This window comes from Cervus elaphus, chromosome 30 (assembly GCF_910594005.1).
Source record: "Cervus elaphus chromosome 30, mCerEla1.1, whole genome shotgun sequence".
NCBI classification, from domain to species: domain Eukaryota; kingdom Metazoa; phylum Chordata; class Mammalia; order Artiodactyla; family Cervidae; genus Cervus; species Cervus elaphus.
The window spans coordinates 34416716-34526468 of record NC_057844.1 but is presented as its reverse complement, the minus strand read 5'-3'; the positions used below and the strand labels follow the sequence as shown (position 1 = coordinate 34526468).

The 109753-nt window shown below is 48.9% G+C and overlaps 2 protein-coding genes across 4 annotated transcripts; both read right to left on the bottom strand.

The window, feature by feature from the left end:
* Window positions 1-18056: 18056 nt before the first annotated feature.
* Window positions 18057-97981, bottom strand: LOC122686845 (mitochondrial intermediate peptidase). Its single transcript, XM_043892177.1, has 19 exons — window positions 97796-97981; window positions 94774-94947; window positions 91420-91508; window positions 90137-90223; window positions 85853-85916; window positions 83697-83879; window positions 82806-82962; window positions 75819-75867; window positions 74314-74374; window positions 72197-72249; window positions 71627-71780; window positions 70367-70444; window positions 68724-68928; window positions 67474-67583; window positions 55212-55286; window positions 52029-52148; window positions 33969-34090; window positions 31929-32002; window positions 18057-18317 (listed from the first exon to the last, which is right to left on the bottom strand). The coding sequence occupies exons 1-19, from the start codon at window positions 97931-97933 to the stop codon at window positions 18220-18222; spliced, it is 2091 nt and encodes a 696-aa protein (XP_043748112.1). The 5' UTR covers window positions 97934-97981; the 3' UTR covers window positions 18057-18219.
* A 3386-nt stretch (window positions 97982-101367) lies between these two features.
* On the bottom strand, window positions 101368-109304 carry C1QTNF9 (C1q and TNF related 9). Of its 3 annotated transcripts, XM_043892430.1 has the most exons (6): window positions 109225-109304; window positions 109009-109115; window positions 105000-105149; window positions 104636-104817; window positions 103691-103753; window positions 101368-102327 (listed from the first exon to the last, which is right to left on the bottom strand). In XM_043892430.1, the coding sequence occupies exons 4-6, from the start codon at window positions 104799-104801 to the stop codon at window positions 101555-101557; spliced, it is 1002 nt and encodes a 333-aa protein (XP_043748365.1). In that variant the 5' UTR covers window positions 104802-104817; window positions 105000-105149; window positions 109009-109115; window positions 109225-109304; the 3' UTR covers window positions 101368-101554. The 3 variants fall into 3 exon arrangements, with proteins under 3 accessions (XP_043748365.1, XP_043748367.1, XP_043748366.1); XM_043892432.1 differs by lacking the exon at window positions 103691-103753; XM_043892431.1 differs by lacking the exon at window positions 105000-105149.
* Window positions 109305-109753: the final 449 nt, after the last annotated feature.

Here is a 109753-nt window from a genome sequence, read left to right as displayed (position 1 = left end):
AAAGGCGTCCAGGATGGAAATAATTTAGGGATTGCCCTGAGGGCAAAAATCCCAAACCAAGTTTCTAATGGCAGGGAGATAGAGTGTCTGGAAAAGACAGACACTGAGTGAGACCTCAGGGGAATTAGAAAAGGCCAGCAAATTATATGTGAGCTTGGAACGGGATCGGGGGAGCAACCACACGGAGCACTCAGTTGTGAATCACATAGTTGAGGGATGGAGTCAGGGACTAGGAACGAGGGCCGTCGCCCCAGACCCCTGGAGCCAACAGGCTGGCCTGCAGACGGCAGAGACTCAGCCGAGGTGGAGGGGATGGACAGAGGGCCCGCAGAGGGGAGGCAGCGGGGGCTGGATGGAGAGAATTCCCCATAGAGCTGGTGCCTGTGGACACGGGCCGGCCAGGCCCAGCCCCGAGGGTGGGGGGCCCGGGAGGGCAGACCAGCCATCACCAGTGTGTGCAGAGCCTGGAGGCCGCGGGACCACTGGCAGTGCTGCTCTGCGAAACGTGTCAGGGGCCTGGCAGTGTCAGAGTTGTGGGCCCATGGGGGGTCTGCACAGCGGCCATGGCTATGGCCCCTTGGAGCCCGGCTGAGCTCTGCGGGAAAGCATGAGCATTTCCTCAGCCTCTCAGGCCGCCTGCAGGATGCTATCACAGGCTGACTCTGGCAGGGACTGGGCAGCTTGTTCCCCCCTCCACTCACAACACCCAGGTCTCTGCAGAGGCCCCCTTCCCCAGGCCTGGCCTTTCTGTCCCTTCCTGGGGTCTGTTATCTGCCCTTGTCTTAGGCTGAGAGACGGAGGAAGGCAGGATAGACAGAGATAGGCAGAAGGCAAAAAGCCCCCAGACAGGGTGGGCATGGGGACTCCCCAGGAAGCCGAGGAGAGGAGGCACGGGGCAGCGGGGGAGCCTGCAGGCTCCAAGGGCATCAGACAGCGGGCTGAGGGCAGGGAACCACCCAGGGGCCTGGATCCCGTTTCAGCTACAAGCCTCGTGGGCTCTGTGATGCATGCCCATCTCCCATGCTTTGTGCAAATGTGTACTGACCCCATGTACCAGACTCAAAATGCAAAAATGACCCACATGGACCCTGGTCACACTTGGGGGAGGGGCGGTGGCTGAGGTGTGAGATGAGACCCAGGAGCGGGCTGGCCGTTCAGCCGGTGGTGATGGCATTGTGAGGGGTGATGCATGGGCCCCTGCAGATGGAGCGGGGTCTGGCGGGCAGGGCAGGGCTGAGGGCAGCTCTGCACAGGAGCATAAGGTGGAGGCTGGGCTCCCTCTGCCTGGCTTCATAGCTGTGCGACCTCAGGCAAGTGACAACATCTTCGTGCCTCGGTTTCCCCATCCATAAACAAGGATGGAGAATGGTACCCACCTCCCAGGGTCGTTCTTAGGATTCCACATGTTAATATACACAAAGGTCTTAGGAGCATGTCTAGCACAAAGAAAGTGTCCATTCTGTAAGAGTCGCCATCTTTTTTGTCATGTGTTAGGAGAACCTGGGGGAATTCAGTGTGACCAGATGGGAGACACCAAGTCCAGGGCTGGAAGAGGGGTGGGCGTGGAGGGTGAGGCCCGAGAAGGTACCATGGACAGGTGCAGGCCCTGGGTCTTTTGGAGACTGAGATGAGAAATAGCTCCCAACACTTCATGCTATAGATTTCAAAGGATATTACTTTTTTTCATTATATTTAAAATTATTTTCCAATTCCATGACTTACAAAACCAAAAACACGCTGCTACTTTTATATTACCTCATTCAGCAGCTGTACAAAGCTATTGTTCAAACATGTATTTGTGTGTGTGCATGCTTAGTCACTCAGTCACGTCTAACTCTGTGACCCTTTGGGCTGTCCCCGCCCCCCGCCAGTCTCCTCCGTCCATGGGATTCTCCAGGCAAGAATACTGGGGTGGGTTGCTATGCCCTCCTCCAGGAGATCTTCCCGACTCAGAGATCAAACCCACATCTCCTGCTTGGCAGGTGGATTCTTTACCACTGAGCCACCAGGGAAGCCCTCTACAGGCGACCCCAACAGGTGAGATTAGCGCGTGTGTGTTAGTCGCTCAGTTGTGTCTGACTCTTTGTGACCCCACAGACTGTAGCCCGCCAGGCTCCTCTGTCCATGGGATTCTCCAGGCAAGAATACTGGAGTGGGTTGCCATTCCCTTCTCCAGGGGATCTTCCCGACCCAGGGATAGAACCCTGGTCTCCTGCACTGCAGGCAGATTCTTTACCGTTTGAGCTACAGGGAAGATTAGTAATCAAAGCAAAAACCATTGACATCTCAGTGCTCTGAAAGCCTTCATGTGAAGGCAGTGCTCTGGGGCTCTGCTGTCCTTTCCGGCTCTTGACCTGGGAGGTGCCCAGCAGAGGTGCTGAAGGCCCGGGAGAGGACTTGGGGTTAGAAGGACCTGGGGAGAAACTGCAGTAAACCTCTGAGATATGGAAGAAGACACTGATTTTTAAATTAAGTTATAAGCATTCACCTATGCTTCTTAAAAATACGTACATCCCTTCCCCCCAAACTACATTCTTCCGGGTGAGGGGTGGAAGGATGGCACTCCCAGGCAGAACGCTGGGTGTCCTGACGCCTTCAAGGTGGGGTGACAGCTGAGAAAGATCCTTCTCCTCGAATGGCAGCCCCGAAATGTGAAGAGTTAAAAAGACTCTGAAGTCAGGAAATTCTATCCTGGTTTCGACAGCGTCTCCCTGGCCCCCGCTTTCCCACAACCATCCGATGGCGGCCAGGAGGTCCTGCCAGAGGCCACTTGAAAGAGAGGGGTTGGTCCACGCTCCTGGAACTGCGAGTCTGCACGTCCACAGCCCTTGATAAACATCCGTGGACAGGCTGGGGCTCAGCTCTCCCCACCCTCAGCCGGGGGAGAGCAGGGGTGTCCCGGGACGGATGGGGCCTCTCGTTTCCACACTGGCCTCAGCGTGGGCTGGTGGCGAGCCTGGCCAGACCCTGGATGTGGCCAGACCCCTGGAGGCCCGTCTCTGCACGCACGTCCCGCAGGCCCTGGGTGCCCGGTGCTGGGCCGGCAACGTGATGCAACGGGCCGCCGGTCACCCTGGCGCTGCTCGCTGTGCTGGGGACACAGACAAAAGCAGCGCTGGGCCGCCAAGGGGCTTCGTGGAAAGTGAGGGGGTGTGGTCAGGTCACAGGGTAGACTCGCCAAGTAGGGCATGCTTGTCCTGAGTGGGGAGACAGGGGTGGAGCACGAGGTGGAGGGGAGGGCAGGGGCGCTGTGTGGGCAGCAGCCTCAGGCGCGCTGGGCCTCCGGCTGGCAGGAAGCGGTCAGCTGGCACCCGTGGGCAGAAGGCAGGCGAGCACGGTCCCAAGACATGGTGTGGTGGGAGCCCAGGAGCCAAGCTGAGATGCTGAGCGCAGCATCTGGGAGGAGGGTTCTCAGGGCTGCGGGGGCGGGGTCCCCGGTTCCGACCTGACTCTCCCCTGGCTTCGGAGCCCCACATCAGGCTGTCCAGTGGACGTGCATATGGATGGAGGAGACTTGTGGGCACCGGGGAGGTGTCTGGGAGGGGCAGCCTGTCCCCTTAGCAGGGCTGGAGCCCACACCCAGTGACACAGGCACCCGCCAGGTGCACGCCGACACCCAACGTGACACTGACTTCTGCTCCCAGGGACCCAGGGGATGTTAGCCCCGTTGTGACAACGGCTCGCAGGGGCCTCGATGGACCTGGAGTGATCAACGGCAGGGGTGTAACTCGGGAACTGTGGAGAAGGGTGGAAGCCCGTTGTGAAAGGCAAGGATGGGTGGCGTCAGTCGTGGGCTGGTGGACATGCTGGGCAGACAGGACAAACCCCAGTTTGCAGGGCTTCCTGACCCCCACTGCTGTCAAAGCTTTCGCTTGGCCAGTTTCTAGCTACCCAGGGGAAGCCAGGAACTTGGACCTGGGAAGGGATGCGCACAACGGGCTCTTTGGAGCTGTTCCCATCGATGCCAGCTCTCCTTTCAGAGGGAGGTGGTCCCACCAGGGACCCAAGATTATAGAGGTAAAGGGTGTGGACTCTAAACCCAGGCAGACTGGGTTCAAATCACAGCTCTGATGTATATTAGCTGTGGAATCTTAGACAAGTAACCTAACCTCTCTGTGTTCAACCGATCCCCTTGTAAAGTGGGGATAATAATTGTAGCTACCTGAGGAGCGTTATAAGGAGTCAGTGAATTTATAAAACACCTAGCATGTAGTAAATATTTCAGTGTTTTCCAAATAAAATATAGAAGAAAGAGGGTGTAGTTCATGTTTTGAATGTTTCTACGTTCAAGGACCAGTTCACAAACAAGCACTTAGGTGCCTGCAAAGAATGTTAGACAACAGGTAAGTGTGGAAGGAGACCATTTGTTGGTTGCTTTTAAAAATGTATCATTAGTATTCCACAGAATTTAGTGCCTTAATGTAGACCTCTTGCAGCCTTCAAAGAGTCAGGCTCATCTCCACCCCAGGGCCTTCCCATGTGCTATTCCCTGGCTCCTCCCCCAGATACCTGTGGCTCCTCCCCCAGACACCCCATGGCTCCTCCCCCAGACACCCCAGAGTTCTTTCACTGTCTTTTGTCACTTTCCCAGGGAGGCTGCCTCTGATCTGCAATTTTCCATTGCCTGGCTCCCCAGATTCCACATTCCCTCTCCTTTTCCCCCATGGATGTTGTTACCTTTTAAACTACTACGTGTTCGTTTTATTTTCCCTGATTCTCTGCTAGAGTCAAAGTGCCGCGACAGCAGATGTGTTCACTGTTCATTCACTGATGGAACCCTAGTGCCCAGAAAGTACCAGATGCACAGCAGGTGCTTAGGAAGTATTTGTGAAGTGAATAGAGGAACACATGTGTCTCTTTGGACTCAGCTAAATTCTCAGAGTTATTAACTTCATAATAATCATGCCAAATTGCTCTGAAGCTTCAGCTGTAAGTTCAGTAGTCTGGATGGTTTTTTAAAAATTTTTATTTATGTCTGGTTTCACTGGGTCTTTGTAGCTGCACTTGGACTTTTTCCATTTGCAGCAAGCGGGGGCTACTCTCTAGTTACTGTGTGTAGGTGTCTCATGGTGGTGGCTTCTCTTGTGGAGAACAGGTTTTAGGTCCTTGGGCTTCAGTAGTTCCGGCTCTAGGGTTTGGGCTCAGTAGTTGTGGTGCATGGGCTACCAGGGTTGAACTTGTGTCCCCTGCATTGGCAGGCGATTCCCATCCACTGTACCACCAGGGAAGTCCAGTAGTCTGTAACTCAAATATCAAGGTGGTTCAATCAGTTCAATTCATTTCAGTCGCTCAGTCATGTCCAACTCTTTGGACCCCATGGACTGAAGCACACCAGGCTTCCCTGTCCATCACCAACTTCTGGAACTTGCTCAAACTCACATCCATTGAGTTGATGATGCCATCCAATCATCTCATCCTCTGTCGTCCCCTTCTCCTCCCGCCTTCAATCTTTCTCATTTGAAAAGCATCAGGGTCTTTTCAAATGAGTCAGTTCTTTGCATCAGGTGGCCAAAGTATTGGAGTTTCAGCTTCAGTATCAGTCCTTTCAATGAATATTCAGGACTGATCTCCTTTAGGATGGACTGGTTGGATCTTGTTGCAGCCCAAGGGACTCTCAAGAGTCTTCTCCAAAACCACAGTTCAAAAGCATCAATTCTTTGGCACTCAGCTTTCTTTATGGTCCAACTTTCACATCTGTACATGACTACTGGAGAAACTATAGCCTTGACTAGATGGACCTTTGTTGGCAAAGTAATGTCTCTGCTTTTTAATATGCTGTCTAGGTTGGTCATAACTTTTCTTCCAAGGAGTAAGCATCTTTTAATTTCATGGCTGCAATCACCATCTGCAGTGATTTTGGAGCCCAAAAAAATAAAGTCTGTCACTGTTTCCACTGTTTCCCCATCTATTTGCCATGAAATGATGGAGCCAGATGTCATGATCTTAGTTTTTTGAATGTTCAATTTTAAGCCAACTTTTTCACTTTCTTCCTTCACTTTTTTCAAGAGGCTCTTTAGTTCTTCTTCACTTTCTGCCATAAGAGTGGTCTCATCTGCATATCTGAAGTTATTGATATTTCTCCTGGCAATCTTGATTCCAACTTGTGCTTCATCCAGCCCCACATTTCTCATGATGTACTCTACATGTAAGTTAAATAAGCAGGGTGACAGTATACAGCCTTGACTTAATCCTTTCCTGATTTGGAACCAGCCTGTTTTCCATGTCCAGTTCTAATTGTTGCTTCTTGACCTGCATACAGACTTCTCAGGAGGCAGGTCAGGTGGTCTGGTATTCCCATCTCTTTAAGAATTTTCCAGTTTTTTGTGATCCACACAGTCAAAGGCTTTGGCATAGTTATTAAATCCTTTGTTAGTGACAGTAGTTATCAAGTGCTGTGTGAGGATGGGATAAACCAGTGTGTATGTGTGAAAAGCCACTTTCACTTACAGCTAGCAGTGATTGTAATGTTGGGAGAAGGAAAACCTGAAAGGGGGAAGGAAAGGCTTAGAAGGAGGGGAGTCCAGCAGGTGGGCTTTTCCCCCAGCCCCGCTCATCCCAGGGCCTTACTCATCCCAGGGCACTGGGTGGATCTGTACCAAATGAGTTTTGTGAAATTGCAGGGGAACAGCTCTTTCTGTGAGCATCAGTTTGTGCTGATCCCAGGTGATGGTTCTTGGTTTCGGGGCTTGGGGTGATGGTGGTGGGGAATGCTGTGGAAATGTGCAGTTGTTGTCCTTGAGGGAATCTGCAGTGGGGTTTCAGTTGGCTGGTAGCCCCTGATGCTGTTACTGAACCTCACATGGGTCCCCTCCTCTGGTCCCAGTAAAGCCTACCTGTGACTCCTGGTTGTGGTGAAGGACAGGGCAGCCTTTACTGCAAGGCCAAGCAAGGGAAGGCTTTTGAAGACAGGGTTGGGGTGTGAGGGAGAGGGTTGGGGCATGAGGAACCAGTAGTAAAGCTCCTGCACATTCTTCTGATTGGTTGGTGATGAGATAATGAGGAGTTAACATCATCAACCTGGTTCCAACGTGTTTGGGGTCAACTTGCTTGTGGTCAGTCAGCAGTTAACTTCTTACACTTGATGGGGTTTTCAGTATCTGCAAAACGGCTCAAGGATGGCTCAGACTGTTATCTACAGCCCTTAAGGAGGAACTAAAGGTCTGACTTTGTTTAACGGCTTAACAGTTACTGTTTTGAATTGCTTGACTATTTGCCTTTGTTTCTGCATTTTCTTACTTCTCTGGTTAGATTTGCTCTTTGGAACTCGGTGAGGACCTATGAGGCTAAAGTTTTTCTACAAACGAGAGGCAGTTGGAGGACATGGGGGAGAGGGGTCTGACAAAGGAAGGACCATAGTGTCCTCCTCCATTACAGTCCCCCCACTTCTTTGATACTCCTCATTCTTGAAGGGGAACAGGTGCAGAACAAGACAGGGAATAAAGTTGAGGATACAGAGGTTAAGCATAAACTTGGCAAAGGACTTGGTTCCAACTAAGCCTGGAGGCCCACTGCTATGCAATGGGACTATGCTTCCCCTGGGTTCGTTCAATCCATGACTGAGCATGGACCATTTCTTCTTCTTTTTCACTTTTCTTTTTTCATTTTGAACACTTTGAGGTAAAATTCACATATACACACTCATTTTGTGTGTATAATTCAATGCTTTTTAGGGTTTTCACAGATTCATGCAAACATCACCACTAATTCTAGAACATTCTCATCTTCCCCAAAAGAAACCCCATACCTTCCAGCACTCACTCCCCATTTCCTCCACACCCAGCCATTTTGCTGCTGCTGCTAAGTCGCTTCGGTTGTGTTCGACTCTGAACGACCCCATAGACAGCCCACCAGTCTCCCCCATCCCTGGGATTCTCCAGGCAAGAACACTGGAGTGGGTTGCCATTTCCTTCTCCAATGCAGGAAAGTAAAAAGTGAAAGTGAAGTCACTCAGTTGTGCCCGACTCATAGTGGCCCCATGGACTGCAGCCCACCAGGCTCCTCCGTCCATGGGATTTTCCAGGCAAGAGTACTGGAGTGGTTTGCCATTGCCTTCTCCAACACCCAGCCCTAGGCAGGCACTAAACTAGTCTCTGTGTCTATAGAATTGACTATTCTGGACATTTAACAGGATTGGAATCACAATTTTTGGCCTTTCACTTAGTATTATGTTTTTGAGGCTCAACTATGTTGCAGTATTTTGTTTTTACTGCTGAATAATATTCCTCTGTATTGATATACTGCTTATCAGTTGATGAACTGTGGGTTGATTATACTTTTGGCTGTTATGAATACATTTTCTATGAACATTCATGTGAAAATTTTGGGGTGGACATATTTCACATATGTATATGTAAATGGGTTATATTCATATAAGTGTCAAATATATTTGATATGCTCAATATATTCATATTTCATTTTCTTGGGTATATACCTAGGGAGGAATTTCTGAGTCATATAATAACTCCATGATTAACTTTTTGAGTAACTACCAAACTGTTTTCCAAAGCAGCTTTACTATTTTCTGTTTGTGATATAGGTTTCCAGTTTCTCACGAACACTTGTTACCGCCTGTCTGTTTTATTCTAGCCATCCTGGTGGATGTGAAAGTGTCATGTTATTTTAGTTTTGATTTGCATTTCCCTGGTGGTTAATGATTTTGAGCATTTTTCAGTGCTTATTTGTATACCTGTTTGTATGGCTATTTGTATATATTCTTTGGGGAGATGTCTATTCAGATCCTTTGCCATTTTTAATTGGGTTGTCTTTTTATTACTGATTCACAAGAGTTCTTCCTATATCTGCCTATAAGTCCTTTATCAAAAATAGGATTTGCAATGATTTTCTCCCATTCTGTGGATCATCTTTTCATTTTCTTGTTGGTTTAATCTACAGCAAAATTGAAAAGTAAAATTCTGATGCAGTCTAATTTATCTATTTTTTATTTTGTCTCTTGTGCTTTTGGTATCATATCTAAGAAACCACTGTCTAACCCAAAGTCATAAAAATTTATAGCTGTTTATAGTTTTAATTCTTACATTTAGGACCATCTTACATTTTGAGTACATTTTTGTATATGATGTGAAGTAGAGGTACAATTTCATTCTTTTGTGTGTGGATTTCCAGCTGTTCTGATTTTTTTGAAGAGTATTCTTTTCTCTGTTGAATTGTTTTAGTACCCTGTCAAAAGTCAGTTGGCCATAAATGCAAAGCATTATTTCTGGACTCTCTATTTGTTCTGTCAGTCTGTGTGTCTGTCCTATTGGCTCAATGGTAAAAAACCTGCCTCTCTATGCAGGAGACATAGGTTCAATCCCTGAGTTGGGAAGATCTCCTGGAGAAGGAAATAGCAACCCACTCCAGTATTCTTGTCTGGAGAATCCCATGGACAGAGGAGCCTGGTGGGCTACAGCCCATGGGGTCGCAAAGAGTCAGGCACGACCACTACACAGCAACAAATGCCAAAACTGTACTGTCTTGATTACTGTAACTTTGTGGTAAGTTTTGACACTGGGAAGTGTGAGTTCTCCACCTTGGTCTTTCTCAAGCTGGTTTTGGTTGGTTGGAGTCCATTTCCCCATGGATGCTGGGTAATTTCTGAGGGATGCAGACCCCTCTGCTGGGAGATCTGACCTGGGGACTCCACACTGGCCTGGGCTGAGTCGAGACTCCTCCTGCCTGAGATTCCTCCTCCATGCCCTCCTTTCACAGGTGTCAGACCCACATCGGTGTCTACCTGCCGCCTCTGCTCCCTCCCGTGTCTGCTTCAGGCATTTCCCCCAGTGATCTCCTCATCTCAGCATCTTCTTAGAGAGGCTGAACTGACTCGGTTTCCTAACTTGGAGTTTCTGACTCTCTTTCCAGGCCCTTTTGATATATGATACTTGGGAATGTATCAGTCAACTAGGAAAGAGAAATGCCGACTTCTAGAAACAGCCCTTCTTTTAAGAGCTGGGGCCCAGGACCCTTCCATAAGGAGAGCGAGCAGGTGCGGCTCTGGATGTCCCGCCAGCAGCCCTTCCACGGCGAGTGCTGCAGTGGCCAATTGCTCAGCACACGAAGCTTTTTAGGGTTCTCTTCCCTGGGTCACCCACAACCATGCGGCATGACAGCGCTTTCCCTTGCGGCTGATTGTAGAACTACCTTACTTGCAGCCAAAGCATCCTAACTCCTGCTGACTGTCCTTGGGTGGCTGTGAGACATTCTAACAGTATTTTTGTAAGAAATCGTCCACTTTACTCAGGCTACTCTGCATCCTGTCATTTGCAATCAAGAGAGTCAACAAAGTGTTCATGTTTCTAAAAATCTTGTAGGAAGAAGATAAATTGACAGTTTGCATAGCAAGAGAAAACCCATCTTCATTCTAACTTTATGTTACATTTCATCTATTTCCGAAGGTGTTAAAACTAAATAAAAAGTTCTTATGTGCCTTGAAAGGGGGAGAGAAATAAGAATTATGAGCATTAGTGTGTACTAGGTACTTTCAGGAAGTTATAATTTCATAACAAAATGGAACTGTTTCATCATATGCAGAAATAGTCACACTTCCAATCAAACACTATGTTTTGGAGCTTGTCACCCACAGAGTAAGGAAAGGAAGTAAAAATATCTACCAGTTTCAGGAAGAAAACTGTTCTGTCAGGAAGAATCTGTTAAGGCAGAAGACCATTTAGCAAGAATCCGCTAATCGTCATTGGAGCCTTGGTGACGATGCAGCCAGATGGGCTGCCGTACCAGACACTGTTATTCCCTGAATGAACATGAAAGGGTATGGATCTGGCCTCAGTCCATTCACAGTGTAGTGAGGAGATAAATACTGATAAAGTATAATTATGGATTCTCTTCTAAACATTTTTATATATTATTTTTGGCGGTGCTGGGTCTTCATCACTGCACAGGCTTTTCTCTAATTGTGGTGCGTGGGCTTCTCATTGCAGTGGCTTCTCTTGTTGTGGAGCACAGGCTTAGTTGCTCCATGGCACGTGAGATCTCCTGAGACCAGGGATCAAACCCCTGTCCCCTGCGTTGGCAAGTGGACTCTTTACCAGAGTCACCAGGGGAGTCCTAGAGGTTTCTTTCTTTTTTTTTTTTTTTTTTAGAGGTTTATTTCTTAAAAGATATAATTCATATACCATAACATTTACTCATTTAAAGTATATACTTCAGGAGTTTTTGGTATATTGCATAACTATTTAACATTGTGATTAAGTGTCCACAACACAACATTTTCCATCTTAGGCACTATTACGTGTACATTCATTACATTTATATTGTTGGGCAGCTATCATCACTCTCTATGTGACTCTAAGGATAATTCCCCCACTACCCCACCCCAGCCCATGGAAACCTCTGTTTTAATTTTTGTCTCTGTGAATTTGACTATTTTAAGTAAAATCATCCAGTATTTGTCCTCTTGTGTCCGGCTTCTTTTACTGAGCATGACTTTTTGAGTTTCATCCAGGTTGTAGCAGGGATCAGCACTTCATTCCTTCTTACAGTGAAATGATGTTCCATGACACGGATATATCATGTATTGTGAACCCGTTCACCTGCTGGTGGGCAGTCAGGTCATTCCCCGCTTCCGGCTGTTGTGAGAAATGCTGCTGTGAGCCTTGGTGCTTTCAGTAACTTCGGGTATGAAATTAGGAGTGGAGTGGCTGGGTTGTGTGGTGATTGTGTGTTTAGGTCTCTGAGGGGCAGGATTCCAGGTTGCTGTCATGGTGGACCAGGCACATGGGCTAACCGTGTAACATGAACCTGGTTGAGACCAGGGGGAGAGTAGGAGTGCTTGGGCACTCAGGGTGTTTTTGCTCTGGAAATGTTTGTGTGGAAAAGGCAGTGTTGAGACCACATCGCACTTCTGACAGCCCCGCAGGGCCATTCCAGGGAGTGAGGGTCAGCCAGACACACGGATATCTCCCCTGCTTTAGGACCAGGTGCTGATAGGAGTAAGGAGAACTAGAAAAGTAGTTCTTGTAGGATTTCAGCCCACTTTTTGAGTGTTCTGAGTTGCCCAGAAAATCACTAGTGCTTTACATGAAACATAAATGAACTAAGTGATCCAGTTAGAAGACACAGAATATCAGAATGGGAAGCAATATAGGAGCATGCATAGACATGCTCTACAATTGTAAAGACATGCTCTAAATTGTAAATGCTCTATAGCATGTAAAGACACACCACACCAAACACATAATGACATAGTGAAGAAACAGAAAATACAAAAGAAAATACATGTAGTTATAATAAATTAGGCAAAATAGGTTTTCAGCTAAAAAGTATAACTAGAGATAAAGAGAATCATATCATAATGATTAAAAAATTAACCAGGAAGATAAAATATTCTTAAATTTGTTTGTAATTAGCAGTGAGGCCTCAAATCTAAAAGCAAAAATTGACCAAATTATGGTGATAGATAGGTAAATCCACAGTTATGGCAAGAGGGTTTTAGTACATCTTTCAGATGTATTACAGCAGCTTAAGCAGATAATAGATAAAGAAAATGCATCTTGCTTCTAACAACTATAAAACACACAGCAGTGACCATACATAGGGCTATAAAGTGGGTGTCAGTAAACTGCAGAAGACAAAGAGTACGGAATACAGACTCTGACCACAGTGCAATGAAAATGAGAGAGTCAGTTCCTAGGTAGGTTGATAAGAAGTCCAGGGTCCCTGAGGAGGAGAAAGTTGATAGACTTCAATGCATATCTTAGAAAAGAAGATAGGCTAAAAATTAATAGGCTAAGCGTTCACCCAAGGCATCATGAAAGTTGGAGGAAATAATGAACAGTAAGCTGCCTGTGGAGGGCAGTCACCCTGGCCGCAGGGTGTCTGGAGGGCAGAAGGGCACCCAGCACCTGCTGGTCTGTGCAGGTGCGATGCAGTGACAGGCCTGGAGGGCAGCTCATCGCTGCTGACGGTCTTATTCAAAAGGTGTGGGTTAAGCTGTTTATGAACCCAAAGAACCGTCCCAATGGCCCCCATAGGCTTGTTTAGGCACTGCTTCCCACACGGTTTTCTAAAGTCGAGTCACAGTTGAGATGAGCTCGTAGGTGCCACCCACCCCCACTCGTGGACAGCAAGTTCTGTGGGTGAATTTTCCAGGTGGCCTCCTCTCTCCATCCCCCCACCTCGTCCCTCCTGGTCTGATGCTATGATGTGTCACATCTGTGGTCCCTCCACGGGCATGGGCTTCTTCAGGCAGGAAGACCACAAGCGCCCTCAGGTCGTGTGACCCGGTGGGTCGTGTGAGCACCCAGCACTCTGTCCGAACGTGCACCTGGGTGCCTGCAGGAGACTGCATCCTCTCTGAAGACCTGGGTGCAGCGGACGGGCACAGGCCAGGAGTCCCATATCAGCGTGACCAGCCCAGCTGCCAACACGTGGCCGGCCTGCCTGCCTCACAGTCACAACAGTGTCCCAACACCACCTGCCCTGTGACCTCCTGGGCAGCGGGCCACAGGCAGGATGACCATGTGATAAAGTTCTTCATGAACTGAAAACGAAAGTCAGGCACTGCTGTTCATGCTTATCTCAACCGCTGCGAGGAAATCAGCCTGAAGCCTGGGTATCTGTGCAATTTCTGCCCATACAGATTGTACCTGAATGTCTCAGAGACATTTTCTGAACTTGCTTACATCACCCAGGTATTAATATTTCTTCAGAACTGGAAACATGCATTTATGTTTGGCTATGTCATGATTAAACTTTTTGTAAATTTTAAATTACTTTTAAATTAGCACATTGCCTATTTTTTTTTTAATTTGGAAATAGAAGGAAAATAAAAGGCCAAAATCTCAATATTAAAGACAACTACAGTATTATTATTATTATTATTATTATTATCCTTCAGTTCTTTCTCTGGATTATTTTTTTTTTCCAGTTTACATTTTCATAAGTAGTTTAAATTGGATTTTTGGAAGCTGGTGGTAAGCCCTAAGTACAGGAGAGAATTTTTCCCAGAGAAACTGCTGTGTTATGGGTTTATTCCCATCACAAGGAAAAGCATTCATAATAAAATAATTTTCTATTATGCTCTATGCAGCTGTTGTAGAGAAGAGAGGCAGTGACCCCTAGCATTCTCAGGAGCTCCTTGGGGTTTCCTCTGCTTTGACTCTTGATCTAAATTACTTATTCTTCCAGTGATTTTTAAAGAAAAAGTACAAAGCTGGAAAGTTTCCAGAGCCTGTGTGTATCTGAGAATGCCATTCCGCATCTTAGCCTTTGCCTCTCAAAACTTTTCACTGTCCTTCAGCTTTTCACAGTGATGAACCATTGACTTCTAGGAACACGGTGAGTTTTATTCCTTTATGTGTAAGCCCATTGTTTCTCGATGGATACTTTTTAGCACCTAGTCCCTAGTGTTCTGAAGAATATCACTGGTAGGTCCTCCAACAAAGGTGGGTGCTGTCATCATACACATTCAGGAAACGTGTTGTGGGTGCAGGCCTGCCGCTGAGACGGTGAAACTCACAGCTCACTTGTATTTCCCAAATGTATAGAACAGAGGACCCTTCCAAGTTTGTGGAACACTAATAACTCCTGGGAAATGTCCCACTGGAGGTCAGTTGGCTTATAATCTCAATTATATTTAAGTTCTCAAAAGAAAAGGCAGATTTTGTCTTGTTGGGGCCTCTCTCCACTGTTTTGCTTTGATCTGGAATGCAGGATTCGCTTCTCTCTCTGTTTGCATTTATTTAGCTTTAAAAAATTGTGACACAACATACGCAACAAAAATTTTACTGTTTAAGCCATTTCTGATTGCATAGTTCAGTGGCATTTAGCACATTACATTGTTGGGTGGCCAGAAAGGATTCCCTCCTAAATTACACATTCTTTTTTTTTTTTTTTAATCTTAGAAGAGTTTCCTTAAATTCACTGAAGGGCATGTCTTCAGCAGAGCTCCCGCGATGTGCTGGTCACTGTCCTGAGCTCTGGGAACACAGGAGGACATGAGAACTGGGGCTCGGTGATTGCTTCTGTCCCAGCCGTCCTGGCTCCACCCGGAACCCTGGCTGCTCCCTGGCTCCCGGCTCTCACAGCGTGTCTGCACTTAGCCCACACTCAGAGCGCTCTTCATCTCTCCTTGGCAGTTCTGCTCCTGTCTGCTCTGATAATGTTTGAAATCACTGCACCATAATCTGTTTCTCTGCTTTTCTTTTTTCTTCCTTTTTTAGCTTCTCTTTTTAAATTTCTGCTTGTTCTTTCTTGATGGCTTTCAGCTTCCTAAATACCGTGTTTTCTCAAGTCTAAGAGTAGCTGAGATGTTTTCTGCAGTGTGCCTTAGTTCCTTTAAAAACAATGTCCAGCACTGCTATATTTAAAATGAGTAACCAACAAGGACCTACTCTAGAGCAACAGGGACCTCTGCTCAATGTCACACGGCAGCCTGGACGGCAGGGGAGGCTGGGGGAGAACAGATACATGTGTAAGTGTGGCTGGGTCCCTTCGCTGATCACCTGAAACTACCACAACATTGTTGGTTGGCTAGACCTCAACACAAAAAGTTTTAAAAACAGAACAACGTTCCAAGTTGGGCTCTTTCGGCATCTTTCAGGTGACCTTCCCTTCCTTTCTCCGAGGCTCCCTGCGATTTCCTGTGCCGCTCGCTCACCCTCCACTGAAAAGAGAGGAGAAAGGCCCAGGGCCTCGGTGCCGGGAACACCTGGGGCTGCCGAAGCTCCTCTTCAAACTTACCTGTAACTGAGAGCAGGTTGGCGTCAGCATCTCCAGGTCCGTTTCCCAGACGAGAGCCAGAGTTTGTGTCAGGCAAGTATGTCCCTTCCCCAGCTCAGAGACCATGGGCAGGGAGGGGGGTACCCAGCTCTGCCCATGGCCTGCATCACCCCTCAGCTCCCACGGGAGTGGGGGCAGGGGCACGGCTGCAGGGCTGCCCTCCTTCCTGCCCAAGGATCCTCTGGGCATTGGGGTTTCTGCGTGTTCACAGACTGAGAAATTCAACAGGGGAGAAGCCGGGAGAGGATGAAGGCAGAAGGGCCACAGGTGGTTTGCGGGGTGCTGCTCCTGGGCTGGGGCGCAGTGTGAGCCGTGTGACACCTCAGGTGTGTTAGCAGTGTGAAAGCTCAGGTGTGTAGCCGTGAGACCTCAGGTGTGTTAGCCGTGTGAGACCTCAGGTGTGTATCCGTGTGAGACCTCAGGTGTGCTAGCCGTGTGAGGCCTCAGGTGTGTAGCCGTGTGAGACCTCAGGTGTGTAGCCGTGTGAGACCTCAGGTGTGTTAGCCGTGTGAGACCTCAGGTGTGTAGCCGTGTGAGACCTCAGGTGTGTATCCGTGTGAGACCTCAGGTGTGCTAGCCGTGTGAGGCCTCAGGTGTGTTAGCCGTGTGAGACCTCAGGTGTGTAGCCGTGTGAGACCTCAGGTTTGTTAGCCGTGTGAGACCTCAGGTGTGTAGCCGTGTGAGACCTCAGGTGTGTAGCCGTGTGAGACCTCAGGTGTGCTAGCCGTGTGAGGCCTCAGGTGTGTTAGCCGTGTGAGACCTCAGGTGTGTATCCGTGTGAGACCTCAGGTGTGCTAGCCGTGTGAGGCCTCAGGTGTGTTAGCCGTGTGAGACCTCAGGTGTGTAGCCGTGTGAGACCTCAGGTTTGTTAGCCGTGTGAGACCTCAGGTGTGTTAGCCGTGTGAGACCTCAGGTTTGTTAGCCGTGTGAGACATCAGGTGTGTAGCCGTGTGACACCTCAGGAGCCCCCACCCCAGCATCCAGGTGGACCTGCATGGTTGGGGGGGGATCACTGACATTTCTCCATGCGGCTCATCTGTTTCTAGCCTGGAGAAGGTTGGACATGTGTCCTAGTTTTGGGGATTTTTAACCTTGCCTTTTTGCTTCATCAATGGTCTTTCAGTGAGAAGCTGGAAGAGGCCACTAGCAGGTGTCATTTTAAACTAAAGCCTGTAATTAAATCCTTGACTTAGAAGGTGGGAACAACTTATTCAATACGTCCTACAGTCCCTTCAGCCGGAACCCCAGCTCCACATCCCCGGGTCTCTGCTTTTAGACTTGGCTGGGCTGTCAGACCTGTTCCTTGGCTTAGGTCTCCAGAAGCCCTCAGCAAACATACCCCCATGTGCTGCAGCTGCCGCATTCCTCCCTTTGCTTGCGACTTTGCAGAACGTGCCTCACTGACTGTAACTGTTACCACAGCCAGTGTATTCTGACAGATGCCTAGCCTTTAAAAAAACCTCGTGGTTTTCTTAAATCGGTTCAGTTTCTTACTGTTGGCCGACTCTGAAACCCCCAGCATCCACCGGGCAGTTGGATTTCTTCCATTATGTTCATTACCCTTGTAGCATGTAATTCCGCTCACGTGCTCTCTTAGCTTCTCGTCTTGGACTTTCTTTTATTATAATTTCTTTGCTTTAAAACGAGTGTGATGCCACAGCGAGTCAACATTTCTCTCACCATGTGCTCTGTAAGAGGTGTGGGTGGGTGTGTGGTGGGCGTGCAAGCCAGTGCTGAAGTTGGCACGGTCAGCACACACAGAAGGTTAGTAGGAAGCTCAAGAGACAGTGCCGTCCTGCCTACGATGGTGATGTGGTACGGCCAAGCTGCCTTTTCAGAGGGCCTATCTTTTCAGTGTGAAGTCATTTTTAAAAATAATAACCTGTTTTTTTCTGACTAGCTTAAATTAGGTGGACTTGAAAATGGTTCTGGATGCAATTAGATTATGCTGTTTGGACAATAAACTCACCTTGACCTAAAAAAAATCCTTCCTGTAATTAACACATGGTGATATGGTATGCAGTGATGGTTAGGGCAGAGGCAGCGTCTGCATCTCGGTTCCAGATTCATCGGAGGCTGAACTTGACACACGACTCCCTTGTTATGCTGAAGTTCCGTGTATTCGTCGTCAGGTCAGAGGTGCGCCTGTGCGGTCCATCCCTGACCTCGCGGGAGGAGCCAGGGCAGCCCTCACACGCACTGTGGAGACCACACGTGGTTTCTCTGCCGCCGTAATTGACCGCTCCCCTCTCAGCCACCTGTACAGTCGTCTTAAGAAATCACGCAGAATCTGCCAAACAGGCTAAAAGCCAGCATAATTAAAAAAAAAAACAAACCATTTATTCCAAGATCCATGGGTTTGAGGCTTTTCACAAGTTATCACAGAAGTGAAGACGGAACTCAGAAACAAGTGTTCGTAGCTGCAACACTTACAACAGAATCAGCGTCACCATGACCCTGATCTAAAGGACTCAGGTGTCTCCCTCACGTAGAATCCATGAGGAAGGTCTCGAAGTCTAGGTCCAGGTCGGAAACGAGGGTGTTTACAAAGTCGTCAATAGAAGGACACTTCTGAAGCATACCTGCCAACAGAGACAGATAGTCAGCCAGCTCGCTTGGGGACAGCACAGAGTGACAGACAGACAGCACGTCCACATGGTCGGGGATGCTCGGCTTCGTGAGCCGCGAGCTGGGAACCAAGGACGTTTCAGAGTGTCCAGGCAGTGCCTGGGCTCTGAGCTGTTTCTTGTTTTATTGCCTTTTTTATACTATCTCACCAACACTTAGCTTAGAGATTTAGACCCAAATATGTTTTGGAGATATTACTGTACCCTTGGAGCCCACTTGACCAGGAGTGCAAGGAACCACGCGTCAGGTTTGGGGGCCGGGGGTGCTCCCACCAGGCCACCATCTGCAGTGGAACGTAGAGAGCTTCGGGCAGGCCTAGGGCTGGACCCACTGACACGGTGGTCCCCACTGGGGAACATGGCCACAGGGACTGGCCAGGGCCTGGCTTGTACGGTGGTCATAAAGCAGCAGAGCCCACACGTCCCTGCCAGCTCCTCACTAGACCCCATGTGCTTAGGAACAATACAGATGCCATCATAGTCTCGCCACAGCCCAAAATATTTTCATCCTCGTTCAAATCCAGGTCCTCACATCTCCATCACAGGGACCATCTGAGGAGTAAAGACTGGCTATTGGAGGAGAATTTCATTGCTGTGTCTTTAATTGCAAAACTAAAGTTCAAAGCAATTTTCCTTTTACAGTAAAATAGTTCCTAGGGACGAGAAAGGCCCCCCAGTCCTCCCGTGTCTCTAGTGATGGGATGTGATGACTCAGACGATGGCCAGGCAGTGCCTTCCACTCCGTCTTGGAGACGCAGGCTCTCACGTAAGCAGAGCAGTAAACCCCATTTGTGCATTTCCTATGGGCCAGGGTTCTTAATGCAGAGAAGAGTTGTGGGGCAAACACTGAAATATGACTTTTGGTCAGACTGTTATCCTGTCTCACCATTCCCTTCCTTGTAACATGTGAAACATCCTGTAATTACAAACTGCAAATGACCTCTCGCTTGTAATTAAATGGTTAGAACTGTCAGAAGGTGGGGCCGACCTGTGCAGTGAAGTGTGGCCGCCGGTCCCTTGAAGTGTTCCCGTCACCTCCACCAGTTGTCCACGAACACAGAACCCACCACCTCGGGGCCACACCCTCTCCAGGGTCACCTGCAGCCACTTCTGCGTCTCAGAGGACGGCCGCCTTGGGGCAAGTGGAGAAACGCACACATGCTCAGGGGAGTTTTAAATAAAACCTGGCCTGAGAGGAGAGGTTGGACTGTCGTGTGTGTGCTGCGACGGGTGAAGACAAAGGTTCAGAGAGGATGAACTAGTTAACAGGGCGGGAATTCTCCTGCCACACGGCTGCAGTGTCCTCGCTTTAATAGGATCTAAGTGTTTGCAACTGTCAACATGAACTAACGACTTCTACACAGGGAATCAAAAATAAAATGTTTTCAGGCAGTTCCACAAATAAGAAAAACTGAATTTAGCATTCACATATGTAGATGGTAAAGATTCCAGCAACACGTGGATTTTTTTTTAATAAAGCTGGTGAAGATGTTCTCTGTGTCAAGTCTTAGTCTTAAAAGGCTGGTGATGGGATGAGCAGTTTCATAGGCGCCCCCAGAATCCGCTGAGGGCCAAGTCCAGAGCGGGTGGAGCTGACACATTCTCTGGAGGGCAGGGGCGGGGGGTTGCAAGGGGCTGAGACTGTAAAACAAAACCAAGGGTAACTTCCCCCTCAGAGGGACACGTGGGTGGTGGTGTAAGACAGACCGGCTGCAGGGAACCCTCAGGGAAGCAGAGTGCCACCTGCCCGTCCTCCGCGGGCCCGCAGGGAACAGCCCGTAAAGCAGTTACGATGATGAGTTAATTTATTTTCCTCCTTTTCCCCGAGAGGCGAATGGGCTGATAAAACCTAGGGCAAGCCCGAACGTTTCTGTCTCGACTGCTCTGCTAAACCAGTGTGTTCATGACCTTGGAGGACCGGGTGGCTGTTCCAGGCCTGATGGCAGTGAACTAGGGTCTCCAGGGGTTCCGGGGCAGGCTCCGGGGACCCCACCTGAGCTGGGAGCTGGGCTGTGTGCAGTGCCGTAGCCTGCCGCTTGGGGGCTGCCAGTGTGGGTTATGTGTGCGCCCGCAGGGGACGCCATCCTGGCTGCCACACTGGGGCGTCTGGGTGGCAGCGGGGCCCCTCAGGTACAGGGCTTCCTGCCTTCCCACACCCAGCTTGGTGCCAGCCCTGTGCCCCCCGGGGACCCACTCCCGGTCACGATGACGGGAGGCCTGGGACACCAGGGCAGTGAGCCTGGTACAGGCGTCCGAGCAGCTCGTCTGCCCCGACACGGAGCCTGGAAGCTGCCTCCTCCGCTGGCTTTTGCTTCTCCCCTTGACTCTGCGGCCGCCTCTGTACTGTTCCCCCAAATTCCTTTCTGCTTGGTCAGCCTGAGTTGGTGGTTTCTTTCAAGAAGATTCCCACCTGATAAAGAGACTAGTTCACAAGTTATTAAAGAGAATTTAATGATACCCGGGGGACACTGATATTTTTGTTTGAGGACCAACTTTCTAGACCCAGGGTTTGGAGTAAAACTAAGTGCTTTCTGCTCTCTTTTCTCATTTAAATGACCACATCTTCCCACGGATATCGGAAACAGGTGACATACAGTCAAGCTTTACTATCAGATCTCCTCTAATGTCACTGGCGGGCAGTGAGAGCTGTCTTGGCCTGAGACAGGGGAGAGTCCGTCTCTGCCCCCAGCCCCACCTGCTGTGGTGGGGGGTGTGCTGGGGGCAGGGCGAGAAGCGGGGGATGCTCTCTCCAGAGAGCGTGGTTCCTCCTGAAACTGCTTCTTTCCTGGTGGAACTGGAAGGACCTGCCCTTCTGTCTATGGGCCTCGCAGTGTGACGGGCGCTCATGGGCTGCACGTGCGCCCAGGAGCCCAGGAGGGGGGTGGATGTGGCCCCCACACCTGCGAGGCCAGACCTTCAACACCTGAGGCGGCTGGGGTGGGTCACCCCTCAGTTCTTTCTAAATCAGAGGCAGAAGCCAAGCACGCTCCTACATTTCAGGCACAGTGCCGGTACTTGGTTCAAATGAAGGTATGTCAGCCAGGGTTCTATGACATGAGTTAAGGCCCACAGGCATCATCTGTTTAGGGACCACAGCCCAGCTCTGAACACCCCAGGGGAGCTGCCGTGGGGGCCGGTGCCGGGCACGCTGGGCTTTCAGGCCAAAGGGAACATTCCCTGGCTCAGCCCAGCATCTTACAATCTCAAATTTCCAGCTGTTCTCTTTGCTGACTGTCCCAAAGTCCCCCTCGGAAGGGTTAGCGAGGAGGGATACAGCAGAAAGATAAATTCCTCCTTTCCTGAACAAGACTGCATCCTGAAGGTGCCCCTAGAGAGGGCACTGGCGGGTAGAGCCAGGGCTGGTGAGTAACCCTCGTCAACCGCCCAGTTCAGGGCCTTCAGCCCAGACTGGACTTCCGAGACTCGCTCCTGCTGGAAGCAGCCTGAGCAGAGGCCGACTGGTGAGCGAGGTGTGTGTCTCAGGACCAGGACACCAGCAGGGTGTCGTCTACACAGCTTGACTGCTGTAAGCATTGAATAAGGTGCACTGAACACGTGGGAAAGGCCCTGTATCTGGTAACAAGAACCATCAGAGTGAAAGTTCAAGGGCTGAAGGACGAGGTTGCTTATTTTCTGCACAAGTTGAATTTCAAAATGCTATCTGTGATTAAGTATTTAGGGTTTTATCATCAGATACAATCCTGAGCTGATTATCCAGCTAATGAATCACAGCTTGCTTTGTATTCTCTGGCTTTTCCATCTGCTTTTGATGAGATAACTTTATCTACGGAAAGAAGGAAACAGAAGTGGTAACTAAAATCAACCCATTTTCTACCTGTTAGCAGCTGTGATACAAGGTTTACCAAAGAGACCATGGGGATGGTGGAGGAGTCCTGGAGATGAACAGGGGCGATGGTCACACGGGGCTGAGGGCACTGCACTGCACATTCACAGTGGTTAAAATGGGACATTTTGTGTCATACACACTTTACCACAACTTAAACAAGAAGGGACCAGAAGCACCAACACAGCCTGTGACTGGCCCACACACTCAGCGGCCGTGGCTCCGGCAACACGGGATGCCCCAGACTGCGGGTCATCCATGCGAACCACCCTTGGGCCTGAACACCCATCCCAACAGTTCACGGGATGCGCCAGACCATGGGTCATCCACGCAGACCGTGGACCGCCCTCAGGTCTGAACACCCATCCCAACAGTTCACGGGATGTGCTGGACCACGGGTCATTCACATAGACTGTGGACCACCCTCGGGTCTAAATATCCATCCCAATAGTTCATGGCATGTGCCAAACTGCAGGTCATCCATGCAGACTGCAAACTGCCCTCAGGTCTGAACACCCATCCCAACAGTTCACAGCCACTTTTCATGCTGAGATAACGTTAAGTGCCAAACTTGACCAGATCGATGGGAACTGTAGCCCAAGCTGGCCTGGCCGAGTGAAGTGAGCTTTCTGAAGTCGGAGCTCACCCGAGGGCCAGCTCTCCTGGGCCTCAGGGCTCCTCTGTCTTGTTCTGAAGTTTCCTGGGTTCCATGCGGGGCTGCCCATGCTGTCCTCTAAAGGTGGTTCCACTACCTACTGTCGGTCCTGGAAAATGAGGACATTAGCCGCAAGGGAAACTGCGTTCCTCCTTTGAACTGAAAACCTCCCCAGCCCCTCAGCTGGGCAGCACCTGTGCTATTCGGAGCTGGGCTCTGCCCCGAGCCTGCCTGTGGGCGGCCGGGCCCGGCATGTCCAGCCAGGTGGGAGCGGATGTGGGAAGTGGAGCTGCGGACGTGCCCTGTTCCTCATTAGTTTATCCCAATTTCATCGTCGGATTTAAGAATTCCGTTTACTGAGTACCATTCTGGGTTACAAAACATTTTGCCTTTTGAAGCTCCACGTCTTCCTCAAACAAACACACCCACACATCAAACACGTCCACGCCCTCTGAAAAACCAGTGCTTTTACGAAAGGGAGGCTGCAGCCTGGAGCACCCAGGTGCTCCTTCCGGGGAACTGGGGTTCTGCTCACACGGCTGTGACTCTGGTTGCCGTTCACCCGTTACTGATGCCGTGCTTGCCCCGAGCCGCTGCATCCTACGTCCGCTTCCCCGACACGCTCCCCTCCCTCATTCCTGCTCTCTGCACGAGAAGAGGAGGTTCTGCCAGCCAGTGTGTGGTCAGGACCACCGCCTGCCTGTGAGCGGACACGTGTCCTCACTGAGTGAGGCCTCACTCTGCCGTGAAACCACTGCCGTGCGGAAGGCAAAGGTACCATCATCTCCATCCCTGGGACGTCCTGCCCGGGGCATCGAGAGCATCGTCTGAGCATCTGGGGACGAGGCGACTCAACTGCCGACCGTGGTGACACAGCGGCCGGCAGGTGCGGCGCCGACACACACACAGCTGTGCCCAATGCGAGTGCGCCCTGGTCCTCCGGAGAAGTCAGAGACACCAGCAGTCCACACAGCACAGGGGGTGGGGAGCGCCTGGGCCTGAACTCTTCTAGCCCTGTCTCCACGGGGCGACCTTGGGCAGGAGGCCACCCGAGCACCCTGGGACTGCAGACACGAGGGGACACCTGCAGCGCGCTCAGCACGGGCGGCCCCCGGCCCCCGGGTCAGCGTGGCTCTCACTGTGCCTCTCTTGCCGGTACCTTTCCCCTCCTGTCTGTTCAACTCCAGATTCAAAAGCGGCAGAAGTCAGTCTTAACGGCTAATATCCAATGTAAAGTACCTTAGGAAAGTCGGGGCATAAGGCTACTGCAACATTTTATGAAAATGCTCATCCTGAAGGGAAAAGAAAGTGCAGGAAGAAGACAAAAATGTAGGGCTGAAATTATACAGTTATTTTGAGGGTGTGATTTAAGATTTCAAGAATTTTTAAAGTGAAAGCTCCGTTTTGTTTAAACTGGTTGAAGGGAGGATGTGAGTGGAGTTCAGCTGTTGTCCCGACCCTGCCGCTAAACTCAGTACCCCAAGGAGAGGGGCTTACTTAACGTACCCCAACTTGTGTGATGGGGTCGAGTATCTAAGACATGCAGGCTCAGAGATTAAGGAGGGGTTGTCCTGTCTTTCAGACTTTAATGTAAAGATGAACTATTAAATAAGAAAATCAGGTTTAGGTACAGTCATCCTTAATCTAGTTTCATTATTAGTGACGTTAAGAGTCTCAAGGGGAGGGTTTCTGTAGAGACAGCTGGAAACAGTCACTAGGAGACACCTTGCAAATGACCTTTCAGGAGCTAACCTGGTTAAACCCAGAGAAATGTCCCTTCTCTGAGCTCTATGGACGTCTCAAGAGCTGGTTAGCAAACGTGTTTCCATCCGTCCCGTGGAACCCGCCCGCGGGCTCTGCGGTGAGCAGAGCAGGGCTCCGCCCTGGGGTGCCTGAGGCTCGCGGCCCTGGCCCTGCAGGTCGCTAAGGGCTCTGCGTCACGGGGGGCGAGGGGAAGGGCCTCGGCCTTACCTCTGTGGAGGGGGTCACACCTCCCAGAGCAAACGCGGGCGTGTTAAGGGGCCACCGTCCCCAGACCTGTCCTGAGAGCGACTCCTTGTGCTGAGCTGTCATGCTGTGACTGTGACCAGGCAGGTCACCTGGGGCCGCGGGGGCAGGAGCCTGGCTGCCCGGGGGAGGGCAGGGGCTGGACCCGTGACTGCAGGGAGCGTGCGGACGACACGTCCACTCGCTGGGGCCTGAACACATGTGGCGTGTGATGCAAAGTGCAGTCAGCACAGTACAGGTCAAACTCTGCTTAGAAGTTACCTCCCCCAGAGGCTTTTCTTCGTTGCTAGCAAAACATATGTTGGTTGAATTTATTCACTGGAACACCGACACCGTGGATAGCAGGAAAACGCAAGGACCATGAAGGCTCCAGGGCCACATTTACAGACGGAAAGACCTGTCCCTTCCTGGGAAAGTGACTCCTCCTACCTGGGTGAAGCTGTCACCCACACCCCAGGTCTAGGAAACACCCATCCGTTTCTGGCCTGTGTCTGCGGTTATCTGACTGCTCTGTCAACAAGTCCTGGGATCCCACAATCCATTTGTTTAGAAGAATGAAAAGCTGCCCTCTTTCCGGGAGGGCATCTTCTCTTCTTGGTTTATCCTGTGTTGGAAACACTGACCTTGTCTTCACTTTTAGCTCTTTGCATCTCTATTCACTGAAGGTTTGATCCGTGCTGTTTATAAGCAGAGGATGTGATGAGCTCTTGCAAGGGGGTGCTGTACAGAATGCTGCCTGCCTCCAGGACAGCTGAGGGACTGGACACCCCCGGGGACGGCAGGGTGGGGGACGCTGCTGCAGACTCGGGTCTGATGCCCGCTAACGGGAGGGGCGTGTCCCGAGCCTCCTTACCCCTTGGCAGGCGGCCTGCCCTGCAGGCTCAGGTCTAACTCTTCCGTTACCTGTGTCTGTTGTGCTGACCGTGTGATGTCTGTCATCTCCTCTCCCAGATCCTTCTGTGCTCCTCTGTATCACTCCGTCTGCTACTCATTCCTTCCAGCGTTTTTTAATTCCAGTTACTCAATTTCTTCATTTCTGATTGGGTCTTTTTCACATTTTCTAGTTCCTTATTAAAATTCTCACTGTGCTCGTGTATTCTTTTCTCTATTTCAGTTAACATTTTTATTACCAACGCTTTCAATTCTTTATCTGATACATTTTTAATTTGTTGCTTATTTTTCAGGGTTTTTCCTTGCTTTTTAACTGAGAGCACGTCCTCTGCCTCTGTGAATTCAGGTGAAACAGGACCTGGGGTGGAGGGCTATTGTCACGAGGGTGCATTCCTGTACAGACCGTGCGAGTCTGACACCTTTGTGGGGAGAGCTGGCTCTGGCCTGGACACGCATTGTACATTTGCTCAGGGTGAGCTGGAAGCTGTTGCTGTGGTGGGGTCTGACCCCCAGGATGCTGGCAGAGGAGCCCCGAGATCAGGCCTGGGCCCTCTCTGCTCCGGGGTGCTTCCGCTTCTCCCTGCCCGGGACCCGCCGCGGAGGCCGGGGCTGGAGCTGACGTGCCCACAGGCGCTGCCCCGGCTGACACGACCGCGGGTGCAGGCCCCTCTGTCCCTCACAGCCTGTCCTGCCCTGTCGTGGGGCTGAGCCGTGTGGCCTCCCTGTGCGCTGGGTGGCGGGGCCTGCTCCCCAAGGCGTGGTGCTCTCTGTCTCCCCGAGTCCCCTCCCAGGGTGCAGACCTGAGCTCTGTGCTCACTTCCTCAGCTGTGCCTGTACACGAGTCCTGCTGCCAGTTTCTGGTTAGTTTCCAGTGACAATCGCTGCACGTGTGCATGGATTTTTGATGCGTTCTTGGGGAAGGTGAGTCCCATGCCCTCCTCTACTTCACCATCTTGTTGGACCCCCCATAATCACGTTTTTAACAGCCTGAGAAACATCTGACCTTCTAGGTAAACACATAAAGTGCGTTCACGTAACAGAGCCTGTGGGCGGACCCTCTGTGGGGCTGGCACGGTGGGGCCCAACCACCACCTCCTCTGAGAGTCGAGACTCTGTCTGAGCCCTGACTGACCACCTGGGAACAAGAACCCAGGAGGGATGTCCGTCACCTCATGTCGCCCCAGGGGTCGGGATCAACACAACTCGCTGGTGCTGACCATGAACACCAGGCAGGCAGTGCTTCCCCCTTCCTTCCAGAGCACAGGGCAGAAAGGGGGGTCACCGTGTGGCCCACACTCGGGGCACACAGCACCCAGTGCCTCGAGGGGGGCACAGCTGCAGCACGCACCTGAGTTCTCCCGCACGAGAGGTCCGTCCCGTTTGTTTATTCAGTCACTCCTGTTGGGGCGCACTCAGGCTGTATACTTTGCATGTGTTATGTCCCAATGCTGCCTTATTTACTTTTTTGCTCAAATTGTTGACATTTTGGCCACTGTGCATTGTTAGGAGCCGGGCACCCCTGACACACACACACATACCAGGCCATGTGTGTTCCTGAGCACATGGTCCTCTCCCGGGCGGGCGCCCCCAGCCAGCCCTGCCCCGGGCCCTCCAGCAGGGAAGGCGTCAGATCTTCTCCCCAGAGGAAGGTGTCGGACCAAGCTTGAGTGCTCCCGGACCAAGGAGGCTTCTATGGGAAAGCGAAATTCTCTTTACACACAGGAACAAGGGTAGCCCTCTGGAATATACAAACCACAAATTCTGACTTGTTTCTTGAATAAAAGTAATAAGCAACAAGTTAGAAGAGATGATATAGGATAATTAGGGCAAAAATGAATGTGTTTTGAAAACCACAGAGCTCGGCAGAAATGTAAGGTATTATGATTTTAATCAGCTTATGGAGAGGCCCTGTGGGCTTCTAGACTTGGGTTCCGTGAGTCAGTCTGGCAAGACAGAAAAATTGAAGGGAGTTTCACTGAGAACTGACTCATTTATCTACATTTCTTTTCATCTTATCTGATGTTTGGTGCTTTTTAAAACTCTGTCAAGTTAGAACATTCTCTGTCTATGGGCACACTGCTTTTGGCCAGAAGTCATAAAGCTAAGAGTTTCTTTTCTGGAAAGGGGAACAGGAATAAAGCTGTTTAACTTTTAAAAATAACCACTTGAAAGACTAAAACTCTTGGGCTTTGCCCTTTCCTTTCCGCACAGAACTCTCTGTGCAGAGGCTGCATGGGCACCGGGACCCACAACCAGCGGTGGAAACGTGAGACCCAGCGGGCGGGGCGCATACGTGGCTGAGGTCAGCCTCGTCCGGGGGCCAGCAGGCCAGAGCGTGCCCGCACTCGAGGGGGACGGCTCTGCCACGGAGTCAAGGAGCTCACGGGGACACACGGGACAGAGAAGCTCACTGCTGGTTGGGGGCGTCAGGCAGGCCTCGCCAATGGGAATAGTTAGGATGTGGCATCAAACACACAGACTCTGGGGAATCACTGAGGCCTCCAGGCTCAGGCCACTGACATCCTCACAAGTCTAAGACCCACCCAGACTCAAGTCAGACGTTACAGACGAGCTGAGAAAGATGTGTGAGGGGCGTGAGCCTCAGGGTCCATGGGGACGGGGTGGGGGCAAGACCAAGGTCACAGGGTTCAGCGAGCAGCAGGGCAGGAGGTACGGGAAGGGGAGGTGTCTCAATGTTTTGGGTTTTTCTGGTCATTTAAAGATAAAATCTGAACCTAGGAACAAAACAAGGGCCACGTACTCAAGACCTTTGGGTAACATGGAAGAAAGATAAAGTGGTCTGCGAGGGACGACAGACCCTCCTGTGAGCAATTCACCTCTCTTCTCAGAGTGCGAGACAGTACCGCTCCGACCCCACCAGCCTCCTTGGGGCACCAGGTGTCACCTCACTTGCATGCTTATCTTCTTCCTAGAGAACCGTTCAGTTTCTGAAGAGCTTGTAAGAGAAACTGTTACCACAGCACACCTAAAGTTTTCTAGTATGTTTTTGAACATGACAAAATGAATATAGCATATATCATCATGGTTTAAGCAAAAAGTAATGTGATGCTTAAACCAGAGAACACTGCGGGGTATGGAATGTGCAAAGACTGCAACTTACCCCAGAATTCTTGGATTTGGTCAGGTGTTGCCATCCTGTGTTTAGTGGAGGATTAAGTAACTAAATATTTTGCTTAAAACATCCTTATATGAGCTATGGATGTGTTTAACATGCGATAAGGACATAATTTTGATTTGAAGATTAGAAAGAAGTGTTTTTTTTTTCCCGCCTGCATGCAGCATCATTTTTTTGCAGTTGTGCCAATGTTTTAGGTTGTAATTTAAAGGGAGAAACTGAGTATAAGTAAAAGGTGTAATTCATGTCATGGCAATAATATTCAGAGAGAGTTTCCTGGGACTCTAAAAGTGTTAATGGGTGCCTTAGTGTCAAATATTTGATAGCATCAACAAAGCATCTGATTAACTATGACACTCAGTCATGGGCTTCACAGACAACCAACCCTGTTTCTTTTTAATTGGAGTTTAACTGCTTTGTGATGCTGTGTTAGTTTCTGCTGTACAACAATGTCGGTTGGCTGTAAGTATACATATGTCCCCTCCCTCTGAAGGCTCTCTGCGACATCCCATCCCCTCCCCAGGTCATCACACAGCATGGAGCTGAGCTCCCCGTGTACGCAGCCGCTTCCACTCGCTAGCTGTCTCATACAGCGTGTGTGTGTGTGTGATGTTATCCTCTCAATTCGTCCCCCTCGCCTTCCCCCACTGTGTTCACAAGTCCATTCTCTAAGTCTGCGAGTCTATTTCCTGCCCTGCAAATAAATCACACTCTGTCTCCCTTAGGGAAACTGACTATCTCGAGTGATTTAGTAAAGCACCAGAGCTGCTACCTGCAGATCCAATTCTGTTTTACTGTGTAAGGACTATCTCCCTCCTTTGAGGAAGGAAACGGCTTTTTAACTACGATTTTGTTTTATTCAAGTGGCGTTTAGAGTTTTGAGAGGGATTCTGTGGATTTACCCCAAGGTTCCTGGGCAGAGTTAGGAGAGAAGCCCGCGTGTGTGGGCATCCATGCAGACCCTGCCCACTGAGTGAGTAACCTTAAAGCTCACCTGTGCCGTGTTCGTCACTCAGATCCCAAGCACAATGCAGGGAGTCCTGACTGAGGAGTGGCTTGAGGCTCCTCTGAAATGCTCACTCTTAGGTAAGTCAGGAGATTAAACAGTTGTTATTTGGTCACAGAGGTACACAACTTGAGAGTAAGGGCTCTGTTTCTTTACCTCCCGCTAATTAATAGAACTCTTTACAGGTCCCTAGTAAGTAGTTAGACTAGATGAAGCACCTATGTTTTCATAGAAGAGTAAGACCAGCTAGATTGAGCTGTCCCTCCAACTCTGACTTGTCTATCACTGCCCAAGGCCGTGAGCCACAGTCCAGGACAGTCCTGCTTTGGGGCTCAGGCTGGCCGCCCGCCCACAGAAGAGGGGATGCCCCTGATGGTCTTGTCCTACAAATCACACCCTCTGCTCATCTGCCAGATAACTAAGCGTGTGGAGGAGTGGGTCTGGGGGGATGGTGTCAGGAAGATGTCAGTGCCCGTGAGCAGAACCAGCTGCGATCCGGATGCTCTATCTTCTCTAGTCTGAACCATAGGCTTGCTTTTCTCTTGTGAGTATGAGTTTCAGCATGGAAAAATACTAAGGTTCCTGACATAAAATTGTTTCATGTGAAGAACAGACTTGCTGGAGAGATGACACAACAATCTTAGAAGCAGAGGAGAAAAATACACTAAAGAGGAAACTCTGGAAAGGATTGGTGTTCTCCTCCGGCTGGGGCCGTATGTGGGCTCATGTTTACATGTGCGGGCATGCAGAGGCGGGGTCGGGAGGGGCACATTGAGTGCCACTGCTGGGAGCTCTCGCCCAGGACCCCCGTCACAGCGGGCTGCCCGTCTCCACAGCGCCGCGGCCTGCCAGCCAAGTGCACGCATGCTCACCTGAGTCCACACGGAACGTGCAGCTGGCTGTCCTGGGCTCCGAAGGCACAGGTTTGAGCCTGGCTCCTCTGTGCCCTGCCTCGTGCAGGCTGGCCCTGAGCTGCCCCCACCAGCGGGAGGGCAGAGGGAGCAGCCTCCGCAGGGAGCTGCTTGGGAGAGTCAGCCAGTGCCTCATCATGAGGGTGACCCGAGGCGATCCTGAGGGGAAGCCAGGGCTCACCGCGAAGCATGGCAGGGCTGGGGTGGCTGACCCGCGTTACATGCTTGTCGCGGCGTCGGAGAGACTGACCCTGGTTGTGCGCACCCTCCCGGGAGGGCTGTACATCCAGAGTCGCCTCCAGCACCAGGCATGGCAGCAGCTGTCGGCCATGGGGCTGGGATGAACCAGCCGGGATGGACACGGCCCTTCCCATGAGGACAGCCGTGCAGACCCAGGCAGCAGTTCTCGGCCATGGGGCTGGGATGAACCAGGCCCTTCCCATGAGGACAGCCGTGCAGACCTGGGCAGCAGACATCACCTCACCCCTCACTAGCAGGACCGCGGGGTTCAGCCTGAAGACAGCGCCACCCCACTTGGGGCGTCCTCCTGCTGCGCCACCAGAGGACCCGCCGCGGTGATGCCCACACCCTGAGACATCAGCACCACCCACCTCTTCTTGAAATACCGTGACAGTCTCTCCCATTCACAATTAGATTTTCGTCCAAAATGCACAGGAAAACAAGCACTGTGCTGTGTCACGGAGCAGACTTAAGTAGGTTCTAATTTTTAAACAAGTAAAAAAAACCCACCCTGATGCCATGGAATTTCTAACAGTGTATACGGCCGGGCTTTCATGAGAGGTAAGAAATGAGTTCTTTAGGCTACCCACTGTAACCTATCAAAAGCTAAGGCAAATTTTCTGAGAATTTGTAACAAGTTTCCGATTAGAGTGTTAGTTAACACTTTGAGAGCTAAAGCCTGAAATTTTTTTCCTCATCTAAGTCAGTCACTGGCTTGTCATCTGGGACACAGTGAGACACCCTCATAGCAAGGCCGAAGCATCCTCTCTTTAAAAGAAAAAACAAAACATGAACAGCTTTCATCACAGATGATGCGAAACAAACACACACACACACACAGCTCAAAACCTGAGAGCGCGTCTCACTTTGGCTCACCTTGCACCATGAGCATGGGCTCCCTGCCCCCGCCGTGGGCCAGCATCTCCCGGCGATAGCGCTCCCCCGCTGCCCTGTGGAGACGGGGTTGTTAGCACACCTTCAGACACCCTCCACACCCCCGAGCCCCCAGAGGAAGCCACATGGATGTCACAGTCACAGAAGCCGCCCTCCATCATCTTCTGGTTTCTAAACATCCGATTCCTATCTTCACCTTACTCTACAGAGACCAGCAGTGATACGTTTACTCTAAGAGGACAACTCTAGTTTTCACTGTTTGTAGCAAGCATATGCTTTGTAGAAAGGATTGTGTGTTACATATCTCCTCCTCCTTCATCTTTAGGATTACTTCAGTGAAGAGGAGAGATTTAAAATCATTTAGGCCATTTTCCCAGCAAAGAATTGGAGATGGCACCCAACAAACAGAAAAATAACAGTGACGCAAGAGTGAAGGCATAAAAACGTTCAGGAGAGGCCTTGGCTATGGTCAGAGACAGTGGGGTGTGGGGACAGCAAAATAGGTAGACTGGAAGCATTTTTACAGACAGAAATTCTCCAAATTAGTGACATCTGAAAACAACTTACTTAGTGCTGAAAGTGAAAGTGAAGTTGCTCAGTTGTGTTTGACTCTTTGTGACCCCATGGACTACAGCCTACCAGGCTCATCCGTCCATGGAATTTTCCAGGCAAGAGTACTGGAGTGGGTTGCCATATCCTTCTCCAGGGAATCTTCCTGACCCAGGGATCGAACCCAGGTCTCTCGCATTGCAGGCAGACACTTTTACCATCTGAGCCACCAGGGAAGCCTACTTTTTAATATAGAAAATGCAACTCCTTTAATGCAAAATAACTAAAGTTAAGTAAATAATGCTTTCATTCCACTATTTCTGGAGGCTCTTTATGTGGGCGATTTTGTGACTGTGGTCTCTAACCTGGAATGTTGCTAGCATTTCAGCATCAAAAACACGCTGACATCAGATGCTAATCCTGGCTCCATCCTGAAGGGAGCGCTGGGGTGGCATGTGCCCCAGACAGGACCGTGGGCGGAGGCTGGGGACGGGCAGTGAGAGGCCCGCCTGCCCCTGCCAGCCTCAGCTCTGCTGCCTGGCTTCCAGCCTAGACTTTTCAGAACTGGGACCAAAAAGGATCTTTTGATAGAGCTTAGACATTTTCTAGTCCAATGAGTATTTTTACTAGCTTACTTTCATGTCCATAAAAATATAGCAACTGCATGTCTAGGCGAGAATGCGTACATAAACAAGGTACAAACGCTGGGGAACACATGTACTTTAGGATATGCGGTTTTCTAGTAAAGTGTGATTCCTTTAAACAAGAGAGTATTTTGCCTATTTTATATAAATCTTCAGTAAAGAACTATAATCCCCAGAGTTGATTCATGGTATTCAATTTAGGCTTTAGAGCCTCTGAAAGTAATAAAACCTAAACAACAGCCCAAATGTCCACGGAGGTGCAGAGGGTGGGAGATGAAATAGCATGTGGGCACCGGGCTATAAAACACTTAGAGACTCTATCACATCAGATTCAACTGAGAATGACTATTAACTGATGAGAAAACTCAAGACTGTGCCAAATGACATGAAGAGCTGAGGAGGGTGGGGTTGGGGGGAGTGAAGGACTAGGGATTAGCAGACCTCATCTTGGTCTGGTTTGCTCACTGTGACGCCTTGAACAAATCACCAGCCCCCTCTGAGCCTCTGTCTCCCCTCTGAGAACACTCTCTGCCCCGGATGTGGGACTGACGTGTACCTGCCGGGGGCGTCTGAGGCCCCCGCCTTAGCCCCACCATCTGAGAGGCGACAGGAAAGGATGCCCTGGGCGACTGCAAGCCCAGATGGGAATTACTGCTCTGCTTTCGAAGGACGTGCCTTCTCGGGACTGGTGAACTGGAACTGGCCTCTCTGGCCCCCCGGGGAGGACGCCCGGCCCACAGTGGCCCAGTTTCCTGCAGGGTCCAGGTGAGCTCTGGGCACCTGGCCTCGGATGCAGGGGTGCGGGCCGTGAAACCCCCGGATCTGTTACCTGTTGAAAGGGTTCTGCCGGAAGCACTCTCTCCAGACCATGGACGCCACGGCCCTGGACATCAGGTAGGAGTAGTACTTGGCGCCATAACCCACCAGGTGGCTGAAGCGCAGCTGCCAGGCCTGTCGGACAGAAGAGACACAGGGAGGGTGAGTCTGCACGTGTGTTCCCTCCGTCTCACCTGACAGGGCGGCCCTCACACCAGCACCCTCCACGTCGTCACACTCTGAGCCGGGGAGCGAGTCCCCGCCAGCCCGCAGGCTGGGGCCCGATCCCCAGGACCCTGGAGTGAGACCATCTGTGGAGATGGGCCTCTGAAATGAGGCTGCGGGGGCAGCCCGTGCCAACAGGGCTGGGTTACATGGGTCCTTACGAGACGGGGAGACTGGGGAGGACAGGGCAGGAAGGCGACTGCCAAGAGCCCAGGGCAGGCCTCAGGAGAACCGCCCTTACCCCGACTGCCTTGTATAAAGCTCACTGCCACTGGACTCAGGTCGGACACAAACAGGACACCCAGGCTCGTGGCAGGAGCGTCGGTCACGAGTTGGACAATGTCCATGATCCCGTCTGGGAGGCCCAGCAGTGACGACAGTGACGCTATCACCGTCAGAAAGGCCATGTGTGCTCCCAGGGAAGAGCCTCCCCCGGCGAACTCCCTGCACATGCTGTCTCTGGACGGGAGCTGAAAACAAGGGTCCGCGGCTGCCTGGCAGGAAGCAGGCTTGCTCCGAGGGGCGGCCCCCAGGCACACACAGAGCCGCTGCTACCGGAGCTGGTCTTCAGAAGACGCTTCTCTGAAACAAACCTGACCTGCAGACGTAATCCTACTGTCTCTTCATGGATGCTTCAGCTGACAGGAAAGTTGTTTGAGAGAAAAAAAAAAATTGAAGCCTAAGTTTCTAAACTAAGGTAATCATTGTCTAATAAGTCCTTTCACATCCTGGAAAATAAAGTATGACGTTTCATCATCACAATAAATGTTTAACTAGATAAAAAACTTCTCCCTAATCAACTAAGCTGCAAACAACAAACAAACAGCCCCTTGGTGACAGTGGCGTGGCCGACCTGAGGACACCCCAGCCCTCCCCGCAGCACAGGGCCCCGAGTGTCGCACGCGAGCACCACCACAGCTGGCCTGGTCTGGGTCACACGCAGAACTGAAATTTCCCTAAGAACAAGGTCCAGGGGCACACGAGGCACTCACCGCTGTCTGTGAATGGCAGGGTGGATGGACAGGTGGACAGAGGATGGACACTGCAGAGCTGTGTCACAGTGGTTCCTCACAGGCTGGACTCTGGACCGAGACCAGGAGGCCGGCGCCCAGGAACAACACCCACACCACAAGCAAGAGGGCGTCCTGGCACTAGAACACATCAGGATCTCAGGCTGATTCTTAAACACAGCCGGTGTTTTTCTTCCTAAAGAATTCCTTGACTGCGCTATATGACAGTCGTTATAAGACTCTGGGGGCTGGCTTTGGCACCAGAGGCCAGGTTTGGACTGTGTACAGCATCTGCGTGGTGTTTCCTCGTGAGCGATTCGGTCTCCATCAAGCCTCGCAGACTCAACAAGCCAGGGGCCAGCAGGACCGCGCAGGCAGGCGTGCCATGTGCCCCCGCCATGAGCCGGGCTGAAGGACAGCACGCCCGAGAGCGCTCTTGCGCCAGCCCTGTGGCAGCCCTCCCTCCGGGCTGCCCGCCCCCTGTGCGAGCAGCACTCTGCCCGGGTTATGTCCCAGGAGGCCCAGTCCTGGGTGTCCAGAGCGCCCACCCGACCATGTGGGGACCAGGGGATCCCCGCCACACCTGCCTTCTCAGGTGAATATTCTCTATCAATGTGTGTACATGTTTTCCATGAGGTCATACAGACAAGTATTTCTAATATAAAGTCCCCACTGACATTTTACCAAAACTCGTGAAACAGTAATGCCAAACCCACAGGGATTCTGCCTGGAATAAACTGATTTTAGGAGAAACCCAGCCGCCGTGGTGGATGCCCCCTCCAGGCCCCGTCCTCCATGGATGCCTGCGTGGGCCTCCACCCCGTGAGTGCAGGCAGGTCTGGCCGTCGGGACTCGACCAAGGAGCGCGATATCTGCGGGCTCATCTCCCGCGGTCAGCAGCCATAGTGGGAAAGCCCGCCTGCAGGGACCCTGCAGGATCTGGGTGGGGGATTCGGGGCCTGAGGGCCACGGGGGTCCGACAGCTGACAGCAAGCAAGAAGTCAGCCCCCTCAGTCCTGCAAACATGAGAACTCTGCCAAGAACCCAGGTGGAGCAGGCACGCCCCAGGTGAGACCTCGGCCCGGCCAACACCCTGACTGCCACCCAAGCCACAGGAGCCGTGAGCTGTGGTTCAGCCACGAGTGCATGGTGATGTGTTACACGGCAGCAGAAGACACACACCGATATCTATTTGAGAACAGAGGGCTGGGCTTCCCTGGTGGCTCAGTGGTAAAGAATCTACCTGGCAACGTAGGGGAACGGGTTCAATCCCTGATCTGGAAAGATCCCGCGTGCCTCAGACCAACACACACAAGCAGTGAGCCTGTGCTCTAGAGCCCGGGAGCCGCAACCGTGAGCCTGAGGGCCTGGGCTCTGCAGTGAGAGGCCTGAGCTTCTCAACTACAGTAGCCCCTGCTCGCCACAACTAGACAAAGCCTACACACAGCAACCACAACAGTGCAGCCATAAATAAAGAAAACTATCAGAAAAAGAACAAAAATTAGAGCTGTGCTCAGAAATACTAACAAGAGAAACAAACTGAAAATTAAGAATGGATACCAATACCTATTAAAGTATATCCATGTGTCTTCATGCAAACATTTCGACGAGGGTATTTTTACAAATATTTTATAAATTTTAATAGTTTCTATTTTACAGTAGACTCAAAAGCATAAGCGGGTCAAGGCCATGGGCAGGGCCTGCCCAGTGTCCCTGCGTCTGCCTTGCCCAGCAGGCCCTGGCCTGTATCACTGCCCCCTGGGTCTCCGGTGACTCAGGGTGGCCGCGAGCCAGCAGTGGGCCTAAGTGCAGACCAGGTGCTTCAGAAGCCAGAGGCTCACCCCCGTGACCTCTTTCCCTTCCTGCTCCCTGGAAGAAGCAGGAACCAGACTCACACCTGGGACTCAGGGAAGCCACAAGCCGAGGAGCCCCTGCTCGCCTCTGCCTTGCTGGGTTATCTCACTTAACACATTATTAACCTAGGGGTTTTTGCAGAAACTAATGGCTGGGCCAGGCGATCTGTTATCAAAGACTCTAGTCAATAATGTTTGGGCAACAAAAGACATGTTAATACGTCTCTGGTCAGTAAGTAGTTAAGTCACTGTTCTGGGAGCTTTGTCGCAGCAACTTCACCTGGACTCCAACTGATGAGTACACAGGAGGCAGAGCCCGGGGTCCTAATCCGAGCTCCCCACCCACCCCCCAGCTCCCCGTTCCTCCATGCTGCCCACGCCGCATTTCTAACTATGGGACGGTCTGTGTTCCCAACACACGTGAAGGTTACAGCCACCTGGACTTCAAATCCCACGGATCCTCAAACAGATCCCCGTGCCATATTCCCGAGTTCAGACGAGACCCTACAACTTGTAAATTAATTTCTATCCTGTCGGCTTCAATACATATCAAAGCATACCACCCAGCTACTTTTACAGCTAAAAAGCAGAGCCCCTGTGCAGACTGACATCAGAGTACTCGACTACGAGTACACCAGGGTGCTGACAACTGCTGGCCCCGGGGTGGGGGTGGCGGGCCGCCTAGAGGTGACGGCTGTGAGAAGCTGACTCACAGGGACCCTACCCCAAGTGGAGCAGCGAGCTAGAATGTTGACACTGCTCTCCGGTATATAAAAACAAAATCCTCTCCATATTACCATAGAAGCCTGAATGATTTCCACAGGACCAGTATCAGAATTTTATAAAGTTCTTAATGACAACTAGAAACCATTTTCTCTGCTAATGGTACACTTATGGCTCATTTTAAGGAGACTGGACCCAGTCTTCTAAGAAAAAAGTACTCCGAACTACCTAACCAAAATAATAATTCCATTGTCAGTTCTATTTATATATAAATAGAGGGGGAAAGGATCTCCAAAAAAAGAAACAAAATGTAAAACCCCATGAAAATACCAGTATGTGTCTGTCAAAACCAACTCCATAAGCAGAACAAAGACATAACCAATTCAGATGGAAATGCTCTTATCAGACGAAACATGGAAACATAATGGTGATCTAATTGAGATAACTTAGGTGAACCCCTAAAATTATGAAGATGTCAACAAACAGGTAAAAATGACTAATTACTGACTACACATACACACCGTCTGAATTTCTGAAGTGAAAAAACAAAATTGAAAATGTTACTAATTTTCATTAACTTTTCCCGGGATCAGGCTGAGGTGCATGGGTTACACTGAGCAGTGGGTGACTCAGGGCAGTTAGTTCTCAGTCACGTGCTGTCCCTGAAACCTATGGAATCTGGTGTCCACACAGCAAACTCTTCACTTAACTGGCTCCTGCCTATCAGACCACTAACTTTACATGATCTGTACCCAACAGCCTTGGTGTGACTAATTGCTGCTTTGCAAACTTATTTAATTCGCACAGTGAACGATCCCTTCGCATCATATTAAAAGTGCCTGCTATAATTTCATTTGTAGACTGCAGTGGGCTGCAGTGGATGTGTCTCACTAAGGGTGATGAGATGAGACCTGGTTTCTACAAAGAGGTGAGAACACCCTCCCCGCCCCCGTCCTACCATGCACAGCTGGGGGTCCCCGCCCCCACCCCAAGGGGAGCATGTGCTGAAAGTGCAGCCCAGGGCTCATGATGCCACATCACTTGCAGGCCAGTCCCTGCGTTCATTCCGTACAGAGTAACTGACATGTAACACATGTGACTGAGCCCCTGAAACTACTTCAATCACCCTGTCATCAGTCTTCCCTGATGATCTTGTCTGAAGAATCTCCAACATTCCTGATGTAACAGTTTTAGCAATTTCTTACCAAAAAAAAAAAAAAAAAAAATCCTGCTGTATTTATGCTTGAAACATATGGAAATCCCAGAAAATGCCCAACAGTGCATATTACTGCAACTCAAAACAAGTGTTGGATAAAAAAAGTCAGCACCTAAACGTTATTGGAACTTTTCACATACAAGTACTCAGGTACCATCACTTCACAGTGTAATAACAACAGGAGCCCCGGAAGGCTGCCTCTTGGTTCTCCAGGGTTTGAAGGTCAAGGTGTGATCTCCCGAAGGTTGGCTGTGAGCAGTGACTTGTTGAAAGCTGAAAAGAACTGATGCCCTCTTATTTCTTTCTAAATCTCTTCTCTAAACTCAGCCATGGCCAGATATTATTCTCCAGAATCTTATGTATTTATTTATTTACTTAAACTTATTCTGTACAAAACTGGTTCGACTTTTTGAAGGATACATTAAGTTTTAAGAAGGACAACGAGTTAGAAAAAGTGTGAGATAAATGTAAACTACCATCTGACTTATAGACCTCCACTGTGTTCATGTGAAGGACTGAGCTGCATGAGAGTGCTGTTTAGACTGCATGCTGGCTTAAGGGGAAAAATGTTATTGCTGAAATTGTGTAAATCATTTCAAATATTGTTTGCTTTTATGCTTCTTAGCTTTTAAGTGTCTGAGTTTTTCTAAATGTTCTGAGAAAGTCTGGTTCACTTTCACTCTCCATAAATCAGCAAGCATTTCAAAGCTTCCCTGAGACTCTGAAAAAACACACACACATGAAGAGACGGACCTGAAGGGCAAGTGTATTAAATAGAGCATGCAACAGGGTGCTCAATTCCACAATTACTAACTGTACACACTACAAATCGAGAGTAAGCAACTCCATGGTAAACTCCTCTTACACCCGATAACCTGGTTGGGGACGCAGGTTCTCAGGGCACAGACCCGCCATCACAGTGCTGGAGCACGTGGCTATGGGTGCTATCACGGGACGCGGGTGGCCCAGCCCACAGCTGTCCTTCTGGTCAGGGGTCAGCCTCAGCATCCTGACCACAGGCAGGGATGTCCATCTCCTTTAATGTGTGAACCTGCTTCTCCTGCTGCAGCTGCCCCACTTGCAGCGATGAAATCCCCTTTCAGTAACCACCTGTTACACTGACGTGAACACTACTGCTTAATGCTCGCTGTGTTCTCACCAGGTGCCAGGCGCTGGGCTGCATGCTTCCACATGCGTGATCTCCCTTGGTCCTCACGATGACCACTCGAGTCAGTGCTCACGTTACAGAGGAGTGTCCAAGTCTCGAGCATCTGCTGCAGCACCAACACGTGGGGTGACCTCGCCTGCCCCGTCCCCCAAACTCCAGCTGCCCTGCCTGTGTCCACACCTCACTCCTGCCTCTGTGGTCAGACTACATGCCTCCTGACCCGGGAACAGCCTCTCAAACACGCATACAGGCTCGCTCTCAAATCCAGCCAGAAATATTCTACTGAAACCGTGGACACAACCAGGGTGTTCAACGTCTCCAGTGTTATTTGGCGTGATTGTAAAAGTTCAAGCCACTCAATCTACAAATTCAGTGCAATTCCTGTCAAATTACCAATGGCATTTTTCACAGTACTAGAACAACAACAACAAAAAGTCAAAATTTGTTAAGGACACACAAAAGACACTGAATAGCCAAAGCAATCTGGAAAAAGAAAAACGGACCTGGAGGAATCAGATTTCCTGACTTCAGACTATACTGCAAAGCTACAGTCATCAGCTGGTACAAAAACAGAAATATAGATCAGTGGAACAGGATAGAAAGACCTGGAAATAATCCCAAGCACCAACGGTCAATTAATCCATGACAAAGGAGGCAAGACTACACAAGGTTGGAAAGACAGTCTCTCCAACAAACAGTACTGGGAAAACTGGACAGTCACGTGTGAAAAAACAAAATGAGATCATTCCTTAACTCCATACACAAGAGTAAGCTCAAAATAGATTAAAAGACCTAAACGCAAGAGTGGACACTACAAAACTCCTAGAGGAAAACATAGAAAGAACATCTGACATAACAGCAACATCTTTTTTGATCCATCTCCCAGAATAATGGAAATGAAAACAAAAATAAACACGACCTACTCAAATTCAAAAGTTTTTGCACAGTAAAGGAAACAATAAACAAAACAAAAAAGACAACCCACAAAAAGGCTGGGAGAAAATATTTGCAAATTTATGTGACTAATAAGGGATTATTCTCCAAAATTTACAAATAGCTCAAGATACTTGACAGCGTCAAAAACAAACCACCACTCAAAAAAATGAGCACAAGTCCTAAACAGACACTTCTCCTAAGAAGACATACAAATGGCCAAGAGGCACATGAAAAGATGTTCAACATCAATAATTATTAGAGAAATGCAAATAAAAACTATGAGATATTGCCTTACACCAGCCAGAATGGCCATCATCAAAAAATACACAAACAACAAATGCTGGAGAGGCTGTGGAGAGAAGGGAACACCCTACACTGCTGGTGGGAATGTAAACTGGTGAAGCCACTGGAGAGAGCAGTACGGAGGTTCCTTAAAAAACTAAAAACAGAGCTCCCACCTGCCCCTGCAGTCCCACTACTGGGCATATATCCGGAGAAAAACACAATCCAAAAGGATACATGCACTCCAGTGTTCACTGTGGCACTGTTTACAATAGCCAAGATGTGGAAGCAACCTAAATGTCCATCAGCAGAAGAATGGATAAAAATGTGGTATATGTATACAATGGAATACTACTCAGCCATAAAAAAGAATGAAATGCCATTTGCAGCAACATGGATGGACCCAAAAATCATCATACTGAGTGAAGTCAGAGGAGAACTGTCATATGACATCCCTAATATATGGAATCTAAAAAGAAATGATACAAATGAACGTACTTACAAAACTAAAATAAACTCACAGACTTAGAGAACCAACTAATAGTTGCGGGGAAGGATGGGAAGAGGAAGGGATAGCTGGGGAGTTTGGAAAGCTCATGTACACACTGCTATATTGAAAGTGGATAATCAACAAAGACCTCCTGTGCCGCACATGGAACTCTGCTCAACATTATGTGGCAGCCTGGTTGGGAGGGGGGTATGGGGGAGAATACATGGATATGTACAGCTAAGTCCCTTTGCTGTCCACCTGAAACTATTGACAACATTGATTGGCTCTACCCCAATACAAAAAAAAAAAAAAAGTTCAAGCCACTGGACCAGTGAAGGACACGAGGGTCACAGAAATGTTGAAAAGGGGCAGCAAAAATATTACTTACATATGTTGTGAGGTTTCATGCATGTGTGTAAGTATGTATTTATACATAGACAGAGTGGTATCTAGAAACCTTTACAATCCCGTGAACATGCATCAAGGACGGCAGGATGTTCATTAAGAATGTCAGCCACAACAACAACACACTAAAGTAAAAATAACTTTCTGTGTGCCGACGATAAAGAGCTAGAAAAGGGGGGAAGGGGCAGTAAGAGAGCCACTCACAAGAGCAAGAAAAAAGCCCATACAACAGCAGGAGGACATTAACAAGATGTATGAGGCACTTCTGAGAGGAAGACCATAAATAAAGATGGTGTGAAGGAAGAGGCAGATCCACAGAGGGAAGGTGGAGCCAGGCACCTATGTATAAAAACAAAAATCAAAAAACCGCACAAAAAACAAAACCCCTCACAAACGATTATCCAGCCTTGGCAGAAGCCCTGAAAAAGAAGCTTAGACACAAATCTTAGCATCTCACAAAGGAGACCTTTTCAAGTCAGAGGGGCAAGTGGGTTTTTAAAAAACCAGTTAGAAAAAGTAAAATTGGTTCTAAATCTGGTGACTTACACCACTGGAAACTTAGACAGACAAAGATTTAAAAGTGACAAACAATACCACAGAAGTGCTAGAAGGAAATATGTGGAGGCCCATGGAGGAGAAGTGCCTCTACACCTGTGGAAAGAGGTTCCATCCTCCGGCGAGACGGGGAGAACTACGTACCACGGGGCGGAGGGGTGGGGGGGTGGTGCGGGTAGCTACCCCTGGACAGGCCCAGAGCAGGGGAGACTGCCTGCAAACCCTCCACACCTCCTGATTTCTGGTTACATGCATCTATGACGTTCCTCAACTGTAGTTAAAATGCAAGATTAGCATCAACTAACCTAACTCACCCAGAGGCTTCTTCCAGGGCTGGTGCTGCCCCCGAGACTCCAGGGCACAGGAAAAAGGCCACCGGGAACAGCCCTCAGGATCCCGAGCTCCCTGCGTCCTGCCCACGCTCACCGTGGATGAGAATCCACTCGGACAATCACCAGGGTGGAAGCTTCTGGAAACATAAACACCCTCAAATCTAAAAGACACGTGTATCGTTTAAACAGTCTACCTGGTGAAGAAGAAAGGAGTATCCTGGGTTTTTATTTCACTTGACCTAGCCTTTGTGAATCTGCAGTCAAAAAAAATTAAAAACCATAGTACTATTCATGAAAACCAAGATGAGAATGAAAGTTGGTGACTTGGCTCCAAGGCCTACGTTATAAAAACAACCGGGTAAATCATATGACTTCCTCATGTTTTAGATCAGTGAACTCTAGAGCTGCAGCTGTCCCACAAACTGAAACCATATAAATTTTTAGCAAATGAGTCAATCTTGAGATTAAAGTTTCAATTTATAACACTTCTGTGTTTTAGTTACAAAGTCATAAATAAATCTAGCATGACAGAGAAGGTAAATATTTTCTCAGTTGTTTATGCAACCAAAGAGGAAAGGAATTTAACATGCAATTAACCACTTAGGTTTTTCTAGATAGGTACCATATGGTCTTTGTATTTAAGAGAAAAAAAATAAATATTGTTCTGTTTAATCTAACATGTGCTTAGCAACGTCAAATACGCCAAACTATGCCACCTGGGCATGCCTTCACCTCCCAGGAGACTGGGCTCGTTTGTTCAAGAGCCAAGGCATAAGAATAGGAGGAAACGTGACTGCTTCCCCAGGGAAGAAACTAGACAGGCGGAAGGATGATTTCTAGCAAACAGTTGAAGCTAGATTCTCTGGAAAGGGACTGAAGAACTTTTCACCACCCTGGGGTCTAGGTCTACTGTTTTACAGACAGTATTTTTTTTTTTTTTTTTAACACACTGAAAGAAAGAAACCTTTATGCCATTCCCTGAGCCAGCATCTGAGTGTGAGGGAAGAAAAAGAGCCAAGGTCAGAAGCAGATCTCAGATTTATATATAAAAGCTCCCACGTGATCAAGCTCTCTCACCAGGCTTCCTTAAAAACTAACCGATTGGAAAATATCTGCCATTTTAATCTAGATGGTAGAAATCGGTTAATAGACAATTTCCTTATCTTAGTGTTTTATCAGTTAATTGAAAATTAGACCTTTTCAAATAAAACCATCAACGCTGGATGCCACATAAAGTCAGTAAGTTTTGACACGATTTTATACGAAGTGAACTAAACTTGTGACATCTCTGATGAAAACCTCTGAAAGATATATTTAAAAGTAAAGTTATAAAAACCTAATTCTTCATCTGCTTGAATGCACAAACGTCAGGTATCTACATGGATTTCTACACTTCAGTTCAGTTCAGTTCAGTCGCTCAGTCATGTCCGACTCTTTGCAGCTCCAAGGACTGCAACATAGCAGGCCTCTCTGTCCATCACCAACTGCTGGAGTTTACTCAAACTCATGTCCCTCTAAGTGGTGATGCCATCCAACGATCTCATCCTCTGACGTCCCCTTCTCCTCCTGCCTTCAATCTTTCCCAGCATCAGGGTCTTTCCAACCAGTCAGTTCTTCACATCAGGTGGCCAAAGGATTGGAGTTTCATCTCAGCATCAGTCCTTCCAATGACTATTCAGGACTGATCTCCTTTAGGATGGACTAGTTGGATCTCCTTGCAGTCCAAGGGGCTCTCAAGAGTCTTCTCCAACACCACAGTTCAAAAGCATCAATTCTTCGGCACTCAGCTTTCTTTATAGTCCAACTCTCACATCCATATGTGACTACTGGAAAAGCTATAGCTCTGACTAGATGGACCTTTGTTGGCAAAGTAATGTCTCTGTTTTCTAACATGCTGTCTAGGTTGGTCATAACTTTTCTTCCAAGGAGCAAGTATCTTTTAATTTCATGGCTGCAGTCACCATCTGCAGTGATTTTGGAGCCCCCAAAAATAAACTCTCTCTCTGTTTCCACTGTTTCCCCAACAATTTGCCATGAAGTGATGAGACTGGATGTCATGATCTTAGTCTTCTGAATATTGAGTGTTAAGCCAACTCTTTCACTCTCTTCTTTCACTTTCATTAAGAGGCTCTTTAGTTCTTCACTTTCTGTCATACGTGTGGTGTCATACAGATATGCAGATATGCATATCTGAGGTTATTGATATTTCTCCCAGCAATCTTGATTCCAGCTTATGCTTCATCCAGTCCAGCATTTCTCATGATGTACTCTGCATATAAGTTAAACAAGCAGGGTGACAATATACAGCCTTGTACTCCTTTCCTGATTTGGAACCAGTCTGTTGTTCCATATCCAGTTCTCACTGTTGCTTCTTGACCTACATACAGATTTCTCAGGAGGCATGTCAGGTGGCCTAGTATTCCTATCTCTTTAAGAACTTTCCAAAGTTTGTTGTGATCCACACAGTCAAAGGCTTTGGCATAGTCAATAAAACAGAAGTAGATGTTTTTCTGGAACTCTCTTGCTTTTTTGATGATCCAACAGATGTTGGCAATTTGATCTCTGGTTCCTCTGCCTTTTCTAAATCCAGCTTGAACATCTGGAAGTTCATAGTTCATGTACTGTTGAAGCCTGGCTTGGAGAATTTGGAGCATTACTTTGCTAGTATGTGAGATGAGTGCAATTGGGGTAGTTTGAGCATTCTTTGGCACTGCCTTTCTTTGGGATTGGAATGAAAACTGACCTTTTCCAGTCCTGTGGCCACTGCTGAGTTTTCCAAATTTGCTGGCATATTGAGTGCAGCACTGTCACAGCATCATCTTTCAGGATTTGAAATAGCTCAACTGGAATTCCATCACATCCACTGGCTCTGTTCGTAGTGATGCTTCCTAAGGCCCACATGACTTCACATTCCAGGATGTCTGGCTCTAGGTGAGTGATCACACCATTGTGATTATCTGGGTCATGAAGATATCTTTTGTATAGTTCTTCTGTGTATTCTTGCCACCTCTTCTTGGTATCTTCTGCTTCTGTTAGGTCTATACCATTTCTGTCCTTTATTGAGCCCATCTTTGCATGAAATGTTCCCTTGGTATCTCCAATTTTCTTGAAGAGATCTCTAGTCTTTCCCATTCTATTGTTTTCCTCTATTTCTTTGCCTTGGTCACTGAGGAAGGCTTTCTTATCTCTCCTTGATATTCTTTGGAACTCTGCATTCAAATGGGTATATCTTTCCTTTTCTCCTCTGCCTTTTGATTCTCTTGTTTTCACAGCTATTTGTAAGGCCTCCTCAGACAGCCATTTTGCATTTTTGCATTTCTTTTTCTTGGGGATGGCCTTGATCCCTGTCTCCTGTACAATGTCACGAACCTCCGTCCACAGTTCTTTAGGCACTCTATCAGATCTAATCCCTTGAAACTATTTCTCACTTTCACTGTATAATCATAAGTGATTTGATTTAGGTCATACCTGAATGGTCTAGTGGTTTTCCCCACTTTCTTCAATTTAAGTCTGAATTTGTCAATAAGGAGTTCATAATCTGAGCCACAGTCAGCTCCTGGCCTTGTTTTTACTGACTGTATAGAGCTTCTCCATCTTTGGCTGCAAAGGATATTATCAATCTGATTTCAGTATTGACCATCTGGTGATGTCCATGTGTAGAGTCTTCTCTTGTGCTGTTGGAAGAGAGCGTTTGCTATGACCAGTGGGTTCTGTTGGCAAAACTCTATTAGCCTTTGCCCTGCTTCATTCTGTACTCCAAGGCCAAATTTGCCCGTTACTCCAGGTATTTCTTCACTTCCTACTTTTGCATTCCAGTCCCCTATAATGAAAAGGACATCTTTTTTGGGTATTAGTTCTAGAAGGTCTTGTAGGTCTTCATAGAACCGTTCAACTTCTTCAGCATTACTGGTCAGGGCATAGACTTGGATTACTGTGATATTGAATGGTTTGCCTTGGATATGAACAGAGATCATTCTGTCGTTTCTGAGACTGCATCCAAGTATGGCATTTTGGACTCTTTCGTTGACTACGATGGCTACTCCATTTCTTCTAAGGAATTCTTGGCCACAGTAGTAGATATAATGGTCATCTGAGTTAAATTCACCCACTTCATTCCATTTTAGTTCACAGATTGCTAAAATGTCAATGTTCACTCTTGCCATTTCCTATTTAACCACTTCCAATTTGCCTTGATTCATGGACCTAACATTCCAGGTTCCAATGCAATATTGCGCTTTTTAGCCTTGGACTTTACTTCCATCACCAGTCACATCCACAACTGGGTACTGTTTTTGCTTTGGCTCCATCTCTTCATTCTTTCTGGAGTTATTTCTCCACTGATCTCCAGGAGCATATCAGGCACCTACAGACCTGGGGAGTTCTTCTTTCAGTATCCTCTCATTTTGCCTTTGCATACTGTTCATGGGATTCTCAAGGCAAGAATACTGAAGTGGTTATCCATTCCCTTTTCCAGTGGACCAGGTTTTGTCAGAACTCTCCACCAAGACCCGTCCATCTGGGGTGGCCCTAGACTGTATGGCTCATAGGCTGTGGTCCATGTGATCAGATCGGTTAGTTTTCTGTGATTGTGGTTTTCAGTCTGCCTTCCCTCTGATGGAGAAGGATTTCTATACATACTCACATATCTATTTTGGAGAAAGAAGTTCTTCAAAATTGATACCGAGTGAACAAGACAGCAAACAAGCTCTAGGGAAAACACAGCCCCACCGACGGGAGCAGGGGCATCTTCTTCATTCAGGTGTGTCTGTGACCTACCTTCTGAGGCTAGAAAACCAACCAGAGCACAACACTGCATGCAAGCACATGAGGCCGGTGCGCCCACCCTCTCCACTCACCGCCCGCTGCCGCTGGCCCCGGCTCTGTGTGGTCAGGGGGCCTGAAGGAGAGCTGGCCAGGGAGAGCACACTGGATGAAGGCTGGCTCACAGCTGGCCGTACTCCACCCTGACCTATGGATCGGCGGCCCTGCTCCTTTGCACTTAGAACCACAATGGCAGCGACACAGGTTAAGAATCTGTTCAAAACTTGAGCAGCTTCCAGATAGGAAGCCCGCAGGTCCCATGTGACTCGTCTGCTGAGAGTGTATCTACTGTGAACACAAATTATGGTAAATGTCCTACAAGCGACACTCCCAGCTACCTAACCCTATAAAGAGAGCAGATGCTACTCTCTAGTAGTAGAAACGGAATAAAAAACACATTTAAAATCTCAGTTTTTGCTGGTACTAGAAAAAAGCTGCTTCAACGAGAAGACAGGCTGACAGGGTGGGCCATCCCACACCTCCCCATCTCACCTAGCAGGCTCTTGGCTCACAGCATCCTCTGTGCGGGCGCGCGCCTCCCTCTCCTACACGGCTCCCCGGCCCTGCCTCCTGGCCTGCAGCCCCAGGTCCCAGGGCTGCTCACAGGCATCGTCCACTCAGCCTGAACTGGCCCCCAACACCAGTCCTCACACTGCACCCCTCCTTCCAATGGCCCCTTCCAACACGGGGAGCACCCCTCCCGGCCTACACAGCACCAGTGCCCAGTGGGGTCTGTCTGCCCAGCCCACCCCCAGGCTCACAGGCACCTTCCACACTGGTCCTCACCTGCCGGTTCCCTCTGCCCACCTGCAGTGCGGTCCCCACGTGGAAACAACTTCCCTGCGGGTCGCCCAAGCCCATTCTTCACCTCATACGCTGCAGCCGAAACAACCCGTTCCCACTTCGAGGAACGGGCTGCACACCAAGAACGCTCTTCTGTATTCTGTTGAGTGACCTGTTTACCAACTGCATGGCTGCTATCAGTTTAAGTGAGAAAGCATTCCTAAGACTTCGGTGCGCCCCTCCTTGCTCCGGGGGTAAGACTACCTGAATTTGGGGCTCAGTATTCACTTCTCTTTATAGTTCTACTGGTCTTGGCATCTGGAACCTGAGACCACACCTTCTCTGAGGTCCATGTAGGAGCTGAACCTCTGGCTCCCTTTCACAGATGACATTATACTACGGTCAACACCAGGCACCGTCCTCACAGATGAGGCCACCCCCTGGTCAACACCAAAAAGTGGTGAACTCCAAGAAGCACAGACAGTATCTGTGGTTCGTATGTGCCTGAGCTGGCTCTAGACTCGCTCTGCTCTTCCCCTCCGTCAACGCCAAGGTCACTCTAGGGGGCATAGCACAGGTTCTCTTGCACATTCACAGCACTTTAAACAATATTTCTTTTCCAAATGATACATTTTACGTCACCTGTTTTTTTTTAAAGCACAATAACAATTTAGAAAGAAAAAAATTTTTTTCCAGTTACAATGCTGAAAACCTCTATGCCAATCTGTAGCTCCTTACTGGTTTTCATCCGGTTCTTGAACAGAAGACTCAGGCCCTTACACAGTGGACACAGCCTTCTGTGTCGTATGCATGACACCGGAGTCCAAACAGGAACAAAAAGGAGCACTCAGATAGACTCTCCCCCAAATTTAAGCCTCCGCTCCTCACATCTGGGCTTTAACCCACTTTACTTCAGTGTGCAGAAGGGGACAGATCCAGGTTTCATGTCTTCCCGGTGGACGATCTGTCGGGACGGCACCACTGAAATTGATCAGTCCCATCTCGGCCCTCACAGCTGCAGGGCTGTCGGCTGATGGTCAGGAGGCCGTAAACGCACTGAGCCTGCCCGTGGCGCTGGGCTTGGCTCCACTGTTCTGTGCCCCTGCACCCCCACAGCATCGCTACCTGCCTAAATCCTCCAGCTTCCTGGGTAGTGGTCCCGAATGGACAAGCCCACCCTTCTGCCGCTGTTCTTGAGCCATCGGCTTCCACAGGAGATCACAGTCAGCTCATTAGGGTCAAGCCAACAAGTGAGGACATTACATTAAGTGTATGGATTGGAGAAAAATCGGTATTTTTATATCAGATCTTTCCTTCTATAAATATGGTTCAGTCCTTCATTTATTTAGGACACTGAAATTAAACACAACGTATTTTATGAACAAGGTGCTTTGAGGGCATCCCTGGCGGGCTCGGTGGTGAAGAGTACACCTGTCAGTGCAGGAGACGCAGGTCGATCCTGGACCCGGGAAGATCCCAGATGCCACGCAGCAGCTGAGCCCGCACACCATGACTGCCAAGCCTGTGCTCAGAGCCCGGGAGCCCCAACTACTGAGCCCACGTGCCCTGGAGCCCGTGTTCACAAGAGAAGCCACTGCAGTGAGAAGCCTGTGCACTGCAACCAGAGAAAAGCCCACAGCAACAAAGACCCAGCACCCCTCCCCCAAAAAACCGGGCACCACCCGCACAGACGAGGTGGTCTTTCCCTCTGTAAATATAAAAACAAACAAAAAAAACTCAAAAAAATAAATATCAAAAAATCAAAACTGGACAGACAACTTTTGATAGGCACCTTCTACTTTTTCTTGCTGTAATCTATATTTACAGTTTTTTGGTTTGTTGCTGGTAAACAGAGATGGGTTAAATTTTTATGTATTACTTATCCAAAAAAGGCGCTAACTTTTGCTATCCAAATACACAATAGTACACAGCACTGGAACAATAAACTATATATGTGTATACATACATACACTGAAACAAAAAATTATATACATGTACACACACACACACACACACACACACTATGGTAGTGTGACCAGCACTGTGTACCTCAAACATGTCATGAAGCTTCTAAGACAATCAAATGCTGCAGATGGGAGTCTCATGAAGACGAAACCTCCGGTGACTCTGCTTGTCTGGTAAAGATGAGTACCCTGCACTGCCCCCCCCCCAGTTTGAGCCTGAGGACCTGATGATCTAGTGGATGGTCAGTTTCCTGACTAACGCAAACTCTCAGCGCAACACATGCTGGCACTCAACCCTAGAATAAATGAAACCACATTCATATGGCATTTTCCAGTTTATAGAGCACTTTCCAATGAGCTCTCTCTCTGAGAAGGCAAAGCTGGACCTTCTGGTGGTCACCACGTCACCCAGACAGGGCTGTCTGCCTGAGAACAAGACAACTCCGGAGAAAAGAGATGAGACACGGAAGGAGGAGAAACCTTCTAAAGCCACCATGTAGGAACTCACTCAACCCAGCTAACCAGCAACCAGGCCAACCGACCCCTGCACCTTGCAGTTGTGGGACTCGACACACACTCCTTCTGCTGAAGCAACTAGGAGTCGGGCTCCCACCACTTGCCCTGAGGCCCCGACGGGTATGAACATGCCAGCCTCATGCCAGGGCCCTGGACATCCTCCCCTAGCCCAGCTTCCTAAGGAACCTGCGAGATGAGAACATAGGGCTGCCGGGCTGGGTCTGTGCCCCAGCAGCGTCACTCACCCCCACATACTCTCAGACATGACAGGTCACGTGCATGAGCCTCGGGTGCACCCCCACAGGTGGGGAAGCCATCCCATTCACGGGGCTGCTGGGAGAGTCGGGAGCTGCGGGCCAAGCAGTTGGACGGGCTCTGGCACCCCGTCCTCGGTGAACAGCAGCGACATGCCTGCTCTCCACGCGGCAGAGCACGAACCACGTCCCTCCAACCCCTGCCACCAGTGTGGTTCTCTCTGCAGTGACAATGGTTGGGAAGCAAACATTACCGTCATCTTCTATCAGTATTTTTCTCATCATAGAAAAATAACGAAAAGAAAAAACCACAGATGAACTCCAGTGGCCTTTTTCACTTGCACCTTCCCAGGAGGAACGCTGCTGGCAGGAGGACAATGAACACATGTCAAGGACAGCTGGGGGCCAGAAGTGACCAGGCATTCCCAGCACCCGCCCCGCAGGAAGCCTCCACGCCAAGCAGAGCCATTCAGGTTCACAGCCCCTCATTTGACACCTATGCCCGCCCAGTGGCACACACAGGGCACACGCCAGACTCACAGTGTTGGGGACGTAGGGCAGGCCGTAGAACCGCTCCTGGGTGTCCCTGAGGATGTCTGTGGTCGAGCTCTGGAGCGGGTGCTTCCCATGGTAGATCTGGTCCAGGGCGGCGTAGAAGACCTGAGGGGTGCAGGCGCCGTTCAGTCTGGGCACCGCGCGCATCTGCCACGTGGCAGCTGAGCTGTGAGGGGCGTGCAGCACAACAGCCCGGGGCCGCAGTGGGGCACACGCTCATCAGTGTTGTGGACTGAGGGTATTCTGCATGTCATACCACATCAGTGATGAAAAGGGACGCTCTCAACCTCCTCACGATTAAGAATATCAAAAAATCCTGAACCTGTCTATAAGGTACTTTTTGTATAATATAGCAAATTAAATTTGCAACTGCAAAACTCTACATAATTTTGGAAGCATATTTATAGTTGGAAACATGAAAAATTCTGTTTGGCTTCTTCCTGGAATCCTGATATAATTGAGTGAGAGAAATGACAGGGTGAGGACCTATTTTGGTGACGAGAGATGACGGGGCAGGCAGGGCGGGTGAAGGAGCAGGAAGCGGCTGTCACAAAGGATGGAGGAGCAGCTGCAGGAGTGTCTGGGGCCAGGATCAGGCCGACCCCACCCCTGGGTCCGGGCACACAGGACGCAGCTGCCGGGCGGGGCGGCCCTGGCTTCAGGAGGTGACCGGTAGGGAAGGCTCGCTTCCCGCCAAGAGAGGGCAGCGGCCACTGAAACCCGATAGGAGAACAAAGCCAAACTGCTGCTTGTTTACCAAGTTCTGAAAACTAAATTTTGTACAAAAAAATCTAAAGTGCTTGTTCTCCACAACATTTAACTTGAATATTAAACACTGATGGAAGTTTACCTGAAGCAAACAAGTAGAAAATATTTTACTTTCAAAGGAAAAAAATCCTGTCATGTAATTATGCTTCTGATACGTATCTTTCTGATTCAAAATTGGAATCTGCAGAGAATGTGCAGCTGTTGACCTAAAAGAAGTCAGGATCAGTTTGGATAAAAGAAAAAAGTTAAATGACCTCTAACTCTGGCTTCATCTAGATATAGAATTATGGCTCTAAATTATAAAGTCAAGTTTAAACCTTCCCTGGAAAAACACAGACATTTCTTAAAGATAAATATTGCTTTTCTCTAACTGGCAACTTAAACATATACTAAATACAGCTCTTTCCATTCCACATTCTATGAAGGGTAACAATGCACAGAGAGACTCAGAGGGGCCCACATTACTGATCCATATCCATATTCCAACAGAATAAACCATTAGAAATTGAGATTCTTAAATTCTAACTTCAACTGCAGTGGGTTTTTCTGGCCCAATCTACAAACTAATTGGAATTCAAAAGTTTTGTTTCTTCAATTATGCCTTTCACAAACGAAAGATACAAGCATGGAATGACCTTTTTTTTAAAACTATAAAAACAGCAAAATAAATTAAGTGTGCATATGTTTCATACTCATTTGCTGATGAAGCAAACAAGGCTGAGCTATGAGCCCACTGGGGGATCCCGTGTGCCTGGGACCAAGAACCTCGGAGCCCTTCAGAAAACAGGGGCTGTTGTTAAAGTAATGCACAGAAAGAAAAGCACAACCTAAAAAGCACTTTAAGCTACTCGCTTAGGGCCCTGAGATAATTCATGTCCTCCTCCCTGGGCTGTCCTGCTGCTCAGGGTCAGCGGGGGGTCTGTCCTGCTGCTCAGGGACAGACAGGGGACAGGAAAGCGGCGGGAGGCCTCAGGGTGGGGACGTCCTCCCCTCCTCCAGCTCTCAGCACCCCTCATCTTCCTCGCTCTTCTTTTTCTTTCTGGAGGATGGCAGATAGTACAAAATGTTGGTTTTCTTTTTTAAAAGAAAATCACTGGAACAAGTGTTGCAAAGGAGGCCAGGACACTGCCTTTTAAAAGGTTGGATACCCACGACAGACACATGTAAATCAAAAGACTGTTGCCAAGTAACGTTTACCTTTCAAATGATTCAGAAATCTTTTTCCAAAGACATGATACAAACAGACACTGAATAATGTAAATCCATGGTTTCGTCTATAGCAACAGCATCTTCACTGAAATGTATATTTTAAGGTCCAAAAAAAAAACAGAGCTCATTCATTACTTTCTAGGGACTGGATTTGACACAACTATAAAGCAATTCATAGTGACAACACTTTTAAGTAGCTACTGGATCATTATAAAGTGAATATTGCCTGCGATGAAAGAACGGCATTTTGGTTGTGTTCATGTAACTCTCAAGATCTGATGAAGAGGGAGAATTCTCTAAACAATCTCAAAAATTAGAAACACCCAAGGCATCTGGAATCACGCAGACCTGATGTCCAAATCATGCAGACCTGACATCCAAACGGTTTACAGAGTGTCTCCAGTCTTCATCTGGAAACTTGCAACACTGGCTTCAAATTTTATTAAAAAAACTAACAGGCTTCCCTTGTAGCTCAGTTGATAAAGAATCTGCCTGCAGAGCAAGAGACCCGGGTTCAATCCCTGGGTTAGGAAGATCCCCTGGAGAAGGAAATAGCAACCCACTCCAGTATCCTTGCCCAGTAGAAAAATCTCATGGTCAGAGGAGCCTGGTGGGCTGTAGTCCATGGGGTCGTGAAGAGTCGGGCACGACTGAGCGACTAACACTTACTTACACTTCTATGAGTAAATCTATAAGTGCTTGCTGTGTAAAAACTAACAGTTCTTACTGTTGAAACTTCTCATCTAAAAACACACATTTTTAAGAAAAACACAAAGTGAGGGAATTTATGGCAGTTCAGTAGGGCTCGGCACTTTCACAGCCATGGGCTTGGGTTCAATTCCTGGTCAGGGAACCTAGATCCCGCAAGCTGCATGGTATAGCCAACAAAAATCAATAAATCCCAGTAAAAAGAGATACAGAGTGAACAAAGAGATCTAAGTTGGTTTGCACGTAACTTTTCCATGCTTTGATTTTTCACTGAAATTGGGAAATAACCTTGACTACCACTTCCTAAGGACGGTTGGAGGACCAAATGAGTCAAGGTCAATCAAGTTCTTTGAACTCAGATGAAAGATCTTTTGGAAGCATAATTATTATAATAAATGGGTAGCACTGGCAAGAATTTCAAGTTGTACATTTATTCTGAATAATGACCCTGGAAAACTTCAGAACAAAGGCACACACACCCACCTGAAGCTGCATGTCTGCTGCGGCACAGACCTTTTTAGATTCACAAAGACGAGACACCATATTTCTGGGCAGCGACTGAAAAAGCAAAAGAATATATGCATGTGAGTAAATTGTGTAGTTAAGTCATTACATGATGAACTTTTCAGGCAGGAAAGTTAAAAATAACATCAAATTAAAAAAACAGAACTTCATTATGGTTTAAAAACAACAACTTTGAAATACTTTTGTCAACAAGGATGAATACACTCCACTGAATTTCAAAAAATGGTAACTGTCAAATAGACATTTGTACATGAAAACAGGATTGTAGGGAAATAAGACATTGGCACTGATCTTTAAAAATCTAGTTAAAACCTTAGGAAAACTTACTGCTTTTTCTGTTCCTGTGTTAGCAATGAAAGCCCGCTCAACTGCTCCGCTGACCTTTAAGAGCATATGGAGAAGACTCTTGAGAGTCCCTTGGACTGCAAGAAGATCCAATCAGTCTATCCTAAAGGGAATCAGTCCTGAATATTCACTGGAAGGACTGACGCTGAAGCTGAAGCTCCAAAACTTTGGCCACCTGATGTGAAGGACTGACTCATCTGAAAAGACCCTGATGCTGGGAAAGACTGAAGGCAGGAGGAAAAGGGGATGGCAGAGAATGAGATGGTTGGATGGCATCATTGACTCAATGGACATGAGTTAGAGTAAACTCTGGGAGTCGGTGATGGACAGGGAGGCCTGGCATGCTGCGGTTCATGGGGTTGCAAAGAGTCAGACACAACTGAGCGACTGAACTGAACTGAATGACTGACAATAGGAATCAAAGATGACAAAACCAAGGGATAAGTCCTAGTCTGTGGACCTTGCCAGTACTGGAGCTGAACTGACAGCCCAACAAATAACCACAATAATGAACTGTGTGCTTTTTTATTTTCCAACCTGCAAGAATTACAGGGCTTGGAAACTCAGTATAGTTAATGTCCCTATACAATTTAGGGCATCCTCTTGGGGCCTAGTTAGGCCTAATCATATAACATTGCATATTCTCTTAGAAATAAACAAGTAATTGTTGAAGAAGTAGTTTGGTCAACTGATCTACTTTAAAATCACCAATACTGGTGTTTACTGAAGACAGCTGCCATTTTATACAACTCTATTTATAATCTAAATTAAACTAAAAGCTCTTCTAAAGAGAAACAAATTATGTAAGAGACTTGTGGCAGGTGACTCTGCACTGTGGCTGTAGAGACGAACCATTCATGAGTGGTAATGTGATCTGTCTGCTGGCAGGGGAGCAGGCCCCACCCTGCGTGCGTGTGTGTGCACATGTGTGTGCACGCTGTATCTCTACATCCGTATAGGTCTCTTCGCAGGGCCCAGGGCAGGACTGGCCCACCGTGGACACTCAGGACACACCTCAGGACAGCTGAACAAACACGAGTACGGCTGTGACTGCCGCAGTGCGGGGTGAAGGCTCAGCCAGCCAGGCCCCTCTCTTCTCTTTCCGTTTGGCCACAAGAACAGCAAACCAGCCGAAAAAGGCAATTTTCAGGAGTGAAGACGAAGCCTGTGGGAAGCTTCAGAGTGTAACTTCGGTGCAAGGAAAAGTCTTGAGTCTTCCCAACCTAAGCCAAGAGTTTCCTCCAACAGCGCCTTAAGATGTTGAGGTTTACTGACATCAGACACGCTAGTGGCTTTCATCGGGAAGCTGCAGTCTCTTGACCCTTCCTTTATATCATGTGGACGGGACTGCTGCTGTATTTGGGTTTCTCCTGATTCATAAAGTTTTAATCATCTTATTTTCATATTAAACATTTTCTCATTCATCAACAAACAATGGAAACTCCTGCGGGCAAGCACGGCTTCTAGCCTGAGGGACAGAAAGGGCATGCGGGGTGGAGCCAGAAATGGTCGGAGCCGCATGGGCTCCGGGAGGGAGACCAAGGGCAGGGGTCACGGCCCCCACGTGGCGCAGCCTGAAGGGACACAGAGCAGAGTGGGACCTGCGACACACACAGGCGAGAGGCGGACGAGAGGGCTGGGGTTAGGGCAACCCTCATTTGTTTCAGTAATTCAATGTGAATTCCTCCACAATTATCTTTGTCCTTTGTTATTTAAAAATAACAGTGCTTGATTTCTGAAGAAATGAGATCCGGCTTAGCGTGACTACGACAGTGTCAATGCAGCCTGCTGGCAGTCAGCGCCAAGGCTGGGGTGTTCACCGAGACCCCAGGTCCACAGGGGACAAGGTCCGTTCAGGTAACATCTTCCTCCAAATGCATGGCTCAGATGTACGTTCCGGAGTCCCAGGGTGACCGAAGCGCACTCAGCCATCACGGAGTGCTCGGCCGTTTCTTTTAAACACATCCACACCCGGGTCAGAACCTGAATTATAACCAGATCTCGGGTATTTCATGCATATTGCCATGTGAGATGCCCTGACTCAGAAAACAATCATCACGATGATCTGGCAAAACCAAGGTGAAGGTGAACGAAATGAAACAGTCCGGACCTTACAAGCAGGAGACCCACCATGGGAAGGCAGAGCCTGGGGTGAGGCGGGGGTGGCCGCGCTGAGGCTGCTGTCTTCTGTGGATGCGTGTTTGTTTCCTACAGCAGGCACGGCTCTGGTGTCTTGCTTTCTCACTTGTAAGATGAGGATTAAAAAAAAAAAACAACACTACAAAAAATGACTAACGATTCAGTGAGTGAAAAGAGAAAGTGAATGTTGCTAGACTCTCCGCGACCCCATGGGATTCTCCAGGCCAGAATACTGAAGTGGGTAGCCTTTCCCTTCTCCAGGGGATCTTCCCAACTCAGGTCTCCCGCATTGCAGGCAGATTTTCTAGCAAATGAGCTACAAGGGAAGCCCAAGAGTACTGGAGTGGGTAGCCTATCCCTCCTCCATCGGATCTTCCCAATCCAGGAATCGAACCAGGGTCTCCTGCATTGCAGGCAGATTCTTCACCAACTGAGCTATCAGGGAAGCCCGACAATTCAGTGAGGTAACAGCTATTCAATCAACTGGTGAAAAGTGTGGACTAACTAGAAGAAACTCAGTCCCTCCAAGCAGCTTGGGTGTCTTCTAAACACTGACAAAGGGGACCACACATGTGGGCCTGGTGGCCTCAGGGGGATGGCCCCCTCTACTCCCTTCAGTTTCGAGGCCTGGACGACAGCATTCCAGCTGCACAGAGCCCGTGGCCCCCTATAAGGGAAGAGGCTGCTCAGTTGCACCCTAGGAATGAACAGAGTTGTACCAGCTGCGCCCGCACACAAGAACAGGAATATGACAATAATACTAGATTTCCCATTACAGTCAGAAAGCACATTTTGGGGTAAGATTCTAAAATAGTGTCAGAAGTGCAAGCGTGCTGGCGGACTTAGCATGACTTGTGTCCTCTGGATGGTCCCCCGTGAGCCTGCCTTGTAAGCACAAAGCCTCATAAATCTGCCAGGTATCTTCGATCGCTCGACAGCTCACCGGTCCGTCACATTACAAGTTCTGGCATCAAATTCTTACAGAGTCAAGTCATTGTGATACAGTCTCTGGCTTATTTATGAGCATTTAGAAAACGTATTATGATAGAAGCTGCATAATATTTAAAGTGAAGACGTCCTCTGCACAAACCCCTGTTTTCCTACCACCGACAACCCCTGGGAACATGCTGGGTCTAAAGACACAGGCGTGTTGAGGCACGGGCACTCCCAACAGCAACGGGCCTCCAGGCGGCCGGCCGGGCACCTAGGGCGCCGCCCAGAGTCAGCAGCCTCCACACGCAGCCAGGTCCCAGCTCTGCGCCCCAACCTCGGCACGTGTCTATGGCTGGGAAACGAGCCGATGCGGCGTCTCAAGCTGCCCGCTTTGCTGTCTGTCAGTAATCCTCCGATGGCACAGCATCAGTGCAGCAAAGACACTGCCGAGGCCCAAACAGACCAAGTCTCAGCTCCAAACCCAGAGCAAAGGGCATTACCTCTTACTTGAATTCACTGGTGTTTTCTAACAAACTGAGATGATACACGAGGCAAGGACCTTGAGAAATGCTTACACAGTGTCAGCGACGGCACAGAGAAACTCCCACTGCAGCCACTTGGCTCTCACAAAGTCTTCGAGTCAACATGAAACACTGGGAAGTGCAAGAGTCTAGCTTCCATTTTTTCCCCCAAAAATTCCAATTATACCTTGTTTTCAGTTTGCATATATTATTAAATTTGACTAGAACTTCTGATGTGAGTAGGGAGCTATTAGTTTTTAGTTTCTGTTTATTTTATATAAAAGAGCAGACAAGTCTCAGATGAGCGCTGACTGACCTAGGCCACCCGTGCATGGCGGTGGGGCTGGGGTCAGACCCGTCTCCGCCCTCCGGTTCAATGGTCTTGTCTAGACATACCTGAGAAGCATTAAAGCTGAAAAGAAGAAACCTTTCAAAACAACTTAACTTGCCAAAAGGAATCCAGTTCTGACTGCTCTGTAATTTTTACCTTCAGTCCTTGTTCACTTCTCCTGGGAGGATGACAGGATATTTATTACAAGGCGGTGTGACTCCCTGGAAGCAGATCTGAGGCGGTTTTAGCCTCGGGCTGACTCACAAACGAAGGCAACAGGCTCAGGCTCGTGATGACGCAGCACACAACAGGCCACAGTGAAAGCGCCGGACCTGCATTCTGAGCAACACAACGCAGGGCCTGGGGTTTGTGAGACATGCTGTGTAAGAAGCACAAACCGTTTCCTACGACATGAAGAGATTTTTAACTAGCGAAAACTGGAAAAAGAAAACACCCACAATGCTATCATACTGGTTTGAGTATTACCATGTGACCTCTGAGAAATTACTTAACCTCAGTTTCTACAAAGCATGGATAAACTATGTACCACCTACTCCACACACTGCTGGACAAATTAAATTAGAAAAAAACACAAAATAATGTTAATGTCTATTATTTACTGCTTGATAAATATTTTGTGAGAAAGATAACTAGAGCAAGAAGTGTTTCAGTGTGGCTAATGGACAAAATTAAGGAAAAAGTGTAGCTTCTCTTGAACTGACAACATCTCTGGTACTCAGTAATATGGGGGGTTACAAAGCCACCAGAAAAGAAAGAAGACACTCTAAGACAAAAAGCAGGATGAAGATCAAGAGGCTAACACCTGAGAAAGAAAGGAATGGCTCAACTCTATGCATCCAACAAAATATTCCCAAGTAGAGCAAAAGTCAATGAAATTACTTGGAGGGCACTGACATTACTCTGTGTACACCATAACGCCAGACACATGTCATTATGCATTTGTCCAGACTCACAGAACAGACACTGTGGACTCGGGCAGACGGTGACACGTCTGGGTAGGTTCATCCCGCCTCTCCACGCCCCCCACCCCATGGGGATGCTGACGACGACGGGGAGGCTGTGCCTGAGTGAGGACAGGGGTGGCAAGTCTGTACACTTTGCCCTCAATTTTGCTGTGAACCTAAAATTGCTTTAAATAAAGTCTCAACAATTAAAAATAACAGAGACAAAACTAAGAGGAAAAATAATATAACCTGCATTCTAGTGGAAGCCTTCCTTCTATCTCTATCTTTTGCTAGGTCATAAAAGTTGGCTGTCAAAAATTTAAACAACACAACTGAAAGGATAACGTAACAGAAGGGCATGAAACCCCAAGCTCAACAATTAGAAAATATACAGTGTCCTCAAGCACAAACAGAACATTTCAGAAATTGATGACACACTGGGCCATAAAATAAGAATCAATAAAATGCAAAAATCAATACCAGCTGCACTAATCAGATATCGATAATAAAAAGACAGGGCTTCCCAGGTAGCTCAATGGTGAAGAACTCGCCTGCCAATGCAGGAGAGACAAAGATGTGGGTTTGATCCCTGGGTCGGGAAGATCCCCTGGAGAAGGAAATGCCAGCCCACTCCAGTATCTCTGCCTGGAGAATCCCATAAACAGAGGGGCCTGGCAGGTCGCAGTCTGTGGGGTTGCAAAGAGTCGGACAAAACTGAGCACAGACACGACGACAAAAAAAAAAAAAAAAAAAAAAAACACTTCTCTGCAAAGATTTAAAAGATTTAAACTACACTTTGAAACAACCCAGAGAGGAAATTACAGTGGAAATAAGCAACATAAGAAATATTTTGTATGATAATCATGGCATGCAGCTAAAACACTGCATCACATAGTTTAAATTTACAGCATTAAAGTGTAAATGCATGTCAGATAAAATCGAAACCTAGTCAGCTAAGTGTCCACCTTAAGAAACTGGGGGAAGAAGGGAGAGAACAATCATAAAAACAGAAGCAGTAACTGAAACAAACAAGACAGGGAGCATAAACAAGGTGAGTGTGAGCTCTCAGTGAAGACTCCTGATACCAACACTGACACCAACCTTCTGCAAGATTAACAGAGACGAAAACGAGAGGAGAGTGCTAGGAATGAGGCAGACAGAAGCAGGGGACCTGAAGCATGAAAGAGGCTGTAAATAACTTTATGCCAATAAACTCGAAAACTTGGATTGACAGATACGTTTCTGGAAAATTACAAGTTAGCAAAGCTTACTTCAGAATTAAAGAAGGCCAAAGAGTCCTGTGACTATGAAGGAAATCAGTCATTTAAGAAATCTTCCCACAGAGAAAATGACAGACCCTGAACGGTTTTATAGATGAATTCTGACCAAGTTTCACGAAACAGATTATTACTATTTCATAAAAGTGCCCGTAAGGAGGAGAAGGAGCTCTGCAGCCCAACTTGTGAAATGGGATCCACTTAATGCCCACACCACGAGAGTGAGAGGACCCAGAAAACCACAAGCCAATCCCTCACCAGCCCAGACGCAGAAGATCCTCCAGACACAAAATACGAGCAAACCAAAGCCAGCGCTGTTACAAGAAACAAGTAACAGTAAGTTAGGACCAGCGTCATCCAGTCCTTGCATGTGTGTAACAATAAATAAGTTAGGACCAATGTCGCCCAGTCCTGGCATGTGAAGGGGGCCTAGCATTAATACCAACATTCAAGACATAACTAGATAAATGGAAAAGAACCACTCAATTACCTCAAAAGATGCAGAAAAATGCAGTAACTGTTGGGCTTCCCTTGTGGCTCAGTGGTAGAGAACCCACCTGCTAACATAGAAGATGCAGGTTTGATCCCTGATCCGGGAAGATCCCACATGCCACGGAGCAAATAAGCCAGTGGGCCACAACGACTGAGCCTGTGCTCCAGAGCCCGGGAACTGCGCTCCTGAGCCCACGCGCCTGGAGCCTGTGCTCCACAACAAGAGAAGCCACTGCAGTGAGAAGCCCACGCACCGCAGCTAGAGAGAAGCGGAGCCCGCCTCGCCACAACCAGAGAAAAGGCCACACAGCAACGAAAACCCAGCACAGCCAAAAACAAACAAACAAACAAAACTATTTTTTAAGAAAGGTTCCATCAGGAAAGACAAAGCCAAAAAAAAAAAAAAAATTTCAGAGGCATCTCCTTTTTGATCCTTTTCGAGAAGAATCCACTGAACTGAAATCAGCTTTGCTTGTTTTCCCTCTACTGCTCCAGGTTATACTTTCTCTGAGACGACACAGGGCAGACCTATCCTGTTCCTCTACGTGGTGTCCTTTGAATATTGTACGACAGACTGCAGCTTGTTCTTCTGGCCTAATACCGGATTCTTACATCATTCCTAAGAGGAAGGTTCTCAGTTTTACACGAAGTGGCAGCCTCTTCTCAGGGTGCTTTCTAGGTCCCCTATGTACCTGTCACCCCACGAGGAACAGAAGAGCCCCCGTAGCCTGAGATGCACTGAGGGGTGCGGGGGCGGGGAGCCAGGCGGAGGGGGTCAGGGGAGGGGCAGGCCCTGCAGAGGCGGCGGTGCGCTGCTGGGCTGCAGGGGCAAGGACCCGTCTGCCCTCACTCCGGCTCCTGGCACGGAGCGTGTAAACCCTGGGGACTACCAAGGGGGCAGTGAGTGGGCATCCTGGATTCACAACGAGCCCCTTCACCCACGGGGCGGTGAGGCTATGCTCACAACAACCCGACTACAGCCGTGACACCAGCAGCGCCAGCCTGAGTAGCACTGACCTCTGGCTTCACGATTCCAAGACCCGGCCTCAAGAGTGGGAGGAGTACCACTTCTCCTACCAGTCTGAGGGCATCAGAGTAACTGCAGCTTGCTCTGCCTGCGTGTGAGCAGAAAACTAACACTATCAATAAGGAGAAGCTCCAGCCCCACCTCCACTCCGAGAGGACGGCGCCCTGGGTCAGCGTGAGACGTTATGGAGGGCGGACCCCGGCCCTGATCCTGCAGAAACAACGTCGACGGACAGGGGGCCTGTAGGCAGTTTCCCGCAGGCAGCCCTTGTAGCAGAGCTCTCCGCAGGGACCCCACGCCCTGTCCCTGCAGCAAAGCTACCCTGTAGTTCACCTCCAGCCCCAGCACACCTTTCCAATCTTTGGGTTACACAATGCCTCTCCTAACCTGCTGCTTCTTTCCTTAAAGAAGGGGAAATGAAGAACAAGGAATCGACAGACGACCAGATCACTTCTCCTTCAGGAGCCTCATGAGCAAAGACTGTATGAACAGACAGCGTCTAAAGAGAAACCGAGGAGTCCACCAGTCTACACACAGGGGCAGGAGTGGGGCTGGCTAGGACTCTGGCCCCCACCTCAAAGATTAACTGAGATCACTCCCCTCCCTCCCTTTAGAAACCATCATGGCTGAGCACACTCTTCAGAGGGGGTTCTGGGACAGGAGTCTGCCTTCCCCCAGGCTGCCACCTCCTGAATAAAGCAACCTTCCATTCCCACTAGCACTTGTCTCTGAGCGGTGAGCAGTCAAACCAACCACAGCCAAAAGATGGAAGCAGCACAGGTGCCCATGAGCAGAAGAAAGACTGAACATCTTTGTGTGGTCCACATCTTCGTGTGGTCCATTCACACAAAGATGGCAACCCAGCCTTAAAAAGGAAAGCCGTTCTGACACAGGCCTCCCCTGAGATGAACCTTGCAGACACTGTTCTAAGTGAGATAAACTACAAGAGACAAATGCTGCATGATCCACTTCGTGAGGTCCCCAGAAGAGTTGGACTCTTGGAGACTGAGCAGAGTGGTGGCTGACAGGGCTGCGGAGGGGAGAAGAGATGCAGTGTCTGATGCGCAGAGCCCCAGCTCTGCAGGATGGACAGCATGGGGGGGGGGGCGGAAAGGGGAGCATGGCACCTTGGTGCACTGACCCCGGAACATCGCTGACATGCAGGTAACCTGGCGAGTTTTACCTTCTGTGCATTTCACCAGGATGGCAAGGAGCTGTGTGTGGAGATGTCTAAGGGAGGACAGAGCCGTGCTTCCAGGCAAGCAGGCTGTTCACAGATAACCTTGCGCTCGCTGGCAGCACCTGGAAGGGGTCAGCCTGCAGGCCACAGCCCACAAGCACAAAGAGGAAAGACACACCCCAGCTCCTCGGACACCATGGGACCTGCAACACCGCCTACGGGCACCGGGATCGAAGGAGCTCCCTCCAGACCGCCGACCCTTTCATATGAGCTGCTACCAAATCTGTATTTCTGTGCTATTGGTTTTAAGATTAATTTGCACGTATCTATGGCTGATTCATATCAATGTATGACAAAAAAAAAAAAGATTAATTTGCAACAAGCCCTGCTGCAGCCCTGGCACTGTCAAGACAGTCTGAACCTTGAATGAGCACCCCTGGGGTTTGCTTCCTCTGGCAGCTGCGAGGCACCTGCAGAACTGAGAGGCATATTTCTAATTCCTCGACCACAGGAATCAGCTGGCTTTGGGATGCTGAGTTCAGATAAAAGACTGGGGGGGTTAATAAGTCACGGAGACATTACCCCGACTGTGAGAGCCTCTGGATATACCAGGCGGCCAGCGGGGAGACCAGCGGGGCAGGAAATGAAGCACAAAGATGCGCCCACAAGTGCTCTTCCGGGCCTTCGTGTTATTTATCTACAGAGGCCTAGACTTGGGGGAATGAACTCCTGCCCTTGGGCGAGACCTGCCCTCGGAATGAAAACATCCAGCCACTTGGCGTTTAATCAGCGACAGGAAGAGCAAGCCCCCCCATGCACCTGTGCCCCATGCCTCTGGCGGGCTCTCCTGTCTCCATGGAATCACAGAATAGTTTCCTGCCGTGGAGACTGTGTCTGTGACCCCTCAGCCCACTGGGCATCCCTCCTGAGTCTGGGCCTGGAATTAATCCAGAGCAGCTTGCTGCTTTCCTCCGGTCTCATCTCTGAAGAGTACTTGTGGACTTCATACTCTTTTCTTGAAGCAATCTTGTTAGAAAATGGTTCTTCTGACTGAAGAATTCAGGATTAAAATAAGAACTTATCAGGGATGGTACACCACCCTCCAAGCAGGGGTTCTAGCCCATCTTTATTTTCCTGATTGTTCTGGAAAGGGACAACAGTAACTGCAAACTCATTATCTGTGGTGAATTTCAGCCTCACCCTGAAGGGCCCGCGCTGCTCGGCTGCAGTCGCCCTTCGTGCGGGTGTCCAGGCCTCTTACAAGCCTAAGCTCCTCAGACAGCTTCTTTCCTGCTGCCCTTGGTTTCTCAGGCACCTCTGCATGGCTCTCAGGGGCCACCTCTAGCCTCCCCACCCTTCACCGGCCACCCCCACGCTACTGTCCCTCAGCGTCCACCGACTCGGGCTTCAAGGAGGCGCGCAGTCAGGTCTCCTCCCCATTCGCAGGCCCCAGTGTGGAGCCGGAGTGGACACGCTGCCATGCGAGGGGCTACGTGCGTCTGTGTTCTTAGCTAAGTTTACATAATCCCCAGCGCAACTCTTCGCAGGCTGATGAACAGGTAGCTGACTGGATTACTAATCCTTCTATTTCATCCTTTTAATAAACTCAAATAGATTATGATAGAGAGTGAGTAACTCAGAGTAGCTCTCCAGAAATCAGCCATTATCCTACACTGACAATAACAGAGACAATCAAGTCCAAAGAATAGAAACAGCCAACTCACATCATGCATCCAGAGATATAACTAGAAAGAGAACCGGAAAGAGAAGTCAAAAACAAAGGTGGCTTGGACCCTTTTACTGATTCTGCTCAGTCCTTCAGTTGCTTTGGTGTTTGGCACAATTCTAGATGCTGAGGATTCTACAAATAAAGACCTATAGTAAATTTTAAATGAAAAAAAAAAATAGGATTTGAGAGGCTCTCCTGTGAGCATAGATGCTTAGTTTTGCTATGTAAAGATTTCCTACCTGGATCTTACATCTGTTTGTCAAACAACTGAGTTCTAAATCCAATGGACTTGCCATCTTTTTTCCTAATTCATTTCATTGCTTTAACTGTATTGATTGTTACATAATATATAAAGTGCAACAGATATATTTTAAAAAGTTAAATAAATAAATGCTGAGGATTCAAAGATGAACATGACTGTCCCCGGGCACTCGGGGAGCTGCAGACTGAGGGGAACACCACCTAATGAAACAGTGCGTCATCAAAGCCCCAATAGGACAGGGACACGCAGACAGGAAACACACGATGCTGACAGTCAGCTTAGAGCTACTCACTGCAGAGCAGGGCTCCCTTAGCCCTACTCAACAGAAGCACAATCTCTAACATGACAAGGTGCTAGTTAAACCTATCCCTGGTAGCTCGGTGGGAAACAATCCACCTGCCAACACAGGAGATGCAGGAAAGGCACGTTCAATCCCTGGGTAGGGAAGATCCCCTGGAGAAGGAAACAGCAACCCACTCCAGTATTCCTGCCTGGAGAATCCCACGGACAGAGGAGTCTGGTGGGCTACAGTCCATGGGGTCGCGAGAGTTGGACACGACTGAGCGACTAGACGACAACAACTCAAACTTAAGAGATTTTCAGACTTGGCCTCATATAGATGCTAACTAAACGTATTAGGGAAATATGATATCACAGTTTATGAAACAACAGATTCAGACTGAGAAACAAATGTTCACAAGCAGAAAGGGCAGGAGGAGCAGAAGTTCTCCGAGGCAGCACTGAGGCTCCATGGACGGCCTCGCCCCCCTGGAGACAGGACGCAGTGCCTTCCGAGGGGGAAGGTGTGTGGACCAGACACAACACTGCTGGTGCACGACAAGGGCAGCTGCCTGTCCCCCTCGCGGCACAACAGCGACCAACGAAGGGGCGAGTCAGGAAGCAGGAGGAGGAGTCTGGTTTGGAGAAGATTCTGCAGAGGCAGCAAGCGTTTGGTGCCGGCTGCTGAGTCCCAAGAGCCGCCCCCACCACGCCCAAGGACACACACGCGTCAGCCCTACCTGGCCCGTCTGATAGTGTCGGGCAAACTGGTGAACCACGCGGTAATCGTTGGCAAAATACTCCATCAGGATAGATGGGACCTCGGCAAAGTCCGTGGGGCACCTGGTCCCTGGAAGCGGTGAGAGGAGAAGTCGGCAGGAATCGTGGCAGCGTGTCAATGTCACCACAGGCACTTGTTTACATTTTTATTTGTACTTCTGATGAACTACGATAGTCTCTAATTCATTAAATCAATATTTTACTTCTATAAAATTATTGCACATATTTGCAGGAAACTCTGTACTCATCTCATACATTTTCCCATGTATCAGAAGCAAAACAAAATATTTGCACAGCTGGGTAAAGCACTTGTAAAGCAACGGTTCACACCCTCTACAAACAAAACTGTCTTCAGCTCCGCCAGGCTACACCTGACACACAAATTACAACATTCTTACAATGAACTCATTCTAATTTAATGCACTGAATTCCATCACCAAAAGCCAGGATCCTTCATTCGTTTTAAAAGTATTATATCTACTATTTCTGGAACAAGGTCAACCCTCAATATAGAAAGGCAACATTTCAAACCCAAAATTACTTAAAGTAACGAATCCTATAAGAACGTGTTGGTGGCACTTTATGATTCTGTCCAGACCATCTGCAGTCTTTTCAAAATACCTTCTCCTCTCCTAAATACTGTGTGTGTAAAGTTAGCTGCTGAATACTGAAAACCACACCTGCCCAGGCGGTGCAGGGCTGACCCATCTGATGGTGAGCTTAAAGAGGATGACGAGGAGGGGGGCTGACATCAGCAGGAAAACCATGGCTTTATGCAGGGGATGCAGAAAAGAGACAGTAAGGGCCTGGCCATGCCTTTCAACATGCCCTGCAGTTTTCTGACTGGTTTTGGATAAAAAGAGGCTGTGTACATTCACTTGTTCACTTGCTAAGCCTGCACTGGATCTAAGAAGAGTGCTTGTTCACACACACAGCCACTGACATAAATTCCAGATAAAACACAGCAGAATGCAAAATTGTACAAACTGGAGAGACAGGCACTCAGACAGCCTTGATGAGAACTGTTGTCATGGATGGAAAAAATGTATAAAGGTTGGGTTGAATCACAAGTGGAAGGACAAGATGAAGCCACCTGCGATCAATGACCACAGATTTTCTAAACAAAAGGCTTTTTTCCAACTAAGATGAAAAGCATGTGTTTAAAGAACTGCAATAAACGAAGTCCTGTGCTGAGTGAGCTCCTGCTCACCAGTGACATGCTGGTATCGAGTCCGTCCCAGCATCGAGTGCATGGCATGGCCCATCTCATGGAAAAGGTTCTCCATCATCCCGGGAGTCAACAGCGTGGGCAAGTTTCTTGAGGACTGGGGCAGGTTCAGCATAAGGACCACCACTGGGAGCTGGTAGTCCCCGTCTTCCTTTAAACGACCTCCTCGGATGGTGAAGTGGCAATCCTTTAAGAAAATGAGACCAATGAAGAAATGATCAGAAGCTAAAGGGTAAGCAAGTCTTAATGAATACAAGGTTCTATCAAAATGGGTGAGTACAAGTGTTATCATAATTCTATTTTTATTTATACTTTTTTTCCCAACACTTTCTCCTTTGCTGAAATGTTACTTTTTTAAAAAGCACCAGTAATACCCTGAGCTCATGTTGACAAAGTCATTCATTTACTCCAAAGACGTGCTGAGCTGACGTTCGAGGAGCTGAAGACACAGTCACCACTGAGGTCAGACCCTCAAGATGCTCAGGGCAGGGAGAAAGGCAGCCACAGGGGGAAGGACGCTGGTGTTAATGAGCCCCTTCTGTGGCCGGCGATGAGACAGGCCACACCCCCACCACTGTCTCCATCGCTTGAAGTGACGAGCTCTCAACTATCACAAAGCATGGAACCTGAGTTGCTTTCTCAGTCCACATACAAAATTTGATCATTTCTTCTCACATAAGCCTTTGAGGCAGATATTTCATTTCTGAGATGAAAAAACAAACGAGTCGGAAATACTAAGTCGCGTGTCCAGGGACACACAGCTAGGGCTGCAGCACCTCAAACCTGAACCCAGGTCACAAACATGGACTCTCCAGCCTTTCAAGCACAGTGAAGGAACAGATGATGCAGCGGCCAATGGCCCTCACTCTGGTCCCACTGTGCAGACCTGTTGGCCACATCCCCTGGGAACTGGTTACCTCCACCAGCCTCCCCTCCACCGTGTCAAACGCCAGAGCAGTAACTAGCGTCTGTTATAACTGCTGCGGAAACTGTGGATCACTATTAAATACAAGGTACCATTGTTTCTGTTATAACTTTATAACCTGAATTCTTGACAGTTCCAATCCGATGGCCCAAAACTGCTGAAGCTGACTGACCTGGAAACCCGGCCTGCGGCTTCACACAAGGAGCGAACTGGTGGTTGACAAGGTTCCTCAGAGACACACCTTGCCCAGTGTTAGAGCAGGCCCATGCCACGTACAGACAGAAGTCCGGGCTCCAATCCCCACACCTCTAACTGTGACTCTGGACAAGTAACCGCAGTTCTCTGGCCTCAGTGTCCTCATCTCATCAGGACTGAGTTCAAAAGGCTGAGGGGAACTTTCAAAGCTGCGCATGAGAAGGGCTCAGGTGCTGGCAGGCACACAGACAGGCTCCTAAAACGTCAGCATTCATCACTACAATCACTGCTACCTCGACCCAGATGAAAATGGCAGATACACATTTCTGTAACCATCTCGTAACTTCTGCCATCTTTAAATTCTACCCAATTTCAAATGCACACATTTAGTTACCACCGTTAATGTCTTTTAAATATTAACTACAAAAATGAGAGCTAAAGTTAACATTAATACACATTAACTGCTAATCACTCTAGAGAGACTGGTTTGTAAATAAAGCATCACCTGGTGTGGTTTGTCTGCTCGCTGAAAAAAGTCACAGTAAATGTATCCCAGCAGTCCTTCTGATTCATGAACCACGGCCTAGAAAAAAAAGGTTGATTTACTGGTGAATGAAGCCATCAGAACTTCCATAAGTAGAAACACATTCCAAACACCAGAACCTGCACATAAAACACCGACAGCCACCAATGCAGACATTTTATGACTTTCTGCTTCCCAGACCACCACGATGTCGGTCCACGGTGCCTTCAGCCTCTTCTGCTGTGTCTCTGGGGTGACTGGCGAACTCTGACGGGAGAGGAACCCTCCCAACAAGCCCTGAGTTGACTGCAGTCCCCGCGCCATGGCTCTTCCCTGGGCCCGAGCCAGCCCAGGACGGCAGCACAGCGACCCCTCCCCCAGCCCAGGAGGTGAGAACACCCGCACCCCAACCACGGCGGCGTGGGCTTCAGCCAAAGAGCAGGGAGCAACGCCTCCTCCCGGGTCAGCCCCGTGAGGCACAGCTCAAGGACAGCGGGTCTCCATCCACCTCTGCATAAGCGGGGCCTCTGCCGGACAGAACCTCAATGCTTCGGGACTCCAGCAAGCCTCCATGAGGCAACCTCTTGGTGCCAGGAACTGCTCAAGGCATTGGGGAAACCTGCCCAATGCAGGGGGCTCCCTCCTGAACGGGACCCTCCATCACCTGCACGGGGTCCTGGCACTCTCCTGTTACACCTTCTCCCTTCGTGGTATCGCTGCAGGTTATCCATCTGTGTGATGCTCAGCAGACTGCCGGCTGTTTAGTAACTAAGCTCAATCTACAATCACCGAACACAGCCAGGCAACGAGGACACAATCCACGCTTCTCAGAAAACAGTGATGAGAGTACAGTGCGCTAAGCCAGAGCATTAAGCCTGAGGGCCGCAAACCCTCCAACCCCACCAGGGAAGCAATACCTGCAGCTCACACGAAGTGGGCCCTGACGGGAGGGAGCGCCCTGGGCTCAGAGTGACCGTCCAGGACTCACACCAGCACATGGGCCACAGCCCAGCTGCCAGTGTACATGTGGGCTCAACCCTCTATCCAACTCCTCAGAAAGGTGTTTTCTCTCAGGGAAAGAACTCTGCTGCTACATGTTTACCCTACTTTCCTGCAACAGCTGATTCTAGAGAACACTGTTCTTTCACAGCGTCCGGAACCAGAGCAGTAGTCAGGATTAAAGCTCTGTGGACAGGGTACCAGGCCCCGCAGACGGGCGCGCGCTCTGCCCCGGGCACTCACCAGTTTGCGGACGTCCTCACTCCACACCTCACCCTTCGCGGGCTGCTCCCCGTACAGCGAGACCCCCAGCAGCCTGTTGAACAGGAGGCTCAGGCCCTCCATGCAGGCGCCCAGGGAGAAGAACGGGCAGTAGAGACTGGGCTCGATGTTGAACCTGCCGAGGAGAAGCAGCCGCGTTTCTGTGTGCTTCAGCATCTAGAGGGAAGCGCAGCTCACTCTTCATTTATAAATCAAGAGTCAAGGAAGGACTGAATCATGAAGCGGGTCTCTACCCTGGAGGGGTTTTCAGACCGGTTTTCCTTCAGAAGAGCAGCAGACTCATTACTATGGTAGTGAGGGTGACACCAGGGGTAGAGGCAGATGGGGAGACACTCAGGGGGTCTACAGAGGGAAACCACAGAAGCCACGGGGACAGGCCCAAGAGCGCAGCTTCCGGACGGGGGAGTGACCGCTGGGCAGGCGCTGGCCGCGTGGGCGCCAAGTGAAGGCACAGCTGCCCAGTCAGTGGGCAAATGCTCAAGACACATCGGTCCTGCCTTCTCACACGCGAGCACTTCTCCAGACACACACCTCTCAGCCCGAATCAGTCCGCTGTAGTACGGGGGGTCCCAGGGCATCAATTCCTGCAGCAGAGAAGCTCACCGTTAGGAAAGCTGGGATGATTTCACAGTTTTCATCAATAACGCAGCCAGTTTATAAAATGTAACCTGTTACTGTATCAGGAAAGTTTTGTAAAAACCCTAGGAACTCATCACCTGGCAAGAGTTTCATTCCTTACTCTCTACTCCACCTTCCCTGTAATCAATGAGCTGAGAGGCAGAAATCAGCCATACTTGCAGAATTGGGGGAGAAGGCAGACAAATGTCATTCTAAAATGTGAGCTACTAAAAGTCGACATTAATAGATGAAATTAGCCACGTTGAAATCTACCCCAGATGTGGCCCATGTGTTAACCCACAAGACAGTGCAGGTGGGTCAGGGAACTAAAGGCATGACTAGGGCCCTTTCTGGACCTAAAGAACCTCAGGGTGGATCCCAGAGATGAAAGCAGCAGTTCAGACCGAGCCGTGGCAGAATTAACCCTGAACTTGGCAAAGAAAACCTGTCAAAAAGAAGCACTTGAACAATTGTTCCTGACGCCGGCTGCAGAGCAGTGACAGAGCTGGGAACCCTGCAGGGGCCACTGTCCCCGGCAGGGACAGGCTGGCAGGTGACAGACGACAGCGGCCGGGACGGACGCGGTCAGCCTGGCTCAGGTACGCAGTCCACGTGTGCCGGCCGCCAGTGCGTCCCCACCTTCCACCTCCCCCTCACACACCCGAGCCCACCCCCTGTGAGCCTGGCCTGGCCTGCACCGGCCTCCCACGCCCCTCTCTACCTGGGGTTCGTCCCTGGCTGTCGCGGGCCCATCGCTTCTCCCAGGGCTGCTCTGTGTCATCTCCCTGGAGGGGTCGTCACTGCCCAGGCCTTACAAGACGGCCCCTCCACCATCCTGTCTGCACTATTCCCTCTGGAGCCCCACCCGGCAGGACCGTGCAGGCTGACTCTTCCTGTCTGCAGTCTCGCTCCTCCCCAGGTGTAAGCTTCGGGAGGGCAGGCTGTGTTTCCCTTCTCCTACTGCGTCCTGGCCCCGAGCTCTGCCTGCTGTGCAGCGGTCCCTCATGAGCCGTCCTCTGAATCACTCAGCAGCACCTCCTGGAAAGTATACTGCTTAGAAACACAACTCCAGGCTCTGAGCAGAGCTCTGTGAACAGGGTCTCCGTCCTTATGAACAGGGTTCAAAAGGTTCAGTTTAGACACCATCTCCTCTCCTGACCCAGATGCACAGCATCTAATGGCCCAGAGATATCAGTCAGTCAGTTCAGTTGCTCAGTCATGTCCAACTCTTTGCGACCCTATGGGCTGCAGCACGCCAGGCCTCCCGGTCCATCACCAACTCCCGGAGCTTACTCAAACTCATGTCCATTGAGTTGGTGATGTCATCCAACCATCTCATCCTCTATCATCCCCTTCTCCTCCCGCCCTTAATCTTCGCCAGCATCAGGGTCTTTTCAAATGAGTCAGCTCTTCGCATCAGGTGGCCAAAGTATTGGAGCCACAGATGTCAGCCACAGTTTAAAAGTAAAGAACAACCCTGTAAATCAGCTACACTTCAGAAAAAAATAAAATAAATGAAAGGAACGCAAAGCAGCGAGTGAGTGGGAGGAGCACAGGGGCACTGGAGGCCTCAGTGGGGGCAGAGGACAACGGCCAGGCCCCAGGGTGGCGGAAGAGAAAGGGCTGGGAGGTCTAGGAGGGCGTGGTGGGAAAGCTAGGGAATAGGAAGGCAGTCTGAGAACTCTCTGAAAATGTTAAACAACGGGCGGCAAGGCCCAACAGAAAACTCCCTCCGGAGGAGCGGGGGCATGGTTCCCAGCGCCAAAAGACAGAGCCCTCAGCCAACAGACTGTTTATAATAAAAGTACCTCTGGACTTCCTTGGTGATCCAGTGGTGGAGAATCTGCCTGCCAACAGGGGGATGTGGGTTTGATCCTTGGCTGGGGAACGAAGATCCCACACGGCACAGAGCAACTAAGCCCATGAGCCGCAACTGCAGAGCCTGCCCCAAGGGCCCCACGAGCCTCGACTAACACCCAGGGGAACAAATAAATAGTAAAAAGGAAAAGAAACTCAGCATGGTCACTTACAGAATTTTGAGGGTTTAGTTTCATTTTCATCCCTCGAATCATCTCAAAATCTTTCATAGTTCTGTAAAACAGGTTTATCATTAGTTGCCAGGACAAAATTTTCATAAGTAGATTATAAAAGATGAGTTTGCTTCTGCTACTTTTCAGTAATCATGACAGAAATAATTTGTAGTAAAAATGTAAACTAGTATTAATCCAAATTTTACATGTATTGGAAGAGACAGTGATACATACATCAGTAAACTACTGTAATTTTTACCTAAAAAGCTGATATTTGTCTTAAAGTACTAAAATTTGGAAAATTTAAGTGTTACAGAATATACAAATTCATCAGTAAGCTTCAAATCTCTACTTTTTGCTATACTTTAAAAAAGAGACTAACAAATTAGTTTCTCTAAAAGAAGATTTTACTTAAGATTACCACTTATCATTTTCCCCTATCAAAAAACTAGTTGGGCCGTAATCACACATGCACTTAATATTTGCAAAATATGAACTTTCGGTTAGAATTAACTTCTATAATTAAAAAATACAGTTCACTAAATTTAAAAATCTTCACTAAAAAAATCTGAAGATAATATTTGCTTAAAATATCTATAGCTACATACAAGTGAAAAAAGAACAATAAAGCTTAACTAGCAAAGTAGAATAAATTTTCAAATAACTGCATAACTGATACTACTTCATTCTATCAAAGCCATAACAGCTCACTGCATTAAGAAAAATCATTTCAGAACTAATAAATATAATGCAAATTAGAGAGGACTGGGTTCTAAGGCAGTAGTTTATAACAGAAACTGGAAATTGGAGCTAAACTTTAACATGCTGGTGCAGTCAAGGAGCGAACAGGGGTTAGACAGCCCCGCAGGAGACAGAAGACCACGGTCCTCCAGGACCCTGCCAAGACTCGTGCTGGAGGCCTCATGCTGGGGGTCTGAAGGCTCCTGGGGGCTCGGCCCCCAGAGAAGCAGGACCAGAGTGGCGAGGACCAGGCCAGGGGGCTGGGCAGGGAGAAGGCTGGCAATTTGGCAGAGGGACCACCAAGAGCAGAGAGCCTTGGGTTACAAACACTGGGCATTCTTTACACACAACACAGCAGATGTGATCCACCCAGGCCCAAAGTAGAGCGAGACTAGGTGACCGAATCATTACAAGCTAAAACGCAGAGTTGCTAAACCTTTCACAAAAGGTTTGGGGGGTTTTAAACAGTCCACCTCAGTAATAAGTTCCTAAAGAAGACTGGTTAGTTAGAGAGGATGGCCCAAGTGTTCGCGACAGTCGCCCTCAGAGGACAGCTGTGAGCTTTCAAAGTACAGCTGTGAGCTTTCAAAGTACAGCTCACTGTTAGTGTAAGATCCGACCCATATTCCAACACCTATATTCTTCATGGGTCACTTCCTAATTCTTTTAATAAATCTTTAAAAGTCTTAAAAAAAAAAAAAGAAAAGAAAAGCTAAATCATGTGTACTCTAAAAAGCAGAATAAAAAAAAGAAAAAAACCGAACCTTTCAGAGAGTTTGTCGGACAGTTTCTCAAGGAACTCCATGACAGTCTCTAAAACGAAAACCCCCAAGAAAATATCTTTAACTACATGAAATAAAATGAACATACATGTTAAAATCACAACGTTGTAACCATAAATCCATACAATACAGTTTCTTTAAAGTGATGATTCTCAGAGGGAAGCAGGGCTCCTAATACTCGACACTTCTAGATGAAAGTTCATCAAAGCTGACACCATAAACTCCAGAGCCTTAGATGATACCCCAAAATAAAAAGAGCTAACAGGAAGCAAAAGAAAATCATCCAAAATCTCAATCTATTTCTATATCTATGTATAAAGGAAAAAAAGTTTCTCAATTTTTTTGATAGCTATATTAATTTGTTCATAAAAGTCTGCACAATTTAGAATCATCAGATTTTAAAAATCAATGTTTTTCTGAATAAATTTTTTTTTTATATATACACAGCAGAATAATCTATTCAGGATCTATATTGGAAGAAAATGTAGCAAAATTAGAACATTAAAACTTTAGATTCTCCTTCCTACAATGTTGCAGGTGGGAATGTAAACTGGTGAAGCCACTGTGGTGAGCAGTACAGAGGTTCCTTAAAAAACTAAAAACAGAGCTCCCACATGCCCCTGTAGTCCCACTCCTGGGCATATATCCGGAGAAAAACACGATCTGAAAGGATGTATGCGCTCCAGTGTTCACTGCAGCACTGTTTACAATAGCCAAGACGTGGAAGCAACCTAAGTGTCCAAGCAGAGGAATGGATAAAGATGTGGTATATGTGTACCACGGAACATTACTCCGCCATTAAAAAGAATGAAATAATGCCATATTCAGCAATATGGATGGACCTAGAGAGCGTCATACTGAGTGAAGTAAGACAGACAAGGACAAATATTGTATGGCATCCCTTAATGCAGAACCTAGAAAGAAAGGATACAAATGAACTTAGAAAGAGACAGGCTTACAGAACTAACTTACTGCCCCAGATAGAGGGGCAGGGGTGACAGTTAGGGAGTTTGGAATGGACATGTACACACTGCTATAGTTAAAATGCATAATCAACAAGTATCTACTGTAAAACATGGAGAACTCTGCTCAATGTCATGTGGCAGCCCTGGATGGAAGCAGAGTTTGGGGGACAATGGATACATGTATATATGTGGCTGAGTCCCTTCACTGTTCATCTGAAACTATCACAACATTGTTAACTGACTACTCCAGTATTAAAAAATTTAGGCTGGTAGAATTTTTTTTTAACTACTTAAAATACTTCAGCCATAAGTCATGATACTGCAGAAACCCATAAAAGCAATGCAGTGGAATTACGATTATTTCCCATAACAGGAAATTTTTCACGTGAATTTTTGAATTTAGCACTTTTAGGCACTGATTCATGTGTACAGAGTTTTTCATACATATTTTAGAGTAAGCTACAAACACTGTTTTTATGTTTTCAGATGATCTTTTACATGGTTTTAATTTCTTGCCCTCTTCAGTTTATCTCATTTCTGAGTAAATAAAAGGCTGGGGAAGGAATGGACCTGATTCAGGAAGCCAGGGTCTCTTGTCACCATCAACACGGATCCCACCTGCAAACACGGCTTGGTGTATCGTGTTAGAGGGCGCTAAGGCTTTTAGGAAAAAACTTGTTACTTAGCTCAAAATAAAACCTTATTTCAGGATGTCAAACCAGTGGGCGCAGGGCTCTGTTTTCAAATATATCTGTGTGTGTTTTCTATTTCAAAATAATTAATCTTTTACTGACGCTTACCCATTTTCTTTCTCTAGCTCTCTCGAACAGGAAACATCTACCAAGATTCCCCACCTGGAACACTGTCCTGTGAAGAGCAGTGAGTCTGAACCGCCTGAAGGCAGCTGCATGGCTCCTGGAAGACAGGCCCCTGACGTGCCGGTCCCGCGGGGCCCACCACGGCCTGCCAGCCCTCGCCCTGTCTCCCTGCCCCCACTGCCCACCTCCAGCTTCACTTTCCTCACGGAACTTTCCACAGCCACCCAAGCATCTGTAAACCTCCTGAGCTCCTAAAACCCTAGGGCCCTGCGGTGCCTAGTCAGTGCGTTCAGCACTGGAAGGACACCGACCAGGATTAAGATTTATCCTCACGTGGCCCTGTCCAAGCTCCCCAACTAAACGCTGCAGCCCCCGAGCACACAGGTCACACCTTACACGACGTGTGTGCAGAGTCCAGCTCCAAGACACCTCCCCACGGACCACCCCGTGAGCCGTGGACTTGCTGGTCACCACTCAGGCGCCTGTGTCGGCCCCAGCTGCCCCCAGCGCTCGTCCCAGCATGTCCCATCCCTCGCCCACCCTCGTCGCCACCTGCACAAAGACCAGTATCTCCCACTGAACTTGGACCACCGTGCTCCCGGCCCCACCCCCATCGGCAGGACTCCCTGTCTTCCCAGTGGCTCAGTCGCAGGCCTGGTTCTCCCTTCAGGAGCCAATGTGACGTCTCACCACGTGCAGAGCTGCCAGCAGCCCGGAGCCCTGCAGCCTCCTGACCGCAAACGCGCGCTCCCGCCCCCCTCCTGCAGCTGCTCTCCACACCCGTCGTGGTGCCCCCTGCCGACGACCACTGACAGCCCTGCTCAAACCCACCTCCCTGAGCACAAACCTCCTCCACTTGGGCCCACTCCTTCCCACTCCCCTCTGCGCTCCTCAAATGTGGGCACCCCATCTGGACCCCAAAGACACACATGAAAGAGAAAGAAACAAGGCGAGGAGGTGTCAAGAAAACCCGGGAGAAGCTATGGGCCCCACAGAGAAAGAAGGGCTGGACGCCGGATGCACAGAGATAGCATGGAGCCTGCAGGAAGGGTGACCCTCCCGCTGCAGGGCCGTTCCCAGTGACCCCACAATTCCTCCAGACACATAGACGGAAACCCGTGGTGTCCAGTGCCATCTCCTCACACTCAGCCTGACACCAAGTCCTGTGAATTCAACCCTGAAAATACAGCAAGTCTGAACAACCCCCCAACACAGCCACCCTACTGAGGACTTGGGTCTAAAGTGTAACTGCAAATTAATCAATGTCTTTGAAAATTACACCATTTTCATTGTGATATATTTTCTCTTATACATGATGAATCATAAAGAACTCAACAAAGGAAAAGGTAAGTTTTTCACAAACGCCCAGAGAGACGCTCCCCACCCCCAACCCTGCCAAGCAGCCCTCTTCTCTCTGAAAGGAGGAGTCCTATATGACCTGGGCTACACTCAACCCTGCCTCCAGCAGGAGCACTGATCACCCATCTCCTCCCACACTAATTCTAACCAGGCTGAGCACAGTAATCAGCTGAGTTAAAACAAAAATAATTCAAATCACCATCAATGATTCATCAATGAAATAATAAGTATGAATTACTCAGTTCAGTTCAGTCGTGTCTGATTCTTTGCGACCCCATGAACCACAGCATGCCAGGCCTCCCTGTCCCTCACCAACTCCCAGAGCTTACCCAAACTCATGTCCATTGAGTCGGTAATGCCACCCAACCATCTCATCCTCTGTCATCCCCTTCTCCTCCTGCCCTCAATCTTTCCCATCATCAGGGTCTTTTCAAATGAGTCAGCTCTTCACATCAGGTGGCCAAAGTACTGGAGTTTCAGCTTCAATATCAGTCCTTCCAATGAACACCCAGGACTCATCTGCTTTAGGATGGACTGGTTGGCTCTCCTTGCAGTCCAGGGGACTCTCAAGAGTACTCCAACACCACAGTTCAAAAGCATCAATTCATTGGCACTCAGCTTTCTTTACAGTCCAACTCTCACATCCATACATGACCACTGGAAAAACCACAGCCTTGACGAGACAGACCTTTGTTGGCAAAGTAAAGTTTCTGTTTTCTAATATGCTGTCTAGGTTGGTCATAACTTTCCTTCCAAGAAGTAAGCCTCTTTTAATCTCATGGCTGCAGTCACCATCTGCAGTGATTCTGGAGCCCAAAAAAATAAAGTCAGACACTATTTCCACTGTTTCCCCATCTATTTTCCATGAAGTGATGGGACCAGATGCCATGATCTTAGTTTTCTGAATGTTGAGCTTTAAGCCAACTTTTTCACTATCCTCTTTTACTTTCATCAAGAGGCTCTTTAGTTCTTTTTCACTTTCTACCTTAAATGTGGTGTCATCTGCATATCTGAGGTTATTGAGATTTCTCCCGGCAATCTTGCTTCCAGCTTGTGCTTCTTCCAGCCCAGCGTTTCTCATGATGTATTCTGCATATAAGTTAAATAAGCAGGATGACAATATACAGCCTTGACCTACTCCTTTCCCTATTTGGAACCAGTCTGTTGCTCCATGTCCAGTTCTAACTGTTGCCTCCTGATCTGTATACAGGTTTCTCAGGAGGCAGGTCAGGTGGTCTGGTATTCCCATCTCTTTAAGAATTTTCCACAGTTTATTGTGATCCACACAGTCAAAGGTTTTGGCATAGTCAATAAAGCAGAAATAGATGTATTTCTGGAACTCTCTTGCTTTTTTGATGATCCAACAGATGTTTTCAATTTGATCTCTGGTTCCTCTGCCTTTTCTAAAACCTGCCTGAACATCTGAAGTTCACGATACACGTATTGCTGAAGCCTGGCTTGGAGAATTTTGAGCATTACTGTACTAGCGTAAAAGATGAGTGCAATTGTGTGGTAGTTTGAGCATTCTTTGGCACTGCCCTTCTTGGGAATTGGAATGAAAACTGACCTTTTCCAGTCCTGTGGCCACTGCTGAGTTTTCCAAATTTGCTGACATTGAGTACAGCACTTTCACAGCATCATCTTTCAGGATTTGAAATAGCTCAACTGGAATTCCATCACTTCCACTAGCTTTGTTCATAGGGATGCTTCCTAAGTCCCACTTGACTTTGCATTCCAGGATGTCTGGCTCTAGGCAAGTGATCACACCATCATGATTATCTGGGTCATAAAGATCTTTTTTGTATAGTTCTTCTGTGTATTCTTGCCACCTCTTCTTAATATCTTCTGCTTCTGTTACGTCTATACCATTTCTGTCCTTTATTGAGCCCATCTTTGCATGAAATGTTCCCTTGGTGTCTCTAATTTTCTTGAAGAGATCTCTAGTCTTTCCCATTCTATTGTTTTCCTCTATTCCTTTGCAGTGATTGCTGAGGAAGGCTTTCTTATCTCTCCTTGCTATCCTTTGGAACTCTGCATTCAAATGGATATATCTTTCCTTTTCTCCTTTGCTTTTCACTTCTCTTCTTTTCACAGCTATTTATAAGGCCTCCTCAGACAGCCATTTTGCATTTTTGCATTTCTTTTTCTTGGGGATGGTCTTGATCTCTGTCTCCTGTACAATGTCACGAACCTCTGTCCATAGTTCATCAGGCACTCTATCAGATCTAGTCCCTTAAATCTATTTCTCACTTCCACTGGTAATCATAAGGGATTTGATTTGGGTGATACCTGAATGGTCTAGTGGTTTTCCCCACTTTCTTCAATTTAAGTCTGAATTTGGCAATAAGAAGCTCATGATCTAAGCCACAGTCAGGTCCTGGCCTTGTTTTTACTAACTGTATAGAGCTTCTCCAGCTTTGGCTGCAAAGGATATAATCAATCTGATTTCAGCACTGACCACCTGGTGATGTCCATGGGTAGAGTCTTCTCTTGTGCTGTTCGAAGAGGGTGTTTGCTATGACCAGTGGGTTCTGTTGGCAAAACTCTATTAGCCTTTGCCCTGCTTCATTCTATGCTCCAAGGCCAAATTTGCCTGTTACTCCAGGTATTTCTTCACTTCCTACTTTTGCATTCCAGTCCCCTATAATGAAAAGGACGTCTTTTTTGGGTATGAGTTCTAGAAGGTCTTGTAGGTCTTCATAGAAACGTTCAACTTCAACTTCTTCAGCATTACTGGTCAGGGCATAGACTTGGATTACTGTGATATTCAATGGTTTGCCTTCGAAACGAACAGAGATCATTCTGTCATTTCTGAGATTGCATCCAAGTACTGCGTTTCAGACTATTTTGTTGACCATGATGGCTACTCCACTTCTTCTAAGGGATTCCTGCCCACAGCAGTAGATAAAATGGTCATCTGAGTTAAATTCACCCATTCCAGTCCATCTTAGTTTGCTGATTCCTAGAATGTCAATGTTCACTCTTGCCATCTCCTGTTTGCCCACTTCCAATTTGCCTTGATTCATGGACCTAACATCCCAGGTTCCTATGCAATATTGCTCTTTACAGCATCAGACCTTCCTTCTATCACCAGTCACATCCACAACTGGGTGTTGTTTTTGCTTTGGCTCCATCCCTTCATTCTTTCTGGAGTTATTTGTCCATTGATTTCCAGTAGCATATTGGGCACCTACCAACCTGGGGAGTTCATCTTTCAGTGTCCCATCTTTTTGCCTTTTCACACTGTTCATGGGGTTCTGAAGGCAAGAATATTGAAGTGGTTTGCCATTCCCTTCTCCAGTGGACCACATTCTCTCAGACCTCTCCACCATGACCCATCCGTCTTGCGTGGCCCCACATGGCATGGCTTAGTTTCACTAAGCTAGACAAGGAGTGGCAGCAGAGAGGAGCTACCCCACGTCCAAGGTCAGGAGCAGCAGCTGTGCTTTGCTGGAGCAGCTGTGAAGAGATACCCCACGTCCAAGGTAAGAGAAACCCAAGTAAGATGGTAGGTGCTGAGAGAGGGCATCAGAGGGCAGACAGACTGAAACCACAATCACAGAAAACTAGCCAATCTGATCACACGGACCACAGCCTTGTCTAACTCAATGACTTACTCAACATGCACATAAAGTACCCTAGTTGTGCAGATATATTCCAAATGATTAGCTCTGTTTAAAAATCATTCCTAATAAAGAGGCAAAGTATCTCAGTAACTGGTCTCCAAGTAAATTAAAAATAGCACAGTAACTTTAGCTATTTAAAGTCAGAAGTTCAGCTTCATAAAAACCCTGTTTTGTCCTGGAGAGTTGGGTAAATAGGCTCACCTGGACTTTGGGCGATTGTTCCCTGGAGGGCCCTGTGGGAGTAGGTAGGATACCCTACCAACTTTGCCAGGAGGTCTCTGCTGCTGAGCAACTCTTCTAGACGTTTCAATTGACCAGCATTGGGATAAAGAAAAATTTTATAAGCAGCTTCTCGCACCTATGTTTAAAAAGTGGATGGTAAAAGACACACGTACGAAGATACAAAGTCCTATGTGATAATAACACACATTACCTCCCCCCACTTTACTCTGCAGGTGAGCAATGCTTAAACACGAGGCCTTACACAGGCTGAATGAAGCTTCTGGGCTCATCACCGAGTGAGGGGGACACATCGCACTTGGCCCAAGTCCTGCTGAGGGGCAGATGGGCAGGGGGCAGAGGCTCTACCTGACACACAAGAAGCGCCACCAACCAGTGACGAGAGGCCACGTGCATTAGAGTGTGAGTCCCTGCAATGGCCAGCGCCGCTGTCGCTCACCATTCTTTGAAAATGAGGAACTCTTTACAACTGGGGTAATCAAACCATTTTCATTATTCAAAGCATTTCCCTGATAGCTCAGTCGGTAAAGAATCTGCCTGCAATGCAGGAGACCCCAGTTGGATCCCTGGGTTGGGAAGATCCCCTGGAGAAGGGAAAGACTACCCACTCCAGTCTTCTGGCCTGGAGAATTCCATGGACTATACAGTCCATGGGGTCGCAGAGAGTCAGACACAACTGAGTGACTTTCACTTTCAGTTTTTCACAGAATTAGTCATCCCTGTTCAATTTTTAATGCTTAGTAAACATTAATGTATTTTTAAAGGTGTGATCATGTGATCCCTGAATTTTGGGGTCACGAGCCATGGCCCCTCTATGAGGCCAGAACCACACAGAGGATGGAGCGCACGTACCAAGTCGTCGGGCACTTCTGCACGCAGACTGTCCACCACCACATGGTCCCCGGCCAGCTCGAAGTGATGCCGGATGCGTTCTGGCAGGAGGTGCTTCCCAATCGTGTTGGGGAAGTGGGTTCCCATGAGAAATGCGCTGCTCAGATCCAAGATTTTAACATTCAGGTCCACAGCTCTTTTACGCTGTATGTGGAGGCAGTCAAGTTATTTAAAGTAATACTTCACAACAAATCGGTAATCTATAAAGATGCCAGTCAACATATAAAGTTGAAATATAATTAATAAGGTATTAAATATATTAAGTGATAAAATGAATACTGAATACTGTATCATAAATGTTTAATACACAATAATCGTCTACAAATGCTGACTCTATACTTTTGGTAGTTATTTAGTATCCTCACCAAAAAGTTAACCTAATGGTTCCACAGTGCTTCTATACTTTCAGATGTACATAACTTCCGGAGTTCTATTTTATGTCTAGGTTATACAACATGTCTGTGAAATGAACAATGGGAGGTACAGTCCTTCCATGGCTCCGAAAACACCCTAGTTGACAGGCAGGGAGCAGTGGGCTGGTTGAATCTGTCTGACAGGACAGTATCTGAGGCATAGATTAGAAACCAGACTCAGCCTTAAGAGACGAGATACAAGGGCAAGGGAAGGAAGGTCAATGAACGCGGCTCTTCAGTGAAGTGTGGTGAAGGGCACTTGCAAAGCTCGGCCAGGCTCGCTGCAGCGGCCACAGGAGCGCAGCAGCCCAGAGGCAAGGGCTAGAACTGCTTCGGGGGCGGGGGGGGCGGGGAGCGGCGGACCACAGCCCCCCGCTGTGCATCTGGCAGTTTCCAGTCTCTGCCAGTCATCACGGACAGAGTGGGGTGGATCTTCTCCTCGCTCACCCCTAGGATGCTGTCGCCAGGGCACCCCATATTTGGGACCAAACTTAAAAACTGTCGCCCACATAACGTTAGGTCTCCTGGGGACAAGGAGGAATCTTCCGTTACTCATCACAGGATGGCCAGACAGGCCCTGGACTCACAACGGGCTTCAGGTGACACCACAGGCAAGCCTTCCCGGGGAAGGGGCAACGGCTATGGACAGATTCTAAACTGTACTGTGACCCTGAAGGATGACCAAGCATATTTCTTAAAAGATAAATATAAATATGAACAGAGCAGGTGTACCCTTGATAAGACACTGGAAAAAATGAACTGTATCTTAGTAACAAAAAATTTCAGTACAGAAAAATCAAACTTCGTGGGAAAAATGACTTTTCAGATGATTACTCTCTCTCTGCCTGTTTTCTTTCTGACATGGCCATCTGTCACCACCTACTGGTGACCAGGGGAAAAACAAGACAAGGAAGATAACTGGAAATTATACTCTAGTAGCAAAATTTTTCCTCAAAGCCTTTACTATTTAAAACAAAAAAGTGATAAAATTAGTTATTTCAAAGAAGTGATCATCTGTTACATCCCTGGAAAAATAAAAACTGTTTCCTGACTTCGCCAACAGTCTGCTAAGCATGTCATCTCATCCTTCGAGGAGAATTAAACACGCAAACACACAGTACCTGGAGCTCTGGGAATGCTTTGAAACTGTTATATTTACTACATGACTGCTTAACAACACACTTCCTCTAATTTAAACTTTTTAATTATATTCACGAGACCTTAAAATGTACGTAAGGAATAACCTGGAAAGAATATAGCAAGAACACTGGCCTCCATGACTTACTGGTTATATTGGCAGCTTTATGTCGAGTTCTCTTAAAAAGTGTGCACATCCCCCTGCACCCTGTCTGAGTGGAGCCCCCAGAGAAGAGACACGAAAGTGACCAGAAATGATCTCACAGGTGTGTCCAGGGCAGGGATCACGTGAAGACACACCCACGCTGCATCTCAAGGACGCTTCTGTACGTCCGCGTGGAGACACTCATCTTCAGGTTTCCTCCTCACTCACAGTCCTTCCTGACACGACCCATCTCACCCCACCTCCATGACACCCGAAACACCCCACTGTCTCTAGTCATTCCTTAATTCTGAATTACCAAGGTGACAAGCCAACTTTCAGAGAGCACTCAACATTCAGGAATGGGATCGACAACACACCAACCAAGTAACAGCAAAACAACAGGAGCCGAAACACGAAGTTACCTTTTCTTGGTCTAGATGGATTCCACTGATTTCAAAATCGAACATAAACAGTTCGGCCACTCGCCTATAAATAAAATAAGCACCAGGTTAGAACAGGTAATAATAATTAAACAAAAATCAGTTTTTTGCAAAATGAATCCGTCCTTTTCAACTTTCCTGCCAAAATGCCAGATGTTTCAACACACATACACATGATTTTTCTGAAACCAGGAGCTTAACGTCTCAGGAGTCAGGAAAAACAGCTGGCTGGCCGGGGGTTACGCCCCCCTGTGGACGACACAGTATCACACACATGATGCAGACTGTACAGGCCTTAGACTGAGTGAAATGAATGAGTTACTCCAAGGACGCCAAATTTTCTGCATTTTTTTCCCTAGAGGAAATGGACATCTTTCCAACTGTCTATCCTCTACACTATCGGTTGCACACTACACTCAAGTGTAGTTTGAGCACCAAACAAGCACTGTGCACCACATTCCCACGCGCCTGCTGGCAAGAACGTGTGCACGTGAACCTGTTCCACGTCTCCTACTGAGCACGTGTACTGAACAGAACTCTACTCCTAGCTGCTCCTGGGCAAAGACTTCTACGCTGAAGTAAGTCCAGCACATGGACTGCAGAACATGAAAAACAGTTATGATTAGCTTTTCATGTAGGAGCTTACTCCTTTATTCACAGAGCACAGACCTGTGAACACCACTGTGATAATTACTTATTTCAGCTCCATCTAAATCCCAAACATTAAAAAGATAAAATGGTTTATGCTTGGACAGTTTTTCAAAGGTTTTCTGCACCAGGGTCTCAGTTTCCTGTCCAGCCAGCGGCAGCTACTCAGAGCATCACCCTTTGATGCCGCGGTGGAAGCGGAGTCCATGGGCTCAGGAGGATGGTTTGCTTCCTTCTTAATCCTGCTACATGGTAAGAGCCGAGCTCAACTGGAACACGTCTTTCTGTCAGTAGTATTTTTTTTCTTTAACTACTTTTTTCTGGAATTAAGTTATCCAAGTATTTGATCTATTCTGCTGCTTTCCTTGACCTTTCATATTAGGGACATTCATCTTGCTGATGACCATGCCGATACACTGAATGAACAGAACTATTACCAGTGTATGCTTACTGCACACTGCTCCACGTTTAACAGCCATCTGTTGCTATTCCCTATGTCATGGATAAGGGTTTCAGGAAAAGAATACCCATTTTTCTGTAAGGCAGTTCACTTTTTTCTTTTTAGATAATGTGTAAGGCATCAAAATATAGTAACTACATTAATCCTTCAGCATATAAGTAACACCTGTCCTGAGCTTCCCAGGTGGCTCAGTGGTAAAGAATCCACCTGCCATTGCAGGAGATCTGGGTTCGATCCCTAGGTTGGGATGATCCCCTGGAGAAGGAAATGGCAACCCACTCCAGTATTCTTGCCTGGAGAATTCCATGCAGAAAGGAGCCTGGTGGGCTACAGTCCATGGGGTCACAAAGAGTTGGACACAACTGAGTGACTAAACAACAAAAACCTGCCCTATCGTTTATCCTCTTAAATTTGTAAGGGCTTTGCTAGACCAAAGCTTGCAATTTTTATACAATCAAATCAGTCTTCCCTTTTGTGGTCTGGTTTTGGTATCATGTGAAGAAAGACCTTCCACATTCCAAGTTATCAATACTTTTAGGATTTCTTTTTTTTTTTTTAATATTTAAATCTTAATTTACTTTTCCACTGGCCTAACATTACTGAAAACCACACTTTTCCTTCCAGATACGAAGTGACAATTCTATCATGTATTAAACACAGTCCTGTGCATTTGTGTCTGGGTCAGACTTTTCTCTAATCTCTCATTGAACTAATGGACTCTTCAGGTGTAAGTATAATGCTATAGTATTTTTATGTGTCTTATTACCAGTGCAAGTCCTCTCTGTAGCATTTTTCTCTACTAGATTTTTCCTGCTTGACCTAGCATATTTTTTGTTTACGACCTCAAAATCATTTTAAATAACAACAAAAATCTTCTTTAGATTTAAGTTGGATAGTATCAAACTTACAGACCAGAAGAGAACACTGACATTTCTTCTCCGTATCAAGAATACAGCATGTCTCTCCATATAAACACCTCCACGCCTCCCGGGACGGAGGGGCACGTGTGCGCGTGCAGGCTTGCAGCCTGCCCTCCAGAGCGCACTCCATGCTGCCCCACAGCCTGTGTGGCTCTCACGACTCTAGGACTTGCCCTCCGTTCTGTTTTCTGGAGAATAAGCTCACTATATTCTCTGCAAACAAGAAAGTTCTTGATGGTTCTAGACAACCCCAGGTGAAACAGGTTTCTTTATGGCCAGGCTTCTCTGAGACTCTGATGTATTGAGATTTTCCAAGAGGGGAAAATGTATTAATATGTGTGATTTCCAAACTTACCGATCAATGGGTCCCTTCTGGCAATACTCTGATACCTCACAGAACTAGTGTTTCAAGGAAGGCACCTAATATAAGATGGTACCATTTCTCCCACACAGGACCTTGTCATGACGGATGCTGAATCTCAAATGCTCTACCTCAGCCACTGTAGGCTCCTCTCTCTCTCTCGGGGTGCCTCTTGAGTGCTGGCCAACACTCCCAGTGATGGACAAGCACCATGACAGTTCAGTAATCATCACTTCCAAGTCTTGTTTCCGCCCACTCCCAAGTCACCCTTTTTTTCTAGAATACAGATCTTCTACCCAGCTTATTTTCCTCAATGTGTTTATCATTCTGTTATTTTAAAAATCCTATTGGCATTTTAGTAACATTGAGAAATGTGCGCTTCCCAGGTGGCTCAGTGGTGAAGAATCCGCCTGAGAAGGCAGGGGACACGGGTTCAATCCCTGATCTGGAAGGATCCCACGTGCCGTGGGCAACTAAGGCGGGCACAACAACTACTCTCAGCTTGTGTTCTTTTTTTTTCAGCTTGTGTTCTAGAGCCCGGGAGCTGCAACTACTGAGCCCACATGTCCCAGAACCTGTGCTCCACAACAAGAGAAGCCACTGCAATGAGAAGCCCACACACAACCTAACAATTGCTCCCGCTTGCCACAACTAGAGAAAGCCCACGAGCAGCAATGTAGACCAAGGGCAGCCAAAAATAAATAAAAAAGAAATGTAGTAGAAATGTGGTCCATGTCCAATTAGCACAAGTCCTCTGTACCTCAAATGGTACTGCCAATCCACTTCCATTTTTATACATTAAATAAAAGAAAGCAAACCTTCAGTAAAAGTCAGATTACGAATAACCCGTCATTATAACAAAGTCAGTAGCAGCTGAGTAAAATCCGACACAAATAGCAGGCATTCAACTTCAAATCACCTCACTAACAAAAGTAGTAACAGTAAAATCATGATCAAGACAGGTTATTGTGCTGGTGCAGCCCGCTTCAGGTGTACCGTGAGCGTGAGGATCGCAGAAGTGAATCAGGACTGCAGATACCTGTCCATAGGCAGACAGGTGAAAAGCCTCTCCCTGCCTCTTAGCCAGCATGTCACCCACACACCAGATCAACACAGGACGCCACCACCATCTGCTCCCAGGGGACAGGGTTCACTCGGGGTCACAGGCACGTGTGGAGACAGGAGAATAGAAAGCAGGAAGAACCAAGCAAGTATCTCATAAATAAACAAGTACAAATAGGCTCACAATAAAAATTAATCTCTGTGCCTTGATACAAAAAATACACAGATGAGTTAATGACAAACTATGATATTTATAATACACCTAAGCAAAGAAACATAATATCCAAAACCCTGTATCAGGTGTATTAGTATACTGAGCTACAAAAGAGGTCTTTCCAACTAATAAATGGTATGAATCAAAGCCAACCATTTCAAGGATCTGGACATCCACCAGTAAATGAATCCAATTTGCTTGTATCTTCTGCTGTATCCATGACGGAACTTTAGGAACGCAGCTGAATGAAACTGTCAACCTTGCAGCATCTCCTCCAGGCCATGGATGGGGGAGATGCTGAGATGCACAGGGAGCAGGTCAGACCCGGGCCCGCCCTTGTGGAGCCTCCCATCCAGAGGGTGGGAGATGCTGACCGGACCCACCGGCAGAGGAGAGGCTGCTGGAGCAACAGGACCAAGAGAAGCAGGAGAACAGGGTGAGGCAGAACAGAGCTTTCAGAGCGGGGGATGCCATCTGAGCAATGCCCATCACCCAGGAGAAACCACCTGGACAGATGGGCTCTGAGGGCAGAGACACCCCGGGGCGGCTGCCAAGCTCCTGTCCAAAGTCACAAACACAATGAACACAAAGGAAGCAGTACCTGGTTTCCGGATCAAGGGAATCCACAAGTTTCTTATCAGCTAGTAACCTCTGCAAACTTTGATATAAATCCACATTTGTGTTCAACCTAGAAAAATTACAAATGAAAAATATTAAATGATTTTCTAGTACCTTCTGGTTTGGCTTTACATCAAGAGAACAGTGTCAAGTTCTAGCGCACACCTGGCCAGAGGCCAAAGGCTTGGGCCATTGTTTCATTTCTTCCTTCCGATCAGGAGCAGCATAACCACTGTTAGTACAGGGAAGGCAGCGTGCGAGAACAACGTGTCCCAGGAGGTAAAAGTGGAAACCTAAAGCCACATGCAACAGCTGCGGCCAGAAGAGCAGATAGGGCCTGAGTCCACCCTCATCGAGAGCCAGCCACGTGGGGTCAAGCGAAGACACTGGGCCGACACTCCTGACAACACCTCTCGACAGGCCGTGGCTCCTGCTGTCCGGCCCGGAGCCAGGAGTGCAGGGCCCGTAGTGCAGGTTGCACCCGGAGCCCGGCAGACAAGAGTCCAGGCCGGCGCCCGGGGCTCCCACTCATCTCCGGGGAGCCCCTGCTTCTGCCCTGTCACCACGCCGGGGTCCCAGCTTGCAGCGACCAGTTCACCCATTGAGGAGCCAGTTTTCACAGCCACCGTCCCCAAGAGGGCAAGAGCTGCTGGTAGGGGACAGCACGGCAGCCACCACGCCCCGCTAGGAGCCCCCCAGGGAGAGAAGCCCCCCTCTCCCAGCCGCCTCTGGTCTCAGACGCAGGCCCTGATGTTAGCTGGGGAGCCTGACATCCTTCCCGGGGGCGTCCTGCTTCCTCCCTGTTACCGTAACAAGCACACTTAGTTCACCTCAGAATCACTTTAAAACAACCGACTCCACCCCGGCCCAGCCTGCTGCGGCACCCACATCACTTTTATGGTCTCCCCAGGGCCAGCCCCGGGGGCTGCAAGGCCACCACACGGAGGTGACCCTCTGGCCTCGCCCTGCGGCCCCGGCATCGGGGTGACGGCTCTTTAACCACCACCTGCCCGAGATGCTAAAGGGCCCGTAACCCAGGGAGAGGAGGATCCCGGGCATCCGCTGCGCCCGACCGCCGCCCCCATCACAGGCGTTTTAGTCACCGTCTCCCCTTCTCACAGCAACCCCGAGAGCAGATCACCGTGCCAGCCCTCAACAGGACGAGGACCGAGTGACGGGATGGGCAGGGAAGCAGCCCAGAGGTCTGTGGTGGGCACCCCCTCCCCACCTCGCCCCGGCCAGCACCCCTGGGGAGGGCACACCCACTTCTCCACCATGGTGCCGATGCTCCGACAAGCCTCCTCCGCGGCCTCCCTGAACGCCACCTCGGGGTGAGCAATCTTCACAAAATCGGCCTAAAGGAGACACAAAACCAAAAGGATGTTTACAGGAAGCCTGCTCCCAGGGTCTGACGGTGAAAATGAAAATGTGCCATCTGGCTTCACCTGGGCGTTTCCATTCCTGGAATTCTCCTTCTCACTGCACATTCATGAAACCTGTTATTCCCAGGAACTGAGTCCGTTTCATTCCAAGAAAACTTTTACCAACTTTTTTTTTCCTAGAAAAGTCTTTCTTATTCAAATATAAACATGAAGTAGATTCTTCCTCATTGTATTGTTCAAAAAAGCACACTCTGGTTTCAAATCATCCAGAGCTTTCTAGTGTTCAAACCATGGTTCTCACACAAGGACACTGACCTGGCTCCAGGAGCATCTGTGGGAGGCTCTTCCTGTTTGAACAGACACCTGGTGAGGTTTCCAGGCTGAGTGAACTGCATTCCAGCCTTTGTGCAGAAGACAAAGGTACGTTCTGCACTGCCTTCAAATCAACATGAATTCACAGGGGCAGGCGGCCTGGCACGAGACTAGGACCACTACTGTGACTTTAGAATCTAACTAAGCCAGAATCCTTTTTTTTAAAGATGCAAAACTAGATTTTAGACTTCATGTTAATTACAGGGGAAATACAGGGAAACTGCAAAATACTACATGTATTCCTCATTCTCATGAAAACAACATGTGCGTAACAGGAAATAAATCACCACAAAGTAAAATTTCCTGATTTTATTATCAAATAGTTTTCAACATAGAAACATTTAAATCCATAGCTTGAGCCGACATCTGATGCAATAGTAGGACAGTATTAGTAGAATGGCACCTGAGAAGTGAGCTGTGTAAAGTTTACAAGTTATATAAATCACTTGTCTACATTCTGCAGGATTTACAAACAACATTAACATTCAAATACCATTTTAAAACTCGTTTTTGATAGTGATGAGGTAAGCAATACTGTTACACAGGGACTGGGTTAAGAAAAACAAAGGACCAGTTGATGGGAAATGTAGTTTATAAAATCTATGCCTTATAATATGTTACTGATCTTACTAGCAGACAAAACCTTAAAAATTCAAATATAATGTTCTCTGAACTTTTTTACCCAAAGATGAAGATTCTTGAGAGTCCCTTGGACTGCAAGGAGATCAAACCAGTCAATCCTAAAGGAAATCAGTCCTGAATATTCACTGGAAGGACTGGTGCTGAAGCTGAAACTGCAATACTTTGGCCATCTGATGTGAAGAGCAGACTCACTGGAAAAGACTCATTGGAAAAAATGCTGGGAAAAATCAAAGGTAGGAGGGGAAGAGGACAACAGGATGAGATAGTTGGATGGCATCACCGACTCAATGGTATGAGTTTGGGTAAGCTGCGGGAGTTGGTGATGGACAGGGAAGCCTGGTACGCTGCAGTCCCTGAGGACTGCAGTCCCTCGCAGAGAGTCGAACACTACTGAGTAACTGAACTGAACTGTACATGTATAGGTCACATCCTAGCCTTTTTGAATGAAATATCATCAAACTTCATAAACACAAAAATTTCAAAAATAGAACAAGTTATAGGGCAGAAAAGCTAAAATCTTCTAGGGAAAAGCAGAAGTAAAAATGAGGAACAAATGATGGAACACTGGAATTAAAAGTGGAGCCAGGATGACAACAACAGAAAGTGCTGGGATTTCTGAGCGCAAAGCTGACACTTGCTTTCAGGTAAGTGAAACCTGCTGACAGCATCTACCTTTCAGGTTCCAGTGACACAATCAAGCAGAGAAGGTTCTGACAGCACGTCGGTCACACTCTCTTGGCACAAGCACATCCTGGCCGGACAGAACCCAAACCCAGAGCAGCCAGGAAGCAACTGAAGGAGCCGCAAGCACAGCTCACTTGATTCCCAGGAAAAGCCTTCAGGAGGAATATCCTGTCCATTTCTTTACAAGTGGGACGCCTGCAGTGAGGACTGTATGGTGATCAATAATCAGGAGTATGACTGCCCAGAGCAGGAGAAAGGAAACTTCCCAGAGAAGGAAAAAGCAGAGATGGGGAATGTTATGCTAGGGAAAAAGTCAACCTCAAAAGGTAAATACAATTCCATTTACCTGACACTTTAGAAACAACAAACTACAGGAACGGAGAACAGGTCAGAGGTCACCAGGTGAGAGGTGAGGTGGGTGTGACCCTCAGGGAGTGTTTTGGGGTGATGGAAGAGGCACGCGTCCTGATCATAGGGGTGGCTGCGTGCACACAGGGTCAACACAGAACGGCACAGGACCCTGCAAGAAGTTGATCTTACTATACGACATCTCACAAGATGGGCAGGTGACCTTCCTGTCACTCCAGTGAAGGTTCTGTCCGGCTGAGGTGGCAGCCAGCCCCTGGAACGGTGAGAGAGCAGCCTCTGTGGTCAGACTGTCTGGACTCAGGCCCAGATCCACTGCTCACAGGCTGGGGGACTTATCCTCCGAGTGCCTCTTTCCCTGTTGGAAGGCGGACGTGCAAGGAGGTTAAATCAGCCCATCCAGGTACAGCCCTCGCCAAGGTTGGGTGTCAGTAAGAGCTACGAGCAGTCCACACCACAGCACAAGCCCCACACGCTCGGAGTCTGCATCTGTCTCACGTGACTGTGTTCCCGGTGTCCAGCTCTGGCTGGGGGTTCCGTGGAGAATGAACACGGAGGAACAGCTGTACAGCAGGAAGGGTTGCGGCCTGCAGGTCCCTGCACCCCACAACGTCTTCACCCACAGGACCGCTCGAGACGTGGCCCCTAGCCGAGAGGAGTCTTGCTCCCAACTCAGCTGGTGGAGACGTGCACGCACTTCCATCTCAACTCCAAGTGTGGGGGAAAGATGCTTGATGTAAACAATTGTTTGATGCAAACACCTTATTTTGAACTAGAAGATATTCCTGAAAAGGTTTATAAAATCTATTTCATAAGAATTTTATTATAAATGCACAGATAAGTATTCTACTAGAATTTTGGTAGAAGCTCTCATAAATGAAGAACGTTTGTCACATGAAGACTCTTCCCCATGTGAGTAATCCCTCTCTCATTGCATGTTACACAGCTATTTGATTACATACACATACTCAAGTTTAAGTTCTGTGACTTTTCCCTGTACAGTCTTTCCATTCACTAGCTCACTTCCCAATAACAAACGATGGCCAACGGCTCTCAAACCCTTCAGACGAGAACGGAGAACCGCCTTCCAGTCCACTACTGAGCCTCATAACCTGAACTGAAACTGTAACAGTGAGAGAGGCGGTCTTCAGCCCCGGCCCGGCACCTTACTCACCAGGTCGGCCACCCTGCACAAGGAGTCTGAGAGCTCGTCGAAGATGAGCACGGTCTGCGGCCCGGGTGGCGTGGCGCACACGCGCCTCACCAGCTGCTCCGTCTTCCTCAGGGCCTTCTCCTGGGCCACGCGGAATCCTTCTGGGGCACTGAGCTCGGGTACGCCAAAGAGGCCCTGGAACCCAAAGAATAGCTCCCACTGAGAACAGAGCACATGACCTGGGGGTATTACATACACTTTTCTCATACAGAAAACCTCAGCTTTCACTGGTATTTCTTATCATCATGACACCTGTCATCACAGGTATCCCTCTCACATTCCCCGAGACGTTCCACATACACGACACTGGAATGGAATTTTTCTTCAATTCTTATTTTATAAAAAAAACAAAAATAGGATGATACACATTCAAAATCCAGCTCTGTCACTACCATAGAACAGCCAGGATTACATGACACACATTTTTAAAAAACATTTTAGCAGTGCCTGGCACGCAGAAAGCATTTATTTAACAGGAGGCAGCTGTAACCACTATCCGCTGTATGACCCTGGTCAAGTTCTCACCCCTCCTTGGCCTAACGTCTTCATGGGACACAGGGGGTTAATAGATGCTTGGACCCAGGAACTGGGGGACTCCATTCTCAGGACCCTGCCGGGCACTGAGTGAGGTCCAGGGCATGGCACCCAGCACTCCACAAACAACATAGCAGGGACCACAAGTTGATGACTGAGCACATACATATCTTTAAAAGATAGAATAAACATGCCAAACCACATCACAGGCTGAAACTGGCAGCAAATGCTATACTTTCCACAAGCATTCCAATTTTTTTCTTTAAGAAAAAAATCACTAATCTAATGGGAGGGACCATCTTCTTGCACTGGTTCAATCACACTTGCTGCAACACTCAGGAAGGCAGTGTTCTATCACTCAGAACCCACAAGCACTTCTTACACATGCAGCGCGTGCCAAACGTGCACCATGGACTTTCAGGGGCTCTTGAGGGCACAAACTAGTACCCTCCTTTTACAGATAAGGAAACACCCTCTCAGAGGTTGAACAGCTCTGAGGTCACTAGGTCACAAATGCAAGAGATGGGACTTGAACGTGCTCCAAGCACCCCTAAAGCCTATGCTTTCTCTGCGTGTGGACTGCAGCTTACATTGGAAAGTCTCTTTGCAGAAGGCCAGCCCCAGGACTAGGAACCCTGCTCTTCCACCAATTTAACCAGCAACCCGACACAGGGCCTGACATAGGCGGGAAATCAGGAATGAGGCAAACTAACAGGCCAAATGCTTGGCTGTGCAGATCAGCTGTGTAGATGCTTGCCAACTGCAGGGAATACGAAGAGGTGAAACTGAGGCCTGTCAGGCCCACAGTTTCTGCAGGACTGGATGCAAGAAGCTGTTAACTTCTGTTCAAAATACATTAAGTTGGAGTTAATAAAGACAAGGGCAGAGCAGAATCAGGGCCAAAGCCTTCCCTGGTCTTTACAGTGATCTAATCCGAAGAGTTGACTCATTGGAAAAGACCCTGATGCTGGGAGGGATTGGGGGCAGGAGGAGAAGGGGACGACAGAGGATGAGATGGCTGGATGGCATCACCGACTCGATGGGCATGAGTTTGAGTAAACTTCGGGAGCTGGTGATGGACAGGGAGGCCTGGCGTGCTGCGATTCATGGGGTCGCAAAGAGTCGGACATGACTGAGCGACTGAACTGAACTGAACTGAACTGAACTGAATCTGATTCAATTACAGACTGTTGTCACCTCTCAGCACACTGCCCCATACTCCTCTCAGGAATTCTGAACCTCAGCCTACCAGTTATGGCCATGTTGAAAACCTACATATGCTGTAAGGTTTCTTTTTTGAAATAAAAGCCAACTCACATATTTGAAAATCTGCTATCAGCACCTAAAATCATGATGTATAAAAGAAAAATGAATAAAGCTAAAAAGAGTTCTATTTCACCCACCCTTCACGTGGATGAAGTTCTATTTCATAACCCTTCATGCCTTTCTGCTCAGTACCCACAGGTCGAGCTGATTCTCACACCAATTATGTCAATACCAGCGTTTTTACCCCCAAGGAAGCTTGTGCAGCAAATTTCACTCAAAGATAGTTTTAAAACAAAGAAAAGTGGTGGGGGCTGGGGGTGGATATGAAAAACTCAATCATGAAGCCCCCTGTAACCACATCTCCGACTCATCTTTCCAAGAGAGGCAACAGTAAATAATCATGAAAAAATAAAAAAGACAAAAACAAGAGTAACAATGTAAACTGAGCAATATCCTTAAATGCAAAGTAAAGCAGGCACAGTTGAGTCCCTTCCAAGCTTCCCTTCCTTCTGCCCCTCAATCCAGTCATTAACGCAATGAGTGTCAGGAGCGGGTGGTTGGGCGGGGAGGCGGGTTGGCTGTTTGGGACCAGCACTGGTTGCGGACTGTTACAGAAGTGATGGACAAGCAGCAAGTTCTACTGCAGAGCCCAGGGAGCCACATTCAACACCCTGCGACAAGCACAATGGAAGAGAACGTGAAAAAGGAGCTGAGCTACTGTGGTGTGCAGCGGAGACTAACACCGCACTGTGCATCAACCAGACTGCGACAAAGTGAGCTTGGAGAGAGGAGGACTCAATCACGAGTGTCTGCGGCACGCCAGACCCCGCGAGCGTGCGGACGGACAGACCGCCGGGTGGGTCTCCGCGGTGGGCAGCACCGCCTCGGAGGCCAGTCCCGCGTTTTACAGGAAAAGAAGAGGCCAGAGCTTTGAACAGAACTGACGAGGGCGTCTCGGGCATCAGGGGGAGACCAGCGACACTGACCACGGAGGCCCGTCCCGGAGTAGTGACACCGCAGGCGGGCCCGCCTCACCCGGACCGGCCGGGTGGGCAGGGGTCCGCGCGGGCAGGAGCCGGACCCGCACGCGGGGCCGCACCGGGCATCAGACCCTCAGAGCGGGGACCCCAAGGTCACCGCAGACAGGCGACCCCCGCCGCCCGCGCCCCCAGACCCCGCTCACCCCGCGCTCGCCGGACCGGTCCAGGCGGCGGCCCTGGGGCTGCACGGTGAAGGCGGCGCCCACCGGGGACCAGCGGGTACTGACCCGCCGCACGCGGAGCCCGGCCCGCAGGCCGCCCAGCCTCCGGGCGCACAGCATCTCGCCGCGTCTCCCGGGCAGCGACCGCGCCCCACGTGACCTCGCGCTTCCGGGAGGGCCGGGGGCCGCGGGGCCAGAGCGTCGCCCGCCGACGTCCGCCGCGTGGAGCGCCCCCGCGCGCCGGGAGTGGGCATCGCAGGACGCGCCGCCCCGCCACGAGGCCGGGCGGTGGCCGGGGACCCGCGGGAGCGGCCGGCACGCCGCGGGCCCTCACACTGGACCGAGACCCGTCGCCCCCTGTCGGCCTCCGCTCCAGGTAGGAGCGCTGCAGGTGCCCTGCCACTCCACGTGCGAGCCCTGCGGCCAGAGCTGTCGGCCGACCTCGGTCCACTGACCTTGAACTCGCGGAGATCGACGACAAACCGACGGAGCAAGATCTGAGCCGGGAGGGCAGTGGCGGAGAGGGCGAGGGCTGGGGCCGGAGGGGTCCCTCCCGGTATCCGCGGGGGCGGAGGACGTGCAGGGATGGGAACCTCACCTGGACGGCCCGCGAGGATGACCCTGCCCGAGGGCAGCCCCGAGCCTGCTGCTGTGGCCTCGCCTGGGCTTGGCGCGGAACCGGGTGCCCAGACCAGCTCCATCAGGCCCGAAGGATGCCTCGTGCCGAGGTTCAGGCCGAGGGGCGTCATGTCTCACCTGGGTACGGTGGCGGTAGGTCCACCCCTGCCAACGCCTGTGGGCTGTGAGCAGCCCCAGAACCTTCTCTGAAGTTCCAGAATCAAGGGCCAAGTTCCATCCTTACAACACCTTAGTCTTAAACGGAGTTTGGTTTTAATTTAGCCTGGTGGGGAAAAAAAGCCCCAGGGATCAAAATGATAAGATATTTAAAATTTACTTAAGGCAAGTGCCTGGGAGGGCCTGCACAAGTCTCTACAACTTAACTACAGATTCTGCATTTGTGTATATGTGGCAAAGCATGATTTCATTTTCTGCAGGCTTTTTAATGAAAGATTCCAAGTTATTTAAAATCCTCAAAGTCCTTACTCTATGGTGATTAATACTGCGTTGTCTGTGACTGGGTTGGTCCTTGGGGCAGCCACATCTCAGGTCGGCATGGCATGACACATGTCAAATGTGTCATGTAAAAAAATCTATCAATAAATTTGACAAAAGTACTTATTTTATCATAATTTTTAAAAGGAGTTTCAAGTCTGAGAACCTTTTTTGAGCTCAGAATGGTTTTTATACAAAGGTAACTGTTTTAAATGCAAACACTGAAGCCTGCAAACACCCTCAAAGGATGATGACTTGTGCTGCATTCACAAAGTGTGTTGTGTCTCAGAGAACCTGGCATAGTTAGACTTGTAAAAACTACAGAGATGTAAATCTATGGCTGATTCATATCAATGTATGACAAAACCCACTGAAATGTTGTGAAGTAATTAGCCTCCAACTAATAAAAAAAATAAAATAAAATAAAAGACTTTTAAACAAACAAACAAACAAAAACTACAGAGATCCACAGCTGAAGCCCCAATACTTTGGCCACCTGATTTGAAGAGCTGACTCATTGGAAAAGACCCTGATGCTGGGAAAGACTGAAGGCAAGATCAGAAGGGGACGACAGAATGACATGGTTGGATGGCATCATCAACTCAATGGACATGAATCTGAGCAAACTCTGGGAGATAATGAAGGACAAGGAAGCCTGGGCGCGATGCAGTCCATGGGGTCGTAACAACAAAATGGAAATGATTTCTATATACTTCCAAAGTTTTCCAAAACCACTAAGTAATTTTTCAATAGTTCATCTATAGCAGTGCTGCCTGCTTGTAATGATAATTCAGAAAATTCCCATTTTCCCAAGGAATGAAGACACTGTCACAACCATACTGGCTTGGTTGGCATGTGGCAGGAGTGGCTGTTAGTCCCTCAGAGAACTAACAATGCCCCAGGCTGGGGTTTCGAAGGTGCTGTTGCTCAAATATGCACCAGGCTTACGCCCTCTTTCTTGTTGTGAGTGCTAAGTCATTTCAGTCCTGTCTGACTCTTTGCGACCCCATGAACTGTATGTAGCCCACTAGGCTCCTCCATCCATGGGATTCTCTAGGCAAGAATACTGGAGTGGGTTGCCATGCCCTCCTCCAGGGGGTCTTCCCGACCCAGGGATCAAACCTGCCTCTCTTATGTCTCCTGCATTGGCAGGCGGGTTCTTTACCACTAATGCCACCTGGGAAGCCCATCTCTTGCTTATTAGTTGCTCTCATCTAATAGAAAAATGCCTGGATTTAACGTAGGTATATTTAAACCTTTTAGAAGGGTACTGGGACCATGCACAATTATTCAGTTCAACCACTGTTGCACGATGGGAGACAGGGTCACAAAAGGGCTGAAAACTCACACAAGTCCAACTCCTCTGTTGTGGCTGAAACAACACCTCGATTCTTGGTCTTGGGTTGTTTCCACTATAATCCTGCCAGAGACCTTGGACCAGACCTTGGACCATAATCCTTGGACCAGAGACCACTTGAGATTCTTTCAGACAACAGCAGTAGTAACACAACCTGCCTCAAATTGGTTTAGGCCAACAGAGTTTGTTGACTCACACACTGAGACCGTCCAAGGGTACCTCTGCTTTCAGGACAGCTGGGCTTACAGGCCTAAACCTTGTCGTCAGGACAGGTTTACCTCCAGCTCTGGCTTTGTTCTCAGGCTCTACGGATTAAAAGACAGCTGCCACCTAAAGCTCAAGCTTCAGCTGGAAGAGACCTTTTCTGTTTTTCCACAAGTCTTTCGGCATGGCAGATTGTGTCCATTGGCTCTAGCTGGATTGAGCGCCATCTTGGAAGTAGGCACCATGGACCGAGGAAGACAATGTTCTCACCTGCCAGGCCTGCACCTCATGTGCACCCTAGACCCCAGCGTCTACAATGCTGGAAAGACCAGGCCTGAGCGTGGATATCAGGATACGTTTACCAGCAGGAAGGGAAGTGGACAGTATCTGAACAGGAAACATCCACTATGGCCTGGAGGGCTGGTTTCCCTTTTACCCATCATGCCCTAGAAGGCACATCACCACCCTCCACTTCCAACTCTCTGCCTGGTCTCCCTGTTCAGTAACTTTTCCTTCTGCTTCATTCCTTCAAAGATTTTAGAAGGTAAACAGTGAGGAAACTCTAATGGAATTTGCCCTGCTGGGTTTGGCTTGGCTGGGACCTGGGACCTGGGACCCTTCTTGTCTTTCCTGTTTCTCCCTCGTGGATGGGACCTGCTGTCTCGGCCCCTGTCCACTGCTATAGAAGATAACTTCTTATCTGCTTCCTCAAGTTCACAGGTGAGAAGAATTTTGCCCCAGGGTGATTCACATAGTAGGTCTTGTGGCTCCTTTGAGCACTAAAACGGTATCAAAACACTTCCCACAGGGAACACACAAGCAGAGGATTCTCCGGACCATGGGAATGAAGAAAAATATTAAATAAACTGTAATAAACATGGCAGGTGTTTTTAGATTTACTCTTGGAGGGATACTGAGTTTTGTAGAATCAGTTTTAGTGAGAACGTTCCTCTTTTTACCTTTTTATGGTATGACAGTGATAACATAGTTAATAGCGTAAAATCATCAGATAACATCTTCACCAAGCTAACCCCGGTGGATGGGGAAGACTGCCCTCCCCACACCCGTCAGGAGCTGCTGAATAGCAGGAAGCCCGTGAATGTCGTGTCGTCGTCCTCGTCAGCGAACAAGCCGTTGAACCTCTCCCCTCCGGTCACCTGCAGCCACACCTCGTCCCCGAGCTTCAGGGGCAGGACGATGCCGCCTGAGGCCTGGTCCTCTGAGCCTGTGTAACCGTCCTTGGTGTGCAGGACTTTGGCCCCGTTTTTGACCAGAGACACCTGGACGTTCCTGGAGAAGACGGTGACGTGGTAGGTGAAGTAATAGACGCCAGCCACGTGACAGGTGAACTTGCCCGTGGCCACGTCGTAGTGGCCAAACTCGTTGTACAGGATCCTGTCGAATTTGATGGGCGTGTCTGACGGAGGGAACTTGCTCAGCACTGTGAGCCCCACCGTGAAGGCGCTTTTGGGCAAGGCGGGCATCTCTCCGATTTTCCCCTTTTCTCCTCGCTCCCCTTTCCAGCCTCTCAGGCCTCGGACTCCAGGCTCGCCCTGGGGCCCTAGGGGGCCAGCGTCTCCCTTGGGACCTGGCTTTCCGATGGGGCCCGTGGGCCCGGGCAGTCCGGTTGGGCCCAAAGGTCCGGTGTTGCCCTCAGGCCCTTCTGGACCCATGGGCCCCACGTCGCCCTTCTCCCCCTTCTGCCCCTGGGGGCCTGTCTCTCCCGTGAGGCCTTTCTCCCCTGGGGGGCCCACGAGTCCCTTTGGCCCGTGCTTCCCTGGGGGTCCTCTCGAGCCCTGGTCACCTTTGACACCCTTCGCTTCCACATGTCCGTCTGCCCCTGAGAAGGAAGAGAGAGAACAGAGGAAGAGACAATTTGTGAAGCTCTGCCTTGTGACGATATTACTGAGAACATGAATGAAATAAAGCAGCACCCAGGCTTAGTATGAGGTCAGGGTGTGAAAATTAATTTACTCCTTAATCGTGCAGATACACACACACACATGCGCATGTGCACTCAGGTGCACCCAGAACACTGCCTGACTCATGTAACACCGACTAAATCAGCGTTGGGGCTCATGTTAAAATGACAGTTCTTCTTTGGGGTCTTCCCTGGCAGTCCAGTGGTTAAGACTCCCTGCATCCACTGCAGGGGGCAAGGGTTCAATCCTTGGTCCCCCTGGTCGAGAGAACTAAGATCCCGTATGCCCCAGGGCATGGCCAGCCCACAAAAGAAATGACAGCTTTCTGCCCATCCCCCAGGGAACTCCTTTGGAAGCGGGAAAACCACAGACAGCAGGTTCACCAGGCCGTCTGGGGAGGTGACTCACAGCACTGATGACCTGATGCCCTGAGAAGCTCCTCACTTGAGCTCTGCTCTGGCAGGTGCATCACACTGTGCTGGTTCCCCCTGTCCCCGTCCCCCCCAGCCTGGCCGCCCCCTCTTCCCACACCCGAGCCCGACTGGGCAGCAGCAGTGTGATCACGGCTCTGGAGTCAGACGCCAGGATCCAGCCGGCCTCCACCACTTCTACACAAGCTGACGCCCGCCTGCACCGGTTCCTCGCCTGTAACCTGGGATAATAAACCGCCTCCTGTATATGCTGTTGTGTTGAGTCAGCACATGGAAGGCACTAGAACCACTTTGTGGCAAGGACGCTGTGATCACCACCCTCCCAAGCACCCTCCCGCCTCCAGGGACCAGCTCAGGTGCCCCTTCTCCTGCAGGGCCACTGAGTCAGAATCCTGCGTCTTTCTCAAGGCCCAGCGCAAAATCAGGCTTCAGCAAACCACAGACCAAGGGCCACTTCTGCCCTCCACTTCCACCCTCCTGTTTTTGAACAGCCCGCAAGCTAGGAATGGTGGGCATTTTTAAATGGTCACCAGTCATGTTCCGAGATTCATGACAATCATGTACAATTCAGGCTTCACAGGACACAGCCCCGCACGCTGAGGCCTCCCCGTCTCTGCTTTCTCCTATGACGGAAGAGCTGAGCAGTCATGACTGGGACGCTGTGGCCCTTTACAGAAAGTCTGCCCATCTCTGCACTGAACTGTGAGCATCTGGAGAGAACTGCGTGGCCTTTCCCATGGGTCACTCTCAGAGCCCCGTAAGGGACTTGTCCTTGGTTAACAGTTAACACTTCTCGCCACATCACTGACAACTCAGGATGAGGGCGGCTGAGTGGGAAGCTGTGTCTGACCTGGTTCTCCTTTGTCACCGGTCATCCCGTCCTTCCCAGGGCCACCAGGACGCCCTGGTTCTCCTGGTGAAAAGTGAGAAAACAGACAGGAGTTAAAATTCTAGCTCCAGTTTCCTGAGTGTGTCAGTGATGGAGGGTCCCAGGGAGCCCCAGCCTGACCCCCTCATACACGACACATGGTGGGGTATGAGCAAGGGCATTTGGGGTGAGTGGCAAGAATGCTGAGTGGGCAGAGCAGCGGGCTGTGAAGTGGACGGGTGGGCTTCCCAGGCATGCAGCTGACGATCACGGTCATGTGTTTCTCACGTGACAAGGACTTGGGTAGGGGCGAGGGGGCTTTCTGTGGTCCTTTTCCATCACTCTCTGGGGAGTGGACTGGAAGGTCTACTAGCCTCCTATGAAAGCACAGAGGACCATGCTCACACCACACTACTGGGGATGGAAGAGCGGGTTCTGGAAGGACCTCTCCAGTGCCTTAGAGTGGTGGTCAACGTGCTGTGCAGACCACTGGGACAGGAGGCCATGAGGTTAGCACCACGCTGGGTGCTCTCTGCCAGAGACCCAGCCATCGGATCTCTCTAGACTCTGGTGCCAAAGACCCCTCATACCGGCCACCTGAGGCAAAAAGATCCATGACGTCACTTGCTCCTGAAAATGGCCCTGCAGTACCGGAGATGCTGGCGGGCAGACAGGCAGCCCCACCCAGTGGGAAGTCCGTGAGGACAGGGTCCTGATGGCCTGTGCTGCCCTGTACCCCACACCCAGCCTGGGTCTGGCTGGGGCAGGCTGTCTGTCAGTGTCTTCTAGGCGATGGAGAGAGATATGTATGGATGGATGGAGAGGGGCGAGCAGGTAGGTGCTGAGCGCACAGGCGATGAATGAATGGAGGAGGCGAGAGGAAGTGGGGAGGAGCGGAGGGCAGCTGCAGGCGCAGGTGGTGGGTACCTGCGTCCCCCTTGTCGCCCTTTGCCCCGTCTCGTCCATCTCTCCCAGGCAGTCCATTGTGACCAGGGTTCCCGGGGACGCCAGGGTGTCCCTGCTTGCAGGTGTCCTGTGAGCTCGCCATCCCCGTGCAGACTCCAGAGACAAGCAGGAGCCACCAGATCCTCATGGCTTGGGTGTCAGGGCTGAACAGAAAGAGGGAGAGGCTTTTGTCACCACAGCCACAGACATAGCCTCTGCTCTGCGCAGTGGTCAGGCTTGGACAGAAGGATCAGGACGGGTTAGGGTGGGAGCCGGGAGAAGACCAGCCACCCACAATAGAAGGACACAGCCTTGAAGGGATGTGGGAGGTCGGGGCAACTCTTACTGGTGAGCAATCAAGGAGAGAGCCACGTCCCAGGTCAGGAAACCCCTGCTGACCAAGTCCCTTTGGGCAGACACTCCAGTTGACTGTTTTGCTTTGGGCAAATCTCTTTTTGGAGCCAGAGAAGAGATGAATGCTTGCCTTTTGGGGCTACTGCAAAAAACAAGATCACGCTGTGTGTGAAACCACGTGTTGACTGGTGAAGCAAACACGGAATGAGCCTCTGCTTGGCATCCCCACTTCTGGGTGTACACAAAAGAAGTGACGCAGAGGCTCTCCCAGATATTTGTCTGCCCACATTCACAGCAGCGTGGTCCACAATCACCAAAAGTGGAAACATCCTACGTGTTCACTGACACATGAACAAAATGCGGTCCGTGCAGAGAGTGGACACGATTCAGCCTTAAAAAGGAGAGAAACTCTGAGGCATGTTACAACAGTGATGAACCTTGAGGACACTGTGCGCCGTGAACTTAGCCAGTCACACATGCAGATATTGTTTGGTTCCACTTACGGGAGGTACTGGGAGGAGTCAAGTTCAGAGACAGGAGAAAGGTTGGTTCTAGAACCACTGCAATAAAGTGGATATCACAAAAAAACTGAGTCACACAAATTTCTTGGCTTCCAGCGCATATAAAAGTTATGTTTACACTATACCGGGGTCTATTAAGTGTACATGGGTTAATTTTCAGTGAAATTGAAAGGGTGAGTCGCTCAGGTATGTCTGACTCTTTGTGACCCCATGGACTGCAGCCCACCAGGCTCCTCTGTCCATGGGATTCTCCAGGCAAGAATACTGGAGTGGGTTGCATGCCCTTCTCCAGGGGGTCTTCCCAACCCAGAGATCAAACCTGGGTCTCATGCATTGCAGGCAGATTCTTTACCCTCTGAGCCAGCAGGGAAGTGCCCTCCCCACCAATTGCAGAAAAATGCTAAGCATCACCTGAGCCTTCAGCAAGTAGCAGTAGTAACATCACACGTATCACAGATCATCATAACAAATAGTGATGAAGACATTTGAAATATTGTGAGAAGTACCAAAATGGGACACCAAAGGAGCTGATGCTCAATGCAGGGTTGCCCCAAACCTTTAATGTGTTACAGAACGGGATATCTGTGAAGCACAATGAAACAGTGTGTGCCTGTCTATGTAGTAACAAAAATTAGAAGCAGATATATCCAAATGTACAGGGCTGCTTTGGAGTGGGGGGTTCTGAGAGCTCCTCTTTTTTAAAAAGGCTTTTTTACAGTGTCTATGAAACTGTTTCTAGAGATACATTTTCTAAACCCAGCTAGACTGTGACACCAAGGATTACGTCGCCACCTGATAGAAGCCGCTATATGTCTCAGGGCCCAGTCTGATGCACAGAAAAGTATTTCCGGAAAAGGAAAGTTGGATGTTTCCCTCTGAAGTCACAAACTTTCAGGAAATCAAGCTGAGTTTTCTCAGAGCCAATTTCCATAAATAAACTACACCTTCCTCTTCTGTTTAACTCAGAAGTGGCTGGTTGCAGTCAAATCTAAACTGCATACACCAGCCTCTGTAGGGGTCTATATTTCTCCCTTTGTTTTCAAAATGTGTGTTACAATTAATCCAATAGTAAAACAGATCATGAGCTCATAAAATGTCAGGTTGGGAAAAACTGCACGTTGCTCTCCGGCCAGAGAGGAGCTGAGATGAAAGCAAATGTGCACCCTTCCAGGAGTCTCTTCTGGGCCTGACATGAGCAGAAGTGCCAGTTGTGAATAAAGGAACACCTTCGCCCCCCAGATGAGCAGCGAGAAAAGGGGCAGCACCGTCTCTAAAGAAAAAATGTTTAGCAGATGGACAGGAGGGTTTGCACAAGGCATAGAGGAGAAACCATATTCGTGGGTTATTTTCCAAAACAAAAAGTTACAAAGGTGTCTCTCACAAAGCCTCAGGCTGGCTCCTCAGTTGCAAGGTTTAACTCCAGCGTCCCATGTTTGTGTAGAAGGTGCTGGAGCTAGGACCCGCGGTGGCTTCCCTCCTCCACTTCCCTGCCCCCTGTCGTCTTCTCTGGCTCTCTCCCCCTCCCCCACCCATTCTCCACACAGCCCCTGGACCGGCATCACTTGCAGGTAACAGCATACTGAAGACAGCAGCTGCATCTTTACACTTTCTTATTTTCAGCATATCACAGTCCAGTATCTGTTGTGTGGTTGAATGAATGGATACTATCCTGGTTCTAACTACGTGCAAATCATCACAGGCAGGCAGCTGGATGCTGAATCTAATCCTTGTGGACGCTTTCAGTGGAGGGTCTAGTCTCTCTAACACCCCTGCTCCCCGTCGCCAATGGTGATAGAAATTCTAGCTAGCATGTGGCAGCCCACAACAGATTCATGACCCAGCTTCCTCGCAGCCTAGGTCCACCGTGAAACCAGCCTGTGGCCGCTAGGAAGTGGGTGAAACCAACACAGGCAGCGTGGAGACCACGACCTTCCCGGGAAGGGGTGCCCCCTCCCTCGTGAGCCATCGTGGACCCCTTGAAGGAGGGCAGCGCCCTGGGGACAAGAAATCCTGGTCTCTGATGACAGCGCAGGCCACCCTGCCCTCCCGGCCAGTTGGTGACATGGGTGAGACGTGCATGTTCTGCTCACTCGCCGGAGCCTGTGATGTGGGGTCTCTCACCCGCATCCAAGCCTACATCATATGCGATGCAAGGCTTCCACTGTCAAAGGAATTGGCACCCATCCAAAGTGAGTAGGGCTTGACGCCTGTAGTCACTGAGCTCTGGGCTGCTAAGGATACACTGGATCAGAAACCCTTCAGGTGATACAATAGACCTCTGACAGCGGGGACGGCAGTGTATCAGTACCGCCAGTGTGGACACATGGAGAGTGGACACAGTCCTCCTGCTGAATGTCAAGTTCATGGGGGGAGGAGGGCCCCTGGGAAGCCCCCGTGAGCCCCTAACCCTAAGAGACAAAAACAGCTACGGACAAAGGGTTACAGACTGCAAACTGCTTTTGGAGTTACTGTGTTTTAGACCCAAGTAAAATCGGTTCTTCTTGTTTCTGGATAGTTTCTCCTATGCTTGATCTGTATTCTCCTTCACTACTGAATTGCTTTACAAAAGGTCACTCAGGGCACACCCTGATTACTATTCTCCAAGGACATGATGTCCTTGGTCCACAGCCAAGGTTAAGGGTTTCCACTTCTCAAGGTTCCTAGTTTTCCAAATAGGAAGATTTAATGAAGATCGGCCGGAACCCAGTAGAGCAATCTTCCCTGGGTCTCCAAACCTCCAGCCTCTGAAGGCTGCATAGAACCCAAGGGGTGCGTGAGCCCAGAGTCACCCCCGACATGACTGCCCAAGAATCTAAACCTCCAACCTGCCATCACTGAAGACATTTTCCTCACTTTCTCTATACTTTGTACACATGTATTTCTTCTTCAACACATGTTGAGGACCTTGTTTTAAACTACCCTGGGTAAGTTAGTACTGCCAGGAATCTAAGAATGTCCACCTTAACATTTGTGTAAAATAATCCAAGCTTCTCTAGAAAGCTCGCTAGACAGGTCTCACGATTTATCCTAGGGTTTCACCCTCCTCCCAGATAGTCTGCAGAGTTCTAGCAGAAAGATTTCAAAATCTGCTTCTATCTCCTATGTAGCCTCTACAGAGTGTATTTGGAACTGTCTTACTCCTTTCTCACCCCAAACTCTGTAGACATCTACCTACTTTGCAAAACGTGGGCTTCCCTGATGGCTCAGTGGGTAAAGAATCCACCTTCCATGCAGGAGACGTGGGTTCAATCCCTGGGTCGAGAAGATCCCCTGGAGAAGGAAATGGCAACCCACTCCAGTATTCTTGCCTGGAAAACTCCATGGACAGAGGAGCCTGACGGGCTGCAGTCCATGGGGTCGCAAGAGTTGGACACAACTGAGCGACTGAGCACACACATCACACACCAGTGATAGCAGAGCTGCCTTCTGACTCCAACGCCTTAAACTGAATGCAAAGAAGTTGTGTCTTAAGGCACTTACCTGCACCCAGGGCTGCAGGCGGCACCCAGGGGCTCTGCAAACCAGGAATCAGAAGCAAACTAAAGAAAATCACGCCTTCCTGCCAGGCAATCCCCTGGTGGCTAGATCTGCAAAACAGCAGGAAGGGGAGGGAACATGTGAGCATAAGACCTCTTGGAAGAACTTCAAAAACTGAGGCAATGCTCGAGTCCGCCGTCGTCCAACACCACCACTTACTTCAGGCGATAGAGCTCCTTCTTTCCTCCTCTTTCACTGAGAGAAGGTGAGGCGGCTTCCGGGTGGGCCTGGAGGGAGGCGTCCCCAGCAGCCTCCTCCCCTTAGAGAGACCTTTGTGCCTTTGCTTTCTTTGTGCAGCTCTGAGCTGACCTTGGGTCAATTATGAGCCAACAGAACTGAGACAAAGACGGTACCGTTAGGCCTCCTTCAGACCCCAGACGCTTCCACGCGACATCGCTTATCTCGGTCTCCCCGCCTCCATGTAGTTCTTGTCAGTGTGGGCGCTTGTGTGCCTAAGACTTTAACGCCTGTCCTCTTCACAACACACGGGCTTCCCTGGTGGCTCAGCAGTAAAGACTCAGCCTGCAGTGAGGGAGACCTGGGTTCAATCCCTGGGTCAGGAAGATCCCCTGGAGGAGGGAATGGCGACTCACTCCAGTATTCTTGCCTGGAGAATCCCATGGACAGAGGAGCCTGGCTGGCTACAGTCCATGGGGTCACAGAGTCAGACATGACTAACACTTCTTCA

Excerpts from the sequence above, each read along its gene's own strand:
- LOC122686845 (XM_043892177.1), bottom strand. The coding sequence starts at position 97,933 with ATGCTGTGCGCCCGGAGGCTGGGCGGCCTGCGGGCCGGGCTCCGCGTG. Across the intron at positions 74,375-75,818 it reads TCCGACAAACTCTCTGAAAG|AACTATGAAAGATTTTGAGA; the intron begins GTTCGGTTTTTT and ends CCTGTTTTACAG. Across the intron at positions 70,445-71,626 it reads GTGAGGACGTCCGCAAACTG|GCCGTGGTTCATGAATCAGA; the intron begins GTGAGTGCCCGG and ends TTTTTTTTCTAG.
- C1QTNF9 (XM_043892430.1), bottom strand. The coding sequence starts at position 104,801 with ATGAGGATCTGGTGGCTCCTGCTTGTCTCTGGAGTCTGCACGGGGATG. Across the intron at positions 103,754-104,635 it reads GGGCGACAAGGGGGACGCAG|GAGAACCAGGGCGTCCTGGT; the intron begins GTACCCACCACC and ends ACTTTTCACCAG. Across the intron at positions 102,328-103,690 it reads CGGTGACAAAGGAGAACCAG|GGGCAGACGGACATGTGGAA; the intron begins GTCAGACACAGC and ends CTTCCTTCTCAG.